The sequence below is a fragment of the Hetaerina americana genome, unplaced genomic scaffold, assembly GCF_022747635.1.
Source record: "Hetaerina americana unplaced genomic scaffold, ioHetAmer1.1.p SCAF_3, whole genome shotgun sequence".
Taxonomy (NCBI): Eukaryota; Metazoa; Arthropoda; class Insecta; order Odonata; family Calopterygidae; genus Hetaerina; species Hetaerina americana.
In genome coordinates this window covers 55,783,192-55,905,087 of record NW_027286874.1, presented here as the reverse complement: position 1 = coordinate 55,905,087, position 121,896 = coordinate 55,783,192, and the positions used below count along the sequence as shown (strand labels likewise).

Genomic DNA, 121,896 nt, shown 5'->3' with positions numbered 1-121,896 from the left:
TTAAATTATCATAGGTGAGCCCCATTCCCCAGTGATGATGGCAAATATGTAAGAATGAGAGGAAATTTTTGCCTTATTACTGATATTTTCAATATCACCAACAACCGAGACTTTATTATATATATATTTTTTTCTTAGTTTGGCCTAGCCAAGTATGAAAATCCCTTCTTTATTGCATTATTACCAATGGAATTGAGAAACTTCACCATTGGCTAAATTTATTTTTTTAAAATTTAAAAGTATGATTATGCAAATACATCTTTTATTTATTAAGCAAGGCTATGCTAACACACCTTCCAATATCAATTTAAGACTGATTCTTATGACTTAGACTATATTCCATCAGAACCCTCATGAAATACGAGGGTGGTAGAATAAGTCCTTCGAAAAAAGTAGAAAAAAACCATATTTTTGGGCAAATTTTTTTTATTTTTCAACATCTTTCAACTCTATACATTTGTCGAAGTGTTTTTCCAATTTTTTAAGCCGTCTAAATAGTAGGATTTTGGAAGCTCCTCAAAATAGGCATTTGTTTGATCAATTACTTCGTTGTCAGACGTAAACCTTCGCCCGCCAAGACATTTCTTCTAGTCTGGAAATAAGAAATAGTCACTGGGGGCCAAATCTAGTGAATACGGTAGATGTTGTAATAATTGGAACTTTAATTCCATAATTTTGGCCATTGCAACTACGCAGGTGTGTACCCGGGCATTGTCTTGATGAAAGAATCTTTTTCAGATGAGGACGCTTTTCCTTGTTTTCTTTGCTCAGCCATTTCAATAATGACGCATAATACTCTCCTGTTATCGTTGTTCCCCTTTTCAAGTAATCAATGAAGATGACTCCGCGAGTATCCCAAAAGAGCGTGGACAAAACCTTACCGGCCGATTTGACCGTCGGTGCTTTCTTCGGAGCTTGCTTGCTTGTTTGTTTGTCTTCAAAAATCCACTGTTTTGACTGTTGCTTTGTCTCTGGAGGGTAGTGGTGTATCCATGTTCCATCAACAGTTATATATCGACGCAGAAACTCATCAGGATTGCGACGGAAAAGTGCCAAAACAACCTCAGAGTCAACTACATGATTGCGTTTATTCTCTGCTGAGAGTAAACGCGGCATTACACTAGCCGAGATTTTTTTCACGCCCAATTTATCGTGAAAAATTGAAGCTACTGTACCTTGTGATAGGTCTATGGCTTCTACTATTTCGCGCACTTAGAGCCGCCGGACACTTAAAATCATATCGTGGATTTTGTCCATCATTTCGGGAGTAGACACTTCCACAGGGCATGCGGATATGAATTCATCTGTGCGACCACGTTTAAACTCATTCGCCCAATTATAAATAGTTGCAAACACAGGAGCAGATGTGCCATGAACTTCGTCCAATTCAGCTTTGATTTGTTTCAGCGTCAACCCTCTCAAATACAAGTGTTTAATCACTGCTCGAAACTCATATATATAGACAAAGTAAAGTTGTTTACTTCAATCAATGACAACAATGAAACTATACGACAGATACAGCTGAAACTTTATTAGCTGACTAGTGGAGTGTTATCTAAGGGAAAAAAATTATTTTCGATACTACGAGCGCTATCTCTTGGATTTTCTAGGGAATTATTGTACCACCCTCGAATCTTCGTTCTATCAAATCAGATATTAATGAATAGCCGAAAAAATTGTATGAACAATGCAATAACTATGTATGTTATTGTTTTAGATATCCATATTTGGGTTTTTAGATGTTATATGAATTGAATTAGTTAATAATTTTATTTTCATTAAAATGATCTAAAAAATAAATGTAATTATTTCAGTGTTAAAACGTTGAAGATTTTTCAAAATAATATTTTCATGAATTTCATTTATATTAGTAATTATAAATAGATTTTCAGTAATTAATATATTGTTTTTTTTACATCTTCCATCGAAAATGCTGTTTTTACATAAAATGGATAACCAAAAGGATATGTAAAAAATAAAATTACAATCAAAGAAAAAAACATTGAAGCACAACTTTTGTGACCCTCTGCATAATTCTATTTTGTAGAAAAGCTGATCTAACAGTTGCAGGGTAAAATCAGGACTTAAAGCACGGCAGAACCAACCCAAACTTACATTTAAACAGGAGTAGGCTGTTCATCTACCACCTATGGTTAACCAAAAAAAATCTGCGCTCATGTTTTTCACTGTATGGGACCTTTTTCTTTTCTGGTCATCTTTTCCACTAAAACACTCAATTTATTTTCCCCCTGGGAGGTTGCTTATATCATAAAAGTTTATTGTTAGAATATTTTGTCAAAACCTATTCACCATAGCACATTCATGAGACTGCAGAATGAAACAGACCATTAGCTTTTCATAGTGGATAAACAACTCAGTGATAAAAATTGAGTGTAGGTTTCGCCTGAGATTCCCGACACATAAACAAATCAACATCAAAATAATTGTAAGGCCTATGCTTTAAGAAAAGTATCGCTGACAAAATTTAGAGAAAGAACCAGCAGAATAAGATGGTTGATGAAGAAGTTTTGGAGCAAATGTTCATTCCGTCCATCAAAAACCGTTTTTGCAAAATCAGAGATATAAAAGTGGAGTACTCAATGCCACATGATCCACACCAAAAATTTGTAAGAGGGAATTAGTAAAATGCTTCTTGATTGTAAGCAAGAACTTTGTTTGTAGGAATCCATCACAATATTAATAAGAAAAAGCAGTTGGATGCACCACTTAATCACATAAGTATTCACCAACCATCATTATTTTTTTATATTCTGGCTAGGATATGATTTGGAGGGCTGATTACTTATATATCAAAACTGAGAGAGAGTAGTGCTATGAAGAAAGGTATGGGAATATAAATTCTAGCAGGTAGCTAAATGAAACATGAAAGACAAAACACAAATGTTATTTCGAGATTGCTACTGTTATCAAAGAAATTATCAAAGAGATAACAATGGTGACCTACAACCATAGAACCTAAAATCAAAAGAATTCATCAACATCATATAAAATGATCTTCGGGTTTCAATATGTCTTCTCAAAACTTGATTTATTTATTATATTGCTCTGTTGATCAGGCATGTGACATAGCCATAAATATACAAAAACAAGAATTAGAATAATAAATGAAAATACGCACTTCAAAGAAATATAGTACTCGAACCCGTATAAAATTTTAAAAAATCAATTAGCTCTTACATGTAACCCAGTTGAAAATCACAATTTATTATTCATTAAGTCATACACACTGTAAAATCACTTAAATATTAGTTGCTTCTTAAGTTCAATTTTAAACTTATTTACAGTAGGACCATTTTTAATATTCAATGGCAATTTGTAAAAAAATAATTGAAAGAGAGTGATGGCATATCTTAGATACAGCAAACGGGTGCTGAATTAATAGAATAGCATCTCTCTCACGGGTGAAGTGACAATATAGTAAAGATTTAGGAAGAAATTAACCTGAATTTTTTTAGATACAATGCACAGTAATGCATGTTAGCCGCATTATTTCGAATTTCAAAAAACTGTGATCTTCCAAGAGGGCTATTGGATACTTTGGCCATAGCTTTCAAAAACCTTTTTTGCATAGAAAATGCCTTGGCCACAATACTAGTGTTTCCACAAAAGAGCATCATAGGGCATACAAGAATGGATTTTGGCATAACAGGACTAGTTTTAAGGCATTGAAAAAAGTAGTTGCAAAACTTTACGAATCATGAAGGCTCGCATTGCCCTCTTATTGATCATATCCACTATGAGAGAATGCCAGTCAAGGGTGTCATTTAGTTAAGTCCCAAAAATGTTATGGAACTACATTGTTGTCATTTTTGTGTTGATAGATTAGTGTCAGTTCTGAGTAAAGGGCTTGAAATATAAGTGAATTTTTTACTATAGAAATCAGAAAACAGGTTTTATTTCCAATAAATTGTAAACTATTCCTCTTACATTAGTCACAATTAAACAATAAATCGCATTTTTCTTAGAAATGCATAATCCTAGAAAGTTTTCTGTAAGTCGAGGTGGAATATGTGGGAAATAAGGCTAGCCTTAAACTTACCTTAGCTAACTGAATGTCTTGCCCTAGTAGTCCTTCAGCCAATAGATTTGTTTTAAACAAAATCTTGACCCTTGAATATTTCATCCCGAATAACAAAAAATAATGAAATTTAAAACAGAGAGAAGATTTAAAAAAAATTATAGTCTATACAAATAGAGACCCGAGCAAATCACCCCTACCGTTGGACTATTCGAAAATTTGGAATAGAATATCATGGCTTGAAACATGTAGTCTGAAATTGGATTACCTACAGTTATCTATTGAAAGTAAAAGTACCTTACTCTTAATAAAAAGTACCATGATTGCACATATATAAACAAACGCCTACAAAAATAAAGATTGGTAAACCTTGATTTTGCTTTGATTTCCCCCCAATTGTTTGTAACAAATAAGAATCGAAAATAATTTATTTAATTTCTTTCAGATATATCAAAAATGTGTGATGCCATAAGACTATCACTACATTAATATCTATATTCTAATAAAATTGGATATATTCGATGGAACAGCTAATATTTCTTAGGGCGCATAATGTGGAAATATCAAATATGAGAATTCAGATTTATTAAAACAAGTGAAGCCTGAATTCTAAGATCTACTGGTAACTTTGTTTGAATTTTGCCCCGAAAATGGTATCCTTCGACATTGAAATGAGAAGTGTGCCTGGTGATAATTTCAGCGATTATGTGAAAGCCACAAAATTGCTGTTTAGATCAGAAAACGTGGAACATCAACTGAATTCAATCGATACTTGGAGTTTAACTCCAGGTGACCTACGAGATGAGGAACCAGGTGAGTACGACGTTTGTCCGTTCAAAAGTACCAATGGCCTATATTGTATTGTCATACTGTTTCGCTTATAATATCTGTTAGAATTAAACCAGGAACTTAAAGTTGAGAAGGATGGAATCCTGAGGGAGCAACAAGAAGCTGAGAAGTTGAACTTTGAAATAGTAAGTACGCTGTGCTGTAGTGGAGTTATCCACTTGCTTATTAAATCTAATACACCGTTGTCATCATCAGAGAAAATTGGAATCGGAATACCTGAATCTACTCAAAGAAAAGCGAGTTGCTGAAAGCCGTATCGAGGAAAAACGCAACGATAAGATACCCTCCAAAGAAGACGAAGAGACACTCAGGAAAATCGGGTAAGTACCTTTATTTTATTGATGTCCTCAAAATCCAGCAATTCCGTCTCTTAATTTAGTTCATTGGCATGTCATAACTGGATGTTTTTTTTATTTTGTTCGGTAAATTGCGAATATAAAGCATATATGTTCAGTTTATTTTAACAGCATTCTTGGAACTTAATCGAGCTCCAATCACCTTGCTTAAATTTAAATTGGGATATCGACATTTAACATTTAGCTATACGAATGTTGACTGAAAATTTGTAGCCAAAAATGTATCATGTTAAAATTGTTTTATCGCAATTTTTTGGACGTACGTTTAACTCATTCGTTTTTGTTGTTCTTATCTTCCGATATCCATTTCATGTATCACATTTGGGTCTTTCTTCCGAGAGTAATAAATATTTTAATTTAGTGCTTATTTAGCCTAAGTTAATTCAGTTACGAAATACTAGAGCGTTGGACATACAATTCAGAATGTACCGCTTGCAGTTATTTTGGGAATAGGAATCTGTGAAGAAAGCCTTAATCACGGTCGGAGGAAGTCATATGGCCCTCAGCCATTCGAGGATAAATGCATGTAGCACAAAACTTCCACTACAGTCATGGCACAGGCAGCAATGTGACAAAATTGTTGAAAGATACGGGGTGTTATACCCTCGAATAGCGAAAATTATTTTTTAGACTGAAACTTTTAAATAACTTTGAGACTGATCATTATTCCAATGGCATTCAGCACCTTTGAAAAATCACAAATTATCATGAAATACATCATCCACAATTTGTTTCTATTGCATGCTGCGCGATTTATTTTGTCCGTGTGCTGTGCATGGTGCCTGGTGGGTATACACACCTTGCCGTGGCTCGTAGGATATTTTGTAGTTCAACAGTCGCACCAAATTACCAATTCTAAGAGGCTCTCTTGGTGGTGGCTCTCATACATATTGATATAATGGTATCTATAATATTAGTTCCCAATGAGTCCCCAGAAGATTAATGGAGAAATTAATCCCATAAACATACAATCCTTTCTTGTAGTGACATTGTTAACTTTTTTCAATGCCTTTAAAATTATGTTTTGTCAGAAATCCATAAAGCAATCATATATAATAATAGATACTTTTAAGTGGAATGCCTGACTGATGTCCAGATTTATATAACTTTGATGTTTTTGGTTTAGTAATTAAAAAATAAAATGAAGACATTATTAATACGAATAAAACTTTTACTCCCAATTTTTTTCCAGGAAAACTTTGAGGCAATACAAGGATATCACCAAAATACGATGGGATTATTCAGCATCAGAGAATGTTATCAAAGGCTGTATCCTTTATCATTGCATTTAATCTGTTCATTAGAATTATCACACCATGATGTGGTACATATTTTAGTAATGGCAAGGTGGCTAACATACTGGCTTCCCACCCGGAGTACCAGGGTTCAAATCCTAGCGACAACAGATATTTTTCAGTGGTGTACCAATCCCTACTTGAGGGGCTTTGTGGAGGGCCTTTTGAGTGAGTACGCTTATCCTTCGGGTGGGATGTTGAAGCTGCAGACCCCTTGGGGCCTTTCATTAAGAACAGGCTAATGCTGATGCCTGGGTTCTCTCCACCCTTCAGTTTTTACTGTCCATCCTTCATGGCGCAAATGACCTGAGCTGTTGGTCGCCTCCCATAAAAACTACTACTATTTTAGTAAAGACAGAACATTTAGTTGGAACTGAAAGTAAGAATTATCGTATTTATTGAGCCTGAAGTTATAGAGACATGATGCACATGTAATGAGCACATAAGGAATGGGTATCCCATCATGGTAGATTATCAATTCACTTGGTATTATATAAAAATTTCTGAATCAACTGAACCACACCAATGAATAAGTTATCTTAGTGATTTATTTGAAGCATTATGGACAAAGCATTCATTTTAGAATCTTTAACTAAGTATTTTCCCGTTCTGTCAAAATCAGTACACTTTGGATTTTTTTTAGAGCAGGGATAATAACCTACTCTCTGAAGGCTAGTTGAATTATGAATATAATTTTAGGAGGAACATTGGCTTATGAAAAAAATCATAAAAGCTACTTAATATTTTTAAGCCATCCTGACATAATTCAAATAAATAAATGACTAATATTCCTTTTAAATAAAATTTCAATCTCTGATAACCCATTTCCTAGACTGGATCTTTTATACGAATTATATTGTAAGTTAAATGGACTATCCCTACGTGGAATGTTTCTGTTATCAGTATGAAACGTTGAAATGCCAAAACGTAATATTTTTTATGACATTTAGTATGTGCAATAGCTGGTAAAACCCAAAAGTGAGCTTAATCAAGTATATATTCAAAATCAGGTATTTTACAAATCTCAGCATTCCATACCTCAAGGAAGATGTAAATCTAATATGTAGTCCTAAAACTGACAAGTCACTTTTTATTTACTGTACTAACAATCAAACCACATTTTCAAGGATAGATGATCTTAAGTTTGAGTGTAAACTGGGCTGGACAATTGAGCAATGTTGCCGGTAGTAAAATATCTGGAAAAACCTTGTAATTGTTAAAAATTATAACTTTTAAAGCACTATCCATGCTATAAGTATTGTTTTGGGGAGGCGACTGACAGCTGAGGTCATTTTCATCATAGGGGATGCATAGGAAAGGATGAAGGGTGGAGAGATACCCCCGGCGTCGGCATTAGCCCACTCTTAACGAAAGGCACCAAGGGGTCCACAGCTTAACATCCCATCCGACCGACGGTGGACTCAAATTGCCCTCCACGAAGCACCTTAAGTAGGATTCGAGATACCTCTGAAAAATATTCAACACTGCCAGGATTTGAACCCGGACCCCCTGGGTGGGAAGCGAGTATGATAGCCATCTCACCATCTAGATCCCCCTTGCTATAAGTAACTACATCCAGTATTTACCAGAAATATGAAACAATAACACAAATTTTGAGTGATTTCAATCAAACCTCAATTCATGGAGGTGCATGCAGAAAAAATGAGGAAATTTCATTATAGTTTAAGTAGACAACTTTTTGCATTTATTTTGTTTTAATTTTTTCATTCTAATTATTTAACATTATATTATTAAAGCAGTTGTATTATTTTCCCCTATTCTCCAAAATATTCGTGTAATAATCAATAATTCAATACTTCACATATTTTGTATTTCACACAAGTTTTATGCAGGTATCATTTTCTGAAAGATATACCTAAAGGCATAAAAGGAGTATGCATAGGTTTCAATCAATTAAATATGGTTATGTTGATCTCATTCTCTTTTTACAGTATTTCAGGCACAGTGCAATTGTCATTATTCCATTTATGTCTTCCTTAATCAAAATATAAGATGTTTATGGTCAATTGAAGAATTATGTCCATGCCTTTGAAATACCCTTACATGACTCCGAAGCTACAGATATTTTGTGGCAAGAAATTGAGAAAGCATCTTTGAAGTCTTCACATAATTCTGAAGGGAAGGAAAATGTTTTTCATGACAATAAATCCACCTCAAAAAAACAGTGACTGTTACTAACACATATGTGCCAAGTTTTATTAACATTTTTCACATCAAACATTTTTTAAAGTTATTATTTCACTTATGGGACTTATGATGTAATAACAACTTCCAATTATCATGATTAATGTTACAATGGTTACCCACTCTCTGTGATCCAGGTTTCCAACTGGAACTTGCAAATAAATATCTTCTATATCCTGTGAATGAGAAATTCATAATTTTTTTAATCTGCATAGAGTTAAATGTGCATTGCCAATAAAACAGATGTAAAGCTTAAGGATAGAAAGAATAGAACATTCACCATAGACACATGTTTATATCTCGGTTCATGAGAATTAAATTGCAACTAATCCTAGGATCCATATCCTGGTTATGCAGAGGCAGACTATCACCTCGGTTTTTCTGGAAAAACCATAGTTCAAGTCAGCATGCTATACATAAAGTTTCTGGCAAGTAGGAATTTGTAAAAACTGGGTACATTTAAAATTTTGAGGATAAGTGGGTAAATTATGAAAAAATGTCACTTGAATATCAAAGTTGTATCCTTTTACAAAATTCAAATGCTTCATATTCTCAATATTTAAAGCATGTTCTGAGCATAATGGCTGCTTGTATCCCAGCAGAGAGTCACAAGCAAAATTGGCACTAATATCCACTATAGCTTTTTCATACTGTGTATCAATGTCAATTGGCTGCTTCAGATTTAAAAAATAATATCAAGGCATGTCAGCAACACATTGACTACTCTGTGGTTCTTTCTTTAACAGTTCATAGTCAAGTCTGATATACCTGAAAGTAGTGCCATTAGTGGTGGTTGAGTTACCAGTAGAAGATATTTCATGGAGGTAAAATTCTCATTTTATTTGAAAAATAAAGACGGAGCAGAAAGAATATTATGGGATAATATATCTTTCCACAATTGGGATAAAAAGTTAGAATGTGTGCATTGCCCAAGGAAAAGAAAATTGTTCAAGTATATTGGTAAAAATCAAAGAATTTTACAGGGCCATTGTGCTGGATACCCTGTAATATTGTATCATTGTACATGATATAGGTGAATGAGAAAATGTCAAAATATCCTCTTTCTTTCGCTCTCCCACGTACACAAATTAAAATTTCTCCTGTCATTTTCTGATAAGCCACCCAAAATTTTCAATACATAAACAAGCATTTATCTAAGTTATTATGGCTAAGCATTATGAGAGGATGTTTGTTTTGTAGCCTCTGCTGTAACTTTATGGAATTTGCATATCATATTGAAATGAAATAATTGACTTGATAATTCCACATGCAAGTGTGGAACTAAGGGTGCCCACAGGGATGTCTCTGGGCTCCCTTAGCTTCACACAAGCTGAGTCATTTATCACATACTAGAACTCCCAAGGAAACCATAGATGAGAAAAGGAAAGGAGGTGGCCCCCTTACCTTAATAAGTGAATAAATAAATGGACTAGTACTCATTAATGGACTTGGTACTAAGATACCATCACCTATCAAACTGGCCTCCATTAGATTTTGATAACTTTTCCAATTTATGAGTGATAAGAATAACTTGTTACATACTACCTTGATCAAAAATTTCCCGGAATTTATTCAGAAAATTAAAAATACAAGTTTATTCATCTAAATCTATATTGTCCCCTTCAAAGTAATCCCCATCGACTGCAACACACTTATGCCAGCGCTTGATCCAATCCTCGAAACATTTTTTATATTCGGTTTTCGGTATGTCCATCAGTGCTTCCTGCGATTTTTCCATTACTTCCTCTCGGCTGCTAAAACGCGTTCCCCGTAATGGTTTTTTAACTCGATTGAACAGAAAGAAGTCACAGGGAGCCAAATCAGGTGAATTCGGTGGCTGTTGGATGGTATTTGTTGCATTTTTCGTCAAAAAATTACGAATAATGATAGCACTGTGCGACGGTGCGTTATCATGGTGCAAAATCCACGAGTTTTCTGCCCACATTTCTGGTCTCTTTCGGCGAATTGCTTCACGCAAACGTCTCATAACGCCCAAATAATACTCTTTGTTTACTGTCTGGCCTTCTGGCAAAAATTCATGATGCACTACACCGTTGTAATCCATGAAAACCGTCAGCATTGCCTTCTTTTTTGACTGAAAACGACGTGGTTTTTTTGGTCTCGGCTCATTTGGTGAACGCCATTCACTTGCCTGATGTCTGGATTGCGTGTCGTACTCATAAACCCACGTCTCGTCTGCAGTAATGATCCTTTTGATGAATGTGGGATCGGATTCAGCCTCGCAAATCATGTCTTTTGCGACGTCAACACGGTCTCTTTTTTGCATGAAATTGAGGTCTTTTGGCACCAACTTTGCTGCTACACGACGGAAACCCAAATCATTAACCACAATGTCTTGGGCGGATCCATAGGCAATGTTCAAGTCCTCCGCTATTTCTCTGATGGTTAATTTGCGGTTATTGACCAACATTTCTTTTACTTTATCAATTTTTTCACCGACTTTCGATGTCGATGGTCTGCCACTGCGTTCATCATCTTCGATTGACTCACGACCACTTCTGAACCGCTCGTGCCACTGGTAAATGACCGTTTTTTTTAGAGAATCGTTGCCGAAACACTTTTCCAACATTTCCAACGTCCGTGCGCCACTAAATCCGTTTTTTACGCAAAATTTAATACAAGTTCGTTGTTGCAAATTTAAATCCATTTCTGAAATTGTAAAAAATCGCCAACACACACAGAGATAGATGTACTCTTGGCTACGTAACTTTTGCAAATGTCAAGTTATGACACTAAGATTTAAAGGGAATATCAACAACAGATGTACCAATTTAACAAAAAAACAGAACTCAAATCGGAACGATGGGAGCGCCACACGGTGGTTATTCCGGGAACTTTTTGATCAAGGTAGTATTCTTTTTTTGGGTAATCATTCTTCATCTTCACATTTGAAAGACAGAATTTAATACTACACAAGATTTACAGCTGAAATACTTAAAATCACAGAAGATTTTCATAGGATTCTATATTTTATCTGAATTTCAAATGAAATATTTCTATCAGCTTTCACACTAAAAATGTGTTTGGCTGGTACTGCATGATCTTTGACAATTATGGTAATGTTTCCACCGTAAAGAGTATAAAGGTAGGATTGGTTTGGTGTAAATTTGCTTTTCATAACTTACAACAGAAACAATAATATGCTAGTGCTAAGATTGACCGACAGCCATACTTCAATATTGTTGCGATTAATTTGTGGATGCCAATTATAGATGAAACTAACTTTGTTAATTTGTTATCTATCTTCTTAGTTTTATCAAATTATTTAAAATGCATACATTTTGTTGCAAATAAGATTGCACTTATATGGCTAAAAATGTGTGTTGTCATTGAATTTTAAAAGGTACATCAAAACCTTGACATAAGTAGGTAAAAAAGTATAAATTTTTTGAGCTCTTCAAACAATCCATTGCAGTTAATAGAATTAATGTATCTTGAAAATGTAAATTAGAAGGGGAAATAAGTCCCTATTACACACTTGAATCTTAGAAACAAATTTCACTCATTCGTGACTTTCTATACGTAGAAGCAAGGAAACCGCATAAAGCAAGGAAATTGCATAAGTAGCCAGAAAAAATCGAAGGCATACGTGAATTGGATGAATGATGTTCCAGTCACAATTTTTGCATAAATGACAACAAGGTGCCTCCAAAATTTCTTCGCCCATCATTTCATGACATCTCATGAGTAGTTTTGGCCCAGTCAATCTCACAGTTGCCATACCACCGCCATTATTAGCCTTGTGATATCGCAGATGAAATGGAAATTTTATATCTGTGAATTCATAACAGTCACTCATGAGATACAACTACATACGTTCACATTTCTATGCAATTTTTTGTACGACTTAAAAAGCTTAATTATCTACTTACGTAATTTATTCAATGATGGTATTGTAGTTTCATTGAAGAATATCAAAAGTCTATGATCCTCTGCATGCTGCTCTGCTGCTTCTATGTCTACAGAACCCACTATTTGCATTTGGTGAAGAGTTAGCTTAGAACGTTCATATTCTTTTAGCTGGAAGGGGTCAACATAAGCCCCGCTAGGAATTGTTTGGTCCATTGCCCATTTACAATTTCTGAATTCGGTGAGAATATTTTCTACCACAAAATTTGTTTCAAGAACCCTGAAAGATAAAAGATTTTATAGTTACCAATTATAATTTTATCTAACTTAAATATGAGAGAGCAAAATAAATTCTAAAAGAAATATTAGTTAATCCTAAGTAAAAATTCTCCAATTGACACATTGCTCACCAAGGTAAAATTGTTCAGTACAGGTTCTACATTAACCTAGCAAAATATATTTAATACTGTTTCCCCCAATCTACTTAAAGATTTGGGGAAAGGAGGGACGAAGAGTTTTTATGGACTAATTCGTAGTATCAATGAGAGAAGAATTTGGCCTGAACACTTTGCCAAATTAGTTACATATCTTATTCCAAAAAAAGGTAAAGGTTGAAAAAGTGTGAGGACTGCACAACAATAAGTTTGATTTTACATGCAGCTAAAGTAGTTCTCAGGATCATCAATAAGAGGATGGAGAAGAGAGCAAATGATTAGACAGAATGAATTGGGAAAAACTAATGAATATTTTGCAGAAAATAGAAGTAGATTGAAGGGATATGAGTACCCATAACATGCGTATGTCTCAGTCTGCTCAGGTGCAAGTGGGGATGGAGAGTTTGGATGAGCAGTGTTGGAAAGAATAAGAAAGGGGTGTACATTATCATCTATGCTGTTCATTGTATATGAGGAGGAAATGGTTAAAGAGTCATAGGAAGAACTGGAGATGTGAATGGAAGTCGGGGGACAATTCATAAAATCAATTAGATTGCTGATGAGCTTTAGTTTGTCAGCCAGCCAAAGGGTTGCAAGAATTGCGGAGTGGAATGTAAAGTCAATGAGATAGATATGAAATGAGAATAAATGTGGGTAAAACAAAGATCACACAGTTTTCCAGAAAGAGAAAGGCAAACCTAAACATTAAAGTAGGAGGGTAAAATCTAGAGCAAGTGGAACAATTAACGTATCTCAGAAGTGTTTTGGACCAAAATGGCCGAAGTAAAGGGACATAAGAAGAAGAATTGCATCAGGTAAAGAAACTTTCACAAGGAGGGAATTGATGTTGAGAAATAATTAAAACTTTCATATGGAGCATAGTTACGTATGGAGTAGAAGTAATGGTAATTAAAGCAGGATGATAAGCGTATATTGAAAGCTTTTAAAATGTGGGTGTGGAGAAGATGAAGTGGACGGAAAGGAAAACAAATAAGAACGTGCTTGGCATGGTGGGGGAGGAAATGGAATTGTTGGAAGAAATCCAAAGGAGGCAGGAACGATGGATGCAGAGCATTTCGATTGGTAATAAAATATTGAAGATTTTAATAGAGAGGAAAATGTTAGGCAAGTGAGGAAGGGGGCAGGAATAGAATAGGGATGTTGGATGGAAGGAAAATAAGAAAACTATATGGAGCTGAAGAGGGGCTTGGATTGGAGTTGTAGAATTGGATGTTGGGTTGATTCATTAGGGAAGACAAGGGAATTGCCACTGTACCGTTTGGTAGCTTGTGTCATTCCAAAACCTACCTTAACCAGTGAATTACCTATAATATTAATATTGTTTTACTACTTTAATATTTCAGGCATAACTATTCGTTGGGTTAAGTATTTTTAGAAGTGATCAATAAAATAAATATACCATTTAATTTGGCAGCAATTACAAATACACATTGTTTTTTTATTATATTGGCAGTGGAATGCTTTCCTACTTTAAAAGATAATCGATCTTGAAATAGATACATGGCATTAAATGATCATTCCAGGTTAATTGGTTGAATGAGTGTCCATGGATACTCAGTCATTTTATTCTTTACTAATGAAATCTTATATTTCGCTCATTCTCGTATAAAAATTATCATAAAATAAGAATTTATTTGCTTATAATGCATGTGCTATGTATGTACATATATGTGTTCTATTATGTTCCTATAGAAGTCCAGTAATATTGTCCCCACTGAATATAAATGTTTTAAGAATTATTTAAGTTAGAGATTATATATATTTCTCCTGTCTAAGGCAAGTGCAGAAAAATTTAGTATTATATGTTCCTATATCAATTGATGATCTCTACCGAACGTTGGACACCCTTTGATCTTTCTCGTGGAATAAAGGAAATAAAGTGATTTCCTTGTCTTCCACATTGAGCTTATGAATCATTGTCATCGCTATGTGAGCCTTATTTCCCAAAACTTTGAACATAAATCCAAATAAGTCCTTGCACAACAAATGGAAATATTCCTGACATGTTTGTGTGACCTCATTGCCCATTATACCCATTTTAACTCATATAACATTAATTCTTGCCCTCAACTATGGATATTTAGGTGAATTTTTGGCATTATCACCAGGTCATGGCACCTAATTGAGATTGAGAATAAATCAGACAGCTACTGTTTATCAATAGATGAATTCGAACAATTCGAAACACATCGCTGTTCCCAGTTCATTACGACAATGGAAATTCAAACCAACATGGAAATTTCGAGTTAAGAACACTGTTGGAGCCTGGGATTTAAACAAATGCAATGAACGTCCCATTGACATACTTTACGCAATTAAGATATTTTGAACAATACCTATATACAGGGGATTCAAATTTTCCAATGGTTGGCAAAACATACCTGTGGAATCCATTAAGCTGTACGCTTCTTGTGACGGACGTTACAGGTGCATCTTTACCGACACACAGTTGGAGTACAATTAGAAATGAAAATAGGTTACTCCATCCAAAAACATAGGTTACGCCATCCAAATATTTCATGTTAATCAAAGTATGGGGGAATAACAAAACTAGTTTTCTGCATATTATCCGCACACCCCATTTAAGACTCCCTCCTGTAATCTAACCATACCACCAATTCGGTACTCCCACTCGCTCATCAGAACGCCCACAAACAAGTGAGAAGCGAATTACGTAATGTATTCGTGGTATATTTTGACACAAAGATTTCCTTTTGAATAGGATTTTCCTCGTCTATTTTCAAGAAATGACTGCTGTTATTTTGTGAGTGACTTAAGGAATAGAAATGGGATTAATATTCGGGAAGAATAAAAAGACTGTCAGTCGCGTCACAGAGCAGGATAAAGCTGTATTGGTTAGTATAATGGTGTAATGTAGAATAATCATTGACACCAAAAAATGGATTACTATTATGATTGATGATAAGATAAAACAGTGCGGATATCTTTCTCACCTTAAGGCGATTAATGTAACTACCTAGGTGCGCTGTTTATAGAAACTAGAAGCGTGGTATAACCGTGCTTCAATACAATTTTATGTTATCTTATCAAATATTTAAAAGTTACTTCAGTACTCTGCAAGCCACCGCTAGGATGTGTGGCACGGGGTAAATACACACCCGACTGATTTAGACCCGAATATGACCCTACCGCGGTCCGACAATGTTATTCTGATCCCTTATCATCCGTGGAAAGAATTACACTTTAATTATATCTGTTCTGAACTAAATCTTTCTAATTTAACCTACCAGATCTATCTTACTGTTGTACGGTGGGGGTCATGGTACATTTTCAACGTCACTGCTAAAGAGACGTATTTCCAATTTATGCAAGAGATTTAATCATTAATTTAATCTTAGCTCCGCGAGTGGTTTCCAGCCTTACTCCTCTAATATTTTGGATACGCTGCTAATTTTATTATAACCACATTTTACAAATCTAGCTCCTCTTCGACGAACGCGATCCAATTCGGCAATCAATCCAAGTTCATAAGCACCCCATATACCAGCATCATATTCTAAATCAGGCCTAACCTGGGAAAGTTAACATTTCTCTTCCATCCTCTCGTCATAATACCCCAATGCTTTTCTAATAGATCCTAATTATTTTGTTAGGTTGTCTGCATTTCCCCGTATATGTATCACCAAGGAGAGGTAGTAAGTAGGAGTAACGCCTAAGTATTTAATCGAGTCTACCCTTCTTTTAATTGAAATGAAATCGAAATTATTCTTCAATAAATGTTGAAATGCGTTTGAAAAACCCCACATCCAAACATAGGAAGTCACAGTACATGTATTAATCTCTTTTTATAATGAATTCAATGTACTTATTTGGAAATTATGTTTGCCTTTTCTATCGGAGTTCTCTAAAAGTATTTACGACTCCAGTTGGTGCCAAATTAATCATAAACATGTTGCACATAGTATTAGGGAATAACTGAAAGAAATTTTGTTGAAATGGTGAATGGCACATGAGCAGTCTATATGCTGGCATCCACATACCTTGTAACCTCTTAATTTATTTTACCTCCTTCCTTAGGCATTCTGTTAAGGTATACTAAATCATCTATATCTCAGTAATTTTGCCATTTATATGCAATATACAGACATTCCCCCTGTTACTTAACTGAAGCAACACATGGCTCATCTAATGGACTAACATCCAGGAATGTAGCATATTGGCAAATTGAAGGAATGTTATATCAACAATAATTACATTTGTTTTATACTTGCATCCATCTATCACACATTTATCCACGAAAAAGCAGTTAATGGTCGTGATGGCATTGTGCTAGATTGTTTCATGATATGTTTTATTTTGAACTAGTTACTCAAATTCCCTTCTCTCTTACGCTTACAGTATTATCTTCATATGTTCATTTGTAAATAACTACTCACAGGCTCTACATTCTCTCAAAACCTCGTGAAAATTTCTTCTATATATCCTGCCCTATGCCTTCATATTAGTAGTTTTAAGGGAGGCGACCGTCAGCTAAGGTCATTTATGCCATTAGGTCATGGATTGGAAAGGAGAAAGGGGGGAGAGAAATGGAATTAGCATATTCTTAACAAAAGGCACCAGTGGGTCCGCAGTCGTCCCATCGGATGGACTGCATACTCAATCAAAGTGCTCTCCAAAAAGTACTTCAAGTAGGGATCAAATCCCACTGAAAAATATCTGCCGTTGCCAGGATTCAGACCCCGCCTCTCTTGGTGGGAAGCCAGTATATTAGCCACCACCCTATTCTGATCCCCTTCTATGCCTCCTCCAAATCAGCAAGTGCACAATACAATTTCTTTCTTGCACCATGAATCTCTCAAGCTCTTGTCAAAAAGTAAACAGGTGATTCATCCATTTCCCACCAAACCACCCTGCCCTCTCAAGATACTTGTCCAATGTTATTTAAATTACTCTTTCAATCAACACTACCGAAAACTTTCGCTGGATTACTCATCACTTCATTGCTCTCTAATTCTTATATTCCAACTATAACCATACACTAATACTTTTGCCGACATAGTTCTGTCATTGGCCACAATTGCCATACTATTTTACATGGAATGATGAAATTGAGCTTCTTGCAGCCCTTTTAGATTGACCATGCGACAAAATATTTCCTTTTGCTGTTAAGAATTTTATTTAGGATTTCGTTGTATTTTAATGCTATTTTTGTACAATAAAGACATTGTATGTATATTATTTAATAAGTTATATATTTTTAAAATAATTAACATATCTTTCAAAGAACATTTTTGGTTCCATGTATATTTTTGTATGTAGCGGTTGGTTATCATTTGTTCGATCAGTCTTTTCTCATATTGTATGTTTTTAAAATCTTTTTTAAAATACTCTATAGATACAAAGAGCTCTAAATCAAGGCACCTATTTTTAATGTTCTTATAAATATCTGATCGTAGTATTTGCCGGGCATTTTCAAATCTGGTGCTGCTACAGAAATTGTTTTTTAGTTAGAACCTTTAAAAATCTTCTTTCTTTGATAGATTTGATGCAATTGGCATTGACAATCTTTTTACAAATCCACTTGCAAATTATTCAGGATAGGTAGTGACTAACATACCCATGTATAACAAATGAAATATTTTAAATTTATCTACCAGATATTTTCTGTTTATGGATGTAATAGTTTCTCAGTTGAGTTTGTGACTGATATGATAATTTTCAAATAATGTTATGGGATTTTTAAATGTATCAGAATGGATTATTTATTATTACCTAATATTACAGAGGTGATGGTTGCATTTGAAATTTAAAATCATTTGCCCTGTAATTGAATGCTTATATTTATTATGCAATAATTGTATTAGTATAATCTAAATGATTCTGGATGACCTCATTAAATGTGGCTAGGAATTTTTTGTAAACCTTTATGAATGTATGAATGTTGTAAATTAAAGCTTCATTAATGTTTCTTCAACTGCAAGCAACTGAAACAACAAAGGGATAAGATCAGACAACACCAAAAGAAGATTGAAAATAATTTGGAGAGGGATCGTGAATTTGCTAAGACACTGTTAAAGAATGGGAAAAAAGAGTGAGTAATATTTTTTAATAGCATAACGAGTTCTAATTATTTAACTGCATATATTTTAATATTGGTAATTCATTCATGTGTCTAGTGTATGCTAATTTTTTCCTCATGTTGACAGGAAAGCCTTGCTTTTATTGAGGAAAAAGAAATATCAGGAGCAACTTCTTAGTAAAACTGATGGCCTTTTGAATAATTTAGAGAATATGGTTCAAGATTTGGAATTTTCACAGGTTGAAATGCAGGTAATTACCACAGAAATGCATTGCTTCTCATTTATTCTTTTGTCTGTATGACTATATTACTTTTGTTTTTTATAGGTATTGGATGGACTTAAGGCAGGAAATGAGGCACTGAAAAAAGTTCACGAAATTCTTTCAGTTGATGATGTTGAGAGAATATTAGAAGAGACAAGGGAAGGAGTTGAAAAACAAAGAGTATGTAACCATGGTTAAGAGTGAATGCTTAATCCTTGCTTTTTACTCGGATCGTTTTAGTTTAGATTATGTTAATGTGCATCACTTTATAAAGTTAAATGTATAAAATCTGCAGTCATAATCCTTTCCATCAATCAGGACAAGATGATAACAAGTGTAGTTAAGTTGCAGTACTTATTAATTTTTAGAAATAATTTAATTATTAATCATCTTTATCACAGGAAATTGATGAACTGCTCAGTGGAGCATTGACAGCAGAAGATGAGGAAGATGTGATGAATGAACTGAGAGAAATAACTCAATCTGAAGAAGAAATTGAAAAGTTACCAGATGTGCCCACTGATTTACCAGGTAATTTATAATTTAGGTTCCGGCTGAAGGCTTCCATTCATTGGAATGGTAATGGGCATTTACAATTTTAAAATTAAGGACATTAAGCCCTTCACTGCATATTAAATGAATAAAATTTCCAGAAATCAGGTTACTTTTCCTATTTTAATGAGATAATTAGAGAAGACTTATTTTCTGATGGTTATGTCTTGGCAGTGATGTCAACTGTGGAAGATATTTTTTTCACTTCTGCCTCTTGAAGGAGATGTTTTAAAGGCCATCTCTGATGTACCATGTTATGAATACGTACTAGCTCACTGTGATTGCTGCAGAGAAAGAAATTACTATACCTTATACTCTTTGTGGCCAAAAAGTGGAGGATGAGGAAATGTAATGAAGATATAAGAAATCAACTGTCAAATAATATTAAACGAAAGAAAAGAGTAATAATTTATCAAAGTAACTCAAAACAAATTCAGATATTATCCCTCTTGGGTTTGTGATCTAAAGTGATCCTCATGCTTTCACGCATAATTGAGGTACGCAAACAAGTTCAAGAGAAAAGAATCAGTGCCTGGCAAAACCTTAGATAAGGTATATCACCTGCTCCTATGATAGAATCCCCCCTGAAGGAGACTGGCTTGACAAGTGAAACACCTGCTGTCAAGTTTTTATCAGGCACTGATTCTTTCCAGCTTTAATTGTATGTTTACCTTGAACATGCGTGTGTCAGGCACACTCAAGGGATGTGGTTCACAAACTTGAGTGTAAGAGTGTTTCCATCAGTAGTTTTCTTTATTTTAGATTTCAGAATGGTTGGTGATCCTTGCCATTTGGGGAAATTCCATGTAAAGCCTGAGTATGTGTATAACTAGATCTCTTGAGGGTCCCTGTGGCTCACATTATGCAAATCTCACAATTAAGATAGCTGAGACACCCTTATTTCTGGCGATAACTACAATAGTATTTCCTCAAGCATTGCAACTCACCATATAAGATAGTTTAATTTATATCATGTGGTTTGTAAGGCATGGAGGTTTATTTTTTATCATTGGACAGTGTGCCATGTGATGTTTATGGCTAGTTTTCTGATGGCCCTACATCTAATTATTAGGAGTAGTTAACTGGCTTAGGGTAGGTTTTTGATGGACCAAGGTCCATCCATAGTGCTCATGAGCCCATACTGACATAAGCTGCATCTAATGGGAAACCTAAATGAATAATTGTGTTATTTTATTATGAATTACTTTTCTAATTTTTTAATGTATTTTCAGTGACAGAAGAGGCTGAAACAGAGAAACAAAAAAGAAAGGAGGTAACTTCAAGAGAAAAAGTTGCACTAGAGGCATCTTAATTAAAATCATACGTCAGAGCCGAGGGTCTTGATGCTTCCTCTCAAGTTACTGGTGCTGTAAAGGACTATGTAAAATAAGGTTGATTGCCACAGTAATGATAAATTATGAAGCTTTATTTTGTTTGTACACTACATGTCAGTTAAGAGTACTATGGAAAATATGAGTTTGCTTAACAGTGGAAGACTACTATGCAATTTTTACTTAACAATAAAAACTAGTGCATTACCACATGGTTACCCTCAAGGCAATTCTGATCATATCAAAACACGCAACAGCAAGTGGTTGTTGTTGTTCTACTACATAGGGAAAGAACCTTTTTTCATTTGATAAAGTATACAATTATGATATTAAAAGTTAACGTGATGACTCCATTGCTTTTTTTTGTTACAGTCCCCTTCAGGTTGCAAATGATAATTTTGTAACATGATTCATATGTGATACTTTGCATTGGTGTGAGTGGAATTAAATATGCATTCAAACATTTTCAACTGTCATCTGGAGTGTTATTGCCTCATATTATTCAGTGACCAGCTTTCACGAGGGAATGTATCATTCTATGGCCACTTCTTTTGCCCAACATTACTAAAGCTCATCATTGCTTGGCTGGGAACCAAGCACTCAACTGACAAGCTTGAGACCTACCATTTTGTCTATGTTCACATTAATATGTCATGAATGACATGGCTTCATTTTTTTCTTGCTAATCTGTTATAGTTCCTTTTGTTAATGTGGCTGTTATTTAAGTCAATTATTGAGATGGGAATACAGTGATGAATTGATATGTAAATGTAAAGTGCTCTTCATTGAAATTGATTCCCCTTTTGTGACTTTTACAATGTTAATAAACAGGTGTTAATTTTTTATGGAATGTAATATATTTTTATTTATATTGTAATTACATGAATCGATACAATCTTATTTCCATCAATCATTCAATATTCATCCATTCTTCGAGTGATCATTCATTTATGGAGAGGAAGTCTTTGTGTAACCTTCTCATTTGTTTAGCCCCAATCATTCCCATAGTTGCTGCACTTCTGCCTTGATTTTGAAAATCAACATTAGTTACCTTACCCTCAGGTAAATCTGAAACATACTTTGCAATAGGGCCAAGTGTATTTGTAGCATAAGTCAATAATCGTTTACACTTGGCTTCTGAATCAACATCTTTTCCACTGCCCCAAATCATGGCTCCATCAGCATTTAATAATCTTGGTGTCACCAGAGAGTTAAAAAGGTCCACCTTTGTCAAAGAGATTTATTCATATTTTACTTTTTCCCATAATACTGCTACAAAATATATTCTGACACACCTATTACACTTCATAATGTATTTCTAAATGCATTATGAGGTTTTACATTAAACTTATAAAAATATAACGTTTCTCTATATTTAAAACCAATTTGTGACAGAACTTTGATAAAATGCTTATATTTAGTAATATTTTCCATGTTTTTGTTGGATTTGATGGAGAGAATAGGAAGAGTGATTCGGTATTAAGGGAAGACAACCAATTGGTTGAGTTTGTTTGTAACAGGTGGTTGAATAGGTGTGATTAATGCATGTGAATACCGGCAGAAAGGTCAGTAGCATGATGAAAACTGGATTTCAGTTTTAGGCAGCAAAAATGATGGTAAAAAGTGCTCCTCCTCAAATTATATTTTGGAAGTGAACTCTTATGTATGATAGGATATACGTTAATGTTGAATACATGTGGTGGGAATGGAATGTTGAGAGTACAAGCTGATAGAAAGTTTGTATCAAATGTATCAGTAACAATTTTTTCCTGAGATGTGCGTGAAGTGCTAAATTCAGACCATCAGTTATTTGGGCACATGCTTGTAGGGTATGGTATTGACATTGAAAGATGACAGTGCAGGCCATTATCCATAAAAAAATTGGCGATGCAAAGGATCTGCACTACATTCGTCCAAAAGGTCTTGATGGACGACTGAAAACAGAGTCATGTCAGCTTGCAAAGAAGACCTGCAACAGCATTGTGACGATTCTCCAACCTCCTAACAGTCCAAACTTGGCACCAGTAGACTTATCCTATTCCCAAAAGTGAAATCCTCCCTCAAAGGACAATACCATGGACCCTAAATGCCATCAAAGAAGCTCGCACACATGCCCTTAAGGACCTTCTGGAATCCACCTGCCTACCCAAGGCACCTAGAGAGCCTTCAAGTCATGTACAAACTGCTGGTAGAAGTGTGTCGATGGCTCAAGGGATGTACTTTGAAGAATATTGAGGCATTGTAGCAATACCTGAAATAAATCTATTTTCCCAAAGATTTTCCCAATACTTTTTATACGAACCTTGTATGTTTGTTGTTATGTTGAGAGATGAGTTAATGATTTGATAGGAAAGAATAGACCAAGAAAACAAAGTGTGAGTGTAGCTGAAGAGGCTCTCAAGATGAGGAACATTCAGAATCTCGGTAACAAAAGCACGTATGAATCAGACATGCATAAAAGAAATGTACAAGGATGGGTTAGTATGAAGATATTTCTTTAATAAAAGGGAGTAAGTGCCCAGGTGAAACCTAAAATCAAACTTTTTTGTTTTAACATATCATGAAATTTAATAGTGTGGAGGTTATGTAGGTATGTACATTTCATTGTATGTATGTGCATGTTCATTTACTTTTTAACTCAATTGTTCCTCCAGTGTGAATGTATTAACCAATTTTTATTGCAGATATCAGGTAGATCAAATGTATTTTATACATGATAGTTCCAATTGTGAGGGTGATACCATATTAATTGCTTTTTGTGGTCCCCTACACTTAAATGTAAGTGTGCATGTCATTTCAATTTACCCGGATATACTTTTCATTACAGCAACAAATGAGTCATACATGCTTAGAGTTTAAAAATATTAGTGACATTTCTGTTCTTTAGATATTCCTTCAATATAATTAAAAAGCATTTTCTCCAGAATTATGTGTGTTGATTCACTAGTTAAGCTTCCAAATTGATGGAAGCAGTCGTTCATAAATATTTGTGCTCACACTAATCGAAGTAAGTAACTTAACATTCATGTATTACAGAGCTAGTTAATTCATTTTATTTAATCAGAAAATGACATTTTTTGATAATATTGACGGGGCTTGCTATGTTGCTTGCTAAGTTAGGGAAAGGAAATTAAATGTAAATGATACCGATAGTAGGATATATCAAGGAATTTAGCTTTTTGTTGGAATACCGATGAACAATAAATATGAATACGTGAATTCCATTGATAGTGCTAGTTTTGCATCAGTGCTACTTAAAACATCATTCATAGTGATGTCACAAAAAATATATACTATATATATACATAACCCCTCCCCGGACTACAACCTTGACGTGGTGGAAGGGCTTGTGTGTTCCGATGACCCCTAGAGCTGTGCTGGCGGGAGTAATAAAAATTGCTCCTGGTAGGGTCACCCATGCCAGATAGGTCGAAGGTTAGGAGCCAGACGAAAGGTAGTCCACGCAGCGTCTGTTCCTCAGTGAGGCGGCTGCAATGGCATCTGACCCCAGTGGGGCGGCCAGTAAGTGATGGTGTCACGTTAAAAACACTATTGAGGAAGGCAATGGGAAACCACCTCAATTATCATTCCCAAGAACAATGTGATGGACAATAGAGATATTTTGAGTCCTGGCAACCAAGGGGCTTGGCCCAATCGGCCGTGTGTCGTGCCCGGCAGCGGGGGAGGCAAGGCTTCCGCGGTCGTCATCCCATGAAACCCTTGCAAGGGAAAACCAGCAGCAGCAGGACAGAAGATGCAGGAGAAGAAGACGAATTTAGTTAGAATAGGAACGTGGAATGTTAGGACAATGATGAGGACAGGGAAATTGGAGAATGTTAAGCGAGAGATGGAAAGGGGAAATATAGATATTTTAGGTCTATGCGAGGTGAGATGGAAAGATAGCGGGGATTACTGGAGTGATAAGTATAGAATAATATACAGCGGTGGGGACGAGAGCCAACGAGGGGTTGCCATAGTATTAAATGAAGAGGTAGGAAGAAGCGTAGTCAACATAGAGCAGGTAACGGATAGAATACTACTACTGGAGATAAAAGCAGAACCGACGAACTTAGTTATTATTCAGGTATACATGCCACCGAGCAACCATAAGGAAGAAGAGGTCGATAGGATATACGATCAGTTAGAGGACATGATCGCGTGTGTTCCTGCAGGGAAACATTTGATAGTGATGGGAGATTGGAATGCGACGGTAGGCGAAGGAAGAGATGGTGATGAGGTGGGGGACTACGGTTTAGGCACGAGGAATGACCGCGGGGAGAAAGTAGTTGAGTTCTGCAGGAGACAGGGGTTAGTCATCACCAACACTTGGTTTAGACACCACAAATAGACGCAGGTATACATGGAAAATGCCAGGTGACTCAGGAAGATATCAGCTAGATTATATCCTGGTTAGACACAGGTTTAGGAACAGTGTGATAAATTCCCACAGCTTCCCGGGGGCGGATGCGGACTCAGACCACAATTTAGTTATCCATTATTAAAATAAAAAGAAAGACTCGTACTTTTCCACAGATTTTATTATACGGTACAACGCGTGCCACCGACTTGCGGCATCATCAGGTACAAATTTGCAAAACAGACAGAGCAAGCATATATACCCTCAGGACAGAGTGGGGGCGGGGAGGGTTGGAAGGATTTGAGGGGGATGGGGGCTCGCAGGTGCGTTGATGGATTGTTTTGACCATTTCCAGGCTAATTTCTCGGAGAGGAGTGGGGAGGGGTATGGGAATAATTGCAATTATTCCCATACCCCTCCCCACTCCTCTCCGAGAAATTAGCCTGGAAATGGTCAAAACAATCCATCAACGCACCTGCGAGCCCCCATCCCCCTCAAATCCTTCCAACCCTCCCCGCCCCCACTCTGTCCTGAGGGTATATATGCTTGCTCTGTCTGTTTTGCAAATTTGTACCTGATGATGCCGCAAGTCGGTGGCACGCGTTGTACCGTATAATAAAATCTGTGGAAAAGTACGAGTCTTTCTTTTTATTTTAATAATGGATATCAATTACTTCCACGAAGTGAAGCCTGAAACAATAGAATATATTCACAATTTAGTTGCTATGAAATGTAGCGTACGTTTCAAAAAGATAAGGCAGGGGCGGCGAGTTAGAAAATGGAATGTAGAAGCATTAAATGGGTTGAAAAGGAAGGAATACAAACAGGCAGTAGAGAAAATCATGGAGGATGGTAAAGGGCTGAGTACTATCGAAGAAAAATTGGAAATGATCAAGAAAGGGTTGTCTAAAGCCGCAGAAGACACTATTGGAACCATTAACGCTAAAAGGACTAGGAAACCATGGATCACTGATGAGATGATTACAAAGATGGATGAGCGGCGAAAATGGAAGAATATAAATACAGAATTAGGCAAAATGAAGTACAAAGAATTGAACAATAAATTGAGGCGGGCAACAAATAAAGCAAAAGAAGCATGGTGGAAGACGCAGTGCGAGGATATGGAAAGTGCAGAGGAAGGGTGAAATCGGTGCGCTGTACAGCAAAGTTAAATCATTATTGGGAAGTAAGAAAGGAAGAGCTATGCTAACAGTTAGAGATAAGGCGGGTAAGGTAATAGTTGACGCAGGAAAGATCCAAGAGAGATGGAAGGAGTATATAGAAGAACTGTATAGTAAAGAACTGAGACCAACAAAGTTAGACATTGAAAAAGAAAATGACGTAGAGGAAGACAGCTTAGGTCCAGGCATACTAGACAATGAGATAGAAAGGGCATTAAGGGAGATGAAACTAAATAAGGCCGTGGGGGTAGATAACATTCCCGTGGAACTTTTAAAATGCTTAGGAAAATGTGGGAGGAAGAGGATATATGGGCTGATCCGTAGTATTTATGAGGAGGGAATCTGGCCGGAAGACTTTGTGAGATCAGTTTTAGTTCCTATTCCGAAAAAGGTAAAGGCCACGTCATGTGAGGACTATAGGACAATTAGTTTGATATCCCACGCAGCTAAAGTTGTTCTCAGGATCATAATCAAAAGGATAGAGAGTAGGGCAAATGATTACTTAGGGGATGATCAGTTTAGGTTTAGGAAGGGGAGAGGTACTCGTGATGCCATTGCAGTGATGAGATTATTAATCGAGAGGAATATAGAACACAACCAGGAGGTATTTGCGTGTTTCGTAGATTTCGAAAAAGCGTTTGATAAAGTGAATTGGGAAAAACTAATGAGTATATTGCAGGAAATAGGAATAGATTGGAGGGAAAGGAGGCTAATCCGCAACCTGTACATGTCTCAGACTCCTCAGGTGCAGGTGGGAAACGGGGAGTCAGGATGGGCAGTGTTAGGAAGGGGTGTAAGGCAGGGTTGCCCATTATCACCGTTTCTGTTCAACCTGTATGCAGAGGAAATGATCAAAGAGGCATGGGAAGAACTGGAGGTAGGAATGAAAGTGGGCGGGGAATTCGTAAAATCAGTTAGGTTTGCTGATGACCAAGCTTTAGTTTGTCAGTCAGCCACAGGGCTGCAAGCATTGCTGAGTGAATTGGGAATTCAGTGCGACAGGTATGGGATGAGAATCAATATTAAGAAAACAAAGGTTATGCGATTTTCTAGAAAGAAAAAGGCCAAGCTTAACATTAAAATAGGAGGGCAAAAACTAGAGCAGGTAGAGCAGTTTACGTATCTCGGAAGTGTTTTGGACCAACACGGTCAAAGTAGTAGGGACGTAAAGAGAAGAATTGCGCTAGGCAAAGAGGCTTTCACAAGGAGGAGGGAGTTGATGACGGGGACTTTGAGTAAGGATGTTAAGAAAAGACTCGTAAAAACTTTGATATAGAGCGTAGCTATGTACAGTGCGGAAACGTGGTCATTGAAGCAGGAGGATAGACGTAGATTGGAGGCTTGTGAAATGTGGGTGTGGAGAAGAATGGAGAAGGTGAAATGGACAGAGAAGAAAACAAATGAGGAAGTACTTGGTATGGTGGGCGAAGAGAGGGGTTTGTTGGGAGCAATCCTATGGAGGCAGGAAAAGTGGATGAATGGGGTGTTGACCGGCAGTGGGATGTTGAAGACTGTGATAGAGGGTAGAATGTTGGGCAAAAGAGGAAAGGGAAGGAACAGGATAGGGATGTTGGACGGGATGAAGGGAGGAAGAAAGTACTCAGAGATGAAGAGAGACCTGATATAGAGTAGGATGATGGATTTTGTGTTTTGTTAGGAGTAATAAAATATTTGTTTGGTAGTTGTGTCCATCCAAAAACCTACCTTAACTGGTAGATTACCTTAAAAAATATACATAACAAAAATTTTAAATTTACAAAAAAATTGTCTCATGGTATCATATTATTATAGATTGCCTTTAAATTGAGAATCTTATATATTTAGCAGTAATGGTTTAAACACAAAATGATAGTATAACTTATGGTAGGAGAAGGAATTGATATTTTGTCTTGCTTAAAAACTCTTTCAGAGGGAAATGGATCAGCATTTCAAATACATATGGTTTAAGAGTTTAAATCTCAAATCTGTCTGTGGTGCAGACATTATGTGCATCATCTGTTGATTTTGTTGAACATTCATTTCCTAAGAGGTCTCATTTCAATGCTATTTACTCTGGCTGTTTCAATTCACTCTTTGATTTCTCCATTGAAGTCTATATTTTCAGTTATTATAATTACTAGATGTTTTAAAATTAGTACGGGCATGCCTTCCTTAATTAAGGTTCCAATGTTTACATTAAGGTGATGTATAGGGTATCATAACACTGGCACTTGAAAACCGTGAAGCATGTTTTCCTTAAACTGATACTCAGCCTCAACTCTAAAATGGCTGATTTTACTTCGTCTAGCAGAAGTTGAAGGTCAGTAACTATCAAAGCTATGTAACATGCCATGAGGTGCTATCCCTTTTACTTAGTCAAAGTATGAGCTACAGAGAGGAATCCAAAACTCATTAGGCCCATTTTTTTATGGATTGAAGTCTTGAAAACACTTAAAAATTGCTGTGTTTAGTCCAATTTTGACTGCATGCCTTGATAATGAGGACTGCTAAGATACAGGATTATTGTTACTCTAAATTTTTATGGATGTTTTCATAATACCGTAAATGCTTACAAATATGTTTGGTACTCTTCTATTCTACTAAGCAGCACAATTATTTTTATCGGTGCTTTACTTTCAAGTTTCTTAATGCTATGCCGTCTAATTGTGGAAGATTTTTGGAGGCTTTAGATTGACATATATTTTTACTACCATTTCTTCTCTCCTGCTGGAGATTGCATTATGGTTGAGTTATCCCACTCTCTAACTTTACTTACCCACCACCTAACTTTATTAATAATTATTTTGTATGATGAGGGTCATCCCCAAAAAAGTGTGCCTATTATGTAGCCATGTGTCACTTATTCTGTCCTTACTCTCTGTTGATATTAATGGGATATTAGATTTCCTATCCTTACTGGAATTAATTTTTTCTGGTGGTTTATCTTTATCATGATGATCATCATCTCTATGGTTATGCATTTTGCGCCCTCTTCTGATATCCTCAGCAACTTCTGATCATCTGAGGCATCCAAGAAGTATAGCTTTGTGAATGTTTTTTGTTTCTAGAGTTGATCATTTAACCCATCTCTCCAATAAATACCTTTTGTCTTCTTAGCATTTTATTTCACCAACCCCTATTGCCCTCTATTTCTTTCTTTTCTCAATGTTCCATTCTAATGGAGTGTTATTAAATGATGTAAAATATTGTTACTGTGTGGTTATTTAATTTCCTGTATATTATAAGGAAATCAAACAATTGCTGATTTTCAAAGCATTATTTAAAATTACTTATAAAAATGTATTCTACTAAAATATCAAATATTTTATTTGGCAGAATATCACCTATTATTTGAAGGTCTAATGTTGAATAAAATTAAGGACATTTCATTAACCCTAGCCAAAACACACAGTCTGTAGTTTGATTTTAATAGATAAGGGAGAAGTTATTGAGATTTGAGGGAGAAGATATTGTAGAAGTGTTTTTACAATAGCTCATAAAGCATACAAAGTTTATCAATTTACAGATAAAGGAATGTTCATTGTAGTTTTGTACTATGTTTTATAATCAAGAAAATCCTAGATTTTACTGAGTTTTTTGGGTGAATATGAAGTCCGTAATCAAATGTTCTATGCACTAGCTTTCCCGCATTATGTCATTGTTGTATCTTATTAAATTCTTAATAGGAAAATATTCTGTTTAGTGCATTTCCCAAAAAAGTACTACATATATTTCTGGAATTCAGCTGCTACCTCTGTAAGTATATGCCAGTGTATGCCTATATGTAAATGTGTGTATTAATGATAACACATAGACATCCATAGTTTTGTTATGATGCCTAAATTATAAGCATCCATGCTGCAAGTATATAATTTCCTGATAATTGTTTGATGTAATTTTTAAAATGATCTGAAATTTGGGGTTAAGGAATTTACTCAACTCAAAATGGCAATACTGACGAAACATTCACAGTATGTTCAAAAAGATCTAGAATTGCAAACACATCAGTAAAAAATCCAGTTTCTCGTGTACCTCTATTAATATATTTCCTGTAATCAATTTCAATTTTATTTTTCCTTATGTAGTATAGGTAAAAGTGTTATATTCAAGAAACAAGAACTCCAAGGCGTCAAAACAAGCATCCACTTATTTTAAAGCATTGTGAAATATAATTCTCCAACTTTATTTCTTTTTAGAGGTGAATTTTAAAAAAAATCAAATTTTAAAGATATTTCTATTCATCATGATCTACATGTAATAGTTTAGCTAATAGTTCATTTAAGGGATAACTACAGATGAAAATTTGGAAAAGGATGATAAAGCAAGACTTTCAACAAAGCAAACCACAGTTACGAGGGTCATCCGGAAAGTAGTACCCGTTCGTGCCGCATGAAGTGCTGACGACGCGAGTAGCCGCTGGACGAGGTCAGATAGCTTCAGTGGCTTGTCTGCCTTCTCTGAGCCAATTTGCGTGACGCTAGCATTGCCTGTGTTGTTTCTGTGATTGTTTACAATGTTTAAAAAAATTGAGAACGCCGCCAGTTGTGAAGTGAGGGCAGTGATTAAATTCCTCAATGCAAGAAACGTTCGCCCATGTGATATTCATCGCCAATTAAAGGAGGTGTATGGAGACAATGTAATGGACGAGTCGTCTGTTCGGCGGTGGTGTCGCAACTTCAACATGGGGAGGGGGAACACACACGACGATGAGCGTTCGGGGAGACCGTCTGTCATTACAGACCAACTGGTGAGCTCAGTTGACGAATTCGTGAGGAACGATCGGCGCGTCACAATTGATGACATCTGTGAGCATTTTCCCAATGTTTCTCGAACAATTGTTCATGAAATTGTTAAACACCATCTGCATTATGCAAAAATTTGTGCAAGATGGGTCCCTCGCGTATCTCAATGAGCTGGCGGCGAAGGACTATGCAGCAGGAATACAGAAACTTGTCACACGTTATGACAAATGCCTTAATTTGCTTGGAGATTATGTTGAGAAGTAGTTTAAAGTATCCTCTTTCAAATAAAATTTTTTATGTTTGTTAATATTTACTTTTGTGTCTTTATTTCACGAACGGGTACTACTTTCCGGATGACCCTCGTATCAACTCAAAGAAAGGTATGATAGGTGAGGGTAGAGCTCACCTAGTACTAAGCCCTACAGTATGTGATATTCACACATCAGGTTAGCGTGGCCAGTTCCTTTCCCTGTGCCACCTATGGTTTCCCTGGGAGATCTGGCACCCAAAAAACCATACAGCTTGGGGGACAGGGTGCCCAGAGGCATCCTTGGGAATCAAACCTGGATAGTAGTTTAATGCCATACCCACTGGAATACCACTTCTCATTTTTTAACAAAATAAAATATCATATAATTGTAATTATACCCTCAGAAAAAGAAATATTTTAAATAATAATGTCCACTTATTTCCATTATTAATCTGAGCTTTCAAATGAAACAACAAATAGGGATACATGCAATACAGAATTAGATAGGCTAATTGCTTGTTGAATTTAGCAACTGACAGTAGATCCTTCATGGCTGTGAGTGAAAGGAAGTATATTATAAAATCCTTAAACAAAATTTAATCAGAGGCATACAGTTCTTAAACATCATTTTTAGACGAACATTGTTTAGAGGAAATTTTATTGTGGAAAGAGATAATACTGCTGTATTAATAATAATTTTTCATGCAGGGATAAGAAGCCGAGGGAAATTTGGTGTCAATATGTTAATCATGACTTATAATAACGAATGAGTATTATTTAGATTTTAACTTATTATTAATACTTACTTAGTTTTTAAAATAGGGATACCACAAGCATGGAAAAAGTTATTGATTAATGTGTCTTTTACTGAAGTTTTATACATATATATAAATATATAGAATTACCTTTGACAGATAATTTGGAGTATCCCTATATTTATACCAAACATAGGGATACACAGGTGTTGATCCTCCAGACACTCTCTTAGCCTCATTAACTCTGCCATAAATGAACTCGTAATGTTCCTCCTCTGTGAGTTTTTTATTTTCCAGGTATATAGATGGAAATATTGCAGAGCTTGCATCATACAACCACATAATTCTGCAGAAAAAAGTGCATTTCTTTAGTGAAAAAAAATTAAACCAATTTTGTATCACCATCTCATAAATTAGTAGCAATCAAGCTAGAAACGGTCTTGTTACTACCCCCTCTGGTCCCCTACTATGGACCATTGAGTTGGTAGCTGTATGATATACTCATGACGATAACCATACATCAGTAGCAAACTGAAGTTTAGTTCGATAGTTGAGGGTTGAGTTCACCCAATAATAATCCCAATGGCATGAGAAATTCATGTGACAGTGTTGAGAGGCCAGTTCATTTTCCTGTGCCACCACTGGTTTCTCAGAAAGACCTGAAACTCAGTTCGGGTGAAGATGAGGTTGCCCAGAGACATCATTAGGAATGGAGCACAGGTCCTCTAATAAGTAGCCCAGCACTCTACCAAATGGATGACGATACACACACTAGTCTATCATTCCTTGGAAATATTTATGGCATAAAAATTGAATCTCTAATAATGGCATAAATAATACAATAATAATATATGGACAATATTATGTCATTATAGTATGATGCTTGTTGGAACATGGAGAGGGAATATTTAGAAGTAAATTATGAACAGTAATAAAAATATACTGTGGAAATCAGTTAATTCAAATGTTGGGGAATCAGTTAAACAGTTTATGCCAATATTTGTTGGCCACTTGGAGGCATTTAGGCATAAATTTATATTTCTCATTCCTTGACCAATATATATATGAAATATTACAAAATGATTAATTTATTAAGCTAGTGAAATGATCTTATTTATTCACCATTAGACATCAACATTTTTTTTTAAATCATAAAACAATTTTCCATGGGGTCATAAATGGCCTTAAGGACATCATGTTCTCTACTTTTTGACAAATAATGTGCGCTCTTGATTATTCCTGAACAGAAAATTCTTTGTTATAAATGCTGTGATAGTTACTATGTTGAGAAGAAAAATATTGATGTTGTCAGCATAAAAAATATCTCCTACTGATGTCTTCAAGTAATTTGAGAAAGGTGAAAGTTGTCCACTGAGGTCGGATATCACAAGAAACATTCCCGGACATGCAGGATTCTAAATACTATTCTATTCCTCACCGTGAACTGCTTCATTCAGGACTAAACTTTAAACCAGTTTATAACTCTGAAGCTTAAGTGTGATCCTTTACCTTTAACAGAGGACTATAAATTAGAGCTTTCTGGGCTCTAATTTCATGTAGGGATGATGGTTTGTGTGAACCAGATGATCAGCTCCACAACTAAATTCTCATGTTTGCAGTGCATAGATGCTTTTGCTCAGCTTAAAACATGCATTTTTCTTGGATGAAGTTGTTAATTTTTCCCTATTTTTTATAATTGTTGACAGGGTTGAATTTGTTATTCCAAACTCTGTTTAGATGACAGTTTTGTATCTCTCTCTGGAATTGGCTGCAATTTAAAAAGGCTACATTTTTACTTCTAGCAGAACTGTGTTTTTAGTGCATATATTAGCCATTTTTAAATATATTTCTACTGCACTAAGGACCACACCCTGTGAAAGGAGAGGAGTCGGGAGAAATGCAATTTTAAGATTATCCTCACTGTTGTGTTAGCAGAAAATCTCCACGAGGACTTTTGAAACTAGGGTGTTGTTCAATCCAGGAAAAATATCATTTCATGTCATTCAAAGACTTTTCCATATATTTTCTGAGTAGCAAAAAATGTTTTTGGGTTAACTGTTTCATATATAATGAATAGATACACACTGAAAGCTATGGCGATGGCCTGGGCCATGCCTAAATATCTTGATAACCATGATTCCATCCATCTGTTTTCATGCTAAATGATTTGTACTCTAAGGGTCCTCTTATAAGTTTTAAATTACCTACTTTTGGGTGAAATAATTTCATTATGGAAAATTTTTAGAAGTACTATTTAGTAATATTAGTGAATGGTTGGACATATATATTATTGCATAAAACAAACATTTGGACTATTGCATTTGGCTTTTCACATAATGGAGGTATATGTTTATATGAACTGGTTCACTTTGCACTCAATTTCAGCTCAATCTTCATACCATACATAGTTCACTGTAATAGAAAATTTGGAAGGCTGTATGTTAAATGCATTCATAGACCATCATTTCACTTCTCCCTTTTTTTTTTAAGTCAGCCTTCCATCATTGTTTAGTCATTGGAAGAGCCAATGTTCAAGTAGAAAATGTTCAAATAATGTATACTGCTAATTGATACAAGTTAATGTTTTCTGTTTTAATTAGCCAGGTGTAGAAAATATACTTATTTGCCTTAATAGGCATGAATACTTCATGTCTCTTATTAAGTAAATACTTTTAAGAACCATCTGTTACAAGGGTTGTTTGAAGGAGTCTCAGAATCACCACTAGATATCTAGCGCAACAAGTTTCACACATAGCAATTGACAATCCTTAATGGGTAAACACGTAATGCGTCAGTGCTCTGGGAAGAGATCTGTGGTGCAGATGCCTTTCTGTGATGCCTCCAGTTTTTTGGGATTTGAAAGGGATTCAGCTGATAGATTATCTTCCCACAGTTCAAAAAATTACTGGACAATACTACGCTAACCTCCTGGACCAACTACAGCAAAAGATACATGAAAAAGGCCAGGTTTGGCAAGGAAGGAAGTCATCTTTCATCAAGACGATGCATGCCTACACACAAGTGTCATTGCCATGGCAAAAATACATGAACTAAGATACAAATTGTTGCCACACCCGCCTTATTCACCTGATTTAGCACCACCAGATTTCCATTTCTTCTTTAAGTTCAAAACTTTTCTCGGCAGACAGAAATTCTCTTCAAACAAAGACCTTACAGCCAAAGTAGACTGGTATTATTCAGGCCAGAAGGATTCTAATTTTTGAGATGGAATGGCATTGGAGCATTGCTGGACCAAGTGCATAAGTGTACAGGGAGACTACATTGAAAAATAATAAAGCTTCTCTAAGGTAAGTCATTTATTTCTATTCCATTCCAAGGACTTTTCATATTATCCTTGTACCTTATGAAAACCATAAAAGTATAATAAAAATTATGCAGTTCAACAACTTTTTGCAGTCTCGTCTATTATTTATGTGAACAAATCCGTACTACAATTTCACTTAGTATTAGCTATTCATATATAGTTGATGTAAAAAATCATATTTACCGGTCATTGTCAATTTTTGTTTCTGGAGAGCATTCAGGTCCTGGATTTCGTGGTGTGAAGTTGAAACAGTAGGGAAAGGCATAATAACCCCATCTTCCATTTGGCCTTAATCTCCGTGCTAGTTTTAATGTGTCTTCCATGAATTTTCTGGCACTGACTTCAAATTTTTGTCTTGCCTAATGAGTAAAAATGTTTCTAATATTGCTGATGAAATTTATCTGTATTGCAGACATATTTTTATTATTTACCATTTAAACTTATAAAATATCTTCGTAGCATTCCCTTTTTCTAAATGATTACAGTTTATGCCACGTATTATTATATGTACAACCTGTTCTCTTGCCTAAGGCATTATCCTCATTTGTACCAGGACTGATAACTTTTATCTGATTGAATGTATTGCAATTGGTTTTGAGCTGAAACATTAATTATGTTTGCCAACTCACTGCCAAAATAAGATGTCTAGTTGAACTTTGTCATGATTCCTGTATTAATACTTATTTGGCCCCTTAATTTATTCTGCATACTATGTGACCTCAGTTCTATTGTTAGCTATGGCAGAGGTAAATCTAAATTGAATTCAATTTGGAAAGTCACCTTGTATTTCTAGATCAGTTGAATGCAGCTGAAACTAGCTTGAACTGAATGTAGATTTTTTTGTGAATACAACAGATTCTGACCTATTAATAATGGTTAATATCCATGACTAAGCATGGTCAGTGAAGCCTGCCACTGTACTGATTGTGCTATAGCTGAATGGCAGAATTTTATATGCAGTGAAAAAGCTCATTTTTTTGTTCCACAAGTATCTTTATGTTGTTTGTTCTGACACAAGTATAATTGTGTTTTCTATATATTGTGCTTGATATTATTTTAAACTGTTTTTAAGTTTGTATAGATATAATAATTTGTACTTTTCTGTGGAAAAAAAGTAATGAATATAATGTGAATCATCAAAAGGTGTTTAAAACGAATTATATGATTTATTTTTTAGTTTTGTATTCTATTCATGGAATAAGACATAATTAGGATACCTAATTTGATATTATATCTCTATAAAATAATACTAGAAAAATATTTAAAATGAGGCATTTTACATGGTATCATGTAATTATGTTAAACAAAGATGACTTTTTATTCAAATATTTATAGCTCCAAATCATTGAATGACAACACATTTAAAATAATTTTGTCATATCCATTCCATGGCCAAACATCTGAAATCGCCTACAGTTACTATATCTAGGTATTAAATGGCATAATTCATCATATTTATCCTCTTCCTCCACATGTGAATTTGTGGCTTTGGGATTCTACATTCAGTGATAAAAGACAAGAGATGCTGTAGATTCTAGTTTTCTGTAGTAGACATGTAACTTATTGTATCTTAATGCTGCATGTACAATTTTAGAGTATCAAATTTTGATTTGTATGACTTCTTTGGACATTTCATCAACCTGTGTTTATGTGGACCTTCAATGAGTCAGTAGCATAACCTTGCTACCCTTTTCTCATTTAGAACAGGTACAAATTTTAGATTATAATGTATTCATTTTTAGTACTGGTATATAATTTGTTACCTGATCCTAAACATCTTCATCTTTACAATCCATAATTCATACATAATTTTGAAGAGAAGTGCCAGACATTATTTTCAATATGACAGCTTCACCAAACGACTCATATATAATATTTAAATTTGAATGAAACTTTCATGAAGATCTATTATTAAGACATATAAAAGGCAACACCCACCATCAGAGAGCAAAATAAATCCTTTGTTAATCATCAAATTAAATCAATTTGCCAAAAGGATGCATTCTTGGAAGAAAAATGTTATGCTGAAGGATTTAATTCATTTCCTAAGGTCATATGAATCCATTCAGAAGAATTCAATCATTTTCTGACCCAATGAAAACATTTTGGAATATGAAAATCAAAGAAAACAGTTCATAGTAATAAGGTTTGTATATAAGCTGTGATTTAAACATGCAGGAACCACTTTTCCATTTATTTTAAATTTTCTACCCATTTAAGGTTCCCATTTAGTTTTTCCATTAAGGCATAAGAGTATCATGTACATGGCAAACAGACAGTTGCCAAGAGTAATTAAACTAACTTATTCCAAAAATCAAATTTGATTATTCCTAATTTCTAAGTTAGTATGTTACCTCTCTTTCTACTTGGTCTTTGCTCCAGTATGGATGCTTGTTTTGCATAAGCTTTCTTGATAGTTCACGGTATGGTAGTAATGAACCCCAGTTTTCTCTCCATACAGGACGCCAAAATTCAAAATCAATGACAGCCACTCCTGAAAAGAAAATATATTTGCTCAGTAGTAGTATTTGTAAAACATATTTTTTACTCACTAGAAAGGAATGCTTATATTTATTCTAATATGGTTTGTTTTGAATTTTATAATTTAAATGCTGAGATTTTATTTCAAGAAACTTCTTAAATTGTTTAGCAAATGATAAATTTCCAAAATTCTTCCGAAAACTTAATGCATTTTCAAAGTACAAATAAGAAGAAATTACATGAGAGAAAAAAATAAACTGCAGTTACATCAACAATTACCATTAGCTTATCACCATTAGGAATACTTGTTTATTTTTATTTGTTTTTAAAAATTAGATCCATCTTTATTATTTAGGTATAGATTATGTAGGTCATGGTAAATATTTCTTATTTGCTGGGGTCTGATCATTGCTGAGTTAGAAAAATTATAAAGTTAAAAAATTAAGTGGATTTTAATTCAGCCTGAACCCTTATTGAACACATTTATTATTAAAATAAAAATTATGATTTTCCCTAAAAACACTTGAGAATTACAATACTTCTAGCTATTTAAAAAGAAGTCATCTCACTAAAGACTTTAATGTTCCTTCATAAGGCAACAAATGGAATATGATTGATACATTGAAATCCCTGTAATGAGATGCTGCATAACCATTAAAAGCACAGAACATGAATTTCTACGTCTAGTTAACTAAAAGCTAGATAAATAGGCATGTAATATTTTCTATGATACTATTCCTCAAGGGCTTTAAATGTAAATATTGCTATTCATATTTGTACTTTAAGATTTGGTAATAATCACCTTAATCAATCCCAAGATTGATTTTTAGGTGGGAGTAGAGCTCATCTTATACTATGCCTTACAGTGCATGAAATTTGGGAGTCAAGATGGAGCAGTGGCTAGCATACAGGCATCCCACCGGGAGGGCCCGTGCTCAAATCCTGGAGACAACAAATTTTTCAGTGGTATCCCAATCCCTACTTGAGGTGTTTTGTGGAGAGCACTTTGAGTGAGTACGACATCCATTGGATGGGATGTTAAACTGTGGACCCCATCGCACCTTCTCTAGGCTAAACAGAGTAGGCTAAACAAAACAGTTTCAGGTTTAACTTTGTGGAATTCCTTCATTATGAGGGCAAAAAGAAACTTGACATTTCCACCGAAAGGATTTATTATTTCATGACCATGGTTTCAATGCTGCACATCATCATCAGGTAACGTACATCAACATTTTTCAACTTATATAGTCTGGCTCCAAGAGGGGAGTAAGGAAGAGGAGAGGGTGTAAGTTGAGTTTCGGTGCAGCAGCCTATTAGTGGTCTAGAGGAGGGGGAGGCTATGTATTGGAAGGTTACTGGCTAAAATTTGTGACAGTTTAAATTAATTAAGTGATCATTAAATGAAAAACACAATGTAACGCTTCACTGTTCTTAGAAATAGCGGCGGAAAAAAACAAACACATTGTGTTCTACATTTAATAAGGGGGGCTGTTTGTCTATAATGGTTTGACCTTTATTAAGAGGCAGTTGATGATCATCACTGCCTTGGTGGGGGTAGGGTTGGTGTGGAAAGTTTTTGGAGTCTTTTAAGAATTTTAGGAGAGGGGAACGGGAGAGGTATAATGTTTCATTGACCACCTCAAACCTGTCAGACTGAAGGGATTACCAAATTTCCAACTCCTCCAAAGCATGTTTATAAGTGCCATAATAGTTCAGAAGTGTGGTATATGGATTTCTGGGCTATCAGTGTTTGTTTTCTGTTGTACATGTTGTCAGTCATTATTTCCCTGTACCCATTGTTGACAGCAATTTGTTTAATAATATGGAGTTCCTCTTGTTAATCCATATACCACACTTCTAAACTTAAAAAGCACCGATGGTGGAGAATTCCATTTCTTGGCCACATTTCACTCAGGATACAAAAAAATACTCTCCAAAAACAAAATCAACACAGCTTTTTACAACACACATACTTTAAAAAACATATTAGGTTCACCCAAAGACAAAATTGACATAATGCAACAAAGCAGAGTTTATTAACTCAATTGTGCGGACAGCAACGCCATCTATATTGGACAGACAGGGAGGGCATTCAATATAAGGATCAAAGAAATCAATCTTGGGATTGATTAAGGTGATTATTACCAAATCTGAAATTACTAATATCAATAGCAATATTTACATTTAAAGCCCTTGAGGAATAGTATCATAGAAAATATTACATGCCTATTTTCCTTATGCAGTGTCTCATTACAGGGATTTCAATGTATCAATCATATTCCATTTGTTGCCTTATGAAGGAACATTAAAGTCTTTAGTGAGATGACTTCTTTTTAAATAGCTAGAAGTATTGTAATTCTCAAAAGTTTTTAGGGAAAATCATAATTTTTATTTTAATAATAAATGTGTTCAATAAGGGTTACGGTTGAATTAAAAGCCACTTATTTTTTTAACTTTTGATCCCCTGCTGGTAGTACTATGTATTATGGTGTAATTTTGTCGGTGCAATGAGTTTTTTCCTATGCATTGAAATAAACTTCACTTTGGAGCCTTTAAATGCATGTTATTATTTTGAATAATACTGCGACCATTTATTCTGAAACACACTGAAACCATAATTAGAATGTAAAGCCATGAAAATATTATAATAATGATCAAAACTTTGTGGTATGGTAGCAAAATGGTTAGTGTTTCTGAAATGCTTTAATTTGAGGGATACCTTAGCTAGAAACATAGGCTGTGGCTGCATATGGTTAGTTTTTCTGAAATGCTTTGATTTGAGGGATACCTTAGCTAGAAACATAGGCTGTGGCTGCATATGGTTAGTTTTTCTGAAATGCTTTAATTTGAGGGATACCTTAGCTAGAAACATAGGCTGTGTGATTTTTCAGTTCTATAATTATCTGAGGAACTGCACACAGTGCAAAGTAAGGAAGTAAACCTTTTACCATAAATGTGTGAATATCATTTGGTGTAGGGTATTATATGAGCCAAGGTTTATCATCTTCCATCATCCACCCCATTTAATGATAGCACACTGTGTGTAGTAAGGAAAATTTTCACATCACATAACTGAGGACTGATTTCATATATAGTTATTTTAAGTAAAAATGAACTCAATGTGAGCCTTGTAAATTTTACCTGGGGAAGTGAGACTTATCTGCCATTGAATATCTTGAACATTCCAATTCTATTAGCCATAGTGAACAAAGTAATATAAAACACCTAAAGAAGAATGATAGTTTCTTTTTTGGAGGGGAGGGTATGCTCAGTTTGTTCTAGAGTATTGCCACCAATGACATGGGAAGTAGAAATTGATTGGAATAAGTGTGATATTCCTGCATAGCCAAGCTGAACAGGGTGATGAGGAGTTTATTTTTCAAGGAGATAATATTGTCTGCAATGTTTAAATTTCCATTGCTGCCTACTTTTTTAAATCCTTCAATTTTTGATGCTGAGAACAAATGATTAACTTCTTGAATAAAACAATTATGATAGTCAGGTTTTGTTTTTTTGTAAAAATAAAATGTAATGATGCACTCTTCTTTCTTTGAATGTATCATTAAGGACTCATACTAGGCTCATTTTCCATTTCAAGCATGAATTTTAAAGTGACTGCTGGATTGGAATTCCATTTGCTGAATTGGAATGTCCTAAAACCTATTCCAGAATATTCTTTCAAAATTCTGGTCGGTAATTTGCTAGTTTAGATGGGTGATTCAGTTCAGATTCAATTCTGAGTCCCCATTAACCTTAGAGAGATTTAATCCTTCAAATCATATAGAGCAATTCTTTGAAGTCATTAATGAGTAACCATCAAGGAAGGAGGTAGCTTCTACACTTCGGTGAAGATCACTTTTGTGGTTAACTGTTTGGCCTCTCAAATACTCTGTCCAAATTTATGCTTACATCTAAGAGCTGATATTTTTATAAGTTTTGCACTGAGAAGGTTGATATTAAAATTTAAGGGCCAGTTTTCCATCATCCTATTTCTTTTTAAAGTCAGGGTTGCAGCCAAATATTATACATCTAACCACTCATTCATCACCAGTTTCAGAGATCAGTTGCTAAAACATCTTTGAGTTATAACATAAAAATTTTTCCAAAGTTGCCATTTTTGCCAAAATTGCCATTTCCAAAGTTACCATTAGTTTTGGGCAGTGATTGAGATTGTTGTTTTGTTTTTTCAGTATAACTGCAATTTGATGGTCCTCATGGGTTTAAACTTGAAGGTTTTCCATGAATAACCACAGGCATAATAAATGAATGTGCTGCTACATCCCTTGTCTTCCACTTTCAGTTCTCTGGCCTCAAATTGAGTGTCATGGATGCTTATCTTCTTTGCCCCTATAATGTTTGTTTAAGTACATAGGATATTGTGGGACAGTCATCCTATGAAAAATCTCGTTTAGTTTGTGTTCTACAGTATTGAAATGCAAATATGATCTCCACTCACACAGAAGAAGTCTTCCATGGGCTCAAAAGTTAACTCATGTACCATTGGAATAAAAGTATATATGATAGGGTGAACTGGATGAACATGAAAGGACTCCTTGTCAGGACAAGTTCCTCATATAGCAGGAGCAATTGGTAGAGGCCTGCTTAACTCTTGAAGATTAGGCATGCCAGTTCTCTTAAAGCCAAACAATTGAAACAGTCAAGGAACAGTCATCGTGTGGCATACCTACTATAGTATTGTATAAGCATATGTGTATTTTGTATAAATATCCTCATTTGGATCAAGAAATTATGAACTTGACTCTAAAGTCTATAAACCCTCAAACTTACCAGAAAATAAAGGATCTGGAATCATTTTTTCAAGTTCTGCTCTAAAGGTTTTGAGATGCAGAGTTAAGTCACCCAGCTGGGGTAGGCCACCGTTCCTATGCGTCACAGCTCGCTTACTAGGCCCTGGGTCATTACCTGCATCGTCAACTAAAGCTGGAAACTCCCCTGGATCATACATTATCAAGCTCGTAGATCCCCTGGAGATAATTGAGAATGAAAATGTTATCTTTCCTTTTTGTCAACTATTTGCATCACACATTATGGTTATTTGTCGGGGTAATTTGCTTTGCCATTTGAATTTTTAATGTAATAAACGCATTCGATTTAATTAATTGAATTAATTATGTTCCGAATGTGCATTTTAATTAGGTAAAACTTGAATCAATAAAAAAAGGAAAATCACTTACCTGAAATCATCGTTCTCGTTTTGCTGAATACCAAATTCACTAAGGTCAAACAAAACTCCGTACTTTCGACACATAAACGTGGGAACATTCCAGTAAACAGTAAATGCTTTGTCCGGAACATCCATAGATTCTATGTCTGGTACTCTCTTTCCAGGGCTCGAAAATAATGGTGCGAACACTGACATTGGATAAAATCTTGCATTCGAGCCGCTTTCCTCATGAAATAGCGACAGGAGAATCAAAAAAGTTAATACGGAAATACTTCTTCCGTCTGGCATTTCTACGCGCACGTTATGGTTACCCCTGATAGTCCGTTGCGTTCGGGTGAACCCTTATAGAATTTAATTAAAGACCGCTCAGGCACTGAAAATAACTATTTGATCTGCTGGACCGCACGTACCGTTTTTTATCTTTCGTAACAAGAGACCGAGTCAATGTTTCAATCTGGACGCATTGGATATCGCAATCCGTCAATTCGCAATAGAGCTTGCAAGAGTCTTCGGGACCTACGATATACAGGACCTGTAAGCTGGGCTACGCGACGATTGAACTTTCCCAACGCGTGGAACAGAACCAATTTAGACCGAGAAATGAATTCTTTATACCTGCTTCGGCACCCATTTATACCTGTTGCCTTATATTTGTCTTTCCGCCAGAACACCCACCCCTCCCCTACTATCTTTAAAACTATCAATCAAGGCTGGCCGAAGGAAATGGAGTGGGGGGACTTCCTAGCGTCGTCACTTCCCCTCTACTCGACGTCCCTTCCTCTACCTGATGGTACAAGGACGATCCTAATGGGAGCTTTCAGACATTCGTTGCTTTCCTCGCCCTCGATTTTTCGGGTACCTTAGGCGACTCCCGTGGTTTCGGAACGGATATCAACTTTCAAAAGTTCCGTTTTTAATTACGAACGAGTTTTTGCGGAGACGGACAATGTTGAGAAACTAAAAGGAACATAAAAAAATTACTTCAGGACTTTTTTTCCGGAGATATGTGTACGAAGTTCGAATGTATGACTGTGTTCGGATTTTGTTAGAAAAAATGCCGTCACGTGTTCTTTGCAAGACATGCAAGTTCCACTGCCGATGCTGTCAGTGTTGTCTTTGCATTAGAAAATTTAACCGGAGCAGTAGTACCCACACAATGCCTTGCGGTTCGACTGGCCTTGGCCTCTAGGTCTACGGCAATGAAAACGCTTCATTTCACGAGGCCGCTTACGTTTTTATCTATGACTCATATCGTGTATATGTTTCTTGACAAGTTTCTAAGTCATTAATGAAAGTTTACTTAATGTTTGCGGCTTTCGTGAACTTCGATCAATTTTTTGGCCCGCAGTTACTCAACATGTTTGTGGAAGTGGGAGAGTTCATTGCCCGTGTAGACTGAAGCTCAGAAGATAATATACCTTGTTTTCTCTACTTATTTCAAATCGCAAGAGAATTATCTTAATGGCGAAAATAACCGTGCATAGGAGTCATTAAGTACGCCTGTACTCCGGAAAAAGATAGCAGTAATTCGTATGTTTGGTTGGAAATTAAATTTAGATAATGCATTCGCCACTTGTACGATTGGCCGAGCTTCGGGTCTATGGTTGCGTCTCCACATAAAAGGACATAATGAATATCTTAATTCCAACCATATTCCTTTCTATTTTTGGGGTGAAATCCATGCTACAAGCATACAAATTTATTTGCGGTCACCGTCTACGTTAAAGGTTTACGTTCAGGCGGTTGGAGGTATTTAACGGCATCTACGTACTTCGAGCTCGACTTCGATGTTAGGTGATGGGCACCGACAAGAAGTTGTTTCCCACCCGTAATACGTACTTTTAGATTGTAAGCCCTATGTACCAATTCATATAATTTAGAGTCTAGTTACTATCATTGAAGGTAACTAGTCATCCAGAAATACATAATTGAAAAATATCAAATTATAAATCCTTGAATTACTACGGAATTGGTGGACCATATACGTTAGAGTGGGAATGGCGAATTTTTTTCGTCAAATAGGTGGTAGGCGCTGAACTACCACGACACTTATTCCCCCTTTGAAAGACGCAACATTGAGTGAATATGTTGATCGGGTATCCAAAACGTCTGAATCTGACTCAAATTAAATGGTAAATTTTTGGCAGCAAGATTTTAAAAGCTTGAGGATTTTCCTTCCTAGCTCCACGCAGGAATTTGGGCTATGAGAAATATATATTTTCACAGCCAAATTTTCCGTGTCTACGTCGGAAAGAAGGGCGAGAATTTTTTATCCATTAAAATGAAACCAGAAGTCTTTCGAAAATATAGGGGTTAGGTTCCTACATTCGGAGGAATCAATTAAAAACCTATTTGGAATTCTTTGCCAACCAAAAAGAATCCTTTTCAACTTCAAACAAATATCAAAACAGAGTATAAAAAGTAATTCACGAACTGTTCATTTTTTAAATAGTTTTGCATACCTTCACACTATCTACGTGCATATGCGAGATGTTCCTATCCCTCATCCCTTATTTATCTGTGCCAGGTCACCCGCAACTATCTTCCGCTGACGTGTTTTATTACCGCCAAATGTGATCCGTGAGGTCAGGGCCGTTCGGCTAACCACCTTTACGCTGCTGATAGTAATATAAATTAAGTTGAGAATATTCCCTTTTGGGTAGACATCTGACAGCTGATGATTCAGTGCGTTAAGCTACGCTACGCTAAACTATGTGGGAGCAATTTGGAATCTAGTACAAAAATTTTAATATGCATGGCATGGCAAAGAAGATCCACTTCAACGACTAAGAAAATATTTGCATGCATTATGAAATAGAAAAACAATTATAAAAATAATAAACCAAAGAACAATGCGTACGAGGATTCAATCGGGCACAATACAAATTACAATTGAAGGTTCCAAGAAACTGCGGGAGATGCCGCAACAGTAAATTCAGAGTTTAAGAAGGTTCCTGGATAGCTTAACTGGATAAAGATCTTGGCCGAACATCGAGGGATCCGGGTTCGAATCCCGGTCAAGGCGAATTATTTTTACGCCCTGAAATTTTTGCATTGCAATTAAAGGATATGCCTAATAACAAAAGAAAAATTAGACCAAACCTCATATGATTAATTGGGTATATCCAGAAACTGCTATGCTCACACAATAATATCGTTTTAACTGTTAAAAACACTACTACGAAAGAATCAATTCCGCAAATAACGTTGACATTCTTCTTGTATTCTTATTATCAACAATATATTGGAGATAACTATGGCTGACACGGCTAATAATATTACATTGGGATCGCCATATTTGAAAAACTTCCGAGCCAACGATATGGGGGTTTCCTATGCCTGAGAATATTGACTTGGATTAGTAAAATGTCTTGCTCAAAATAAATATATTCATTCGAAGAAATAATGGAAGAGGAAACTTCCGTCACAAGTTAATTGAGTTTCAATTTTTAAGGGAAATTAAAAAGGTCATTTTCTTCGTGAGCATCAGGCTCTCATGCTGATGTCGTGTCAGGGTCCTACTTTCTCCAGCAAACGGTAAAATGATATTTAGCTTCCGAATTTGTTAAAAGAACCTCAGACAGTATTTCACAGGCAGACGCTACCATGGCGATGGAATTCATTTAAGGAAGATGTATCCTATAAAATTTCAACAATGATCTTCAAGATGAAATGAATATTATTTGTATTTTCTCTTTCTGCGCGTATAAATACAATAGGTGCCATATTTATCATTCTATTTCATCCTGTATTTTAAAACATGCAGGTGTATGCTACTGATACTAATGTTAAAATGGCCAGCACGTAAATGGAAACGAGTTTCTGTTGATTTCCTGGTGAGGTCTCCTAGCAGTTGTAGTCCACAACTGTCTTCGTTTTTCATTTATTGATATCGATCCTTGAGGCACAAAACAGTATTAAAAATTGTGATCTGTCCTTCATCGCCGCAGGAGGCATGGCCTCATATACGTTGAGACAAGAACAGTAAGCTCACACAGGGTGAATGGTTGTCAGACTTCTGGTCAAGGGTTGACCTTCAGACTTACGTATCTTTCTTAATACTGGCTTTGTTCTTCGTCAAAATTCGTCTACCAATGGGATGCGGAAGGGTAAGCAACTTTAGTTGGATTAACACTCTTTCATCTGCGGGTGTTATCCTCTAGAGCTCGTTAGTTTGACCTGTAATCATTCAGGTAGTCAAGCATTAGACTAAAGGTATCATTTTTTGGATGCAAAAGACCAATAACCATTAGAATTTACTCCGAAAGAATATATATTTGTCGTTTATTAGAAAACTGCTGGCTGATATTGTCAAACTCCATCGTATAGGTTTACTCAGACATTAACAGATACCCAAGTTAAGATTCTTTAATATTAACTTCTACCCTTGTCTTGGATTATAATGGTTCATATATCAGGTAAATAAACCAGTCTCGTGTAATTTGTGTGGCTAAGTGAAAGCTTCTAGGAGTACCAATTTTAGTGGCTGAAATGATCAGCACGGCAAGTACATAGATGTGGTGAATAAAGGCGGATCGGTCACGTTTCATTTGTGACCCTGGCTATACCCTTGATCAAAAATTTCCCGGAATTTATTCAGAAAATTAAAAATACAAGTTTATTCATCTAAATCTATATTGTCCCCTTCAAAGTAATCCCCATCGACTGCAACACACTTATGCCAGCGCTTGATCCAATCCTCGAAACATTTTTTATATTCGGTTTTCGGTATGTCCATCAGTGCTTCCTGCGATTTTTCCATTACTTCCTCTCGGCTGCTAAAACGCGTTCCCCGTAATGGTTTTTTAACTCGATTGAACAGAAAGAAGTCACAGGGAGCCAAATCAGGTGAATTCGGTGGCTGTTGGATGGTATTTGTTGCATTTTTCGTCAAAAAATTACGAATAATGATAGCACTGTGCGACGGTGCGTTATCATGGTGCAAAATCCACGAGTTTTCTGCCCACATTTCTGGTCTCTTTCGGCGAATTGCTTCACGCAAACGTCTCATAACGCCCAAATAATACTCTTTGTTTACTGTCTGGCCTTCTGGCAAAAATTCATGATGCACTACACCGTTGTAATCCATGAAAACCGTCAGCATTGCCTTCTTTTTTGACTGAAAACGACGTGGTTTTTTTGGTCTCGGCTCATTTGGTGAACGCCATTCACTTGCCTGATGTCTGGATTGCGTGTCGTACTCATAAACCCACGTCTCGTCTGCAGTAATGATCCTTTTGATGAATGTGGGATCGGATTCAGCCTCGCAAATCATGTCTTTTGCGACGTCAACACGGTCTCTTTTTTGCATGAAATTGAGGTCTTTTGGCACCAACTTTGCTGCTACACGACGGAAACCCAAATCATTAACCACAATGTCTTGGGCGGATCCATAGGCAATGTTCAAGTCCTCCGCTATTTCTCTGATGGTTAATTTGCGGTTATTGACCAACATTTCTTTTACTTTATCAATTTTTTCACCGACTTTCGATGTCGATGGTCTGCCACTGCGTTCATCATCTTCGATTGACTCACGACCACTTCTGAACCGCTCGTGCCACTGGTAAACGACCGTTTTTTTTAGAGAATCGTTGCCGAAACACTTTTCCAACATTTCCAACGTCCGTGCGCCACTAAATCCGTTTTTTACGCAAAATTTAATACAAGTTCGTTGTTGCAAATTTAAATCCATTTCTGCAATTGTAAAAAATCGCCAACACACACAGAGATAGATGTACTCTTGGCTACGTAACTTTTGCAAATGTCAAGTTATGACACTAAGATTTAAAGGGAATATCAACAACAGATGTACCAATTTAACAAAAAAAACAGAACTCAAATCGGAACGGTGGGAGCGCCACACGGTGGTTATTCCGGGAACTTTTTGATCAAGGTAGTATTTTATTACCGACTTGGTGATCGGGGAAAAAGGCGACAAATAAAATCAGTCTTACTTTCCTCTATCAGGAAAATGCCATATACCATTCTGAGGAATTTTTGCGGGCCGAAGAAGCCGGTGGTCCTAGCCTTCAGTGAGCTGCCCAAGTATTAATGCAGAACTTTTGGCCGAAAATTTCGGAATACGCTGTTGATCATACCCAATTGACATGGGAGCTTCGGTACAAGGAGACCGCGAGAGAGTTTTACATTTGGAAAGCAATGGAAGCTGCAGTGGCGTGAGAGAAAAAGACACTGAATATCGAGTCAAGCTACGTTTTCATTCATCCGGTTTTGCCGTACCTCAGACTGCGCAGTCAATCAGGACTACGACGCTCGCTGTATGTCATCAGTTCATCTCCTATCTCTCGAGAGTGAGTGAGCATATCTTGTTTAACATTTCCTATGCTCAGAGTCCCATCAAAACACAACGCACGGGTCATCACCGGTTTCTGCGTTCTTTCGGCGCTGCCACAGATATGAAAACTAGGTATGGCGGCAACGCAAAACCAGGCGCATGAATTATCTTAAAGATACGCTTTCGTACACCCGGTTTGGCGTGGCGTTTTTGTGCCGCCGTTATATCCGTGCCGTCGTTTTCATGTCTAAGACAGCGAAGACGACGATGAGTGCGATGTGTTTTTACTTGCGGCGGCGATCTGCGTTCTGATAGGAATGGCTGCGTGGTCAACGGCGTAGCAAAACCGAATGCATGACGCTGCTAAGAGTAATGGACGATCTCTGCGAAAATCGCAAGATGCGGTGACATCGAGAGGAAGTGGTTTGTTGACAGATGATTTGCTACTCTGCGGGCGTAAGGGTAGCATGATGACAGATTACTATTCAATAAATTCTGATATGATTAATGTTACCACTTAGAGAATCTCAAAGCAACGCGTAAGCAGAGGATCGCTCGAGTGAGTACCAGTAGGGGGTTTTGGCCATGAGGTTTCTATAATGTTTAATTGTACATTGAGGGTTCTTGCGGAGAAAAACGACGGAATGGAAGAAATCGTGGGAGGAATCCTCATCGTTCAGTTTCAATTTTACTTGCTCCCATCTCCAATTTTATTTACTCCCTACAATCTTGACCCTCACGTTCCTTCTTACAGCGTGAGTTTCGAAAGTATTGCAATTATTTTTTTAAAAGTAATTTATTGAAAATATTGGTAATAACTCTTAAAATTCTCCAAAGTACTGTCATTGGGCCTCGATACATTTTTCCAGCGACTCTGCCATAACCGTACCGTTGCGAGAGGTCCTCGAAGACGCCCTGGAAGGCGTCCTTTACTGTCGAAAAAGACAATGAACATTGTTTTCACTTTTGATTTACTCATTCTTGCCTTTTTGGGCTTGGGAGACTGGTCGGTGTGCCACTCAGAGCTTTGGCGTTTTGTTTCGGGGTCGCATTAAAAAACCGAGGTTTCATCACCAGCGATGATGTCCAAATAATCAGGTTCATTTTCAACACGTCGCAAAAGTTCAATTGAAATCTCCGCTAGCTTGGTCTTTCGTGACGCGGTCGGCGTGCAGAGGTTTACAATAACTGATGTCCTGTCGCTTTCACAGCTTGCAGAGCACTTGAGACCGGTTTCGGGGCAAAGCTTAGCGATGGGAGGGGGTCCCCCCTACCTACTCCAAGCGGTTCGATCCCACTTCGACCAGTAGGAGTGGTGCGGGAAAATTAATTGGATTACTTTTGGAACGCACCCCGTACGTTCTTTCTAGCTTCCACCACGCATTTCAATGTCACATTCCTCCCAAAAACCCACAAACTTCTCGCGCAAGTACTCAAAGTAGTCCACTCATCACTTCTACACTCCTTGGGCTCCGACTTAAATCATTCCCGCGTTCTTTAAAAATGATTCAGCTGAATATTCAAAGCCTTCCCGCTCACTTCCACGAATTATGCTCCATACTCTAGAACTATAAATTTCATATCATTGCACTATATAACACCTGGCTAAAGCCTTCGATTTCATGAGGTTCCGTAAAAATACCCAATTACAACGTATTACGTAACGGTGGCTTTGCAAAAGGTGGAATGGGAGTTGGATTTTTTATCTGAAGTGACTTAAAAGCCAAGTTATAAATTGTAAGCAAAACCAATTACTCCAGAAGGCCTGAATATATATTTTTGGAAATAACTATTAATTCAAAAAAATCTGCGTGGCCGTTATTTACAGGCCTCCAAAAATTGCTCACCAGTCTAATATCGATGAAGCAATATCAAAATATGTCAATGAATAGTATGAACACTTCACAATCAAAGGGAACTTCAATGCCAATTATAATTCGAATGTAATTTCCCATTACACCACGTTTCCCCGGAATATGCTTAATACTTATAATTTAAATGTCTTACCACTTGAGCCAACAAATAGAACTAAAACATCCTCCCAGTGGATCGATTTAGCCATCACTTCTAACCCTGGAAAAGTAGTCCCTCATGGTCCACTTACTGCTCCTGGCATCTCCTCCCATGGCTAAATCTGCATATTCTAATCAATTAGTACCCCAAAGTTTAAGCAAACCTTTAATCGTAATCGTACCTTGAATCTTATGCAGATGAATATGGTTCATTAATGCCCCTGTATCGCTTTCATGGTGTTATATTGAACATCTAAATGATATCGAAGAAAAAGTTGACGTTTTAAATTCTTTTCTAATCTAATTTCCGTAATTATTCGCTCTGGTAATAACTATACGTGTTTCTAAACCACCAGCACCCTGGCTAACACCAGACGCAAGAAAATTCACGATTACACGCGACAACGCTTTCCGCACCTTTAAGAGCTCAAAAAACTTAACCTTTTTTGAAAAATATAAGAAACTTAAGAAAAAAGCTAAGCCGGAGATAATAAATGCAAAAATAACTTATGTTTACTCACTTGCTAGCAAAAAGTAAGGGCCAAATAACCTCCGAAGTAAACTTAAATCTGTCGGAATACACGTAGGTAAAAACGACGATGTCCCTCTACCCTCTTCGGAGTCGTTCGACACATTGACCAATAGATTCATCTTGCTATCAAATGCAGTGGATATTTTGACAAAAATCAGTACTCTACAAGCACTCCACGATAAACTAAATAAAAATCCACCACCACGACCATTAATTTAAATTTGTCCCGGTAACACTATTAGAAGTTCGCGACTCATTACGAAACATTAAATCCACAGCACAAGGGTCGAATGGAATTCCTATTCTTCTTTTGCATAAATTAACCCCTCTCATACTTCCATGCATCACAAATATTTTCAACTGCTCGCGATCTCAGGAAAGATTTCCTTCTTTGTGGAAAAATGCATTAATTCGACCGATTCTAAAAAATAAAAAAAACGAAGCTCCAGATTACCTTATCCAAAGCTGTGAGAAACTTGTTAATGAACAAATAACAGATATCATGTCTCGGCATAATATTTTAGATGTACTTCAATCTGATCTTGCGCAAGGCTCACAGTACTTTTACAGCTTTGGTCAGAACAACTGATGAATTTCGACGAGCTACGGATAACAAGATGGTCACAATTCTTGTCCTACTTGACTTAAACAAATCATTTGACTCCGTTGACAAAGATATATTACTGGCTAAATTTACTTGCCTTGGATTTTCAAGAGCCGCCACTGCATGGATTTCTTCTTTTCACTCGGGACGCCGACAAAGAGTGGTGGCTGGTGACACATTCTCTTCATGGCTCGATATCTCGCGCGGTGTTCCGCTGGGCTCAATCGGTGAGTCGCTATTATTCTCGTTGTACATAAATGACATTTCATCTTTTCAGCACCCAAAATATCACCTGTATGCAGACGACCTCCAGATATATCGAAGCATCACAGTTGATAACCTTCCTCTCGCTATACAACAAATTAATTTTGACCTCAGTAACATAGCAAGAGAGAGCACGCAAAATTTCGTTAGCCTAATTTCGAATAAAACGTAGGCTATAGAGATTGGATATCCTAACATTTTTCATGGTCTCCACAAGTTTTCAAAACTTGCAGGACCGTTGATCAATCCCTCCACCCCCTTAGGAATTATCAGCCAATCACATTAAAAAAGTAGATAGTTTCACCTCTCCTTATTCCTCACTTTGATTATGGAGACTAAGCGTATCAAGACCTTTCAAACGAGCTGTCGGTAAAACTACAAAGGGCATTAAACTCATGCGTACGATTCATTTGCAATTTGAAAATTACAGATCAAATTACAGAATATTTTAACAAACTAAACTGCCCATTTCTGGGTTCTCGCTGGAAACTCAATGTGCTGTCCTTAATCTATCAAATACTAAATTATAAAACCCCTCAGTATTTGCCAATGTCTTCAATTGACTTGAGAGAATACATAAACTAAATACCAGATGTAATCATAAACTCGTTTTTCCTCATGACAGAACAACTACATACGACCAGTAATTTGCCGTCACAGCATGTCGTTAATGGAAGGTGGTGTCATCCGTTATAACTAATCCACCGTATCTTCCATCATTCAAGCGCGCACTTCATACATGACAAACTTCCCAGTTAACCCACCAGTAAAAATCCAGCTGTTAACAGAGCTCGAGATCCTTTCTTTTTCTTTCGCGGGAGCATCATTCTTTGTATTGGCGTTCCGAAATATATCCACGAATATTGTTGTACAAGGATTGCTGCCATGTATGGGTATGTGTATGTCTTGCATGTATGTATGTTGTATACATTGTTTTATAGGCAGTAATTGAACAAGGCAAATAATATATCGTGTTGCTGTATGCTAGTGCTAAGATAATGCATGCATTATTTTTATTTCTAGTTATGTATACTTTGTGAATATTTAGCTATAAGTTTAATCTTGTAAATACATGTATGTGATCCTGTATGTCACGAGGGGTTAGGTGGTAGAAGAGACTCTATAGTCTCCATCTCGCCCCAAAATAAAGACGACTATCTATTTATCTACTAGGAGAATACGACATATTCAATAAAGCCGGCAGGTATTATTTGGGTTCAAGTTCGTTTTCCGACTGATGTATTCCAGTTGTTCATGTTTGCCATCCAAAATTATTGCAGAGCCTGGGAGAGACATTTTAGGTAGAGACTGACTCAAAGCTCTATAATGAACCCTTCCATTGCAGAGGTATAGGGAGCGTTACAGATATTTGCAGCGCTATGGGATGATGACAGGAGCACCTTCAACAGAGATATTGCCACACTACATTAAAATGTCGAAGCGTATTCAATGTACGCCAAGAGCCTTGGCGTTTGATCTAATACACTACGTGGCTTGGAGGAATTAGTCAAAGTAGGCTTAAATTTTATCAAGTAAGTTCATGGGTAACAATAAAAGTTGTCCCAGCTAAAAATGATGTGAGAGTGAGGACCTGGGGGATATCAAGATTACATTTATCTCCCATTTGGCAAGTGAACAATAACTTTGTCTGTGCGTGGAGGAAATTGATTTCCGCAATGACCAAATTGTGGTGGGGAAATTTCTCAATTATTGCCTTTCAAATAACTTCCAACAACTTAGGCTGGGAAAAAATTCCAGGATACAAGGTCTGTTCAAAAAGTATCAAGAATTTTGAACTTTTGCGGGCTACGTATATTTGATTTTCGATATTTTGGGGCATTATGTTAGCACTTGTGTCTCTCACTTATGCCGAAAGGTTCGGCTGTTTTGAAGGTTCAGTTAATTGTTGACAGCTGTTTTGCTTGGACGCGTTTCGGCTTGCCTTCGATGTTTGCCGGTTCCAAAAACTGGATAAAAGAATCTGTATCAAATTTTGTGTGAAAAACGAAATTAAGTGCGTGGGCGCATTCCAAATGTTGAATGTGGCATATGGAGAAGCTTCCTTGGACCGAAGCAACGTTTATCGGTGGTACAAAATGTTCTCAGAGAAGTTACTGAGGACCTAAACATATCGATTGGCTTCTGCCATCCGATTTTTACCAATGACTTGGGCATGACACGGGTCGCCGCAAAATTCGTACCAAATTTGCTCAATTTAGACCAAAAACAGCAACGCACTAACATTAGTAATGAGGTGTTTGGCTCTGTCCGCGACGACCCAAATTTGCTCCAGAGGATCATAACTGGTGATGAATCATGGATTTATGGTTATGACGTGAAAACTGAAGCTCAATCATCCCAATGGAATCTGCAGCACGAGCCAAGACCGAAAAAAGCGCGCTAAGTTCGGTTGAATGCGAACGTTTTGCTTACAATTTTCTTCAATTGCAGGGGAGTGAAACATCACGAGTTCTTGCCACAGGGTAGAACGGTAAATAAGGAATATTACCTGCAAGTTATTCGCAATTTGCCCGAAGCAATCCGTCACAAACCCCTGGATTTGTGGAAGAACAAAAATTGGCTTTTTCACCATGACAACGCCCTTGCTCACACAGCGTTACTTGTGCGCAGATTTTTGGCCAAAATAAAAACACTAATGATGCCGCAGCGACCGTATTCCCCAGATCTGGCCCCCAGTGACTTTTTCTTGTTCCCGAAACTGAATAGGCACATGAAAGAATGACGCTACGCTACGATTGACGAGATAAAGACTGTATCGACGGAGGAGCTGAACAAGATCACAAAAAAATTATTTCAATAGTTTCAGCCTCAACTTTGTGGAAGTTCATTTTAATAAATTCTTTCTTAACCCACCCTTAAACCCTTTCTTAACCCACCTTCCAATCCCCCAAACTCACTAACGCTTTTCCTGGTGTTTCCTACCCTCTCCCACATTCTGTCGTACCTACCCCCGTACTCCCCTCCCCGCCCCCTCTTCCCACAACTCCCCCACCCTTTCCAGAAGAGGGTATATATACAATGATTGTGACTTAAAACTTTGTACCTGAGGATGACGCCGTAGCGTCGAAACTAGTCGTACCTGTAATAAAGTGGTGGATTGGAACAAAGTGTTTCTTTTTCATTTATTAAGATCACAAAAAAATATTTTTTGAAGTGCTTCGAGGATTGGAAAAAACGTTGTCAAAAGTGTATAATATCTAATGGGGATTATTTTGAAGGGGGCTAAAAAATATTCATAAATAAATAAATAATTTTTGAAAAAACACTAAAGTTGCGATACTTTTTTGAGCAGACCGCGTATTTAATCGAGTCTATCCTTTCTATTTCGGTATTCATTGCACCGTAGGAGTTCTGCAGGGAATTGCTCTCATTCAAAAATTCATCACTGCGTGTTTTTTTTTAAGTTTGATTCAAATTTCTAAGTGTCGCACTAACGTTGTATAGCATTAAGGTCATCTGCCGAAGCTACTTTATCCGCAGGTTTATGGATATATTTGTAAACTACTGCATCGTCAGCAAATACAAATATCTTACTAGTGAATACCGAGTTTATGCCATTAACGTAAAGAAGTAACTTAAGGGGTCCGATTACACTTCCCTGGGAAGCACTCGAGGTGGCCTATACTGCATTAGAGCTAACGCCATCTGTGACTATTCTTTGTACCAGACCATTCAAAAAGTCTTTAATCCAGCCGAGGATATTTTTATCTACGCCATAGGCTTCTAGCTTTTTGAGCAATTTACTCTTAGGTACTTTGTAGAAAATCTTTTTGAAATCCAGAAAAGCTGCATCCACTGGAACATTGGTCCCTCTTGAACTAAGGATATTATGAAAAAAATACGCAAGTTGCGTGTCGCAGGATTTACCCTTCCAGAAACCGAGCTGGTTTTTCATCAATAACTCCTGACAATCGACGTGTCTCGCCATCGAACTGGAAACTACCTGTATACGTATGTCCCATGACTTTGCATGACATAGATGGGAGGGAAATAGATTGTAATTGCCCTGCTCCTCCTTCACTCCGTTTATAAGTATATGTGTAACATTAGCCGTTTTTCAATCACTGGGAATCTTCTGATCTGATAGCGATTTCTTAAATATGTTTATAGCTATGGCACAATTTCTGACGCTAGTTCATTAAATATACGAGCAGGTATTTGATGGGGTCCTGAGGATTTATTAGGTTTAATATTTTCCAGCAAACGTTCTTTTCCATTACGGGCACCCCGGATGGGACGGGTATGCAGATGACGAGCCGTCAATCACTCGGCGCTGAACCCGAGAGTCAAGGAAGTAGTCGATGACAGATAGCAGAGCATAGTTAATATTATAACAATGCTTTAGCTTATGAATTAGAAGGCTATTGTTAACGGGATCGAAGACCAAAGAAAAATAAGTACCGCTTTCATCACGTTGAAAGTTACGCCCAAGTGCAGAAGCAATGTGATAGTGAAAGATACCAAGATTAGTTAGAGATGAATCACCAGGGAGAAATAATGTTGGTAGGATAAGATGTAAGGAAGGGTGTGGTGTACTAGGCCATTATGAATAATGCGTTCCAAAATGATTAAAATGACCAGCAGTAAGGATACCGGATGGTATTTATCAATCATATCTTTAGTCGTCGATTTCAAAAAGTGTGCAACATTGACAGTTTTGCATTGGGAGGGGGATAACCGGAATTTTTGCAATTGCGTGATGCATACCACTTAAGACCAACTACTCTCTAGATGCATACTTTGTGGAAGCGTTATTGTTTATCGCGTTATATTACTTGGTTTATCGGGAGCTAGCCCAATTGTGGCTTGCAATTCAGTGGTTAACAAACGTACATTCAAATTTTTATTGAATTTAAATAGGAAGGAGGGCGCGAACATGTAACATAAAAGCTTTAACTAGAATAAAAATGCAAGAATAAGAAGAAGCATTTAAGCAAATTCTAAATTAGGGCAAGGGGATGGGAACAATGAGGAAATGGGGTATGTTATAATAAAAGAGATAACAAGAGGGACAGAAGATATAATAGACCTTTGGTCTCCCCCCTATTGACCGGAGATGGTTTAGAAGTATGGGAAGACATTTAAAAATGAAGTGGAAAGAGTAGTGCGATGATATGGGGAAATTGCTGACTAAGATAGAAAAGTTAACGCAGTGTGCAAGAAGTCAGAAGGACTGTCGGTGATTAGAAATGAAAAACGATTCCATCCATTGGAGATAAGACAAGAAAGTTATCAATGGAACCGAAGAGATTCTTCTGAAATGAAAAAAAATCTGTGGGAGAGAGATTAGTTGACTTAACTTACATATAGAGAGTAACGAGACAAAGATGAGGGAAAATTGGTCCAGGAATACCGGACCGACCAGACAAGGCGATATTGAAAGCACCATGGGAAATGAAGATCAGCAAGGTAGTTAGATAGTCACCAAAGGAGTAGTTAACTTCAGGGGAAAATGGAAGGAAGAGATTTGTTGGAATTATTCGTACTACTAAAAAGAAAGTAATGTGGTCGAAAGAATTAGCCATCTCTCGTTCGATTTAAATTTCTATCTTCCTATCTCAAAAAAGAGTCTAGAAGTAGTGCGTCAGAAGTACAGGTCAATTTATCTAATTTCGTAGACCAAAAATCTATCGCAACTGGAAACTGATGATTTTTAGGAGGCAAATAGTCTAATTGGCAACGGCATTAGGTGAGAAAGTTGTGGTCAAAGAAGCATGTTATAGGAGGGAGTTGATGAAAATGGAATTACGGAAGCTATAGATGAAAACTGGTATGGGGTGTTAAATATTTTCAAAACCCGAGGAGCAAAGGAGGCTTTTAAACTTGGATTCAGGAAGAAAAAACCTGTATAGAGAGCAAGCATGACGAAGAAGTTCTTCTTTTACCGTATTCGTTATGACAGGAGAAGAGAGAATGTAGATGAGTGGGATTAGGAGGTAGAAAGAGTGAATGGAGGGGAAGAAGGAAATAAACGATGTTGGACGGCATGGAGGGAGGCAGATGGCACGAAGAACTGGAGAAGGAAATAATGTAGGTCATACGGATTTTCACTTGAGAGAAAGTGCTTGGCAGTCCACGGCGTTTTGTAGATTTCAGGGTCCGTGAAAACCTACGTTTAATCGGCAAGTTATCTGCAGTAAGGCTGTAATAATAAATGTTAAAATGCAATAATTTTCAAAGCATAAAAATCTTGACCGTGATTTGAACCCGTATCCCTCGTTGTTGGGCCGAGTGCTTTAGCCACTACCGGTCAAGGCGAAAGATTTTTACACTTTGAAATTGTTGCACCGTAATGTACACTTAGCGGACGATTCCTCTAAAAATTACTGTTGCGGTATCTACCGTAGTTTCTTTGAAGATGCCTTAAAGTTTTTTCATCTACTCATAGTCAGGAAGTATCAATATTCCTGATAGAAGCATTCGGACACGAAGAAAGTTCATCTCTGAACTGGAATAAAATAAATATAAGTACTTTTAAATTGCCACTGAACAGCTGGACGCATGCAGGCGGTCGTGTATACACGTAAGAGTATGCTACTGCTGCTTACATATGATACTGCTTCATGCCAGTTTCATATGAGAAACCTTCGCGGTTTTGCCTTAAAGGGGTTAGTACTGGAACAAGCACGGCTTAATTTTTGAGACTAGCATATGGCTACTGACGGCATCAACCAGGGGAATTGTATAAGAGTATGTTTCCGGCGGAATAAATCACCGGGACCATTCTTGCCTCATTTTTCACCGCAGGAGAAAATTAAATCGAGCAATGAAGTCGTATGTGCTAAGGACTTCGCTAGATCATCCTCTTGGATAAGTGTTTTAAGCTGGTAAAATCAGTTTTGCGTGGGTAAAATGAGTAAATTATCGTACTAAGTTTTTGAGTACACACATTAATTCACTCACATGAATCAATAATGCCGGAGCAAATAGGCGAGTATATGTCGAGCGTATTTTATTGAGATTAAATTAAGACTTTGCCTTTTTTATAACAACGCTTCCTTTGGTTGAGAAACCTTTACAATCCTTTCGCCTATCAGATTTTCCATAAATACGGATTTAGCATAGAGGCTCTAAAGTAACCCCAAGCAGTCAGCCGTTTACAGCAACAATATTTCCTTCATTCGTCTAAAGATTGGTTGAAAGATATTAGAAATAAGGAATTTGGAATCTTCACCGTAAAGCCACCCCTCAAGTCATAAAGCTTATTAGGTTAAGCCTATGGTATGCATGCTTACATTAATGCATGTCATAGGGTTAACTAGGCCGCAGAAAAGTCCATGTCCCAAGTAGACCAAAACCGTCATGGAACCCTATATGTTTGCTCCTTCTCCACAAGGCTGGCGTGGTCAAAATAATCTTTTGTACGGGATGACAAAAACACCGACCTCCAAAACATCTATCAACGCTGATAGTTATCCTAGAGCCACGAATACCGCATTACCTTCAATCTTTTAAGGTATGGTGATCGATTTCAATGTTAAGCATATTTTTTCAATTTATTACTGCTCTATTTTTTCATCATATTCAAATAAACGAGTACATGTGAACGGAGGACCGCATAAACCCAGACGTCGAGGTTACTCTGTAGATAACCGTTTTGCACCCCAAACCTCGGAGCTCAATTAGAGAGGTCAACGATTTGTAACCCTAGTCTCCCCTTGATATCGACGGTCAGTATATGCAATTATATTAAGATTTTATGTGGATAATATTGCCAATATGCATTATCATCGATGTTTCTCGATGGACCTGGTATACTACAGTGTCCAATAAATACACGAACTGAGCCCATTGAAACTATATTTCGCAAAATTCAGTGTACATCGATTTTGTCACCTACAAAGTACTCTCCATTCGTTGCTATACACTTATTCCATCTACTTCTCCACTGTTCAAAGCACCCTTGGAAGTCCTCGGCAGTTAGGATTTTTAGTTTTCTCGCCGTTTCTTGCTTTATTGTTTCCACCCAGTGATGTCCCCTCATCACATTTTTGCATTTAGGGAATAAGAAAAAGTCGCAGGGGGCGAGATGTGGCGAATAAGGATGATCAAGAATGGTGAATGAATATTTTGGCAGAAACTGGCGAACAATCAATGCTGAATGTACAGGTGCGTCGTGCACCAAAAAACTTGATGTTGATTCATTGGTCTGTGATTTCGTCAATTTCCATTTTCGTCAAACAGCAAAAACAAGGGCAACCGAAACTAACACAACTGGAACAATACGCACAGCTCGACGACCCGCCAAGCACAGACGGCTCATTGGGTCTCAGGCAACTAGCGCCACTAGTTGGCGGGGCTATAGTCCGCGTCATGGCCGCCAGATTAAAGCAGTTCGCGCATTTATTGCACAGACCGCGTATATCACAATTTCAGCCGAATGAGACCGAATCTGTGGCTTGGCCATTAATTTGTCTTACTTTCGTAAGGCCATGGTCCAATTTAATGCATTAGAAATTTCGCTTAGAAGTAACACAACTGCTTTCATTTCTAACTATAACGTGTTCAACTTGCATAACAATGTTTTTAAATCCTATGGGGATGCACTTGCCTTTTCGGAGAGGGAATGACATTGCGCTGGAACTAACCTAAAAGAGGAAGAGATTTAGTGAAGTACCTATACGCTCGGCCTATGGGGGCGTGCAGATAATAAGTACCTTGCTATTTTCGAGGTCACTAACTCTTCATAAACTTGAGAGCCGTCATGTGGCGTATGCCTGGGACACTGACCTTTATACAACTGCGGAGAGTTGAAAACAATATGGACTGTTTTTGAAGGCAATAGATCAATGCCAACAAATACAGGTATGATATCTTTAACATTGCATCTATATTATGATAACGAATTAAAGACAAAAGCCATTATGTAAATGATGATTTCGGGAGATTAATTCCCTAACATTATTCTGGTCCAAATCTCTACAAATAGTGTGAGAATTTAGCTTCATCATAGATTCTTCGATAGTTCACAGTATCATTAATTTTTCGGTGGCAAAAGTAAACTCGATTTCTTTTGCAGCAACTCTTTCTGGCTTGTTCTCTTCGTGTCCAAATCTGCCAACACGATAGTTTTTTCTGAAAACGCTGTAATACCAGAGTTTCTCATCGTAACATATTTTCCTAATCCGATCGATCTTATTCGTACTTTTATCATATAAACATTATTCATAAAACCACAGTAATCAGCCTACTACTAAACCCAACGGCGTGTGAATATTCACACATCAGGGTAGGGGGGCCAGTTTCTCTTCCTGTGCCGGTTATGGTTTACCAGGAAGACCTGGTACCCGAAAAATCATAGCTTGGGTGGAGCAGATGCCTTGCCCGGGAATCAAACCCGGGACCCTCCGGTCAGCAGTCCAACGCTCTGCCCCTGGACTACCGCGACCCACATATATATGTAAATATGCATATAAATAAATAAATATATGTATATATGAGTATATATATATACATACACACACACATATATATATAAAGGAAAAAGACGACGGCAAGTTAATGTTCCCTCTTTATATTGACTAAACTTACTCAGGATTTTGAAACCTCTCCTCCATCGATATCTGCTGTCCCGGCTCCTGCATTGGTCCACTTTCTGTAATGGCCTTGTCCTTTGCCTTCTTGACATGCTGCGCACCACCCGAGACCTGAAGGGCATGGTCGTTTCCTTTGTACGGATATGAAGTGGTATATCATTTGCCTGTATTTTCATGATAATTGGAGTAAAGCGAAAATAATCAACTACTTCGTCTTTCTTTTGCCACGGACTTCTATTACGCAATGGCTCGTTGACATAGTTGCAGTTCTTGATTACCCCGTGGATCTTGACTAAATAACATAAAAGACACGTGGAATAACCTATGCTTCGCACCATTAAATAAAATGTAGTAACAAAGGCCAAAAAATGCAAGAAGCCACTAAGAACACCCTTTGAATCCCCTCGTCTAATTGTATCGCATTGAAGCACAATTCAGTCGAGTGGTCGTTCCGCTTGTTTATAACATCGATCGGTCGATAGTCAAAATCCTATCGCACAATCGTATTCATGTTCCGCAAGCTATTGGTGCTAGTGTATCAAGACTTGTGATGGATGAGTAATAATATATGAACAACTTTTGCTCTGGGATATTCGGTGGCGTGTGAGCGGTTTGGAGGAAACTGCGAAGAGAATTGGCTTAGTTCTCCACCAGTCATCGTGTGCCAATGAATGCTAGTTTCACAGGTAGAATAATTCCTTGAGCAGAAACAAATCTTTATGATATCTCAGGAAACCTTAGAAGAGTTCTTTCTATCGCATAAAAGAATTATCATTGAAAGTATTTTTTTTCTTTCAGATGCTCGTCTATGTATTGTACCTGCAATTTCTTTTACTGAAGTTCTCAGGCTCCCCTCAATACATAAGCCTTATATCATTCAAAAGCATACACCAGCCATTCGAATTTACAAATAAATAAAAATAATCTACCATTGTGATTTATTATTGTTTAGCGGGAGGCCTATTTGGATATTTTGTTTTCCAAACCATCCACAATGACTTTAATGGAATTTTTTGGGTGTACATTCATAGCATTTGGTCCTCCTCTTGCTATGTTCACATTCACAATAGCTAAAGATCCTATAAGAATTATTATTTTAATAGCTAGTGCTTTCTTCTGGCTGTTATCATTGTTACTTTCGTCCATACTATGGTTTATGGTGATTCCTCTTAAGAGCTATCTGGCCTTCGGCCTAGTGTTTTCAGTGCTTTTTCAGGAATTATTCAGGTTTCTTATCTATAAACTTTTGTGCAAAGCTGAAATGGGTTTGCGTCGGGTCACTGACGCAGGGACACATGCTAGCAACAGTAAACATGTGTTAGCATATGTTTCTGGCCTTGGATTTGGTGTAATGAGTGGAGCGTTTTCCTTGGTGAATGTGTTAGCTGATGCCATTGGACCTGGAACCATGGGTTTGCGTGATGGAACAGACATGTTCTTCATTACATCTGCGGCCACTGCGTTATGCATTATACTTTTACACACGTTTTGGGGGGTAATTTTCTTCTCTGCGGTCGACAAGAACAATTATTTTCAATTACTTTGGGTTCTTGGAAGTCACATGCTTGTGTCTTGTCTTACTCTACTTAATCGAAGGGAACTTTATTTTGCAACCTTGATACCAGCTTATATTGTAATGGTTATCACTGCTTTAATTGCCTACGTAGTTGTTGGTGGAACTCTTAGCAGTTTCAAAGAAGCTCTAAAATTCAGGAGGACCACTTTGGTCGTCACCGAGTAATGTTTTATCACTTTTTTGAAGAGGAGTTACTGCAACCTGTGAATGAGTGAACGTGTATGGATATAAGTTTGTGGATTTTGGAAGCTTTTAATGAGTGTGTGTGTAAATAGTGCAACAGTTTCATCGTGGAAACTAAAAACCTGTGATTTTAATATCTATTTTGTCCGTTTAAAATGACTCTGTTAACAGCTATTGACATTTGCAATATTTGAAGTTTCTTATGGCTTAAGAACATCAAATTGAAGTCACAAGCCAGTCAGTAGCCTGAGATTGTGCTCATAATTGAATTGTTGAAAAATGGAATTTTCCAGTCCTTTTGGTTCTGAAGTTGATTTTTGAAGAGAGTAACTGTATGAGAGTTAACAATTATGGTGGTATGATAATATTGTCATTTTTCATGACATTTACATAACACATTCTAAACTGTGGGGATGGAAACCAAAGTGGAAATAAATCTGATATTATGTTTACGGCAATTTAAAAGATTTATAGCAGAATGAGTATCCAGTCATTGATGATGGATTCTGTTGGTACATTTGGAAGTTTTGTTGCAATCGCCATGTGTCCAAAACCAAGACTGCATTATAATGACTGGTGCATGTTATTCTTTTATTTTGCAGCTGATGATACCACAAAGCCTATGTTACACTTTTGAAAATTTATTTTCAGCATGTACTCTTACAGTTAGATCTCATCCCTAACAAGTTAATATATTTTCTTTCTTTTTTTATTTATGTGTAATGCATATCTCTATTGCAACTTATTTATATCATAGTTCCTCTTATAAATTCAGTCTGTTCATATGCTACTTGCTTTAATTGAATGGTAAAAGCACTGTGTAGATTTCAGTTATAGTATGGAGCTTAATACTTTTACTAATGTGGAATGGGTGCGTAGAACACAAATTAATCCACTTAGTTCCATTTTCTAAACTGAAATAGGTCAAACAATTTTTTTTATTAATAGCATTGTAATCCAATTTACAATTTGGAATTCGGTGTCAATTCAGATGAGGGAATAATGCATATATTTTAAAATAATGATTAGCTTAACTTTGGAGAATTACTTTTTAGAATGTAAAGAATAGCTGTTGTATTAAGTTAAGTGACTTAGTTTCTTGACTTTCCAGGATTGTAATGACATCAAAATTCCATTTAGGTTTGTGCACCAGTCATCTCTCTCTCCTCTGGTATCTGCTGACAGGATGTGCCTGTGAATTGTAATGAATTCCATGATGTAATAAAATGCCTTACTTATTTGTAATGTAATTTAAATGATGACTTTTTATTTTAAGCTATAGAATTGCTTGAAAAAACTTATTTGAGATATAGTTGCCCACCATAATATTGTTGAGTAGATGGGCAGAGATTAGCTGCAACTATGCCTATGGCATAATATGTCATGCACTTAGGGCAGGGTTTCAGAATGGTCTTGGGAATTGCACTTTTCAAATTGATATCTTCAAGATTCACTAAACAACCTCATTGGTTTAGGGGCAATATGAACTGCTGTGTTACTTAATGGAGTGTGTGAGCATTTAATGATGTATGTAAGGAGTTTTGATGATTTAAGCTTCAAATCAACACTGTTGGCAGATGCTTTGATACACTGGGATGCTATTAAAAAATTTATCAATGGGGTGCAGCTTGCATTGACTCTAGATATCACACAATCTATGTTTTAAAGTCATTCACATTTATTGACATTTTCAACATTTGAAAAATTAATTCCAAAAGCTAACGAATTTCTTTGAAATTGCTGAATTGAAAATTAATTCCACTTTTAATCTTTTGCATGAGAATTGAACTGATAAGATATATTTAATTTATGCTGAATTTTGCTCTTAAAAATACAATTGTGGCTACCTTCACATTCCTGCACACCTTTCCCTGTGGGTGATCAAAAGAGGATTATTTCATAAATTAGACAACAATGCATGAGAGAGTATTACATCATCATGGAGGCTATTGCCTTTAGTGCTGAGGTGAAGAACTGCAGTAGACTTAAAGTGACTGCATCCAAGCTGTAAGCTAAGAGTGTAAAACAGTAAATACTAAACAAGAATTCTGTCATGTTAAAGTTATCATTTGTGTGTAATGAAATCCAGACAAAATAAAAACAAATTGTCCTCTAGTGCATAATGATACGACCTAAATATATGTAATTGGGTGACAGTTCTTAATAGTGCAACAACCTGGTGGATGTTTTTGTGAGTTGCTCCCATTAAAGAGTTCATCAGTTTTCTTATGTACCATAGTTGGAATTTGGGGATCTTGTGACTGCTTCAGATTCTTAGCACTAGAATCACAATGTCATAGTACCCTGGATTTTTTCCTGCCTCATAAAAATTATAGTTTTCATAAGGCAATAGGTTTTTTACCTGTTTTACACATAACTTTTTAGTAATTTCACTGCAGTAGACTTCAAGTGACTGCATCCAAGCTGTAAGCTAAGAGTGTAAAACTGTAAATACTAAACAAGAATTCTATCATGTTAAAGTAATCATTTGTGTGTAATGAAATCCAGACAAAATAAAAACAAATTGTCCTCTAGTGCATAATGATATGACCTAAATATATGTAATTGGGTGACAGTTATTAATAGTGCAACAACCTGGTGGATGTTTTTGTGAGTTGCTCCCATTAAAGAGTTCATTAGTTTTCTTATGTACCATAGTTGGAATTTGGGGATCTTGTGACTGCTTCAGATTCTTAGCACTAGAATAACAATGTCATAGTACCCAGGATTTTTTCCTGCCTCATAAAAATTATAGTTTTCATAAGGCAATAGGTTTTTTACCTGTTTTACACATAACTTTTTAGTAATTTCACCCTTAACCATATAAAATTAATATACCTTCTACATTAAATATATGTTTACAGGGAAAGGAACTGTCCTCTTTACCCTAACTTGTGAATTTCACAGGCCATAGGGTTGTGCGAGGTGAGATGGAAAGATAGTGGTAGATTACTGGAGTGATAGCTATACTATAGAATGATAAACATCAGAGGGGAAGAGAGCCAGTGAGAGGAGGCTACAATAAAGAATAACAAGGTAGGAAGAAAGATGGTAAACAGTAAGCTACTGAAAGAATATTTAAAAAAAACAAACACAGTAATCAATCTGAAGGTTGGTTTGCTAGATGATGGTTGAGTTCACTTAGTACTAAGCCCGCAGGCATGAGAAATTCACAAATCAGGGTAGGGGGGGGCAGTTCCTTTCCCTGTGCCGGTTATGGTTTCCCAGGAAGACCTGGTACCCGAAGAATCACATAGCTTTGGTGGAGCCGCAGGTGCTCTGAGTGCCTTGCCTGGGAATCGAACCCGGGACCCTCCAGTCATATTCCAACACTACCTGTAGTCCAACAACTACCAGTAGTCCAGGGGGGAAAGAATATTACTAGTGGAAATAAAAGCAGAACCACCAAGCAATTATTGGGAGGAAGAAGTTGATAAGGTGATCAGTTAAGAGGATATAATCACGAGTGTTTCAGGAGGGAAACATTTGAAAGTGAACTTGGTTTAGATCCCACAAAAGGCATAGGTGGACATGGAAAATGTATGGTCATTCAGGAAGATGTCAGGTTAGTTTTCGAGAAATATAAAAGGTAAGTTGAACATTAAAATAAGTGCCAATAAACTAGAGCTTGTGGAATATTTCTAATTTACCTTTCTTGTAAGTGTTCAGGACCGAAATGCCCAAACCAATATGGACTCAAAAAGAATTGCATTAGGTAAAGAAGCTTTCACAAGGAGGAGGGAATTTATGACAGAGACGATGAGGAAAAGGCTCGTCAAAACTTTGCGATGGAGCATAGTTTTGTTGAGAATGGAAGTATGGTTATTGATGCAAGATGATGGGCATAGATTGGGGGCCTTTGAAATGTTGGCATGGAGAAGGTGAAGTGTACGAAAAGGAAAACAAGCAGGAAGTGCTAGATATGGTGGGGGAGGAGAGTGTCATTGGGAGAAATCCAAAAGGAGGCAGGACGGATTGATGCAGAGAAGTTTGATTGGCAATTGGATGTTGAAGAGGGGAGAATATTAGGCCAATGAGGAAGGGGTAGGAATAGGATAGGGATATTGAACAGCATGAAGGGAGGAAGACGTATTCAAAATTGAAGAGAGGCTTATTGTAATGCAGGATGCCAGGTTCTGTTTTGTTAGGGAATCGTCACTGCACCATTTGGTAGCTTGTGTCCTTCCAAAACCTACCTTAATTGGTAGATTACAGATGATAATAGTATAGTATGCATTTTGTCAAGCAATCAGTCTCTAAAAGACAGAAATTACATTCTAAACTGTATGTACATATATCATGGAGTTTATTAACAAATTAACTTAAGCAAGAGGTTGTTGAAAAAATTAGACACTAAGGAATTGCAAATTTCTTGAAAAAGCATCATCCATGGGAATTAATTGAGACTCATATCTTATAACTTACGTTGTAATAATTCCTAGTCCTGTTAACATATAAACATGGCTATGCATAGCAGTGCTAGGAAAACTAATATGCAAATTTTTGTGCTTTAAATTCTAAGTGTAATTAAGGTGGCCTCTTGAGTCTGAAAAATGAATTCTGGCTATTCACAGACTTTTCAGATGTATGCAGTAAATTCCCAGGTTCTTTTTTTCCAGTTTTTCACCAATATTGATATACATATCTTATAAGATTCTCCAGGAATTATGGTCACTTCTCTATCAATCCTTAGCAATGATAGTACTACATGTTACCAAGATTAACTATATCCCCTTACCTACATTAGCATTTGTTTTATTTTTAGGGATCTGTGCCCAGTGTAGTCATGGTCTAAAGGAGGAGCTTACTTGTCAGACATCCTGATGCTGAAGGCCAATCACATAGACATAAGGAAAAGACATTGGAGCTTATGGAGAGAATTTACTTTTCTGTGGAGAGATGTGAGTGATATGGGCAGGGGAGAGAACAGGATTAGTGGCAATTGAAATGTAGGGTTACAAAAGTATGATGAAATAAAATGAATAGTAGACTAACAAATGAAGAAGTATTTCAACCAGTTTTTCATGTTACTCGGTAGACCATAATAGATCGTATAGACTCAAAGTAATCAGCGTGATCATGTATGTGGCCTGTAATTATATTCGGATTACTGAAAATTGAGTTTTTAAAGAAATGGATCTCCCATGGGCTAAAGCATAAGAGCCATCCTTGGATCTGTTGTGATTGGCCCGCTAGCAATGATGGCTCCCGACTGCCTGGCTCCCACTGAGCTGGCTTTTGGCATACTGAAGGATTTTTATGTCTTCACCTTGAGAGACAAGAGCACTGCTTGCCTCTTTTCCAAACACAGTTAAGTATTTCAAGTGAATCATAAGTAAAATGAATTATACTCATGCCATTAAAGTGAAATTTTCAATGTGCACTTTTCTCTGCAATACATGTTTTTTTGTAAATGAAAGCTCAACAAATTTCCGTTCATTACCAGTAAAAAATTAATTTCTTATCTTTTCCAGCCTGGAGGCCATCCTGTGCCTAGCTAAAATATACAGAAGAAAATGAAAGAGAGATTAAAATTTGGCCGATAAAAATCAATAAAAACAAGTCTACACAGATTTTGTGTGATAGGTGAAGGGAGACCTCACTTTGTACTAAACTCTACAGAGTATGTAATTCACACATTAGGGTATGGGCATTCAATTCATTTCCCTGTGCTACCTTTGGATTCCTAAAAAGAGAGGGCATCAGAAAAATCCCAATACTGAGTGTATCCTGGTGCATGAAATAAAGCCTGGGCCTTCCAATCTATTGAGTTATCAGGCCTTTTTAACAGAATCATTTAATGAAACATCAATATCAGAGAAATAAAATCCTATTGAACAAGCAATTAATTGCATCAATAAGTTCAACTCAAGGCATTTTTGAACCAATAATCCTATTAATACTAATCCCATAACATTTTTGAAATTTTCACAAAACTTTCAATGCCCTATTCAAACTATACTTTGAACTTTTGATTCTGATCATCAATGGACTATTAATCAATGATTGTCTGATAAAATAATTGGTTTGAATATATTTCATTTCAAAATTAGGAAGTGAAGGAATCTAATCCAAAAACTTTTGTAAAATTCATGGCCAGTCTTTTGCATGTGATCTCATCAATAATAAGTTAGCAGGACTTCGGCAGTGTGTGATCACCCATATTAAGTCCTGAGACAAGCAATAGACAACTCTAGTCATTAGCCCATAAAACCTCTCTTGAATATCCTATTAGGTATTAGCAATTGCAGGCAAGTTACAGATTTCTCCAGTACATGCCCCAATTTAAGATAAATTTTGATCATTCAGCCATCGGCAGTGGTCAAACCTGTTGGCCATGAGGATGCAGAACTTGTTATTCAACTTCCTCGGCAAACAGGAGGTGCTGAGTAATTAAGTAATTTACTCACTCCAAGGAATATAAACAATGTAAAATATTAAGTTAAGTGAAATTTGATCACTTCTTGCATACAGCAAATACAATACCCAAAATATGTATCCCTATCAATAATTTGCATTGCTACTTGTGGAATGGTTTGTTCACCCATGTTTTTTATTTACTTAATTACTAAGATTAATTAAGAAAATGAATTGACATACTCAACACAGGTCTCTGGTGTGGAGACACTGAGGGAAAATTGTGATGCATCATTCCCTTTCACATAGAAATATCCTTCAGGTTTCATTTTAATTGAGAAGGTATTGCTTCGTGCACATTTTAGTCTTGATACTGGCGAAATCTTCTCAGTACAGTGCTTCAAATCAAATATTAAAAGTGGATGCTGTGTAAGTCACATTTTAAATGAAAAAAAAAGGAAATTCGGTCACCATTAATATTTTCAATCAATAGACAATACTAATCTCATGTTTTGCTCTATGGAGGGTTTTACTTACAAATGTTTCTTGATCTTCTGGATACTTCCAACACATTAAATATGTTCCTTTTAGGCACCACCAACCTCTTTGCCAAGCAGCTATGCCACTAATCATGTTGAACTGTGTCAAGAAACCTTGGCATTGAATAAATGTTTTATTCATCGCAATATCAAGGCTTTTGGATGGAAATGTACAACTTATTTCAAATTGCACAGTCTCATGTAAAGGCTGTGAAATTCTGCCTTCATTGATGCAATCCTGAAATAATGTTTCCGGTCATCAAAAGTTAAGAATTGCATTAGAAATGAATTTTAGTCAACATGCAAAATTACTATACATACTAGTAACAAGATACAATTGTACCATATACATTTATGTTGAAATTAAAATACAAAGTTTTCAATCTGCATTATTTTATGCTGAGCATTGCAAGATAAAGTTAAGGTGGGGCCATGGGGATAAGTATACGGTTTAAGCATTTAAAATGTAACACAGCTGCAGTACACAATGAATCAACAATATAATGTTATGAAGGGGTCATAAAAAATAAATTCAAAATTAGATGAGTGGTCAAAAATATGAACACATATGGCAAGATCATCAATTGATTAAAAAAATGCTAACATGGCCTCAAAACATTTTTCTTCAAATTTAACATTCTTTGAAAATGCTAAATGCACATTGAGAACCATAGTCTTGATTCAAAAATCAGCATACCAACTAGTGTCAACTATACTACCTTGATTTATACATAATTACTTTTCACTTTGATATAAAATGTTTAAGAAGTAAAGTGGGCCCCTGAGGTTTTCTATTTGCAGGATGTTTTTATCCTAAGGCCATATTTTGTCAGTTTCAAATTTTGGAAAAAAATAGGTTGCAACACATCATTTTCAATTTTGGCCACAATTTCAAAAACATCACATTTTTCTGCAAAATATTTTTTGCTGAATGAGTCTAGTGGACTATCAAATTCAATCTTAGAATGGCCTATTTTTATCCAAGATAAGTAAATTCAAATATCTTTACTTTATTACTAACATACTTATATTAATCAATAATATCCTTAAAATGTATTTTCTCCACCCTTCTCAAAGTGTTTCAAGAATTATTTCCTGCTTTCCTATAATTTAATTGCATATTAGTTCTATCATTAGCATAAATATATGTTCCTCATACATGGGTCTTATGTCATAATATTTATACATTCATGTAGTTTATCATCTACTTTTTATGTTTCATTAAATCCCTTAATTTATCCATAACTTCATCACATTGGTTCACAGAGATTACTTCTCTAAATCTGTTCCAATTAGTATTTGTCTGCCTAAAATATTTTTCTTGATTCTTAGAACTGGAGAGGTATTTACTACTATAGAGTCAATTTTAAAAAGTATCTCACCTCATATTGCTGTAGAATGCAAAAATTTTCATCAATATCATTTGGAAGATGTATTTCACCTCTTCCAATCAAAATAAACCCAGGAACTCTGGTCTGCATGTGCTCGCAAGCATTTTTCAAAAATTTACTGTTTCTCTCAGATTCCTTGGACCCACACAACAGTAAGCAGTATGAGTCATGCTTGGATATTACCTTGAAGAAAAGAGTGCCTCTTTATTTCTTATCATGGTTTGCAATCTGGGAATTATTATAAATGCAGGAACCATAAGAAAACAAAAGTATGCATATACAGTTGGGCTTTCTAGCATATTTAAAGGGTTACATAAATTAATATTGTGATTGTCATACTGATTATAAATAAATTACCTCATATCTAAAGAATGGATGGCTGTGACCATTTGAACTGCAAGCTAGACTAAATCGTACTTATAATTTCAACTCTGTTTAATGAGTAATTTCAAGATACTTCTGAAAAACTAAAGCAATTAAAATAAATGATAATTAGAAATTAACATCAAAAAGTAGAAACATTTACCACGTTTGAAAGAAGCTGTTTTTACTCAACAAATTTTCTTTGCAAATTTAATTACGTCTTTCTAATTTCAAAAATATATATTCTCAATTAATTTCATTCAGATTTTTAATAAATACTCATAATAGCTTTCAAAATCTCAGTAATTGACATTTAGGTTTTATGATAGGTGAATGTAGTACTCATCTAGTATCAGCTATATTTATATAAAATGCCTAAATTCGTACATCAGGAGGGAGGGGAGGTTTCTTTCCCTGTGCTGCCTGCAGTTTCCCAGTAAGACCTGATACCCCAAAAAATGACACAGGTTGGGTGAAGCTGAGGTACTCAAATTTATCATCCAGAATCAAACCTGGGCCCTCCTGCTAGTAGTTCAGTGCTATTCCCACTGGGCAACCACACAACCTCCAATAGCTTTAGAAGTCTCTCTCTAAGTTATGGTTCTATGATCTGACCAGATGGGATACTGGTAGTTTCCACATAGGTCATCAAACAAAGGGCCAAAATACTAGTCCCCATACAAATTAGATGAGATAAGGACTATTAATTCCCAAGCCTAATTTGGTAGCCAGTCAGCTTGTCTGTCTGACGGAATTTTATCAAATACAATGCTTATGTTTGAGATACTCAACTTCATCAGAGACAAGAGTTAGTGGTTATATTTGTTGGAACCAGAAGTGTTCTCCTGAAATGTCTCCCTCCCAAGACCCAGTGAGTCAGTTAACCCTCGAATAAGGTGGCATTGTTATCACTGATTGAAACATTGAGCAGCCATTCACCATACCAAACTCTGCCTGCAGTAGAGACATATGCAGCATTACATGGTTTAACATTAGTGTTACAATTATTGTATGAATTCAAATTATACAATTTAGAAATTAAAATATACGTCAATTCTACAGTAGCTATGTATGCTTCAATGAGCAGTAAATGAATTGTCTTCAGATGAAATACAGTTTTGATTGAAATGTACATTATTATCTTAATAATGGATATCAAGTAAAAAACATTTACCTGGCACTGGGTAATATGTACACACTATATGGCTGACAACCCCTCTAGGGCAATCATTTCTCTGTAATTTAGGTAATATCGAGATTACTTCTTCTTAATGCCAAGCCTCCAAACAAGATCCTACTGGCGATTGTGATACTGAAGGGTCAATTTTGGATAAATTCACAAGATCCAGCAATAAATATTTATCCCTTTATTTTATAATCCAGTGGAATCTCCCCACAACGACAACCCATGGGGAATGAGGCATTTACCATTACAGGGAGGTGTGCATCAGTGGAAGGAGTGGTAATCATTGGGAAAGCACATAAACAGTTAAATACAGTCATAATTATGCTTGTATTTATAGGTGAAAATAAGCAGATATATGCGTGGAACCCAAACAATTTTTATTTAAAAATTCCTTCAATATTATTTCAATCACTTCATTAGAATTATATTTTTGTGGGTTTATTTCTACTTCCCCTGATAATTAAATCTGAGTATGCCTTTATTGTTTTGTGTAAGCACTTTAATTTACATACAACACTTTTGCTATTTTGGGAAAACCTTTGTAAGACACTGAATAACTTCACTTCCATCACCAATAAACCAATTCTCTGGTAAGGAATCGTTTGATATCGCTAGGCATGCCAAACTCATCAGATACCCTGTTCTGATGGATAATGGGAGGTATTTGGTGCTGAGGAATGTAAGATTTGAATGGCTGTGACATATTGAGATGTGAGCATTAATTAAAGGTGTTTCATTTATGATGCTGGTGGTCTCAGTTTGTGGGAAGTATTGGCATTTACATAAAGAATGGTACTTCTGAAAGAATCCACCATTACAGGTCCACCTGCATCAAGTTGACAAGTATACACTGGGTATAATGAGAAACATCAGCTCTAATGTTTTGCAAACTGGGATGAGTGTGAGATGCAAATTAACATTTAAATTTTCATTCAGGGTGCAATGTTAGCAATTGTTGGATATTTAGTTTACATTTTGATGCTCAGTTTCAAATAATTCACAACCTTACTTGAAGGAGATGGAGATGTGGTAGATTCATGATGTCCTACTATCTTTAAATATGTATTAACGATTATTGACTTTGATGCATACCTACACCGATTTTTATATAGCATTCAATTTCTGTATTTTCATTCAGAAGGAAAAGAATTTTATCCTTTACAAGTAGTGGAATCATAAGCACCAATCCAACACAGTTGATAAAATCTATCTCATGCATAGCATTTACTTTTTTGGAGGCAAAACTGCAATTTGAATATTACACATCCATACCGAAATTTAGAATGAAAATTTGTACAAAAAGCGATTTATTTTATGACTTTATCGGGGCAAGGTTAAGACTTTATAGTCCCTTCTTCCACCTAGCCCATATTCATACATACATGAAGGACAATTAAAAACACCCAAGCCCTATGAAGAGGAAAACCCACCAAGACAGGAATCATTGCCACAGCCACTGGGTGGTGAAATTTAAAAAGAAATCACTACATTGTGGGTAAAGTAGAGGAAGGGAGAGAATGGATATCCTAAAGTCAGGAAAATCTGGAAATCATAATCTTGCAGCCACCATATAAGAGATTTATGGTCGATCTTCTGAGTAATCCCTAGTTTTTGGGAATGGAAACCTGAGTTGAATCTGTCCAATACCCAGCATTTTGGATAATATTATCTTATAAATTTGCATTGCTAAGGTAAATAACATTCATGGCCAAGGGCCCAGAGTTATATTTTGCTTCAACCACCAAAATTAGGTCAAAACTATTGACTAATGTATTTAACACCCTGTATATTTGTATGCTTACATGATTTGACTGGCCCACTTCAATGGATTTCTTTTGCTGCTTCCTCTTTGCTTTCTCAACTTTATTTTGCTTTACCTGAAGCATATAAACACTCAAGCAGATACACATGTCACAAAGCAACTCTGATTCCATTTTTAGATTTTTTGCTGGGAAATTGATTGTTGGCTGTCCACTTTTTGCTGCTACTGCTTCTGTACATAACACGGTATCCTGGAAGGCCATTATGCAAAGGAAGTAAAATTGATCTGGAAAATGCCAAAAAAATATTTGTTAATAAGAGCATCCTATTAAAAAATGAAATAGCATGTTTAATTAGACATATAATAATAAATGAAGAACACTCCACAAACCATTTTCAATAATTGCTTATCCAACAATATGTATGACAAAATTGTTTCCCACTATATATTGATTTTTCTAACCAAATACTATCAACATCCTCTACACATTCCGAGAAGTAAGGAAGTAAAGAGACCAACCCGCAAAATTTTTGTCCATTATAGAATCATGCCAGGATTATGTCAATACGGAATGGATATTAATTAAATTTTTGGTGTATAATTAAGGTTTTATACCTTAAAATATGCGCAAAAGGCAAAATTAATACAACTGATGACAGACTATTAGATTACTAAATTTTGAGTATTACCTTGTATTCATCTAAATTAAAATCAAGAGCATAAGATGTTTGACTTTTATTTATGAGAGTGACCAAACACTTCACTTTATGGCCTATTTACTCTTCAATGCTCGGTTCTATGAGAATATAAATGGTCCAAGTTGGCACTTACCATCTGATTATAAGCATGCACTTCAAAAATCTTGGAAAATCAGCATTGCAAGAACCGAACCAAAGAAAGCCATGCACTTATTTTTGCAATTTATGTTCTCTATGCCTGCCATGAAAAGTGTTATCAAGCTTGTTAAACCAACCATTGGTCCTTTAAAAAAGTTTTCCCATTTATCCGAAGTGAATGTGCCCTCTACTGTTAGGCACCTGCAGAGACTAGGAACCTGTCCAGGATGGTATTCGCAAAATTTTATAATGCCTTCTTTCTTGAACCCATTCCCTCATGATGTGTGAGTACAGTGCATGTAAAGAGTGCAGAGGGAACCACCATATCAAATGGCAGATAGATATTTTAAATTTTAGGTTTTAGTTGTACAAGACTTCAATTAGACTTCCAGTTAGTGTATTGAGCCAAGTGCAGCTGGGATACTTTGGTAATTCCAAGTTAAGATCGCTCAATGAGAACAAAACAAGTGCAATCTTTTGTTTTTCCCATAGTTTTTTACAATTTAGGAAGGAGCTGTGCCCTCAAAACAGGTTCACAGAATACAGCTATTTCCATATTGCCCTTCAGAATAAAATGAGTGAGGATAACACCTTTGCTATCCAAATAACATGGCCACCATCATTTTCTCAGCACTGGCAGTAACTCGAAAATTCCTTGTTGTCAATGAGTTAGTGCGCTTACATTGCACAGACTACCATTTTGTTGTAGGATTGAAAAAGGTCATCCATGTACCATCCATTGTCACAATTGATGAAAAAAACACCATTCATAGTGTGTCCACGGGACAACATTGCCTGAGAAATTGCAACCTTGTGTTCTTAGGTCAGTATTCAGGTCACCTGCTTTGAAGAAATTCCACATTTTCTGGTCTCCATGAAGGATGTTCTGAACAAATACCACAGAAATGCCAACTTTTAAGGTGATATCACTCACACCTTATTGCCAGTCCTCCATAACAACTTGCTCCACTCATGCAATCATGGTTTTGATCCGGCTGGTCCATAACCAAGGCTTCTTGGGTTTGTTGTCATTTGGCAGACTCAATAACTGTGTCAATGCCACATTTGGCCTTCTTTGAACTCACATCCACAAACTCAAAATTTCCTCATTCATAATAACATCACCACATAAATCATTCAATTGAAGCCAAATTTTGATGGGTTTGAAATCACACTAATGGAGAAAAGAGATGCATAATGTTCTTTTACTCTAAAAGATGCCAATATAAGTATTGAAAATACTTCCCATCCCACTCTTGCAACAGCTATATGAACCCTATACACTGCATGGTGCAGCTATCTGTTTTGAATCCATTAAGTGTGTACCAAAGTTTGATGTCGCTCTTTGCAATTGAACAATGTTTTCTTTTTTCTTTCTTGTCCTAATAATGTTATTTTGACAGCATTGATAAAAATCATACCAGTAAAATTAGGCTAAAATTAAAATAAATGAAAGGTCAATGTATTTTTTATTGAAATCAGATAAGGAATTCTCTTAATTATCAGCATCAAACTCAGGGTTCTGTAATTTCTACACTTGCAATAAGAACAGAAATTGCTTATCCCATTTGGACAAGAGTAGCATAGCTTAAACCACAGAACTACGAATGAAAATCCAGTAATGAATTATTCTTGTGGGTACTTACTGTTTGTGCACTTTATTCTCAGAGGAATTATTTCTTCGCTGTAATCGCATCTGTTCACCTAGCTTTGTCCATATGTTACCTCCATCATAAATGCAAGTATGGCACTTCACAAATGAATAGCATCTTGCTTCTTGAAGTTAATATGATTTCACAAGTCCCATTAGGCAACTTCCACAATTTATGTTATATTACATATTAGCAAATATAATGGGTGCAGCACTTTTGATATTCAGCTACAAAATATTGTTCATGTATTTGTGCACATGTATTCTACATTTGTAGAATGGCATTAATAATATTTTCAGTTCATGAATAGTCTTCATTTTCTTCTTTTGTTTTTATGTTCATCATGAGTTGCAACGGAAAAGGGAAAAGTAGATCTTGGACATCGTTTCTCTATGAGAGAAAGGCTTGATTTTCTTTTATGCCATGGTAGGCATTACTGAATGGAAACCACAGAAAACACTGTCACTCTCAAATTTATTGGTACTATTTAAGAAGTTAATGGACCTAATACATTTTGTACTCGCTGATTCAGTATGTTGCTAAAACATTTTACTCTATCCTATTGAAAAAATTAGCCCAGTGAGAATTTTTTTTGTTCTACATGTACTCTGGGAAAAATCGTAATGTTGGCTACAGTTGGAACCTAACAGAAAAAAAATGTGCTACTTCTAGATGAACTAATACTAAGTGAGAGAGCAATTTAATATAGTGTTCCACAAGACTTCATATCAGAGCCATTACTTTATTAGGTCCTAGTGCATTTCAATGGCATTGTGACAACTAAAACTTCACCAGAGAGGCTGGTGGAGACCTGCAGCATGCTCAATATGGATGATGTTAACATTTGTTTATTTTCTTGAATCATTTCAAGGGGAAGTTCATACACACACTAGGATGAACTTTATTTTACAATGGCAGAGCAATAGCAATCTTCAAATAAACCTCAAGAAAAATATTATATACTCCTCAATAACCAACGTAAACATTAATATCTCAGTTGAAATAGGAAATTTAATAGTTTCTAAATTGGATTACATAATTTTTTTAAGCTTAGAAATGCATAAACTACTTAAAGGTTCACACATCAAATTGTTGGCAAAAGTTATGCTAATTCATGATTCTTTGAAATGAGGTAGCAAACAACTGTAATGCAGAAATTCTAATCTATATATACATGTACTATATCATATTTGCATTTATGGCTAGCTACCGCATAATCATCTGGGGGAGTTCAACACAGGATTAGGTAAAAAAAACTCTCTAAAAACATGCTTTAAGAGTCAACTCTACATTAAAATCCATGTAATCATGGGGGATGTACTTAAAAAATTGTAACATAAGACTATTTTCTGAATTTAGAAGTATCAGGTGATTAACTATGTATTGCTACAGAAACTTCTTCTTGATCATTAATATGAATGCTAAAAAAAGTAAATCTTTTTAATGACCATTTTCACATTTGAACTCTACAAAAAAAATCTCAAATCCTCAGGTAAAATATTATCTAATAAAAATAAGGGAACTAGGCACTTATAAATCAAAGAAAGCATGGCACCAAGAAAAACTAAAAATTATGTTAAAGGACTATTTTGTATGAAATATCTACTATAGTACTAAAGAATATCTGGCAGGATAAAATCAGTGTTGTAAAATCTACAACACACATTTGGTGGCATTCATTTTATTGTAACAGATTTTAACGAAACGGGCTGCCTGGCATTGGACCTTCTCAATTTCCCGAATGAGGCCTTTTTCACTTGGATTCCATACACTACATGCATACATACTCGTATTCTAACTGAAGTATTGGATCCCCACTATCCTTTTGGCACAAAAGGGGACGTGGGACACCATCCCTTCTCGTTGAACCATGTGACCTTTTGGAGTAGGAAAAAGCAAAACTTTTCCTCGTGAGATCAGAGAGTGCACACCCTAGGCCCCAGAGAACGCACATGAGGTGGATCGGACATTTCATCAGATCAGTATTAGTTTCCATCCCAAAAAAGGATAGGCAACCATGTGTGAGGACTTAAGAACAATAAGTTTGATTCACATTCAGCTGAAGTGGTTCTCAGGATCGTCGATTAGAGGATGAAGAGTAGGACGTACGATTACTTAGGGGGTGATCAGTTTAGTTTCAGAAGGGGAGAGGCACACATGATGCCATAACAGCAATGAGATCACTAATAGAAAGGAATATAAATTACAATCAAGATATATCGTAATTCCAAGGCGTGGATTTCCTATAAAATTGTCATGATGAGATTGTAGGATTAACAGCATGTCATAATACTTGTACAAGTGAGGAAGGGTGCAGAAATAACATCTTATGAGGACATGGCAGAGAATGATCAGCAAATGGGAAGGTGGAGATATCTATTTCTTCCAATCAACTATCAAGGATTATTGATTCCTACAAAAAAATGCATATGCATGGATCACTCCAGTCTGATCATAATGAATTTTAGTCATTGCAGCAAAATGATCTTTAAGGTAGCAAATTATCAAAAACATAGTTTCTTTCTGGTTCTGTGAGCTTGAACCTTTCATGGCACTTATTTATGACGATATTACTACAACCACTAGGACTACAGTATCTTTCATTCTAGACTTAGGGTTTTCATTCCTAAGACAAAATAATTCAGACAAAGAATAACATTAGCTCCTCTGAGGCAAACAATTGTAAAGCTTCTTTGATGCATCAACAAGAATTAGAGGAAGGACCCTTCGAGAATTAGAGATTGGATTACACCCTTCATTATAATAACTGGACACATGCAATTCATGCACTTGATGTTTCCTAAAATAACATAAAATCAAGAACTTTGGCTTTGCCTACCCCAAAATGAAACCACAGAGGCCATGTATCCATGTATATAAAAATTCAGTAATTATATAAGTACAATCCGATTCCATATATTATTAATTCCATACATTAATGATCACATTAATATTATAATAAGTATTAAATATAGTCACCTTTAATTAACAAACAGAGGTATTTATGATAAATCATAAATGCAATGCAAATAATTAATTGCAAAAATGTTGCAATTAATTGTCAATATGAATTCATTTAATTGCCTAATAAAACAACATACCTCACCAACTTAAAGACAAAAATGACTAAGGTAATAAGTACTTATTCATAAAAATTAACTGGACAATATATTTAATTCTAACTTTTTAACAAGTGCTAAATTCATGGCTAAAAGTAATAGTTGTCATTAGAGAAGCATACTTCTTAAATGCATGGAAAAACTTTCACAAAAAGCTTTGTCAGGACTGAAAATAATTTTAACATGGGGAAGGATTTGTAAAAAATCAGTCTGTAAATAACATTGAAAATTGTTACAAGCAGAATACCACTAATATTACATCAGAAAACAATTCTTACCTTGCTGCTTCGATGCAATCAGGTATTCCATGAAATTGTCCTTCAGATGCAATTTTATATCCTTTACACTTACTTCAACACATTGATTTATACCAGAGTTGGAAGATGGCTGTGCTTTCAAGCATCGTATTCCATCTATAAGAGCCTGTTTTCTCATTGCTAAAATATAAAATTAGCATTGAGCTTAATTGATGGGTTAAATTATTTAAAAATGCAAACAAATGTTAATTGAAGGTTTAAAAAGCTTTGTTTTTTAACTTACTGGACAGAAGCAGTAGTCTTTCACATTCAACTTGTTCTGCAGACCCAGCGAACACTGTAGATGAATAACAAAGCTGAAGAGCTTTACTAGCTTGGTCCGCAATAATTGTCTCCACTGCAACTTTTCTATACATCTTGTGAATCTCTGATTCCCCATAATTACTATTTATTTGTGTGGTATCTGAATCATTATGTCCCATATTGTCAAAATTTTCAGCACTGATTGCTGTGGTTTCTTTTTCACCATTCATTGCCAAGATTTTGCCTTTCACAGAATCCATTTTCATCTGAAAAGAAAGAAATCTTTACACATGAATTGTTCACAATTTATTTGCCATGATACTGTAATAAAAAATTCACCGTGGAGTGATCAAATAGTGGGTCCTCTTTACATTTAACCCAAAGTATATGAGGGGTAGTCAAATAAAAACCAAACACCCACGACAACAACCAGTCCATACACCAAAAAGGACAAAACCCTACAACTGTGTGCACCTATTAGTTGTCACTATGCAGTTCTTCTACCACAGGGATGGCAGTATTGATACGGAAAAGCTACCTTCTAACTTTCAGAAGACTGTGTGTTAGGGCAGGTGTTTGGTTTTCATTTGACTGTCCCTGGTAGATGAATGGGGTTTCCATCCATGGACATTTCATAAAACTTTTAAATTTGACATTCATACTTTACTTTGGTGATTAACATACTGGGAAGAAATTATACAAGAAGATACAAGAAGGCCTCACAGAAAAGTGACTGAAACATTCAATAATGTTAAACATATTATTACTAATCAAAAATAAAAGTGCATAAAACCCATGAATGGAACTTGAATTAAAATATGTCATTGATGATTGCCTTTTGCTAAACCTGAGTGCATAATAAATGGTTGAAATACCCTCAACCTTTCACCATTGCCTTCTAGATAGATGAGAAAAGCAACACTTGCACTTCAATAGTTAAAACTCTACCATATTTAAAATGACACCAGAGATATTAAAAGTGCCATTCATATGTAACTGAAATAAATTATTATCATCTACTAAATGGACATAAAGGGATATACAAAGTGCAGCAATATAGCTTCCATTTTTAAAGGGGTATTGCTTCATAAAAAAAGGAAGCTATGTTGCCACACTTTGTATTAACTACACAGCCATTCTTGTAAATTGAAGCCTGCCAAAACAGGAGCACAACTTTGCACAGTGTAATTTATTATATAATACTGTCAGGTATAATCTCGTCCTAGTTGTCTTGGGATAAAACCATGTTTCAAAGTGTGTGTCCTGCTTGTTCCCCATCAATCTGTTATGGAAATATTGCTGCTATCTTCTCAAATGTGCATATATGTTTCCTTGCACACTGATATTGCCTTTTCTGCTCCTCGTCTCTGCTCAACTATATTTTTAATAACAACCCTTCCCTTCTTTTGCCCCATACCATCCTCGTTCCCTTTTTCTCTTATAATTGCCAAAGTCCCTGTCTAATGACACCAGGGGTAAGGATAATCCTTACAATGGCCATTGCCAAGTAGCAGTACTACAAAAAACCCCAGAAGTTTCAGGAAAACTGCTCTTTAATCGACTTCCTGAAGAGTTAAACTGAATACTCCCCCAAAAAAAATTTTTTTTTAATTTTAAAAGATTCCTTTGTAAATAATATTTTTTATAGTGTCTAAGAGTACATAGAAAGAGCCAATGCAGGGGCCAATGCATAATCCATTAAATATTTAATACCTATATATTTCATGTACATTATTATTCCTATGAATTTGTACACATATATTTAAATCTAATGTACCTGTAAATTTAAATGAATCTTAACAAAGCCCATTAAATTATGTATTGTTCTATGGCAAATAAATCTATCTATCTATCTCCATTCTCCCATATAGCTTTCAAAACTCTTCATTGGGTGATGAGAAACCTCAAAGGGAGCGTTAGAGCAACCAAGGAGAAGGCTTATCAGACCCTAGTAAGACCAATTTTAGAGTATGCTTCTCTTGTATGGGACCCTCATGAAGAAGGTCATATTAAAAAACTGGAATAGGTGCAAAGAAAGGTGCCCGATAAGTACTGGGGAAGCATAGGAGGATGGAGAGTGTGTCTGACATGCTAGAAATGCTGGGCTGGGCACCTCTAGAAACTAGAAGGAAAGTAAGCAGACTTTGTGGAATGTTCTGAATTCTGAAGGGGGAGAAAGCTTGGGCAGATCTTAGGAAAGAGGCGGGGAACCCAAATTTCATTGGCAGAAATGATCACAAATTTAAGGTAAAATGCCGGGCACAGAGAACAAATAAAAAAAAAATTTCTTTTCTAAATAGAACAATTGTTGATTGGAACACCTTACCTGCAAAAATATTCGAGTGCTTTCCTAACAGAGTGTATACTTTAAAGAATAAATGTAAGGTATATATGTAATAATTTGATTGATGTGTGGTGTATGGTATTATATGTCATAGCTTAATTTTTTTTTAATTTATCTTTTTTTTCTTGCGGATTAATGGTTGTAAATGGGATGGGGATTCGCTTGTTTTGTTAAAGAGATTTGTGTTTTGAAGTCTGATTTTTTGTATTATCTTTTGCGATTATTTGGGACTTGTGTGCCATTGGACACTGTCTTTCAGCAAATGTGTATTTTTAATAATAATAATAAACACAACCGGATTAATATTGATTGAGCATGTATAGTTAAACCTTAGAGATGCTTGTATATTTTTTTTCAAAAATCTATCTGTAACCTTATACTCCTTATACTCTTTCCCCAATCTCTTTGCCAAATGCCCTAATGGACTTGCTGACTATTATAGTTTTCAAATATATAGTATTTGGGACTGGTTGGCTGATCCAAGGGGAGAGTGGAAAACTTGGCACTCCACTTTGGAGAGAAAGATTTAGTCAAGCAGTGTCAATCCTCTTGAATATTTAGTCGTTCTTAGGCCTATGTATTGCTAACCTCATGCATCTGTATGCTATATTTGCCTTTGGTCACTTGATATTCCCTCTGGTTTTTCCTATGCTTTATCTTATTTCCCTATCATAGTGCTTCCTCCAATTTTTCATCTCCATATTTCATTCTCTTTTCCTTCCCATTCTTTCCTATTTTTCTATTATCTTAACTCTTCCATCGACCTGCTACCATCACCATCATTATTCATTTTATTTTATTCTGACAAGGATATTTCTTTGAGGGATGATTTAGCTTTTTTGGTATTAAATGAACAAGGTTATTGCAGAGAATATGATTAGGCCATTTTTGATAATCACTATTTTATACAAAAAGTTATCATTTTAGTTCTACATCTCCACTTGAGAATGAATCATGCTGGAATTTTTTCTCAACCACCTTGTGCCCATGAAGATCCATGTTGATTGCTGAGAAAAATAGTGGCAAACAAGAGTTAATAATTGTTTTGTAACTGCGGCATTAGTCTGGAAACTACAGGAAACTGGTTTGCCTGGTTACACAGAGATTATTTTCCATTGAGATATCCATGGAATGATACTAAATACAGAATCATCTACAGCATAATACATCTGAAATAGAGTAATCATGCCAAAGTTGAGGTTTGGTTGTTAATCATAGAAGTGCACCCATATCTCTTAACGGCAGAGCTACCCTATCAGTTCAAATCATGTATGAATGACCAGTCCCAAATACATTTGAAATCATTAACATTGTGTCAGCATGGCAGCTAAGATCACAGCAGATGCCCATCAGAAATTGGTAATGACCACATAAAAAGTTCAATTTTACGGTTAATCACCTCAATTGGTCAAGCAATTTGTGTGCATGAAGATACCATAATACATTGAAAGTAGTCATGTCATCAAAATTATTATGTGGAAAAGTGCTAGTATTCATGCACCAAGCCTACTATAATGCAGAAGGGCTGTGGAGTTTACAAAAGAGTTAGAAAGACCCACTAAGGTTATATCTAATTTAAGCAATCAAAAGCAACTTACCTTTTTCCCAAGGCTGAGGTGATGAAGCAGCAAGTAAGGCAGAGAATCATTAGGAGTTCCATCAAGCACTGAAGATTGGCTAACTGGTGTGGAACAAGCACAAATAAATGATATATCACTATACATACTGAGATTCAGGGATGAATCTGATAGTGAACGATAGTTCCCCCTGCTATTGCTCTCTTCAAAGTCCCGGTCAGATCTATTCCTAAATATTTTACCCTCCAACTTAGATGAATTTCTTCCAGATGAATGCCTATTACCACTTATGTTATCTTCTTGAGTAACATAATTCTTGCCATTTGAGTGAATATTGCCATTGTTTCTACAATATTCATTACATTTTTCAGAGGTTTCTTTCCCTAAAGAGTGTCTTAGTTGCTTCCTCCCAGTTTTCATTCCAACAGGGTCTTGATTTTTCTCAGTCATTTCTGATATGCTCTGAGCTGAATATGAATAGCTATGATTTTCAAAACCTAATGATTGAGGTAGGTTTTGACTGACAGAAATTGGCAATTTTTCAGTTACCATATGAGCTAATTTCAATCCTGGGAGTGTTAACTCTTCAAGCTTCATAGCACTGACATTTATTTCATCCAGCTGGCTTAAACGCTCTTCTTTATCATCAATTTTTTCTAACTTTATCCTAACAAAATTATCACTGGTTGCAATTCCACCATGATTCCACCACATGGTGGCATTATTAGTATTGGACGACAGAGATTCTGCTGACAGATGGCTTTTCCATTCACTGCCTTTGTACTCATGATGAAATGCACATTCAGATATTCCAGTATCCAATCTGACAGATGAATTTAAACCACGCTGATCTTGTCCTTTTTCCTTCATAATATGGTAATCATTTGAGTCATTAAAATTTGATATGAACTTTTCACTACTTGTTCCTGCTTTTAGAACTGTTTTATCATCCTCTTTGGTCATACATTTTGAATTACTTGAAATAGAACATAATTCAAAGGTATGAGGGTTTGCTTCCTTGTTTTTATGTATATTATTATTAATGCTACAAAAATCATGCTGCTTCCTCTCTGCATCTTCTTTACTCAACTGTTTAAGTTGCAAGTCAATCTGTTCCATTTTAAATTTATCACTACAAGTTAAATTGTCAGACATTCTAAATGAATTATTTTTTAAGAGTTCGGTACCACTTTTAGAGTCACGGTTGACAGTCAAGCTGAGACGTGGGATACAGGTTTCTCCTGGAAAAAGACAATAATTCATTACATTAATAGAAAGAAATCTTTTTCTGTTTTTCAGCATTTCATTTTTTAAATTCTTAAATTTTAAAAATGTAAATGAAATGAACTTATGGTGTAACTAAATTAATTTTATTGTCATTAGTATTTCAGTCCTAAGATTGATCTATGACAGCCCTCCATTCAATATAAATTACTTCACTCTTATCACCATTCAAATAGCTTTAAAATTAATTTGTCAAAAAGAATATGAATTATATAACTTTCATAGTAACTGCTAATTGTTTTCCAATTTACATGAAGGGCTATTACTAAACCTAATTTATTTACACTTTTATTACCCACCATTAAAATAGAATCCACTTTGAGAATTCCTAACACTTTTCACACAACTAAATAAGTAATAAACTACCATATAACGATAATTTTAGTAGACAATCAAGACAAAAAATGACATGAGAACATCATAAGACCATACATTTTTTAATATAATATAATCAAAGAGAAACATCTAAAAATATTTAGCAAACAGCTCAAAAACATGCAAAAATGTTTTGGCAAAGATGTTTGGTTAATCCACATGATTAAGGATGTATCACCCTTAAATACCCTAAATAACTAAATCCTTAACTCATATGTAAATTTTTAGCAACAGCTTGATATTACCAAACTTTTGATAGATAATACATTCTTGGAGAACAAATTGAGTAGCTTCAGGCGTGATGTGGTGGAAGTCAAGCATAATGAATAACTGATCAAAGCACTTTTCCGCTTGATAAAACTTTTTATTTTACGACAGGGTTTCCATGATTACATCATCATCAGGTATGATGATGTAATATATCGAAACCGTAAAATAAAAAATTTTATCAAGTGGAAAAGTGCTTTGATCAGTTATTCATTAAATTCTTGGAAATTATACAAACAAATCCCGCCCATGGATGGCAACATTGACATGATAACATCATCATAATAGCCTTGCTCGTTCCCTTGACCCTACAGCTGTACTGGTGAAGGCAATGAAAATCGCTCCTTGTAAGATCATCATACCATCCATAGAGGTTGAAGGGTACCAGCCAGACAAAGTATATTCGATGTTTTCAGGCTTAATTTTGTGGAAATCCCTTACTACTGAAGCAAAAACACACTATGTATCTTTCCACCAATTTTCATGAGGCACCACCAGTTTCGATGCATTGGCATCATCATCAGGTACAAAGTCTTTCATGCAGGTTGGTTATATATATGCTCATGAGTGGAGGTGAAGAGTGAGGAAAAAGGCGGCTGGATTGGTCGAAGTTCGTAGGGGTGGTGGAGGGGGGGGAGGGTAGGCGGGCGAGGGCGAGTGAGGGAGGGTGAGGTTTGAGGAGAATGTTGGCAGGGAGATTACTAGACTCTAGATTACTTTGCTGGTCAGCCAAGGGAATTTTAGCATTGCTGAGCACATGAGCAAGTCAGTGTGATGGGTTTGGCCTGAGGATTAATGTAAACAAAACAAAGGTTGTGCAGTATTCAAGAGAGAGCAAAGCTAATTTAAATATTAAAATAGGAGTTTAAATAGAGCAGATGGAACGGTTTACCTATCTTGGAAGCCTTCTGGACCAAAATTCTCAAAGCATTATGGACATTAGAAGAAGAATTACATTAGGCAAATATGCTTTCACTAGGAGGGGGAATTTATGACAAGGAAATTGTTTAAGGACGTTAAGAAAAGGCTTGTCTAGACTTTGATATGGAGCATGATTTGGTATGGCATGGAAATATGGTTATTGAAGTAAGATTATAGGCATAATTTAGAGGCTCTTGAAATGTTGACATGCAGGTATAGAAGGATGAAAAAGGTGTAATGGACAAAAAGGAAAATAAATGAGGTATGTTAGGCATGGTGGTGGAGGAAGGGGATTGTTGAGGAGAAAACCTAAGAAGGCAGGAAAGAAGGATACAGGGCATAGTGTTTGCTAATGCAATGATGAAGACTGTGCTGGAAGTGAGAAAATTAGGCAAATGAGAAAGGGATAGAAATAGGATATTCATGTTAGATGGAATGAAGTAAGGAAGGAATTATGCAAAATTTTAGCAGGATTTTTGTAGTTTGAGATGCCAGGTAGGGTATTTTTAGGTAAGGCAAAGAAATTCATCAGTGTGCCATTGTATAGGTTGTGTCCTTCTAAAACCATAAATGGTATAATACCAATAATAATAATGCAAATAATTGATATCTCCTTTGGAAATACAAATTGTGGAATTAGTATGTGTTTTGATGCTCTTTTTGCTGAGATGAATACTGTATCATAAACTGAAAGTATACCAAATCCATTGCATAGAACATACATAAATGCAATTCTAACCTGCAACCTTCATTGACCTGAAGATGTTGCGCTGTAACAAAACCTAGGTCATAATAAAAATACTTAATTTAGAAAAGCAAAGTGTCTTCTTTCATCATGAAGGTTTTCCACCATATTATGCCTGAAACTGAGTTATTTATGGTTATCTAAAATATACTTTCACTTCTGTACCAATTTAGGAAGTCAGCTCTTGAGGTGATGATTACAGCACTAGCTTGCCATCTCATAAGTTCAAGATAGGTGGATCAATTAGTTTGTATTGCTTAAATATTTGGACAGAAATTAGAAAATTTGAAGCTGTCAATTGCTCGAAAGTCATTCCTATCTATAAATGACCAAAAATGAAATTGTGTGGCTTATTCCATTATTGGTTTTCAGCTATTTCAACAAAGTCCACTGGACTATAGGCATCGTTTCTTCACTTTAGGCAAAAGATGGATATACTACTGCATGCCTGAACCCAAAAATCTTTATGTGGAAATGCAAAGTTTCTATTCATACCCTCATCATGAAGGAATTCCACTAAGTTTAGCCTGAAACTGTTATGCTTACCTAACTACCTATAATCATCTTCCACCAGTGAAGTGAAATTTTTGCCATCCTTCTAGTAGTTTTCTGCGAGAAATGATATACTGGCCACAGAGTACTCACAGGAGATTCTATAGCTTGTTTACATTAGTTAGAGTACGGCTGGGGTATTATTTGGCTTTTGTTTTGCTTATAGCATGCTGGAAAAATTGTGTTAAAGCAGAACATTAGGGTGTCATGATAAGAGTAGGGAATGCACTTCCACATAAAGATTTATGTGGAAGTGCAAAGTTTCTTTGTTTAACCTCATCTAGTTTAGAGAAAATTTATTACTCATTGAAATATTAAAACTTCATATCATTCCTGTATAACCATGGACAATTATTTTGGATGCATTTAAATCAAAAGCCATTTAAGGAGGCTGTCAAAAGAAGATTATCTCTGTTAGAATGAGTAACTTTCCCGATTATTTGGAATTACAGTTTTGTTTAAAAATAATTAATATTAAGGCATGAGTTCTGATTACAACAAAATATATATTGAAGTGTCTCACCAAAATTTGAACACCTCTTCTCTCCCGCAGATTCATCAAAATATTTTAATCCTACCTCCTCAGAGGCAAGTTTTGGCATTACACTGTCTTGATTTTCCACTGATGGGATATTTTTCTTATGTGCACCTTCACTCATATTAATTTTATCACTGCAGTTCAAGCCTGAATCATTGAATTTGTAGTTCTTGGGACTTCTGATAGGCAGTGAATCATAGTCAAAAGGAGAGATCTGCTTTGCTACCAATTCACAACTTTTCTGAATATTAATTCTCACTGGGTCTCCTTGACCCTGTAAAGCTTTTCCTTCAGGTGTATAGTTAGGATGATGGGAAATATATTCAAAATGAGTTGACTTTCTATGGGCCCTATTTATCATTCTCTGTAATAGAAAAAATAGACAATGAATCATATTAGAACATACCCACATTAACATCCGAGGGTAAATTTAAATTGTTGAAATGTGCATTTCTGTTCCATGTAACACTCGGAAAAAAATTCCGGAGCCATTTTCATGGAAGCACAGAAGTCCGTTGCTAACATGTTTTATAAACATATGAAAGGATGCAATTTTAATAAGCCATTATTTTCTAGAAAATAACCTGGTAATTTACAAAAGTTAATTCTTCTGCCAACTTTATGGTTATCATAGGCAGTTTAGCATATGCAGGCACATTTTGGATGGTTCTTGAAAATTGCTATGCACCTAAGCGGGCTTCTAAACAATTCTTCACAATATCAAAATCTTCGTAATTGCTTTATTATCTTCTTCATCACCTCTAAATATTCATCCAATTGGATGCTATTTGACAGTTTAAAATTTAAAATATGTTTTTAATTGTGGATAAAACATAAAATGGGAAGCCCACTGTTTTTCAGCAGAAAAAGGTAGTATAAACCTTTTAAATGCTATAAAACAATACTTTAACCATTAACAGTAACTAGTCTGTGGATTATAAGTCTTCCTCTTCCCAAATTAATTGTGACCATAACACTTAAGATATTTCCATGGTATAAGCAAAATTTTTATTTTACACAATAAGGGCAATACAAAATTCACAATCTCTGTTATCCAGAAGAGAAAGTGAGTAAGTTCTTCTTGGAAAATTTTTGACCGATTTAACACTTAACTTTATGGTTTATGGTGAACTGCTACTGTTGATTCATCATCATCACCCTGTCTTCATGGTTCAATCAAAGGCATCACTAACTACAATTAAGTATAAGTGAGAAAGACTTTAAAGGCCATGACATTATTATGAAAATGACATGATGATCATTTCCTGCCATTCAAGTAGAATTATTCCAACAAGTCACAGAGGAAGTTTGTTACTGGGGAAAACTATGTGAATGTCCAGAGTTGTATGAAATGAAATATTTAAGTAGAATTGCCACTAGAGGGCAGAGTAGAAGGGCACAGAAAATGAAAACACGGTGGAGAGAAGGCCTAGACCTGCCAATCACAACAGATGACCTGTGATAATGAAAGTAGAAATATCCTGGTATGTTTAGAAAGTGTTGCTGCATTTGAAAGAAAATTTGCCCATTCTGCAGATTCCAGGCTATGAAGTGGGTATTGTATAATAGGCCAGATTTGACAGCTCACTATATGTTCCCATTATTGAAAAATGATAAGCCAGTATCTTCTTCTGTGGTCCAGCCTCGAGGTTACCCTCCTCCCCTTTGACCCATGATGGATGGAACCCTTCTGGGTTGGAAACAGTAGTCCTAAGGTGGCTTTCTTAGTGGGGGCTCATGACTGAAGGGATATTTGTTGGATGATCTAACCCTCAAAGTTAATGTGAATGAACATTCCATAGAAAAAGAAGAAGAATTTTTTAAAGAGATTGGCTCACAAAAAATATATACGATGTCTGCTACCCTACTATTGAGTAATTCTCTCAGTTTTCCAAGGAATACATTCAGTTTTACAGGGTATAAATTGGTTATGCAGCAATATTAATTTAATGAAATTTAAGAAATGACTAGATACTCTCATTGTGATTTCTTATGCATAAAATAGTATACTGCTGTGCACCAGAAGTGTACGTGAGGAACATCAAGTAATAACACCATCCTGATTACTTATGATTACAAGTGATTATCTTATCACCAGATAACCTCATCCAGTGGCACATGGATTTCTGGGAAAATGAAACCAATTCTCTGAAAAAATAGTGATATATTCATTTGTTAAAACTAAATACTTCAAAAAGAATGCCGGCAGTGGTAAGAGCAGCATCATTTCAGTCATATTATAAATGTATCATCATTATTATGGGTCAGCAGGAAGCATGATATCCCTTAGAACTCACTAGAAAATAATTTCTTTCTACTAGATAACTAAGTAACAACATTAATCACTCCCACTAAGTAACAAAAATCACAAATTTAAAGGCACAATAGGAAATAACAATAGAAATTCAAACTTTTAGAATGGAAATTTTCAGAGAACAACGTTTAGGTCCTTATTTTAATTGAAGCATGAACCACTGCACTAATGCTAGGAGTGTCATTACAAGGTCTTTCATTGGGAGCAAGTAGAATAGAGGCTGTGATGAGTAAATATACTCAAGTGTGATTTAATAGTGTCCCTTGAATGAAACTGAAAATTACAGGAACTTTCCATCCATCACATCTGTGAAATACTGATTTTACAGAATAGCTGACAAATGCTCAATGTATCACCAGAGTTTTCCGGAAGAGTGAAATTCCTTAAGTTTTCAAGATTTCTCCGGCTAGATGGATGCAATTTATGTACTACATGGATGTATTAGGGCAGAACACATTTTTGGACCAACCACTTTTTGATAAATAAAAAAATGAAGAGGAGTCATTGACCTAATGCATATTGACTGAATTATGTGCAAAATGAGAAACAAGCAGAGGTACTCTAATGCAAATATGTGCTCCTGTCTAAAACAAATTAAGAAAATATACAACCAAAACATTTTATTAAGGCAACAGCCCACATCTAGCAATCTGCTCATACTATATATAGTAATAGCTGATCAATTAATGAAAGCTTAAAACCACAAGTTGTATCACCCACTCATTTACTTTCATAGAAGTCATGCAAATACTTAGGAGCCACCACCTGATATAAACTGAGAACAATTACATTCACAATGCCTTTCTCTACATAAGCCAGCATGGGGAATTAAGAGGAAATGAGGTTTTGGGAGTTTGGGACTGATTCATAGAACAACTAGTAGTTTTTTTTATCTATATGAGATGCCAGTATAACATATATCACCTTGCTCAGCAAGCTTCATGGAGACTTGGTTGATGAAATTACGTCACAATTTTCCCAATTTGTTTTAGAATGGCTCTCCACCAAACTAAACACAAAATTTCCTAATTCACTGGCTTCAGTGGTCTTGTCTTAATTAGGAGGGAAATAGCAAGAAGGGTGGGATGGTAAAAAACTTAAGTTCAAAGCAGATTCATCATGGATACATTTCTGGAGACTTCCCACATAAAATTATTGGAAAAACAAAATTTTGTTCTCTGAAATTTTGAAAAAACTCCACTTCTCCCTTAGTGAGATATGCCCCCATGAACATGTTCTGATAAGAATACATTAAAAAGGAAACTTACAGCATAAATCACTAAATTGCATGTACTATAAATTTCTTCAGGAATGGCTTCTTAATGGAAAGTAACATGTGGATTGGTTCCTGTCTTGTTCAAGAACAGAGGGAAAACAATCAAGCAAAATATGCACCTTGCTGACCATGCTTACAACTGTGGTAATAATATGACAGGAGATTGCTTAGAAAATAAAAATTATTCAAGAGAACTGATTATATAATTGGCTTTTAAATTTAAAAATGATATTATTAAGAATTTTCCCTTTTTATAATGAAGATCTTAAATAGAAATTTATTTCAATTAGTTGCCCTAAAACAACAATTAAATTCATAGTTTTTCCTACCATTTGCTTAGAAAATTCAGAGCCCATCCTTACAGTGGCCAGGTAGGAATGCAATTGCATCAAAGCTAAAGGATATATTTGAACAAAACTGACTGGATAACCCTTAGAGGAAGACAGTAGAGTGTGCTTACATGATAAAATATAATGCACCTGTAATAGGATTATGATCAAATAATTATCTGTTGATAATGCTGAAAATTCATGCTGCATGCAAGTATAGACCTATAGACCTACCAGACACTAGCACTTGGCCTATTCATTCGCCAATATTTCAATAAAGTCTGGTATATAATAGATTTTCAGCAAATGAACAAAACAATTCTCACCCAGCTTCAAATTTTTTGCTTCAAATAAGTAATTATTAGATGAACTGCTTTCAATATCTAAATAATTGTAACCGAACACATTACACATATGCTTTAAGCAACAAAAAACTATCACTTCAACTGTTGGGTAACAAGTAAATGCAGGATTAAAAATGCCGAAATGTGTGCAGACTGCCACTCACTACCCCTTTTAGAAATGGAAAAAATGGGGAGAATCCAAGTATTTACAAACAATAAACAAATATATCAGCACTAGAACCAGTGCCAAGCAGTCTTAAGCTTGCACTCTGGAATTTCTGCAATCCGTAATCGCCCTCTTTCACCCCAATGTTACTTTTTACAGAGACACATCAGATAGAACTTCGCACAATACCACATCAAATTCAAGTTAATCCGGGCAAAAATTGTCTGGTTTCCCTAGTTTACATTTCCGTTGTTTTCCATTAAATCGGATGTGTTCCTCGAACGTGAAATGTTGAAGGCCGCCCATGTGCGATGTGCATATGCCGATTCATGAACTGGTCATCAATATAATTTCCAGGAGTACTAACATATTTCATAACATAATAGAGGTCCACTTTGAAATGAAGATTTTGGCAAGAAATTACGCCACCGGCGATTTAATTCAGAAACGAAAACATATTTACCCCTTCATCCTTGCACATAGAAATCGCGTATTTCCACTAAATCTGTTTTGTCTACCTACAAAAAGGTTTACAAGATTCCCAAAACCGAGGATATTTAATTCCTGCTTCTCTTACCTCCATGAACGATTCCATCTCCACCTCGCCAGAAGAACAGCGGAGTTATGCGGCCCCTCGACTAAGGGTTTCTAATTACTCCCGTTGAAATTACTCATCGCAGCCCTCTCACAACCAGAGCTGACTCACACAGGTCTCTGGAGGGGTGGTTTGGAAAGCTTTTAATGCCTCATGAGGCATCTAATACAAATATTGCGTTTGAGTTGTCCCGTGACATCGACTTTTCAAGCACACCGTGTTCTTTGTTGATTACAGAGAGTGAACCTGTGTTTTGACCATTTCTACCATGTATTTACTATAGTTTTAGAAGGAATACGTAAACCATATTCATTTTACTACGGCTCCAGAAATCTTTTTACAGAAAACATAAGATATTACAACCTTTGTTTATTGAATTAAAGTGTTCAACAAACACTCTACAAGTAACATATCTACCTAGACTTTATTTTTCATAGCTCAATTTTATTCATACGTACTTCATTAAATTCACTTTAAGATGCTGCGATACTTTTTAAGAATACGTATATTTCGAAGGAATATTTTTGAGTGTTTGCTTAATATTTAATTCCCAAATGTTGAAAGGAATCTTGAAAATTGTAGTTGCCATTCAGCCAACAACTATTGCTCCCAAAATTGAAACACCTTGCAATTACATATATTTGACCAAAGGCCATATTTCAGCTATAAGTTTTGACAGTTTACATTCTTAAATTGCGGCGGAGAGATGGTTCCAGAATACCTTGCTCCGTCCTTGATAGCAAGGTCAGTCCCCTCACACAATCGTCACGGAGTTTGTTGCAAGTCCAATTTAAGTAGAGATAATCATTCAAGACCGAAATGCGGAATTCGCGTACATATTCACATACCCCTCGTTCTTCATAAAAATATGCGTTTCACCGTATTGCTATGGCAGAAAGTGACAGTTCAGCACCTGCACCACCCATGTGTATTCCAATGTAGACCTAAGGATTCAGAACAGTAGCTCAACGTATTTTAGTGTGATAAATCCTTATTTTGTCACGTCGATTTCTAAAATGGAAGGCATTGAGTTAGAACACGAATATTATTAATGGACTACAAAAACGCGGCCTCGCGACGCGTCGAATGCAATCCATGCCACCATGGAATGCACTTAGGGATTACAATTTCTAACCTCAATTAAACAGAGATTTTTCTAAAGGGTGAATTAGGCAAAACTTAACGGAATATGTCAGCAAAAGACAAGGATTTCGTATGTGACGACGCCGACGTATTCACGGGTTAACTTAAATTACACGTATTATTTATCTTTCATAACTATTCTGTGACCCTACAATTAACACCCGGCTTCGCGGTACAAAAAGGAGAACACATTGTCAAGCCAATCTCAAGGAAACTGTAGCCCACTTCTTGCTTCAGAAAAAATTGAATACACTAATCCTGCAGTGTTGAGTATAATTTAAGGTCAATTTTTTCATTTCATTGGTGATTGATAGAATACGATTTATATGAAATATTATCGTGACATGTTCGCAGGGAAAAATTCTGGAGGAAAGGTGTACGCGTGGCATTTCTTTAAATTGAGTTATTAACTTTTACTAACATGCGCAAAACAAAAAATGTCCATTCTCTCTGAAGATTTGAATCTTCATTCGCTACATTCGGCGGCAGCCTTCACAGCGAAGACAAACATTAACCACATTCGCGCTGTGTCGAAAATCCAAGCATTGTGAGAGAACGGTAAATAACAAAAAACTAATGTAAGATACATTTAACTATGCACATTACAATTAAAGTAACTGTTAATGGAAAAGTGAAAATCTTAACCATACTAGGTTAATCCGTCACGTAATGCGATTAATTTTTTGTGAACCACAATTAGTTTGTGATTTTCAAATCAGACTTATTTACATTTAACGTCAGCAAACCCCTCTTTCTCACACACGATCCTCCATGCATCTTTTCTCCTCCATAATTTCTCTCAACACTTACGCCGTAGTTACGTAATCACACACATGCAGTGAGGACTGCTCTCTGCCCCCACTGATTTTTCACTACCCTAACGTTAGTACGAATTTACTTATATGTGTTTTCTCTTTTTAAATTGTCTCCTGATTTTATATACTGGCTATTCTCCATTGAAGGCTTGCCAAGTTTATTTATGTGTATAATTATACAGTACAATTTTTACTTGTTTTTGTATGTTGTGTGAAACCATTGAAGTAGTAGAGATAACTTTAAGACAACTCGAAGTGACATTAGAGTCAGATACATTTATTTAGAAGTGAAAGATACCGAGGAGGAGTAGAGAGATTAACAACCTGCCATTTCCTCCGTGCAAAAGACCCGTTTTCCACATGCGTCAATCAAAAGAGTCCCCGACCCAGCCCCCCCCTTCCCAAACTGAAAACAAAGAAGCGAACCTTTCATCCGTGCCTCTCAACAATAACAAGCTTTCGCTACTAAGTCTCCTAAGTTTCGCTACAAGCCTCTCCTTCTCCCCATCCCTCGAACCAACTACGTTAACATAGTCACCGACTCGTTCTCAATCAGTGTGTGGCACGTTGAAAGGATGTCACCAAAGGATCGGTGGAAGGTAAAACATGCAGTGACGAGGGAGCTCAGCAGTATTCTGGGCAGCGCCTTCCAGAAGACGTGCGGGGCATGGAAAAACCATTGAAATTAGTAAGTATTAGAGACAACTTTAATTCACATGGGCAGATATTAATGTAATATATATAAGTACCATTTCCTCTAATACCCAAACCGTAATAAATTAAACTAAGGCAGCAGGTAAACAATTAATGACATAATGATCATGATTGATTACAATGCCGAATAATCTTTACATGTTTGTTACGATAATCGGTGCAGCATTTACAAATATAATATTAATAATTTAAAACATTACTAGGCTATTATATCCTGTGAAACTACTTACTCTGGTATTCCACATTGATTTTCAACAGAATGCCACCAACGGTCCGTTTATAAAAGTTATATATCCATTTGCAAGTCTTCTGGAATCGGCCGTTGATGAAATAAAAAATGTACACGTACGTGTATTGTAGTAAGCAAAAAGTGAAGCAAGTAATGTGCCTTTTATACCTATGGCAGTCTGAATGGCTGGAGTTAAAATACTTGATGTTTGATTTTAGCGCTTGTAACTTCGAGAAATTGGTCTGTCGTGGTACATCCTTTATTTTACATTTACCTTTCTCCCAATTTAATGTGAAGGTTCAGTGAGATTAATAATAAATAGGTTTTGCTGAGTATCCGCTCGGAAATTCCAACAAATTTTGACTTGGGAAAAGCTTCCGAGCTTGAGAAAAAATGTCGGTTTCTACTACAGTGCTTATGCTATAAGTGTTGCAGCAGGCATCGTGCGTCACCCGAGAGAAGACGCCATATCCAGTAACTCTTAGGACAGGCTTCTCGACTCACAAATATTTTCACAACTAGAAAATGAATTCCGAGACTTGGAGATGGGAATCTTTATCGAGGGATATCCAGGTCCATTTCTTTCCGGTTCGATATAGACAACTAATGGAAAATCCTACGATTGCGGATAAAGGCCCGTAAAAATTGGAATATCGTTTTTGTTCTCTCCTTAAAATCGTCAAATCTAAAATGGTGATTACATCATAGCCTGTACGTAATTGAAGCGGTGTTTGCCATTTGTTGATTAAGAATTGCAAAGGAACACAAATTTCCTGAAAATGACGAATGCATTCACCAAGCCGGTAGAGATAAGGCTGAGATGATGATCCTTTGCACTAGCACTTGCATCAATTATAACGTTCATTAACCACATAATATTTTTCGAAAGGAAAGTTTCTTGGCGACTGGGGAAAAATACGACGCAAAATTGTAGATTTTCGATGGCCGCGTTCTGCTGTAGTATTTGGATTAACTAAGGAAACAGGCTAACCATTCTTCTTTGTACTCATTCCTAACTCCTCTTCACCATTCATTATCCTTCCAAATTTTTCTCTCAAAATAAACGTCTTCCCTCTCATCACGGCCTTATTTGATTTCATGTCCGCCAATGCCCTTCCTATCTCACCGTCGAGTAAGCCCGGACCTAAGCTATCTTCATCTACATTATATTCTCCATGTCTAACCTTGCTAATATTCTATACAGCCCTTCCATTTCTCTTGGATCTTTTCTGTTTTCACTATTATCTTTTCCGACGTATCCATGACTGTCCACGCATCTCCCCTGCTTACTTGCCGATAGTGTTCTTATTAATACCGTCTTAGATAGTGATACCTTCTTGTGTAGCGCACCAATTTCATTCTTCCTCCACTAACTTTCCATTTCCTCGCACTGCGTCTTCCACCATACTTCTTTTGCCCTGTGTTTCTCGTCTCAATTTATTATTTAACTCTCCGTACTTCTCCGTAACTCTGTATTTACATTCTTCCATTTCTTTCTCTCATCTATCTCTCTAATCATCTCATCCGTAATTCATGGCTTTCTTAGCCTTGATTTCTTGTTAGCAGTTCCTATAGTTTCTTTGGTGGCTTTCGATATCCTTTTTTCGATATATTCCCAATTTTCCTCCATGGTACTCAGCTCCTATCCCTCACGCATGATTTTCTCTAAAGCCTCCAGATAATCTTTTCTTGCCAATTCAGTTAATGCTTATACATTCCATTTCCTAATCCGCATCTCCTGCTTTGCCTTTTTGCATCGGACGCTCCACTTCATAGCTACTAAATTGTGATCCGAGTAATCATACGCTCCAGGGAAACAGTGTGAATTGATCACGCTGTTCATTAATCTGTGCCTAACAAGCCACACGTTTAAGAACAGCGTGATCTAACTGACATCGTTTTGATAATTATATTAATATATATATTTTTTAAGGTAATCTACCGTTTAAGGAAGGTTTTTGGATGGACACAACTACCAAATAAATATTTTCTTAAGTTTCAAAGTTTTTACGAGTATTTTCTTAACATCCTTACTTAACGTCCCTGTCATCAACTCCCTCCTCCTCGTGAAAGCCTCTTTGCCTAGCGCAATACTTCTCCTTACGCCCCTACTACTATGACCGTGTTGGTCAATAACCCCACCGAAATACGTGAACTGTTCTACCTGCTCTACTTCTTGCCCTCCTATTTTAATGTTTAGCTTAGCCTTTTACTTTCTAGAAAATCGCATAACCTTTGTTTTATTAATATTGATTCTCATCCCATACCTGTCGCATTGAATTACCAATTCACTCTGCAATGCTTACAGCCCCTTGGCTGACTGACAAACTAAAGCTTGGTCATCAGCAAACCTAACTGATTTCACGAATTCCCCGCCCACTTTCATTCCTACCTCCAGTTCTTCCCATGCCTCTTTGATCATTTCCTCTGCATACAGGTTGAACAGCAACGGTGATAATGGGCAACCCTGCCTTACACCCCTTCCTAACACTGCCCATCCTGACTCCCCGTTTCCCACCCGCACCTGAGCAGTCTGGGACAGGTACAGGTTGCGGATTAGCCTCCTTTCCCTCCAATCTATTCCTATTTCCTGCAATATATTCATTAGTTTTTCCCAATTCACTCTATCAAACGCTTTTTCGAAATCTACGAAACACGCAAATACCTCCTGGTTGTGTTCTATATTCCTCTCGATTAATAATCTCATTACTGCAATGGAATCACGCGTACCTCTCCCCTTCCTAAACCCAAACTGATCATCCCCTAAGTAATCATTTGCCCTACTCTCTATCCTTTTGTGTATGATCCAGAGAAAAACCCCAGCTGCGTGGGATATCAAACTTATTGTCCTGTAGTCCTCACATGATGTGGCCTTTACCTTTTTCGGAATAGGAACTAACACTGATCTCACAAAGTCTTCCGGCGAGATTCCTTCCTCATAGATACTACGAATGAGCCCATATTGCCCCTTGCTCCCACATTTTCCTAAACATTTCAATAGTTCCGCGGGAATGTTATCCACCCCCACGGCCTTATTTAGTTTCATCTCCCTTAAAGCCCGTTCTATCTCATCGTCTAGTATGCCTGGACCTAAGCTATCTTCCTCAACGTCATTTTCTTTTTCAATGTCTAACTTTGTTGGTCGAAGTTCTTTACCATACAGTTCTTCTATATTATCCTTCCACGTCTCTTGGATCTTTCCGTGTCAACTATTATCTTACCCGCCTTATCTGTAACTGTTAGCACAGATCTTCCCTTCTTACTTCCCGATAAAGATTTAACTTTGCTGTACAGCGCACCAATTTCACCCTTCCTCTGCAAACTTTCCATATCGTCACACTGTGTCTTACACCATGTTTCTTTTGCTTTATTTGTTGCCCGCCTCAATTTATTGTTTAACTCTTTTTACTTCATTTTGCCTGACTCTGTATTTACATTATTCTATTTTCTCCTCTCATCCATCTTTATAATCATCTCATCCGTGATCCATGATTTCCTAGTCATTTTCGCGTTAACGGTTCCATTAGTGTCTTTTGTGACTTTCGATAGCCCTTTCTTGATACTTTCCCATTTTTCTTCGACAGTACTTAGCTCTTTACCATCCTCCATGATTTCCTCTACAGCCTGTCAGTACTCCTTCCTTTTGAATCCATTTCATGCTTCTACATTCCATTTTGCAACCCGCCGCCCCTGCCGTATCTTTTTGACATGGATGTTACATTTCACAGCAACTAAATTGTGGTCAGAGTCCGCATCCTCTCCCGGGAGGCTGTGCGCATTAATCACACTGTTCCGAAACCTGTGTACAAGCAGAATATAATCTATGTGATAACTGTCTGAGTCACCTGGCATTTTCCATGTATACCTGCGTCTTTTGTGGTGTCTAAACAAGGTGTTGGTGATGACTAACCCCTGTCTCCTGCAGAACTCCACTGATTTCTCCCCACGGTCATTCCCCGTGCCTAAACCGTAGTCCCCGGCCTCATCACCATCTCTTCCTTCACCTTCCGTCGCATTCCAATCCCCCATCACTATCAAATGTTTCCCTGCGGGAACACACGCGATTATGTCCTCTAACTGATCGTATATCCTATCGACCTCTTCCTCCGTATGGTTACTCGGTGGCATGTATACCTGAATAATAACCAAGTTCGTCGGTTCTGCTTTTATCTCTACTAGTAATAATCTATCCGTTACCTGCTCTATGTTGACTACGCTTCTTCCTACCTCATCATTTAATACTATGGCAACCCCTCGTTGGCTCTCGACCCCGCCGCTGTAAATATTCTATAATTATCACTCCAGTAATCCCCGCTATCCTTCCATCTCACCTCGCCTAGACCTAAAATATCTATTTTTCCCCTTTCCATCTCTCGCTTAATATTCGCCAATTTCCCAGCCCTCAACATTGTCCTAACATTCCACGTTCCTATTCTAACTAATTTCTTCTTCTTCTCCTGCGTCTTCTGCCCTGCTGCTGCTGGTTTTCCCCTGCAAGGGTTTCGTGGGATGACGACCGTGGAAGCCTTGCCTCCCCTGCTGCCGGGCACGACACACGGCCGATTGGGCTGAGCCCCGTAGTTGTCAGAACTCAAAATCTCTGTGTTGTCCATCATTTATATCTTGTGAATGATAATTGAGGTGGTTTCCCGTTGCCTTCCTCAATGGTGTTTTTAACGTGGCACCATCACTTACTGGCTGCCCCACTGGCGTCAGATGCCATTGAAGCCGCCTCACTGAGGGATAGATGCTGCGTTGACTACCTTCCGTCGGGCTCCTAACCTTCGACTTCCACCAGGTCAAGGTTGTAGTCCGGGGAGGGATATATACATATATAGTATATATATATATAAATATATATATACCTGTATATATATATAAATATATATATATATATATATATACCTTTATATATATATATATAAATATATATATATATATATATACCTGTATATATATATATATATATATATATATATATATATATATATATATATATATATATAAATATATATATATATATACCTGTATATATATATAAATATATATATATATACCTGTATATATATATATATATATATATATATATATATATATATATATACCTGTATATATATACATACATTCAAACACGAAATCCCGCCAAACGGCGAATAAATACTCACATATATAGAAACAGATATAAGGAAAAGGGATAGGAACACACATAAAGGACGAACACAATAGAGGTGGGGAAGGTGGAATCGAACGGATCACAAGAGTAAAACTCATTCCTTCGTCGGTGCCAGTCGGGAGAATAGGGTGGGTGCGGCAACGTGGCAACGCCGTATTTGGCCAGGAGCTGTCTGACGACGAGCGCGCCATGGCACGGCGCGTTGTCATGATGAAGCACCCAGCAGTTTGCGATGGCCGGTCGGACTCGTTTCACGCGTTCTCGGAGGCGGGTGAGCACCTGCGCGTAAAAGTTCGCATTCACAGTCTCCCCTGGTGGGACAAACTCCTTGTGGACCACTCCATGACGGTCGAAAAACACAATCAACATCGTTTTGATTTTTGATTTGCTCATGCGAGCCTTTTTTGGACGTGGGGACGCGGAAGTGTGCCATTCCGCGGATTGTCTTTTCGTTTCGGGGTCATATTGAAAAACCCATGTTTCATCACCAGTTATCACATTGTCCAAACAATTTTCATCTCGGTGCAAATTGGCTAACACTTCTTCGTAAATGCGCACACGCGTTGCCTGTTGGTCGACAATCAGAATTTTCGGCACCATCTTGGCGCACACCTTGCGCATGGCCAAATCCTGTGAAATAATACGTTGGAAGTTGGATGCAGACAGACCCAACTGGTCTGCAATTTCTTCACTGGTTAAGCGTCGGTCTGTGTTCAGCAGAGGACAGGACATGTGCAGGGAAAGGTTGAGGGAAAGAGAGGTAAGGTACCAATAGGAAATGGACAAGGGGTGGGAGGGGATATGTAGGCAGCTATTGGGTGCATTCAGTGGGCTTGGTTCAGCCCGGGGGTTTTAAATGACTGAGACACCCAGATATGCGCCATCTCGCGGGTTCTCCCCTCTATGATACTTGCAGATTTGGGAAGGTTTGCAATCGCCGACACGGAGTAGCAGTCATCGAATGATTGGTTGTGGCAAGCAGTGTGAGTAGGGATGGGATAATTAAGGAAGGTGGGAGATATGGTGGGATAGCGGTGGTTATTCATGGGGAGGGAAAGGGTGGTCGTGCATTCGCCCACGTAAAAGGCAGGGCAGAAGTTACAGGAGAGGCGATATATGATGTAATTTGAGGTGCAGGTGGCGTCGGGTTGGGAGTTAATAGTAAGGGATGTGGAGGGTCTTAGAAGATGGCAGCATTTGCAGCATGGACGGTTAAATGGTGCGGACGGGCGGGGATGACACGTGAGTGCTCGCAGGTGGTTTTGTCGACTTGAAGATGTCTCGCAAATTCGACGGGCGTTTAAATGAAACGGAGGGACTATGTGGGAATAAAAGTGATGTTGACTGACTGTTATTAATAACTGGGAAGAGTTCATGGATTAAATGTTTAATTTTGTGGGTTCCGGGGAAGAAAGTGGTCATAAGATTAGGGCGGTTTGGTTTGGGGAGAGGAGTGTATTGGGTTGACGGTTTGAGAATTTTACTTTTCAGTAGTTTTTCAGGGTACCCACATTTTCTGAGAGAGTCATGTAGTTGGTCTATGTATTTCTGTTTGGAGGGGGTGTTGTTGCAGTGACGGAAGCCACGGACAGAGTAAGAAGGGGATGGAGCCTTTCGCATGCAATGGGTGGCAGCTATTGAAATAAAGACACTGTGGGTTATTGGTCGGTTTAATATAGACTGAGGTGTGTGGTGTGAGTCGTAGGGAGAGGTAATACTTCAGGGCTTCTAAGCCTTCTTTGTGGGGAATGGAGGTGTAGAGAGATGTAATGACGTCTATTGTGGCCATGAGAATGGTCGTGTTGTGCGGAATTGGGATTGAGTGTAGACCTTCCAGAAAGTGGTACGAATCTTTGATGCAAGAAGGGGGTGAAGTGGCTATGGGTTGAAGGTAGTGGTCTATTAATGCGGAGATTCGTTCAGTGGGTGAGTTGATGCCGGAGACAATGGGGCGTCCGGGGTTATCGGTTTTCAGAATTTTGGGTAGCAAATAGAAATGGGGTCTTAGGATTAGGTGGCGAAAGAATGGATACATCTTTGGGAGAGAGACCTTCTTTGGGACCAAAATTGGATATAAAAGAGAGAATATTCTTTTTATATGAAGGGTTCGGATCTTGGGGCAGGGGGGCATAGCAATATAGGTCGTTTAGTTGGCGAAATGCCTCAGCGTCGTAGTCTTTTATGTTTAGCACGATAACGAATGACCCTTAGTCCGCCGTCGTGATTACAATATTTTTGTTTGGCGCTATACGTCTGAGAGCTTGTCTCTCATAGGGGGAAAGATTATCTGGTGGCTTTAGGGAATCCATGAATTTTTTATCGGAAATCTTTGCCAGATGGAGATTGATATAGATTTCAATTGGATGGTTGGATACGAGTGGCATGGGTTCGTTTTCTGAGGCTGGACGGAATCGGGTAAGTGCTGGGTTTATGGTGGAAGAGTTCGAAGGGAAAGGCTACAATGTGCAATGGGCATGCCAGCGTGAATTCCTGCAGAAGTTTAACTTGTCGGTGATGATGTTAACGTGATTGGTTCGCCCATATTTCTTTCCAAACCGGATCCAACCCCCCTTTACAACCTTCCATATCCTCCCATCAAAAGACCCGTTCCCCAAATGCGCCCCAATTCTATAGCACAATTTTTACTAATTTTTGTATGTTGTGTGAAACCATCGAAATTAATCATTGAAGTATTAGCGATAACTTTTAGACAACTCGAAATGATATTCGAGTCAGATGTATTTATTTAGAAGTGAAAGATACCGAGGAGTTGAGAGATTAACAACCTGCCATATCCTCCGTGCAAAAGACCCGTTTTCCACATGCGTCAATCAAAAGAGTCCCCGACCCAGCCCCCCCCTTCCCAAACTGAAAACAAAGAAGCGAACCTTTCATCCGTGCCTCTCAACAATAACAAGCTTTCGCTACTAAGTCTCCTAAGTTTCGCTACAAGCCTCTCCTTCTCCCCCATCCCTCGAACCAACTACGTTAACATAGTCACCGACTCGTTCTCAATCAGTGTGTGGCACGTTGAAAGGATGTCACCAAAGGATCGGTGGAAGGTAAAACATGCAGTGACGAGGGAGCTCAGCAGTATTCTGGGCAGCGCCTTCCAGAAGACGTGCGAGCCGTGGAAAACCCGCCGGCAGCGTTGTGTGGACGAACAAGGGCGCCACTTCGAAGACTTTTCAGGGAATGCTTTAATTCTGGCAATAATTTTTTTTAATCGACTCAATTCCACTACTTTTGGACTAAGAGATAACTGAGATATATGGATAAAATGTATTCTGAATATTAATTGATCCCTATTTACATATTTAATAAATTACATCTGTTAATGTTGTTTTGATATGTTTCAAAGGGCTGTAGATTAAAGTAACTCGCAGCATGGAGAAGATGGCGGCTCGCAGTATGATTAAGTTCGTTTATTTGGAAGATACAGTGCCTGACAAATCTACGATGAAATTATGGCTGCTTGTGGAAATGATAGCCCGTCATACATGTATGGCACAGTTGTGAGATGGAAAGGGAGTTTTTAAACTGGTCGCATGTTCCTTACAGACGATCTAAGAAGAGGAAGACCATCACTCATGGACGATACTGCCACAGTGAAGAAAAGAGAGTTCATCATATTAGGCCAAAGGACAACTATTCAAATGATCGAATTGCAATCGTGACCACGGCGCGACCGGTAATCACAACGATGTGACTGATATCTTGCCAAATCCGCCCTATTCCTCTAATATCGCCCCAAACGACATTTACTTATTCCCAGAACTCAAAATAAATTGCGGGGTCGGCGTAAACGCAAACGACGCAATTTAAGAGGCACAACAACAGTTTTTGACGCAATCTGCTGAGCTCTACAATGATGGTTTTCGAAAGGCCAAGAAACGCTGGGAGAGATGTACGAATTTCTCGTATAACTCTGAATGGTGACTATGTAGAGACGTCTTAAGATTAAAAAAGAAAATTAGGTTTCTATCTGGATTATTTTTTTGTACTAATCCACATGGTACCCTGCAAGCCAACACTACGTTGTGTGGCAGGGGCTGATGACACATCACACTACTTTTGACTCAAAATACTTCTCCTCCATAACACGGCCGGACAACATCGTTCTGATTCATTATCGTTTGTTGGAAAATTGGGTTTTGAATGGGAAAAATCACATCTTAAATCTGTTCTACAATCAATGTCTTTAACTTTATTTACATGATCCACCTACCGTAGTACAGCTAAGTTAATAATACATTTTCAACTCATGGCTAAAGATTCTTCTAATTAATGCAAGAGATTTAATTTGTAATTTAACCTCCTTTTCGGGAGTGATTCCCAACCTAGCTTCTCTAATAATTTTGATACGCTACTAAGTTTATCATCACAATGTTTTATAAATATATCTCCTCCACACTGCACGCGATCTAATTCGGCAGACTTCATGCTTCAACTTCAGGCATTCAACTTCATGAGGTTCCCATATACAAGCAGCATATTCCAAATGATGCCTAACAAGCGAAAGATAACACTCCTCTTTAACATTCTAGTCTACGTTCCTTAATACTCTCCTAATGCATCCTAATTGTTTTGTTAGCTTGTCCGCATATTCCCCGTTAATGTTTCACCTAGGATAGGTAGTGAGTAGGGGTAACACCTAAGTATTTAATCGAGTCTACAATTTCTAATTCGGTATTCCTAATGTAGCAGGCATTCGAGAAGGAACTGCTCTTATTCAAAAAATTCTTCTCAACGCACTTTTTTAAGTTTAATTCCAATTTCCAAGTGCTGCACTAACGTTGTCCATCAAAAAGGTAATCTGCTAAAGCTACTTTCTCCTCAAGTTTATGAATATCTATATAAACTACTGCATCGTTGGCAAATAAATGTATTGTACTCTAAACTATCTTATTATTAAGGCAGAGTGAGTCACCGCCTTGCTGGAAATGCTCGCAGTCGTCTAACGGCGAGTAATTAGGCAAGCGAAAGAATTGGAGGGGAATTAAATATTTACATGCTAACGCTAATTTACCATTAAAACTCGTCTTTTGTTCAACAATTATCGTAAAGGAATGGCAATTAAAATGAATGACTGAACATACAATTGACTCACCAAAGATTATCTGCCTATACAATCAAGACCATCACCTTATCTGCTCGTAAAAAAGTAAGATAACAGTTTCAGCCATATACCCCGCTTCACATATAACAGCTTGACTCCTAAACGTACTCCCTAACTTCAGTCAGTTCCACGATATGCAGAACTTCAAATCACATCAGCTGGCAGCAGAGGTGTGAATTGAGTTTAGGTAGGTCTACGTTATTCCGGTGATTTCTTTAAAACAGAGGAATGATATGAGCACGCACCCTCTTTAAAAGCATGGTACATGGTACTTTAATATCAGTGATTTTCGGTAGTCTATTTCGATCGGAAATTTTGTTTGTAAACTTGTGGCTCAGATATATATCTTGCGAATGCCATGAGTCTTCGCGGCGAACCCAGAAGTACTTACAAAGTATTATTTTCGGTATTCCACCGGTTATGGTATGTTTCGGATGGACACAGCCTATAAAACTGCACATCGATACATTCACGCGCCTCACCTAACAAGAACCAACCTTGCATCCGGCACTATAGTAAGTCGCTCTTCAACGCCGCAGTCTTCCTTCCTGCCATCATTTCGTCCAGCATGCCTATCCTATTCCTACTAATTCCTCGTTTGCCTAACATTCTCCCTCCATCACAGTCTTCAACATCTCATTGCCAATTAAAATGCTCTGAGCCCATCTTTCCTGCCTCCTTGTGATCTCTCCGAACCTTCCTCCTCCTCCACCCTGCCTAGAACTTCCTCGCTTGTTTACCTTTCTGTCCATTTCACCTTTCCCATCCTTCTCCACTTCCGCATTTCGAAAGCCTCCAATCTATCATGCTGCATCAATGACCATGTTCCCATGCTCTTCAAAACCTTGCTCCATTTCAAAATTTCGACCAACCTTTTCTTAAAATCCTTACTCAATAACCCTGTCATCAACTACCTCCTTGTGAAAGCCTGTTTGTCTCATGCAAATCTTCTTTTTATGCCCCAACTGCTTTGGGAATTTTGCTACAGAAAACTTCCAGGATAGTTTAACTGTTCTCCCTCCTCTGTTTAAACTCATATTTTAATATTAAAATTAGCTCTGCTCTCTCTTGAAAACTGCATAACCTTTGTTTTGTTTACATTGATTGATTATACTGATACTCAGCCTGTACCCTTCACACTTATGTTCGGATGTGCTCTGCAGTGCTTGAAATCCCTTGGCTGACTGGCTAATTAAAGCTTGATCATCTGCAAACCTCTTTTTTAACAAGTGTCCTGACTTATGTTCGATTTTTGGCTTGGATTTTCCCTTCTTATTTCATGACCGCGATTTCATCATCCTTTACTGCGCACCAATTACACCCTTCCTTTGTTATCTTTCCATACGCACTGCGTCTTTTACCTAGCTTCTTTCACTCTATTTTTTTGCCTCAGCTTATTATTTAACTCTTTATACTTTCTTCTACTCTGAGCCTTCTACCTTGAGTGAGCGAATAGACCACGGCTCGAAGGCTCCCTGGTAAGCGGATTCCGGAAGGTCTCTAAGGGTGCGCGTGCAAGGATCCATGGTGGTATCCTTTGAGGGGGATTTCACTTATGGGTTAGGAAATAGTCTGCTGGTGCCAAGTTGGGACTGTAAGGGGTTTGGGCAATCGTGGCGGTACCGTTTTTCGTCAGATAGTCAGTTACGTTGGAGCAGGTGTGGCTGGTCGTCCGTCAAAGACCTTCGGGACGAGTTTAGCCAGATCTTTCGCATCGCCGAATTTTCAGCGATAATGGTGTGCACAGGCATCTTATCAATGCCTACATAATCTACACTCTTGCGCACAAATAACCGAGGAGCTATGCTGGGAATTACACGCGGAGCGAAGGTTAAATTACAGATTAAATCTCTTGCATTAATTGGAAGCAGTTCTTTTTAGCAGTGACGTTGAAAATGTATTATTGCCCCCATCGCCCTACGGTAGGAGATATAATGTCAATGAAATTAGAGAGATTAAGTATAGAACAGATAGATTTAGGAGATCATTTTTTCCACGAACGATATGGGATCAGAATAACATTGCCCAATCGCGGTAGATGCCATATTCGGGTGAGCATCTGGTGTGAATCAACCCCCTGCCACACGCCCTAGCGGTGGCTTGCAGGGTACTAAAATATCCATTTAAAATATAAAAGGTTCGTTTACTAAGCCTGATTAAATATCTAAATATGTCTAACCGACGGTCTGAATTCAGCGCTTCACGCACACGGTGCACGCTGTCGTCGTTTGTTGACGTCAACGGTCATTCTGCAGGGGGTTCGTCCGCCACACTTTCTCAGCCATCATTGAAGAGCTTATACCGCTTAAAACTGCAGTTTGTGAAATGCTGTCACTCTTGAACACTTGGCGAATCATGTCCAACGCCTCTGTACCCGATTACCTTAGTGCAACACAAAATTTAATGGCGTACCGCTGTTCAATCGTTCGCTGCATTTTGCGCTTGCACCGAGTCGCTGGACAGGAGTCCATTAAAGGCACGATCTAGCTGGAACGAACGATCATAAGGCGATTGGCGCGTGTTGAAGGTCAGACCTTCCACCACCTAGCTTGCGCGGTGCGAGCGCGCTGCGACGTACAGTCACGTCAGGAAAAAATTATTCCCGACACGTTTTATACAAACGTTGTATGCATGTTCCTACCCCATGTGTGTTTTCTAAGTCTAGTGTTCGTAATGGTTAACCCTTATCTACTCTAAATTCTACTGCTTACTCACCGCGGTCATCTCTTGTTTTTCAACCGTAGTCCCCTACCTCATTACCTTCCTTCGCCTACCGTCGAGTTTCAATCACCATAGCTAAAAACGTTTCCCAAACATCCACACCTATGCCATCTAAATGATCTCACACCCTATCGACTTCTCCCTTCCTATGATTGCCTGGTCGCATGTAGTAAATAAAAGCCGATTAACAACCATATTAGTTGGTTCAGCCTTTCCTCTACAAATAATAGTCTATCAGTTGATTGATTGTTTTGATTTTACTGCGCTTCTATCTACCTTTTGAGTTAATATTATTGCCACTCTCGCTAGCTCTTTTTTCCTTCACAGTATATTACTACTCTATTACTATTACTCTATTTGTACCAGCTATCCTTCCACAGCCCTAAACATCTATGTACATTTACTTTCTTCATCTCTTGCTTTCTATTTTCTAATTTTTCTGTCCCCAACATGCCAAGTCCTAATACTAACTAGTTCAGTCCTCTTCTCTACTCCTGCTGTCACCTTCTCTTTGCAAAGATTTTGTAAGATGACGACTGCAGAAACCTTGTCTCTCCCGCTGCCAGGCATGACACATGGCCGATTGGGCCGAGTCTATTAGTTTCCTGGAGTCTTACTAAGGTCTATGGCCATTATAGTAGCATGGGGTGTATTATATATTTGAGGCAGTTTCCCATTGCCTTCTTTAATAATGTTTTTCATGGTACATTATCACTCAAATGACCACCCTTCTGGAGTCAGATGCCTTTGCACCCTCCTCACCGAGGAACAGATACCTTATGCCTGGCTCCCATCATTCGATCGATCTAGCATGGCTGACCCTATATATTTTCTTTATTTATTTACACACACTCTGCAATCCACCGCCAGGGTGAGTGGCAGGGGGTGAATACTCAAAAAATAATTTTACCCGAACATGACCCAAACGCGGTTGAACAATGTTATTTTGATCCTCTATTGTTCGTGGAAAAAATGACATCTTCTACACTTAATCTCTCTAATTTTATTAACATGATATCTCCTACTGTAGTACAATGGAGGTAATAGTACATTTACAACATCACAGCTAAAAAGACCTTCCAATTTAGGCAAGAGCTTCACTCTGTAATTTAACCTGTGCCTGCGATTACCAGCCGAATTACTCTAATATTTTTGATACGCCACTAAGTTTATCATAACAATGTTTTACAAATCTAGCTCCTCTATGCTGCATGCGATTCAATTCTGCAATTTCTCCAACTTCGCGAGGATCCCATATACTTGCAGCATATTCTAAATGAGGCCGAAGCAACTGCAGATAACATCTCTTTGACCTTTTCATCACTTTACCAAATACTCTTCTCATAAATCCTATTTTTTGTTAGCTTATCCAAATGTTCCCCAAATGTGTTTCACCCAGGAGAGATCATGAGTGAGAGTAACGCCTAGTTATTTAATTGAGTCTAGACATTCCATTTTGGTATTTAAAATGCAGTAGGCATTCGGGTGGGAATCGCTCTTTTTCCAAAAATTTATGACTACGCACTTTTATAAGTTTAATTCTAATTGCCAAGTGTCGCACCAGTGTTTTATAGCATTAAGGTTGTCTGACAAGGCTGATGTGTCCTCAGGATCACGAATACCACGGTGAACCCCTGCATTGTTGGCAAATAAACATATCTTACCAGTGACTATGGAGTCAATGTCGTTAATGTTAAGTAGGAATAAAAGAGGTCCGATAACACTTCCCTGAGGAACACCTGAAGTAACTTCTACTGCATTTGAGTTAGCTCCATCTATCACTACTCTTTGAACCCGACCAATCATAAAGTTTTAAATCCAATCCCGGATATTTTTATCGATGCCATATTCTTCTAGCTTTGCGAGTAGTTTACTATGAGGTACTTCATTGAAGGCTTTCTCAAAATCTAGAAAAAATCGCATCCACTGGAACATTGCTCTCTATTGAAATAAGAATATCATGAACAAAAAGCGCAAGCGTCTCACAGGATCTACCTTTTTGGAAACTGTGCATATTTTGCATTATTAACTTCTGATTATCAAGGTGTCTCACGATCGATCTAGCTACTATATCATTCATAACCTTGCACGAAATGGATGTGAGAGAATTAGGTCTGTAATTACTCGGTTCCTCCTTGTCTCTGTTTTAAATTTTGGTGCTACGTTAACCGTTTTCTAATCTCTGGGAACCTTGTGATCCACCAGCGACTTCTTAAATGTTATTTCATATATAGATCCTTATATATAGAGATACATTGCAATTTCCCAAGATAGATCCTTAAATATACTAGCAGAGGATTTATTAGGCTTAGGGATGACTTATTAGGCTTAGCTGAGAATTTATTAGGCTTAATATTTTTCAGCAAACGTTCTACATTCTATTCCATTATATGAGATTTCAATTTTGAGCATCGGTTGACTGGCACAATTCGGTAAGCTATTGGGGGTATTCTGTGAGATATTAGTGAAGATGCTTTGAAAGAAGGAATTATATAAGTTAGCCTGTTCCAAACTGCTGGTTACTCTTCCGCCTATAATATTTTTGAGTGTGTTGACAGTTGACTTAGTTCCCTGAACTTCTCTGACGTATGGCCAAAATGCTTTTGGATTCTTTTTCAAAATTTCCGCTAACCTTTCCCTTTTGAATTCCCTTAGCGCTTGTCGAAATTCATTCTTCGCATTAGCATAACTTAAAATCATTCTTGGCATAGATAACTTATAATCACAAGTGATCTCATTCTTTTTGTCACAAGAAATATCATCCGTAATATTTTTCATCTCGGCATAACATAGCCTTTGATGTCATAATGCCTTACTAACATCCGCGTTGTACCATCTAGGTTCGGCTTTTTTTATAAATTTACTGAGAGTGAACTTGTTGACTGCTGAGCGGGTGATCTCGAGGAAGTGATTCCACGTATCCTCAGTATTTCAGTGATTACTATCTTTCTTAAAACTAGCAAATTGATTCTGTAGCATGCACTGTCTCTTGGTCTTCCTTGTGAAATCTTCCCTTCTATTATATTCCTAATCAATTCATTTTACCTCAATGTGTCCAATCCATCTATTTCTTATTTTCCATAGAGTTCTACATATGATCCTATCCTCTTCTGCTCTCCTACATACTTTCTCGTTCCTAACTTTGTATGTCCATTTAATCTTTAGCATTCTCCTCCACCACCACATTCAAAGTCATCTATCCTTTGCTGGTCCACTTTTCTGATGTTCCAAATCTCGGAACCATAGAGCACCATGCTCCGCACTAAAGTCTTGACGAATTGCTTCCTTGTTTTCAGCCTTAGGTTCTTTGAACATAGTTATTGTGTCTTCTTCATGAATGCGTTCTTAGCTTGGGCTATTCTTCGCTTGATGTCAGTTGAACTCCTTCCATCCCTTGTTATGCTGCTGTTCAGGTAGATGAAGGATTTAATTTGCTCTAGTTTTACCCCTCGAATTGTGATACCTACATTCAGCTTCTTTCTTCCACAAACAAGGATTTTAGTTAGCATATGATATTCCCCCAGTACTTGGTACATAGCACTTTGAGTTACTTGCAAGTCCTCTCGCGTTTCCACCACTATTGCAATGTCATCTGCAAACTGGAGCATGTTGATTTCTTTTCCATTTACCTTGACTCCTTTGATATCCAATTCTTGCATTTCTTTTATTGCCTCTCCCAGGTATACGTTGAATATTGCTGGTGAGAGGTTGCATCCTTGTCTTACTCTTTTGTTTATTCAGGCTCCTATTTTTCATTTGCATTGTTGTAATTTGATTCTTCTGGTTTATGGATAATTCTTCTGCCATTGTAGTCCAATCCAAGCGCTTCTAGTATCTTGAACATCTAGTTCCATCCGACATTGTCCAAGGCCTTCTTCAAGTCCATGAATGCCACATATAATGGCTTATTAACTTGTATCATTTTTTCGGCCAGAACTCTGAAGCTGAGAATTGCTTATATTGGCTGTTTTTTCTGAAACCGAATTGGTTTTCTGAGAGTTTTCCTTCCATTCTTTGGCTAACTATCCGAGTAAGGATTTTCGATGCTTGAGTCACCAGGCTTACTGTTCTGTAATCTTTGCATTTATCTGTTTTTGGTTTCTTTGGTATTGTAATCATTATACTTTTCTCTCAAGTCTTCTGGTATCTTTCTGCTGGTATAGCTATCTTTGATTATTCCATAGAGGGTATCCTTTGCTTTGACCCAGAGAGTCTTGGTTATTTCTATGCTCATTTTGTCGACTCCCGCTGCCTTGTTGTTTCTCAGGTCTGCCAAGGCTCTGTCAAATTCACTTCTTAATATCTATGGAACCTAATCGTCTTTACCTATCATGCTTTCATCTTCAACTAAGCCATCTTCCAGTGGTTTGGGAGCTTGATATAGTAATTCAATATATTCCTTTCATCTATTCCCAATGCTATGCTGTCATCATCTATTAGTATTTTTCCAAAGTGTTACCATCAGTACAACACTTATATGAAATTAGGTGTACCCAAATTACACTATGGGCATGTTTGTTTTAAAATTAATTTTATTTCCCTATTTATCCCACCAAAAAGCTTCTTTATGCAAGATGTTGCAAACTTCAAGGTACAACATATTTATTAACAACATTAATGAATTCTTCAATTCTATACTTTTTGGTGCTCCAGTCGAAAACATATAATACAGAGAACTCTCACTGGATTTGATCAATGAATCATGAAGTTAGAAATAGATCTTCAGAGAAAATGAGACAGTAAACATGGTGATAATGTAATTGACTAAAGCTTTTTTCCTAGGCTTAGCACCATCATGTCTATGATTTTTGAGACTTTGGCAAACCGAAACTGTAAGTGCAAATAAAATCATCTTCTATGTGAAGTCAACTATTGTCATATTTATGTACACATTGAAATACTGAGTCATTCAAGAACAAATTATGTTGTGGTTAGTTCCTATCCTGGGAAAAAGGATATCATCCTCATTTTCACACCAGCAGCAAATGCAAATCAGAATTTTGGGGCCTAAATGTTTTAAATTACAGATTCAGGTGTAATGTGATGGAACTGTTCCATTATAACAGAGACGAAGACTACCAGTGGAAAATTGTAGCAGTCTTCGTCTCTGTTATTAAATAATCTGCTCTCTAAAAGCTAGAAAAAATAGGTTTACCTCAGTAATGGGCAAATGAGGAACAATAAACTGCTCATCCTGTGTTTACAGACCTGGTTTGTTAATGCGAAAACTCAATTTTTTCAACTTAGATTAGAGATGTATTCATCTTGGGTTTCCAATATAAATTCCTATTCAGGTAAATAGTATCATGAAAATATGCTTCAATATTTTTTTACTTAAAGTTCTACTTTTCTCATTTGATAGGACGAACAAAACCCAAAAATAACTTGAGGTGTTTTTTCACTTCTCCACTAACATTGATGCATATTTATTTATGTTTGACACAGATATACTGTAAATTTTGAATCACTATTGTTAAGTACTAATACTTTTACAAGTATTCTCCTTTGCTTCATAAAAATATTCTTCATTTTAGCCGTTCATGGCAGGTTCAGCATATTTTCCTGGCATTCTCTTCCCAATTGGACTGATATTTGCTTTAGCTGTTTACATTACACTCAATGCAAGTATCTACCCATTTTCTGGAGATGGCCAGTTAGAGTCAATTATACAGGATACAGTACATTCTAAAGCACCCAATGAAAATCAGAATATATCTAATAGTGCTTTAAAAGAAGAGGAGATTATAAAGGTATGTGAAAATATGTGTCTAAGATAAGTGCAGAGATTGAGAATCGTAAATACTGCAAAAATATACCTAACTCATTTTATTTGGCCAGTTATCAATACATGATACTAGAAAGGGTGGAAATGAAAGTGGTAGTTTTGAGTGTTAACATGATGCCACAGGTTACATACATAACACTATTTACTGCTCTTAAATGCCAAACAAGGCTCATCAACAGTTGTTTAATCTTCACAGCGAATATCCTATCCTACTACATTTCACCATATTGTAGGGTCAAAGAATGTACATTCAAACAATTATGGTCTTAGCTAGAAGAGCCTTGTCCCATGCCAAATTGTAAAATCAACTTAGCAAAAAATAATGAGATGAATCACTGAATCCTATTATAAGTTTGGTAACTTCAGTGCCATGCGACTTGTCATCATCTATTTTTTTTAATGATAGTATCCATGATAATACCACAAGACAAAGAAAGTAGGTGCACATGTTACAGCATTCTACTTCTTTATTTCAAAACGGTCCCTTTTATGCTGGCATTAATATTTATAATCATTAACCTGCATGCATAAAATACATCACCTCATATAAGATCTTTAAATCTAGATTAAAATCTTTTTCAATCAAGAATTGTTTTTTGATCTAAATGAATATTTTTCATTTAGATCAAAATACTTGAACATGGAATGGAATGAACAGTTATTTACTCCTTGCAATGAATACCCTATCGTTTATGGTGTCAATTATAAGGGTATTATTGACTCTGAAAAGCATGAAGAGTTTTAGGAAAACTGATATGAAATTTAACTGAACACCTTAACTCTTCAATAAAAAATGCAAATTGAGCAATGAATGAGTTTCTCAAGGCCTCTTTGTGGGTACACAATGGGATATGGAGAGGATGTGTGATGAGCAAAAAGGTTAAGGGTTTATGAATGATTTCAACCACTTTTTTCCATAGTCCATCTCATTCCACTGATCCGATGACTAATTTTTCCACAGTTTCCCCAGAATGAGTGCCCAAACTGGTTTGTTTCATTGAAGAAGATGGGTGAAGAGCAGCATCTGTATGACATTGAGAAATTAAATTCAAAATCAACTTGCAGTGAGGGGGCCACTAATAGAGGCCCTAACCAACGGATAGTGTCATTTTCATTTTATGGTGATGTAAGGCACTCAAGGGGGTATTTCAAGGCAAGATTACTAATAAAAACCTCATGACAATTCATAATTGGAATAAGTAGTACTTATTATGGGAGGTATTCAAAAGGTAAGGTCATTTGTGGTGATTGGAATGAGAAATAAAGTAAAATTTTGTTTTTTCAGGGAATACAAGAAAATGTTAAACTAGTAAAACAATATTACCCAAATTGGGTTATGAGGGTTTACCATGATATCCCACCCATGGAATTAAATCAATTAAGTTGCCAAACTTATACAAAATATGAGAAGAGTTCTATATCATCGGCTACAAATGACTCTAGAAGTAAGGAGGTAGAAGAAATATTATAATTTTCCAAATTTTTAGGCAGGTAATCATACTTATTCTGTAATTCTTTAGGTGAGGAATACCATAAACAAGAAAGTGTATTCATTTCAAATATTACTCCACAAGAAACACTCTGCTATCTCATGTGCACTCATAGCAACTTGGACCTTTGCTATGCGGGAGATATACCAGGATTTGGTAACCTCTTAGGTATGTAATCTCTAAGAACCATTTCCAATGAGGTTATTTCAAAACCTAAGTTAGTTATTGTTGTTCAATGCCTTTCAGGAATGTTGATTTTTACATGATATCAAAGTTCTCCAACTTTATATTTGATTATATCAACAATACACCAATCAAACAATTTTCATTAGCTTGCGCAGATGAAATGCATGCGGAGAATCCAATATTAATGGTTAGAAACATCACCCCAAGGTACTTGGAGATAATTAAATTTATTTATTTATATTATTTATTATTATTTCATCGCGTTACTTTACAATGGTAAAATATAAATATACATATGTCACACAAAATCAAAAAAATTTATGCATATTTTTTTGAGAAATGGTTAGTTAAATTACCACTAGGCATACCCTGACGAAAAATATTCACGAAGATTACAAAAACAATTCCTGATTAAAAAAGGTTTTAACCTATATTTAAACCTCTGATATGAGTTGGTATCTTTTATGCCTGCTGGAAAATGATCATAAATTTTAATGCCAGCATAAAGGAGGTCCTTTTTGAAACAAAGAAGTGGAATGCAGTATTACATGCACCTTCTTCTTTGTCTTGTAGCATAATCATGGATACTCTAATTTTTTTTAAATAGACTCACATTTTCTCAAGCATACACACATACATGATTTATGTCCGTAACTACTCAAATATCCTTAAAAAACTTGCTATCTCCAGTAAAAGTTCAAATAATCATGAACTCTATGTTACTCTTTAAGGAATTTCAAAAGTATTACCGTAATCTGATTTCTACCATGAAAATAACATATACTGATAATAAGTTACTTAATTCCAATAATATGTTCAAAACTGCTTGGGAAATAATTAATGACTGTAGAGGTAAGGAAAATCCACAACTCACTCTCCCAAAACTTTGTTACCCTGAAAATAACACTGTCATAAACTATTCATCTTTAGCTAATAAATTTAACAAACACTACATATCAGCTCCTTGCCCAACTATTTCTTCAACTAATGTGCATTTTTGCAAATGCACCATCGTCAATGTTGGCCAAGCCCTGTTCTGAAACCAATCTAAAAACTATTGTCTCGTCTCTCAGAATCAAATCCAGTACTGGCCCTGATGAAATTCCTGGTGAAGTTGTTCATCATTGTTTTGGAGCCATAAAAGCACCCCTTTTATTTTTAGTTAATGAATCTTTGATGCAAGGGATTTTCCAATCCCAATTAAAAGAATCAAAAGTAGTGCCCATGCATAAAAACCATGGCTCCGTTAATGATTTGAACTACTGCAGACCAATAGCCATCCAAAATACAATCGCTAAAATATTCGAAAAAGCCATGTATATGCAAATAGCATCTTATCTCAAAAAAAACTTCTTACTTTCAAATTCTCAGCATGGATTTAGATCTGAAAGGTCTACCATAACTGCCATATGTCAGGCATGCAACAGCATACTTTATTCATTAGATGCTAAACGCAAAACTCGTGGAATGTTTTTTGACTTGTCAAAGGCTTTTGATAATGTAAACCACATTAGTATACTAACTAAACTCAACAGAATAGGAATTGGAGGAATTCCTCTGAATTGGATGAAGCACTATATTCACAATCACACTCAGAAAGTAGTGTTATCAGTTGATGGGTCAAAATATTCATCTGAAGCATACCAAGTTAACAAAGGCATTCCACAAGGCTCAACCCAAGGGCCACTCCTTTTTCTGATATACATCAAGGACCAACCTAACTGCTTACAGAATTATGAAGGGACAATACCAGTGTTGTATGCTGACAACACCAATGCAATAATATTAACACAAACATATCCCAGCCTTGTGGAAAAATCAGTCTGTCACACTTGCAATAAACAAAAGGTGTACAGAAAACCTTCTAGATTTAAATGTAAATAAAAGTAAAATAGTATACTTGACACGCCATAAAAACGCGACAGATGGTAAACATTAATGACTAATCAATTGAGTATGTGACGGAATGTAAATTTCTAGGTATTTCTCTGCATGCAAATATTTCTTGGGATACACAAATAAAAGTCCTTCAAAATAAGCTCAGTTCAACTTGCTAGTTATTAAGACACCTGTATGAAACGACAAGTAAAACTGTAGTGCTCAATTATGGGGAAATTTATTCAAATATAACCTATAGTATAATATGATGGGGATCAGCTGCTAAAACCATCTTTAAAATGCAAAATAAAACGAATAGAATCATCACCAGGAAACCTCACAATGCTCCATCAAGGCCTATTTTCCATGAATTAAATTGCTACCACTCCCATGCATCTACATTATGTTTTTAATTCTATACATAAAAAATAACATTGGCAACTATTCTCTTCACTCTGGCTATCATCGCCATCACACCAGAGGAAGGCACGACATCCATTATGGGAATATTAGAACTAAAGCATTGAAACTAGGACCCAATGAAATGGGCATCAGATTATATAACAAACTAACCAAAACTATCAAGGATTAAAAGGGAACTGCTGCATTCAGGCATAAATTAAAAAGATATCTACAGCATAATAAGTTCTACTCAGTTAACGAATATCTCAACAATATTCCTGGCCAGTAAGTTTATAGGTACTCTTAGTTTAGAGCA

At 36.6% G+C, this 121,896-nt stretch overlaps 6 protein-coding genes across 7 annotated transcripts; 3 read left to right on the top strand and 3 right to left on the bottom strand.

Annotated features, from left to right (window-relative positions):
* The first annotated feature begins 4,647 nt into the window (after positions 1–4,647).
* Positions 4,648–8,934, top strand: LOC139690128 (kinetochore protein Spc24-like). The gene is made up of 5 exons (XM_071587373.1): positions 4,648–4,852; positions 4,934–5,013; positions 5,084–5,208; positions 6,437–6,513; positions 8,553–8,934. The coding sequence occupies exons 1-5, from the start codon at positions 4,690–4,692 to the stop codon at positions 8,726–8,728; spliced, it is 621 nt and encodes a 206-aa protein (XP_071443474.1). The 5' UTR covers positions 4,648–4,689; the 3' UTR covers positions 8,729–8,934.
* LOC139690124 (phosphatidylinositol-glycan biosynthesis class X protein-like) lies at positions 8,730–15,709 on the bottom strand. The gene is made up of 4 exons (XM_071587371.1): positions 15,451–15,709; positions 12,638–12,894; positions 12,355–12,539; positions 8,730–8,920 (listed from the first exon to the last, which is right to left on the bottom strand). Exons 1-4 carry the CDS (start codon positions 15,588–15,590, stop codon positions 8,774–8,776), a joined length of 729 nt encoding a protein of 242 aa, XP_071443472.1. The 5' UTR covers positions 15,591–15,709; the 3' UTR covers positions 8,730–8,773.
* A 42-nt stretch (positions 15,710–15,751) lies between these two features.
* Positions 15,752–22,098, top strand: LOC139690127 (charged multivesicular body protein 6-A-like). The gene is made up of 6 exons (XM_071587372.1): positions 15,752–15,924; positions 19,012–19,121; positions 19,237–19,360; positions 19,436–19,552; positions 19,774–19,903; positions 21,157–22,098. The coding sequence occupies exons 1-6, from the start codon at positions 15,856–15,858 to the stop codon at positions 21,234–21,236; spliced, it is 630 nt and encodes a 209-aa protein (XP_071443473.1). The 5' UTR covers positions 15,752–15,855; the 3' UTR covers positions 21,237–22,098.
* Positions 22,099–22,169: 71 nt separating this feature from the next.
* Positions 22,170–62,992, bottom strand: LOC139690123 (hyaluronidase-like). 2 transcript variants are annotated; one of them, XM_071587370.1, is made up of 6 exons: positions 62,770–62,992; positions 43,114–43,310; positions 38,199–38,338; positions 36,028–36,203; positions 32,670–32,865; positions 22,170–22,480 (listed from the first exon to the last, which is right to left on the bottom strand). In XM_071587370.1, exons 1-6 carry the CDS (start codon positions 62,820–62,822, stop codon positions 22,196–22,198), a joined length of 1,047 nt encoding a protein of 348 aa, XP_071443471.1. In that variant the 5' UTR covers positions 62,823–62,992; the 3' UTR covers positions 22,170–22,195. The 2 variants fall into 2 exon arrangements, with proteins under 2 accessions (XP_071443471.1, XP_071443470.1); XM_071587369.1 differs by lacking the exon at positions 62,770–62,992 and adding an exon at positions 43,521–44,085.
* A 283-nt stretch (positions 62,993–63,275) lies between these two features.
* Positions 63,276–66,033, top strand: aph-1 (gamma-secretase subunit Aph-1). The gene is made up of 2 exons (XM_071588434.1): positions 63,276–63,460; positions 63,573–66,033. The coding sequence occupies exon 2, from the start codon at positions 63,769–63,771 to the stop codon at positions 64,513–64,515; it is 747 nt and encodes a 248-aa protein (XP_071444535.1). The 5' UTR covers positions 63,276–63,460; positions 63,573–63,768; the 3' UTR covers positions 64,516–66,033.
* Positions 66,034–70,838: 4,805 nt separating this feature from the next.
* On the bottom strand, positions 70,839–82,411 carry LOC139690043 (anillin-like). Its single transcript, XM_071587231.1, has 6 exons — positions 82,279–82,411; positions 82,017–82,175; positions 76,172–76,416; positions 72,812–73,003; positions 71,493–71,667; positions 70,839–70,861 (listed from the first exon to the last, which is right to left on the bottom strand). Exons 1-6 carry the CDS (start codon positions 82,409–82,411, stop codon positions 70,839–70,841), a joined length of 927 nt encoding a protein of 308 aa, XP_071443332.1.
* Between the last annotated feature and the right edge of the window lie 39,485 nt (positions 82,412–121,896).

What these genes read in the sequence shown, in the direction of transcription:
- LOC139690127 (XM_071587372.1), top strand. Translation starts at nt 15,856, where the DNA reads ATGGGATTAATATTCGGGAAGAATAAAAAGACTGTCAGTCGCGTCACA. An exon ending in TTTCACAGGTTGAAATGCAG is followed by an intron (nt 19,361 to 19,435) that starts GTAATTACCACA and finishes TGTTTTTTATAG; the next exon opens with GTATTGGATGGACTTAAGGC. An exon ending in TGTGCCCACTGATTTACCAG is followed by an intron (nt 19,904 to 21,156) that starts GTAATTTATAAT and finishes ATGTATTTTCAG; the next exon opens with TGACAGAAGAGGCTGAAACA.
- LOC139690124 (XM_071587371.1), bottom strand. Translation starts at nt 15,590, where the DNA reads ATGAAATATTTGGATGGCGTAACCTATGTTTTTGGATGGAGTAACCTA. An exon ending in CAGCTTAATGGATTCCACAG is followed by an intron (nt 12,895 to 15,450) that starts GTATGTTTTGCC and finishes TTTATCTTTCAG; the next exon opens with GGTTCTTGAAACAAATTTTG. An exon ending in ACATCATTCATCCAATTCAC is followed by an intron (nt 8,921 to 12,354) that starts GTATGCCTTCGA and finishes TCTCATTCACAG; the next exon opens with GATATAGAAGATATTTATTT.
- LOC139690123 (XM_071587369.1), bottom strand. Translation starts at nt 43,798, where the DNA reads ATGCCAGACGGAAGAAGTATTTCCGTATTAACTTTTTTGATTCTCCTG. An exon ending in TCCAGATCCTTTATTTTCTG is followed by an intron (nt 38,339 to 43,113) that starts GTAAGTTTGAGG and finishes TTTTCTTTTCAG; the next exon opens with GAGTGGCTGTCATTGATTTT. An exon ending in ACAAAAATTGACAATGACCG is followed by an intron (nt 32,866 to 36,027) that starts GTAAATATGATT and finishes TTTTTTCTGCAG; the next exon opens with AATTATGTGGTTGTATGATG.
- LOC139690043 (XM_071587231.1), bottom strand. Translation starts at nt 82,411, where the DNA reads ATGTATAGAAAAGTTGCAGTGGAGACAATTATTGCGGACCAAGCTAGT. An exon ending in GATTGCATCGAAGCAGCAAG is followed by an intron (nt 76,417 to 82,016) that starts GTAAGAATTGTT and finishes GGCATTTTCCAG; the next exon opens with ATCAATTTTACTTCCTTTGC. An exon ending in GCATTCTACAGCAATATGAG is followed by an intron (nt 71,668 to 72,811) that starts GTGAGATACTTT and finishes ACATTATTTCAG; the next exon opens with GATTGCATCAATGAAGGCAG.
- LOC139690128 (XM_071587373.1), top strand. Translation starts at nt 4,690, where the DNA reads ATGGTATCCTTCGACATTGAAATGAGAAGTGTGCCTGGTGATAATTTC. An exon ending in CCTACGAGATGAGGAACCAG is followed by an intron (nt 4,853 to 4,933) that starts GTGAGTACGACG and finishes AATATCTGTTAG; the next exon opens with AATTAAACCAGGAACTTAAA. An exon ending in GAGACACTCAGGAAAATCGG is followed by an intron (nt 5,209 to 6,436) that starts GTAAGTACCTTT and finishes ATTTTTTTCCAG; the next exon opens with GAAAACTTTGAGGCAATACA.
- aph-1 (XM_071588434.1), top strand. Translation starts at nt 63,769, where the DNA reads ATGACTTTAATGGAATTTTTTGGGTGTACATTCATAGCATTTGGTCCT.